This window comes from Apus apus, chromosome 22, assembly GCF_020740795.1.
Source record: "Apus apus isolate bApuApu2 chromosome 22, bApuApu2.pri.cur, whole genome shotgun sequence".
NCBI classification, from domain to species: Eukaryota; Metazoa; Chordata; class Aves; order Apodiformes; family Apodidae; genus Apus; species Apus apus.
The window spans coordinates 7,079,352-7,213,482 of record NC_067303.1 but is presented as its reverse complement, the minus strand read 5'-3'; the positions used below and the strand labels follow the sequence as shown (position 1 = coordinate 7,213,482).

Below are 134,131 nucleotides of genomic sequence, written 5' to 3'. Positions count from 1 at the left end.
GTCACTGCCCCTTCCTTCTTAAAGTGCAACCTCTCTCCCAATTTAAGCAAATACGCTGCACTTGAAAACACCACAGCACAGTTCCTTAAGGAACAAAGAAGCCAACAAATGACAACTCATCAAGAGGTAGTATCACAATTGTTTGCAACTTCCTGTGCATGCTCTTAATCTACCAGGCCAAAGCACAATTTTCTTGGACAAAGCAAAAAGACAGAAAGAAGGTAGCAATGCAAGAACCCGGTGCAGCATCTCCTTCCTTACTGTCTCTCAACAACACAGCAATCTCAGTACCAGCTTGGTTTTTGCAGAAACAGGCAGGAAAATCCCTCAGCACAGCATGTACCACCCTGGTGCTGGCTTCCCAGGCCACCAGCGACAACAGTGGACTCAAAGCAGAAGAGAGCCTTGGGGTGGGCAGGACTCCCTTTCATAGCAGTGGGATGTGAAAAAGACCAAGCTAAAGACCACATAAGCAGAATTACTTAATCCAGTCCCTAAACCACCTTGCCATATTTCCTCAATTCCTCCCTCTAACTGCTGCCTCCATCCAATTATCAGAAGACTTCCAAGCTTCCTCATCCTCTGACAGCCCCAGCTCCATGTCCAAGCTGGAAAAGGGAAAAAGGAGTTTTTCCAGAAGCCAATGAAATGCAACTGTGAACATAGTTCCCATGGTAACAGCAAGATCCAGGGAAGAAAAGGGAATGTAAATCGGATTATCAAGAGGATGAACAGGGAGGGACAAATAGACCAGTTGCATCCGCCAGCCCAGCCAGGCCACTCAAACACCACCTGCACTCTGTGCCCACCTGCCAAATCCCCTCCTCAGCTCAACGCCTGCCCAAGAGCTCCCTGAGACACAGCTTACACTGCTCCAGAGTCACCCTGCAAGGCAAGGTCCCTGCAGCACAACTGGACTCACAGAGGAAGTGCTGCTGCCACCACTCCCAGCCCAGAAACTTTCTGCTGAGTGGGGCAGTATTGCTATAATTGATGCAATATATTACTTTCACTGTCTGACATCTTAACCGTAAATGAGGAGGAGGCTCAAAAATACCCTGAACGTAAAAAAATCAAAGAGAAGTCACTCACGAGACCCAAGAGTTATGTTCCTCCACCCACAGGGGAGACAGAGTACTCCTCCAAGACATTCCTGCAAGGACTCTTGCACTCCATGGAGCGAATACACTGAAATCAAAGCAGCTGTCAATAAAGCCAGAAGAAGCACAACAGTTTGCATCAGATGGATGTAAACCAGCACATCCAACAGCAGCAGAGCCTGTTCCAGCAGTAGTCCATGGCTTGAGAACAATCTTCCCAGCGGCATCTTGGCTAATCACTGCACACTCTCTCTGCTGGTGCTTCCCAGCCTGGAGAGGGTTAAGCCTCAGAAGCATCTTCTGGGGTTTTGCTACCTCTTTTGGCTCCATTTTATTTTCTCACAGAGGTCAGCTGCCTGGATCTGACTTGACCTTGAAGCAGAACTGCCCTCTCTGCCACACAGATTGTTTGCGGGATGGGGGGGACATGGGAGGGACACGCAGATCTACTGTGCTGGAGCCCTTTTGGGGACAGGCATGAATATTTCACAACAGGGAGACGATGCTTCAGCAGCATCATGCAGATGTGGATGTGTGCTGTGCTGCCAGGGACCCAAAAGGACAGACCCCAGGTCAGGTCTCTCCAGGGAGCCCTCTAAGAAGCCCTCCAAAGGGAAAGGGACCCCCTCTGCCCACTTTTGTTCTGCAGGGCCAGCAGCATGAGGAGCCACAGGTGGTGCCAGCAGCTCCTGCACCAAACTGCCATCCTCTACCTGACAGCAGTATCAGTCCTCAGGACACCCCTAGGACCGTAACACCCCATGAGAAACCTGCACCAGCCCCAAAATACAAGATGTAACCAGATTGCCATTCCTAACAGGAGCCCAGGCTTCAAGAAAGGCAAAATACCCAAGTGGAACCAGAAAAGACATCTCTAGTGGGGCTGGACTGCACTTGGCACAGTCTGTATAGATACCCTTTGATTTAGGCACTCAATGCAACTTCTTCCAGTCAAAAGGAGAGTGAGGTTTGAGATCCCTGTTTTCACTCTTCACAATATGTAGAGCAGGTCCTGTTTAAAAGCCTCTGAAAGTCTGGTATCAAAGGAACACTTGTGTCTCCAGAGCACATATAGAGGGCAGAAAGAAAATGCACTAAACAGCACAACACAGGACCACTTACAGAAGGGCTAAGCTCACCTCAAACTCTCTAACATGATCTAACAGCAAAATTATCAGTAGTACAGTACCAAAGTGTATTCCTATCAGCAATCCTCTGCAGAAAAAACCACCCACCCCCCTGATTCAAGTACCCCAAAATCCAGACATGCAGCAGTGATGCCAAAAGGAGGAAGGAACAAGATTTCAGTAAGAGGAGCCTGTAGAGGACCACAACTCTGGAAGTTAATTGAGGCAAAGCTGCTACACTTTTCTTGGACATGCATTTGAATGGGAGGTGTTTGTTACTGCCAATACATTTTCACTTGATACACAGCTCTTCCGCATGAGGTTGAACTGTTAAGAGTTGACAGTGCATCTGTTAAGATTGGCTCTAGAAACCAAATGTTCTTGAAAATACAGAGAGAAACATGCTGTGCTTGCCCTTCTTCTTCCCAGCCATCCAGGTCCCAGTACCGTGAAGAAAAGCCATATGGAGCAGCCCACGTGCACACAAGTGGCCCAAGGGCAGCCACGTTTAAAGCACTCCTCTGTGTGAAAGGTGCTACAGGCTGAGGAACAAGGAGAGTTCCCCAAGGATATCAAGACTTGGCAAAAGGATGGCATGACAATGTCAGGCTTGTTTCTACAATGGACAATATAAGACTTCAAGGAAAGGTCCTGCAGAATATCTGGGAGAAGAGGTCTCCCCAGTATTTCAAATTCCTCTCCCTCTTTGTGTTTCTGTCCTCCCTCCCAAGGCAGCTACTTTGGGCTTAGAGCAAACAGTGAGCCTGCTTCTCCAGAAAGACCTTGTGCCCAGCAGAGAGCTCTGGGACCACCATGGACTACAAACACTGAGAAGGACATCCCTGCAAACAGAGGAAGATGATCTTCCTCCAAGGTCACAAAATGTTGTTTTTTTTTAAAAAAAAAAAAGGCAAAAAAAAAAAAGGCACTAGGCCAACACAGCCTCCTCACTTGACCATCTGGTTTTGAGAAGAGCCATCAACCAATGTAGAGCATTTGGCAAGCTCCCTCAGCTGCTGCTCTCCTAACTTCAGTTCTTCTTGGAAATGCTTTAAGCCCTGCGATGCCAAAAGGAAATGAAAAGCGAAAGAGAGAACATGTGCATGAAACAGAAGAAAAAGGATGCAATTTAACATCTAGTGAGCAAACTGAGACATTCCCCAGCTCCACTTCCAGGTCAAGGAGCAAACTGTAAATGCTGCTGGCCATTCCATAGCTGGGAAACCTCCCACCCAGCCAGACAGGTGGGAGGAACTGCCATACCTCAAGCAGTCTATTTCAAACAAGCTGTTACAAATCCCCCAACATTTTTTCACAAGTCAGGCTGCTCAAATCAACATCCCAGCCAAATTTCAACTTCAGCAGTGACTTTCTATCTTTCTAAATTCCCTCCCTCGCTTTACTTTCTTCTTTGTTCCAACCACTGTGCAACAGCACTGTGTGCCTGCAGTTACGTGTGCTGCTCCAGCATGGTGTTCCTCCACCAGAACAGAGACAACCTTACAAACCAAAGTCATTGTGGACGAGAGCTGCAACAGTCTTCCTGAAGTTTTGCCCTGCTTCTGCCTGATGCCACGTGCAGCTCAAATAGAGAGGTACTGCTCTCCACCAAACAACCTGCCAGTGCCAAGGGAACGTTTCACCCAGTTTGTGGAGAGGGCGAGGAGGCACACAAATCCTCCTGCTCTGCAAGCTCCCAGGCTGCCTCACTCACTCTCTGTCTTCAGGCACGCTCTGCCAGCACAAGCCCTTTTGCTCTTTCCAGGGAAGCAGCAGCACTGTTAGCGCAGCCGGGTGGCAGGAGATGGGCTGCAGCATTTTGCGAGCTCAGCCTGCCTAATTAACATGCAGCACACGGCTCAGGCAGATTTTAGATTACTCCTTCCTGACTCTGGGACCTCGTGCGTGAGTCAGAGGCTTGCACATTTGCTTCCCCTGATCCCTGCCAGCCCCCAACACACGGCAAACTACATTTTGAACAGTTCCTTAATTTCTGCATGCAGACAACCTTCTTCTCACTGTTGCGAAGAAGCAGAGTCATCCTCTACTCCCCAAACATCATCATCATGCACATACAGACCACCCTTGTCTTTTCTCACAGACATGTCCAGACTTGGCAATAGCCTCCCGTAAGCAGGTACAGCAGACTCCCCTACGCCCACACCCCCTCTACTCATTTCCCCTAGTTCCTTTACAGTGCTTCAGCTTCCCTCAAAGCGCACAGAGAAGCCAGCTCCCTTTCCCTTCCCCAGCCCCATGGTAATGGGGCACAGGCACAGCTGAAGGAGTGGAGGATGCCCATGTTAAATATGTGAATGCCCCACCACAAGCAGGGCAGATATTGTTTCCCAGTGCGTTTCTGCAGATCTGTCCTGTGCAGCAAAGGAGTTCAATATCCAGGCCTACAAGATCCTCCCACTAATACCTGCCCTGACATTCACCACCAGCCTGTCAGAGCAGCAGAGCTGTAACCTCATGGACTCCTGACCCACAAGAAAAAAGCAAGCATTAAATTCTGAATTAGTGCACTGCAACCACCAGGGACCCACAGCTGATAAGCACACGTCCAGAGGGACAGATGAGCAAGTTTCAACTGCCCTGATCTGCACAGGGCTGTGAGATATTCTCACTTTCTGTCTCAAGAGCTGCATGAGACTCAGACTGGCTGGGATGCCCACTGTCAAAAGGGAAGTGGGAACTGAGGAACTCCCTCACATCCACTTATTTTAAGAGGACGAGTGTGTTGGCACTCTTGGAACTGAAAATCTCCATGCAGAGAACAGGGAGGCACCTGGCAAGAGAAACACACCTGGATCATCGGGCCTGGACTGTCTTCCCATGAGCCTTGACTCTGCCAATTTACACCAAAGGTCCAGAAGCAAAAGGCTGTGGACACTGTTCCTCTTTTCAATTTCCCAACTTCAGTTGGGCAAAGCAAAGCTTTTCCTTTACACTACATGCTCCGCTCCAAGCCACAGGAACCTCTGCTCAATACTTCCATCTTCCATGCTTCTCCTCCAAAACCCTTCTTCCTTGTCTGTTAGCATTATGCAAAGCATTCAGCTGCCAATGTGAGTGAAACTTCAGGCAGAAATCCATCTATTTCTCCCCTCCAGCTCTTAATTAACATGTGGACTTTAATTACATTTCCTGTTTTTGTGACAAAATATGTCACTCTCCTCCACCTGCCCCTCCCCAAGATCATTACAAGAGCTCCAGTAATGATCATCACCATCCGTCTGCCCGGAGCAAGGTGGGGGCACCTGCTCCATCTTCCCAAGCTACCCCATTCCACCTAGCCCCTGGTCACTCATTCCTCAGAGAGCCAGATGTCCTGGTCCCGTTCCAAGGGAGGGGGTAGAAGCTCTGCTAACAGGTTGGCACAACATATTGCCAGGGCTGGACCACACCTGCAGGCTTTGGCTGCAGCAAAAGGCATTATGATTCAAGGATGGACACAGAAGCAGAGAAACCAGGGAGGTATTAGGGATTCTCTTCCTTTCCAAAGGGAAGGATGGGCCGCCCTCCTGCTGAAGAATCCTCACTATTTACACAAGGCACAGAAAACACTGACAAGAAGCTCTGCAGTAACACTCAGCTGGTTCACAGACCCACATAGTAAAAAATTAGAACTCCCCAAAAACGCCTCCCCATCCTCAAAGATTCAGCCACTAGAAAAGCAATCACCTTAGTCAATCACAAAGCATTTGCTTCCCTGGAGAAAGTGAAAACTGAGACATTCTTCCCTATCCAGCCAGATGGGAAAAGGCAAGAAGATGATATGATTCACTCAAGCATGGACCTTGGCGCAGTCAGGCTTTCCTGAAGCTCAGGCATTTGTCTACAGGTAACTGAAACTGCTACCATTCCCCTCACGAGACCAGGAACCTCACACAGGTGCAGTCTGTCACAGTGGGGAGACCAAGTCCTACACAACATCTACGTTGGATTTGCAAACCCAAAATCAGACAGACTGTTTTATCTGAATGTTTACAATTTACCAGCCAGCTCTTGGCTTTGTCCACTTCCAGAGGTCCAGGAAGTGAGATTTTCCTTAGTTGTTATTTTACACCTCAGACTTTCAGTGCTCCTCAAAGACTTAATCTCTAGCCATCCTGGCAGCAAACTGTAAGGTAATACTAAACTGAATATCAAGCTATGCAACGTTTGCTCTAGCTTGCAGATAGGCAGAAGACAGCAAGCTGCCCACTTCTTCCATTGTCAAGTTCTGAAGAATCAGCAATACTTCACAGAGCAGACATGACATCAGGCTCTTGGGACAGGGACAATAACATAAGGGCAGCATCAAGCAATCGCAACACAAAGGAGATACACAAAGGACTAGAAATATGGCTTAGAGTCCACAAGGCAAAGGCTGCATGATCCAAACACACAGCTAATGGCATCACGTGTAATTTGGATGGAAAGAAGAGCTCCCAGCAGAGCTCTGAAACCCATATTCCTCCTCATAGTCCAACAGCGCAAGAAAAACAAGCAATTGCCCAAGCAAGAGAGTGTCGATAAGCACTGCAGAAGGGAGACAATGTCCCTTTAAATGTGACTAAAGTGTTGTCAATGGATCTGCCATGGTAGGAGTTAATCCCCCCCCAGCCCCTCTCAGCCACTGTGATGGGATAATTAGATGCGAGGGCTCAGTGCAGATGATGCTCCAGTTGCTTAGCAACTAATGGTTTCCATGGAGATGGCAAAGCACAGCCTTTGGAGCAGCAAGTGAGCAGTGCAGCAGGGCAGGGAAAGATGCCTTAAACTCCTGCACTGATCCTCTCCTCCAGAATCACCCAAAGGCCTTGAGGTATTAGGGGAGTGTGAAGGGGGTGCCTTAAAGATATAACATCCCTGTTCCAAGCAGAGGTAAAAAGGAAAGGGCTTTGTTTTTTTTGACTAAACTTTCAGTGGCATGGTCCTCCTGATCTCAGTGACCCTCCTCTAGCAGGATGAGCGGGGCTGAATCACAAAGTGTGGTCAGAGGCTCATTCTCCCATACATGGGTCACCCTGCTATAAGCAACTGAACATGATTCCAGCATCAGTTCTGGCACCCAGGGGCTGGGAGGCGAACACACACACACACGCTAATGTGTTTAGATTTTCAGCACTGTCCAAGAAGAAGTCATGTGCAGGCATCCAGCCTAGCTCTAGACCAGCAGGCAAGGGGAGGTTCCCCCTCAATTCTGCACCTCCACAACACCTACAAATCATAGAATCATCAAGGTTGGAAAAGACCTTCAAGATCAAGTCCAACCCTCCACCCTACAACTCCCAACCACTAAACCACCTCCTGAAACACCACATCTACCCACTTTTTTAACACCTCCAGGGACAGCACCTCCACCACCTCCCTGGGCCTTCTGTTCCAATGTGACACTAGCTATAAAATGAGAGGAGTCTTGCCAGAATAACAGAGATGAGGTTGATTAACTTTAGCCCCAGTCTGTCATCTGGTGCTTCCTCAACACGAGCAATTCCTACTGCTTTATTACTGCTGCTCTTTGCACCCAGGCAGCATCTCACTGTTTCCAAGCATTGCAGCCATGATCTGCATCTCTTCTCACTAAACACAGCACATGCTGGCTGTGCAGCTGCACTGCTGCAATCTTGTCATCTCGTGACCCAAGCAGAGAAAAGCTCTGTCTGTGTTTTGCTAAGAAAGCTCTGGGACACACAAGTGGGGTTGCTAATTCAGTGCTAGGTGGTCTTTGCCTCCTTGGGCGGTACGGGGATGGCCTGCTTGCCTTAGGTGTTACAGCTCCGGGAATGTCTCAAGCTTTGACATCACAGAAGGGGGTATGGAAACCAGAAGACAAGCCCTGCTCTCCTCCCTGCATACAGCCCCACTCTTGTGACAAGAAGCATCCCTTGCAGAGAGAGCAGGAGCCTGCATGCCTTGGGCACTGGCTGCAGCACAGGACTCGCTGCTTTTCTTTTCCCCTTCCCACCTGGGAGGGGACTGGCACATGCTCCACTCGGCCGTGTGCCATCCCTTCATGGCAGAAAGCACATGGAATGGAGAACAGAGCAGAGCCCTCCCTCGGGCAGTGGCTGGGCCAGGAGGTGACACGTGCTGCTGCCGAGGGGCAGCCAGAGCGGGCTCTGGGACCCCCAGGTGCATCGGTCAAAGGCAACAATTTCAAGATGCTCTGTAGCTTCTTCCTCCCCTCACTGCACAAGTTACTTTGCCCTCCCTGGAAGCCCACGGGACGCCTGCTTCAACACCCTGGAGGGATGGAGCCTCCCACTGGCCAGCCAGCACCAATGGCTAATTTAGCAGCAAGCGAGGTCTCTTCCCTGGAGCCCTGTCCTGATCCACCCGGGACTTCAGGAAGGTACGAGAGCAGAGTCGCCAAAAAAGTTGCAAAGCGTTTCAGACTCTGTCCCCTATGGCTTTCAAAGAGGGAAATCAAAGGGAAGCGCCGCGCTTTGTTCCGCAGGGGAGCGGCACGAAAGGTGAGCAGCAGCGAGCCCGGCAGAACCGGTCGCTTCAATCGTCTGCCAGCTCACCTTTGAAGTGGTTTTAAAAATCAGGGAGGAGGGGCAGAGACCCAAGTTCAGCTTTTTCACTGCAACTTCATAGAATTTGAGGACGTGGGGGATAAGAGACTGCCTTTCCCCCACCAGAAAAATAGCCTATCTGTTCAGAGAGACTAGAGTATGGCTAATAAAAAAGGCTGCAATACCCATCAAGTACATCTGTGTGTCCTCATGTCCTAAAGAGGCTATGAATTACTGCAGTGGTGGCAGCAGCATCTGCCTACAGCACAGACAGAGCCAGGCATCTGCAGGACTAACCAGCCACCCTGACACAGTCCCCAGTCCGGTACGGATGAAGCAACAGACCCTCACCAGTCCACATCTTTCTCTCTGCCTTGTGCTCCCTCTCCCCCTGCCCACCTGGCACTGCCTCTCTTGAACAGAAAGGACTGGTTTTAACCCCAGCCCACACAGATCCTGGGAGCTCTTTCTATAGTAATAATCACAGCATCAGCCACTTGCTGCAGCACAGGGAATGGAAGCAATGCCAGCTCAGCAGGAGTGGCACTGCACAAGGACAAGCCAGGCACCTACCATGCACCCCGTGCTAGGAAGACTGGGAAAGGTATCAATTACTTCATTGGAAATTAATCTCCATTCTACCACAGAAATATATATATATATATATTCACACACATATATAAAGAACACAGTTGATTGGCATGACCAGTATTCACAAGCCCACTGAGCTTGCTTCTATACCAACACCACCAGCTGGGCAAAGCCAAGACAAGAGAGGAAACCCTCCTGTCACCACGGACAAGCGGATGTCCCTCTGCACACATTAAAAGCTTTCAGCGGCTGTGGAGTACAAAAGTCACTCAAGCCAGACTTGAATAGCAGCTCTGAGTCAGAAGCCAAGGTATAGAGCTCCTCTGTCTTTAGGGGAGAGGGTGATCTCGGGTCCAACATTTTTCAGAAACAGGAGCAAATCTGCTGAGAAGACCTCTCTTAGCTCATTCATTCACATGCATGAAGCCATAAGCCTGGCTGAAGACATCTATAAACACCTCACATACACAGAAACACACGTGTCAGACCCTGAGAAGCAATGGAGCACACTCACAGTCCCAAATCCAAAATGCCTTTTCTCTTGATTTGCAAGAAAGTCTTAATCTAAAACATCAGGAGATAGGAATCGGCAAAGAAACAGAGCCGAACTTGCCCCCTGGCCCCAACCCACATCCTTACAAAGCTTCCCTGGAGGTCTTGTTATTATGAGGTGTGTGGGAGTAGGAGAGACCAGTAAAAGCATCCCATCAGTTGGCTTCCGTACTGGTAACACTCACCTAGAAAGAGCTGGCTTTGGAGAATCCAGATGTCTTGAGCCAAGGCTCCTCCAGTTTGTTGCCTCTCTACATTTTCAGCTCCATTCACGATGCAGACAGAGATGCTGGCTACTTTGCCCTTCTGTACGTGCCAATGGGTTCTCTTCTAACTTCTGTTTCACCTTCCGAAGCTAGAGGGGACCAAAAAATGAGATGGATTTAGGAGACAAGCAAGAGCTTCTGTTTAAACCATAGGGCATAAGGAATTGGCCATCTTGGATTTTATTTGCCATGAATTGGGTCTTTCAGTCTGACCAAGATCCCTCTTCCCCTGGGAAAGCAGGGGTAGGGAGACAGAGGTCAGGGGTTAAAATGCGTTCAGCCAGAATACACAATACACAAACCCATGGTGTTGGGATTCAGCAACTGAACAGCCCCAAGCAAAATTAAGGCCTTTTAAGGGAAAGGTCTGTTGTCGCAAGTACATATTTAAAACATTCTTACACTTGAAACTGGAAGCCAACCTGTTTACTCTCACTTTTGCTGGCTGCATTGCACAGACTGGGCAGACCACAGGGCTCGTTTCCCTGCTTCATCTGTTTGTATTATAGCAGCACCTCAAACCTCTATCAGAAAGAAGTAAATGTTGTTCCATAGGGGAAAGCTTTCCATCCATGCAGCAAAGGCAGGCAGTACTAGCAAGCTCTTTTCATATCATTTTTGGGGAAGATCCAAGTACGATCATTCAGGGCTTCTCTGTGTGGAGCACTGTAATACATTTTATTACATCCTATTCCTCCCCTTCCCTTGTGTTACTTACCAGTTCCACAGAGGAGTCCAGCTTTCTCTGAGGACACAGAAACCTGTGGGAACATGGGAAAAAGAAAACTCGAATCAGCTGCAGTGAGCTGTTGCTGGCAGCCCTGGAAGGTCTGCAGCTGTTTCTCATCTCCTTCATTGCCCTGTGGTAGCTTTTGCTGGGTACTTAACTGTGGGACACCAGCTCACAAACAGCCACAGGTGAACACGGCCGCTGCCTGCCAAGTGTCGGCTCACACGGCCCCTGGTGGCCGAGCTCCCTGATCCTCCAGCGCTGCTCTTCCCAGAGCGTCTCCTGGGAAGCAGCACAGAGAACCAACCGTGCCCTTTCCGGGGACAAGTCCATCCCCAAATATTCTTCTGCCCTTTGTCACATCGGTGACTCCTAGCTGAAGAGCAAGCACGACAAGACACTTCATCCACATGCAAGGTCTAGCAATCGCAGGATTTCTTTTACCCCCCCCCCCCAAAAATACTTACATGGCTCTAAGATTATGAACATAACTGCATCGAGTCCAGCACTCTTGTGCTGAAGTACCAAAGGTTATGTGGGTAGGTGAGGCATCAGCCACGGGTGCACGTAGATTGTCACAGGCTTAATGAATGACTGTGCCTCAGCTGATGTGAACACCACTGCTTGAGAGTTTCACTCCAGATAGGCAGGGGAAAGCTACTTTGTGGTGCGACAGGTAAAGTGATATGTGGTAAATTATTAAACTGTAGTAGCTGAGTTGTTTGCAACACATCTCAAGTCAAGTACCTGGCTCCAGTTTCAGGAAGGGGAAAGAGTTTTGATTGGGGCGAACTTGGAGTTTTTTGAGGAAAGCAGCCAACCGAGCAGGTCCAGCTCACACCTGAGGAATCTGACGGGGAGCACATTGTCTCTGCTCATGACTGAACTTTGTCACACAAGGGTGGAAAACGCCATGCAACTGTAGGCTTTTGCATCTAGCAAAAGCCACACCATACTGTCTTAGTATTTGTGAAACACCTGACAAGTACACACAGTACAAACTATCCTGCCCGCTTTCACTGAATAGGGAAAACTGAGCACACCAGATCCTTCCCTGCCCTTTGAAAGTTAACAAGAAGAGCACGGTTTGGTTCTTCACTTAATTTTTTAACAACCTGCCTCAAAAGATGCAAACGTGGAACGTGTGAGAGCAGTGACAGCAAACAATACAGGGACGCTTGCCCCAAAGCACTGCAGAGCAAGTCTACAGTGGGGAAAAGCACCTCACTCCTTTCTTTCATCATGCAGAAAAAACCCAAACAACGTGGAGCCAAACCTTTGGTGCAAGGATCACGAAATTCACTTTTAAGCTGAGATTCTCCCAACATCAGGATGCTAACGTAATCTTTTCCAGCAATTGCAAAAACCAGCCTCTTTCTGTCCATCTCCCTGCTACAAACTGGCAGCCAGTCCCTGATGCACTTCTCACCTACAAGAATAACCTGCATCCTCCTACAAATTGGTCAAAATATGTAGAGTCTGAAATCCACTTGCCTGCTGGCACTTGGACAGGGTTTGGATTTTGATTTGTAGCTACTCACTTTCCACCTGTGCCACCTGCCTTCCCTGTTCCCCAAGCAGAGGGCGACGGTGAGTGGGCGAAGGGGGTGAGTATGTATTGCAACCATCCTTCCATAGCACAAACCACACGGCTTCGTTGGTAATACCTGGGACAGGCTCTGTAAGGCCGCGTGTGAAAGATGCGGCCTGAGAAACAGAACCAATTCAGGAAGGTGCAGAATTTAGGTTGTGTCTTCAAGCTGCACAAAAGGTTCCTAAGAGACACACTGTAAAGCATGCCCAGTACCTGCTAAACCTGGCTCCTTTTCCCCATTATGGTACCCCTTCAGTGTTTTGCCTAGGCTGATCTAAAGCAGTTTCAAGTCTTAAAACCTGCAACTTCCAGACAAGCAGCGTGAGGAAGCTCCCCGGTACCTGCAAATGCATCCTGAGCACTCCATGCATCCTTCAGAGATCTGTCCTGCTTCCAGAAACATTTGGATTCTCAGATCAGGGAAGTCCACCACAGAGTGAAGGTGACACTGTGATTTTATCAGAAGCGGGGAAAAAAAAAAAATAAATAAAAAATTAGCCTAATGAACACAGGAATGGCTCATTTATCAGGGCTCTAGCAAAGTAAATGGGCAGCAAACAGAGCCTACATAGTGCCACCTATCTTATTCTCAATCAGCTTGCTTACCCTACCAATGCAGACAATTTTCTCACTGGAAGGGGCTTTAATAGGTATTTAGAAGGTAATTTTAATAGGTATTTAAAAGTGTGAAACAGAGACCAGCCTTTCACCCACCTGTGTGATATCCTTGAAAAAAAAAAAAAAAAAAAAGAAAAAAAAAAAAGAAAAAAACCCCACCAAACATTAAATCAAGTCTCTCAGCTCATGGGAGCACCTCAAACTCACAGGATTCCTTTGTGCCACCCTTGCAGATCCTGCTGCCCTCAGCACCCAGAGATTATTTTGCCATACAAAGAAAATGTACTTGAGTTTTCAAAACAAATTATTTTGGGAAAGCCTGCACTTAAAAAATGGACTTGAGGACTGGGATATGGGAGAAGAGCTCAAATTCACCATCACTACTGAAGAGTGTCTGCAAGGTAAGAGCCTCAGGGGGACTGATTGACTTGGCTTATTTTTTAAAATATTCCTGGCTCCAAAACTCAGGTGAAAATTTTAAAATCTTGTAAATTATAAGTTTCAGTCTAGAGGTTAACAGAAGCCCATTTTCTTTATGTTTAAATGTGATCAGATCAAATTAGAAACATCTGCGATTAGGTATAAAGTGTGCAGCTTACAGGAAAGGAGGCTAACAAAATCTGTAAGTTCACAGTGTCTCTGGGCACCCCAGGTCTAACAGCTCCTGACAAGACCCCGTGCCATCGAATGCTGCAGTGGCACGCTGACCCCCTCGCACACGAGTGCTTGCTGCCAGGGCCACTACCCGATACCAGGGGTAAGTTTGGGAACTGGTATGGGATGAGAAAGCAACTGGGGACCTTTGCCTCAGGATTTGCATTGCGATAGAGCTTCCTTGGGCTGCCCCTGGGTAGCAGGATCTGGGAGCACTCCTCAGGTGGGACCACAGAGTGACATTTCTCCTTCTCCCTAGAACCTGGTGTTCAGCCCCACCTCTGGATGTGGGTAAACCCAAACCTGGTCTGCTCCATCCCTGGAAGCCCTGGCATGGACCCAGCCAGATCCAACGGTCCAGTGGCCTCAGTCCCTGATGCTATGGAAACCTCCTCTCCAAACACATCCTGGGACTACTCTGACTCAGATTGCTTCAAGGAGGATGTGGTGTCATCCTCCAGTGAGGCTGGAAAGGTACAAAAAAGGGAACTGCTTGGGCAGTCCTAAGCACTGTACACATTTAACAATCCTGCAGGAACAAACGAGCTGGCTCAGCAGCTCAGTGAGCAGCCACCTACCGTTCCAGCAGGGCTCAGTCAGTGCACTGAGCCCATCTGACAAACAGCTGAGAATACCACATGCAGGCAAGGAGGCTAACATTTAAAGTATATGGGCTTTCTATACAGATTTATCCCTGCCCCTCATTCCATTCAGAGCTAATATATCCATGTCCTTTTTTTCCTTCTCCCCAGCTTACTGAGAATGAAGATGCTTTACCGGCTCCTCAGGAGATGCTGGAAACTCCCGAACCCAAAGCAATTCTGATGCCTCAAACATCTGCAGTCCTGAGACCTCACAGTGGGACACTCCAGTACCCCAAGCAGACAAGCACTGAAACCAAGGGAGGCTGGCCCCGTCCCCCCCTGAATTACTGCCTCCTCATCACCCTCGCCCTGTGCAACAGCACCAGTGGCAGTCTGACCGTGCAGCAGATCTACCAGTTCACACGGTACCCACCATCCCCCCTACTCCTAGTGCAGAATTAGGGGAAGAGGGAAAAGGGGTACAGGAGCCTCCAATCTACTCGGGGAGCAGGGATGTGGCAGCTAGGACCTACCTTCTGGTCTTAGCTCTGCCTTCCGCTCTAGATGCCACTGAGAAAACTGCATCCTTTCTTTCTCAAACCTGAGAGTCTCAAGAGCAGGCATTTTAGTTTTGTCTTAGACTCCTTAGAAAAAACACAGTGCTCAATCACACCAGCCATCCTTACACCACAGGAACCAGAGAGGACCCTCTCCTCCCTCCCTTGCTCTAATACAATGTGTTCTGCTATTTATCACAGCCTCTAATTGCTTCAGCTCAGGACAAACCTTTTCTCTCCATAGGCAGCACTTCCCATTTTTTCAAACGGCCCCAGAGGGCTGGAAAAACACAATCCGACACAATCTGTGCCTCAGAAGCTGCTTTAAGAAAACTACTGGCTTTGTGTGTGGTGAAAGAAACCGCAAGTCCCGGCTGTGGAAACTGACTGCAGAAGGACGCAGAAGGTTTCAGAAGGAAGCACTGGCTCTGCCCAAGGAGGCTCTCGACTTGGTGCGCCAAAGCATGAGCAAACCAGGTACGTTTCAGAGGGCAGGAGCTACACAAAACGCAGACCAAGTCAGACTTTACCAGATGCCCACCATGGAAGGGATATGGGTGTGCACCCAAGCCAGGCCACAGTCACCAGCACTGCAGGACACCAGAGCTAGGAGACAATACCAGGCACCTGGAGATCCCTGCAGAGATACAGCCACAAGCAGGGCTTGGTCACCAAACCAGCCAAAACCTCTTCTTTAATGAAACCAGCATAGTGAGAGAGACAAACCAGGCCTTGTATAAACACAGAGCCTTCATCTCAGTATCACATGCTCAGCAATACAATCCCAGTCAGTTTGACATGGATAAGGACTGAGGCTGCAGCAGCAGTGCCCACACAGTCACCACAGCCCAAGTAACTATTGCAACCTCCGCTCTATCTTTTGCAGATCTCATGACATCTCTCTTCAGCCTGTGACTCCTTCTGGCTCCCTGCTTCGGAAACATGTACCATATATTTTTGTGTATTTTCAAACAAAGCTTGTTTTCTCAGGTGCTGCCACAGGTGGCTTCCCAAAAACTGTGTGTGAAAATTATAAGCATTGTGACACAAGGGCTGAAATTTAAAAGGGGCGGGGGGGCAGGGGCGGGGAGAAGGGTGACTAATCTAATTTCCTTTGGTAAGGCCAGTTTTTGCTCCAGCTGCACATATCTCAAGTTGCAGAGGTATTTTGACATGTGGTACCTGCTACAACTTTAACACAAAGTCCTCCACAGAAGCTGTTGCCTCTTGCAATGTCCTTGCAGTGCAAAGGATTATGCTGCAGGAGAAGGTTGATCTGTTTCCTAAGAAAGGGTCTCAGCCCACAGGTCAGAGACTGAGAAGAGAACACGTTAGTTGGCTGAGTGAGAGGAGCCCCTAACATACAGATATTATTCCAAGCTGTTGCACTTGCCCAGCCAGCTGTAAAACCAGCAAGCAAAGATCCACTTAACTGCTGGGCAGGCTGCTTTGCAAGGTGCTTGGAATTTCTGCCACACTCACTTGGCAGAAACTGGAAAACACTGCAGAGTGTGAGGAGGGAGAGTTACATTGGCAAAGAAATGATGCAACAAAGAAAAAAAACTTACTTGCTTCTCCAGCAAGCGGCAAGAAAATCATATTCCTGGGTCTGAATTCAGGCAGGCAGCAGCTATCTAGCGTTCCCGAAAATAAGATTTTTCAAACCTTCTTCCTGGCTGCTGTGGCAGTTGCTTGATTTGAAGCACAACGTGTCCAGTCCCACGTGCAGCAGAAGCCAGGGTGCCCAGTGACAGGGGCCAAACAGCACTCAGCCATGGTGCAGGCTCTGCAGTTCACTGCTAGTTTATATTCTTTAGACCTGTGCCACAGGGAGAGGATAGCAGGAGGCAGACCACACCAACCCACAGGATGAGAGAGCAGGCTGGGCACACCCCAGAATCCAGTGTAAGAGAATAGATGTGTTCACAGCCAGTGGATTCCCAGGCTCACCTCTACACGCACAGGCTCGGGTCGCAGCAGGCAAAGCACCGCGCGGGGTGGGACTGCAGGTGAGCAGTAACACCACCCGAGCCACCAGAGAAGGCACACGGAGGGAGACAGAGACCGTCAGTCCTGCATTTGACAGCGCAGGCTGTCTGATCATCCCCGCCAACAGCAGGGGAGGTTGGAACTAGGTGTTTTTTGAGGTCCCTTCCAACCCGAACTATTCTGTGATTCTACGATTTTATGGTTGCTGGAGGCCTGGCTGCACTGGATAACCCCGGCACTGCAGTTCAGAGACTCCCCGGTCGCACCAGACTAGACCAGAAGCATCGTCTGCTCTTACTATATATATTTAAAAAAAAAAAAAAAAACAACAAAACCAACATTCAAGACAGCTGTAGAGCTGTGAATGGGCAGGAAAACAGGCATTGGAGCGGTACTACCAGGCAGACTGTGTAAGAAGTGGTTAGGGGGGAGGACAGTGCACTTCGAGGATGTAGGACGCCCTCAGGTTCGTAACAAAAAATGGAAGATGCCTGAAACTCAATGAAGTTTCGGACAGGGCAGGGAAGAACGGGCTCTGCCCCACACACACCCCGGCTGGGCATCAAACAATGGGCACCGAGGGGGCAGGTGTCCCGGCCCCGCTCCAGCCTGGCCACAGCGCAGCAGGACTCGGCCACCTCGTGCCGCCCGGGGGGCTCCAGGAGCCGCCGCTTTGCCCGCGGCCGTTGCCGGGCGCCCCAGGCCCGGCCCCCCAGGCCCGGCCGGTGTCGGGGCGGTCCGTGCCGGCCGCGCCTGCGCCTGGCGGGCCGCGCCGCCATGGCCGTGCACCACTGCGGGCTGTGCCGCCGCACCTCCTTCTCGGGCCGGCGGCACCTCTACAGCCCCGCGCACCGGCGGCGGCTGCGGGAGGCGCTGGCCCGGCTGCAGGAGGAGGCGGAGGCGGCGCGGGCCGAGGCGGCGGCGGGGGACAGGGCGGGCGGCGTGGCCCTGCAGCCCTACGACCCGGCCCAGCACGGCCGGCGCGTCTGGTGCCTGTGCTGCGGGCGCGGCGTGCGGCGGGACGAGCAGCGGGACGGGCTGGCGCTGCCGGGGGCCGGCCTGCTCCGGCACCTGGCCGGGTAGGCGGGGGGGACCGGCAGGGACGCTGGGTGGGGGCCCGGGGGTGCAGCAAGGGTCCGGCGGCACTGACGGGTGTCGCGCAGGCCCGAGCACCGTCGGGAGACGTTGCGGTTCTGGCGGGAGAACCGGGTGGAGGCGGCGCTGCGGGAGCGGGTCCTGGTGCCGGCCGAGGAGTACGAGAGCTGGGCCCGGGCGGCAGAGCAGGCGCTGGCCGCGCATCGGCGGCGAGAGGAGGAGCGGATCCGGCAGGTAGTCCCGGATCAGACCCCTGGAGCAGCGCCGGGCCCCCCGCCCGGCCTCATCCGCTCTTTCCCCGCAGATGGCGGCCGGGATCCGGGAGGCCGAGCGCAGGCAGCGGGAGACGGTGCGGGCCGCCCTGCAGGTCGGTGAGCTGTATCCTGGCCTGGAGGGGGGCGGGGAGGGGGCTGCGCCAGCAGCGGGGGTGGCCGGGGGGTTCTGCTCAATGCCAGAAATATTGTCACTTTTTCCTGAATCGCACCCAGCTTCAGGAAGAGGCAGAGCTTTGTGCAGGACCGCCTGTCTGCAGGCCCCCGGCAGGATCCGAAAGGTGAGAACAGTTTTCCTTAAAATCCTGCTAACCCATGTACTGCACAACCTGGACTGGGCTACAGCAGCAGCTGAAACTGTCCTTGCCAGGATTTTCCACCCATTCAGATCCTTCAGAAACCTTTACCTAAACTCCAGTAAGCACCCAGAGAGATGACTCTCCTGTCCACACATTCATGAGCACAAACCACCACAAGCACAATGATAACACACAATCCTTTTAACATTACTGTGCCCCGAGGACAAATTCTCCTTTTCTTTCTGTCTCCAAACACAAACTCTGCTAAGAAACCACTGGATGAACATTGCCTGCCTGGCTATGACCATCACTCACCTCTCAGGTTGCCTTGTGGCTCCTGTCTTCCAGGGACTCCTCTCAGGATGTGGAACAGCCTGGCCCAAGCAGGATGCAGACAGGACCCAGCTTAAACTGGATGGAACCAGGCCAGGCTCTGACCTTCATTGGCCACCAGGTAGGAGTGAGTGGCTAATGAGCACAACTTGAATAGCTGCACATGATATACAGCACCTGTGACAAACGTGGCTGCAGCCCCCTCCCTGGAAAAGCCAGCTGTGCACGTTCATGGCTGAGAGTTTCAGTCATCATTAAGCAAACGTTCTTTAACATGCACCAAAAATCCAAATGCTCCTTAAAGAAAGTAAAGAGCCTCCACCTCTGTCTTGTAACAGAATTTGATACTGGAAGGGGATGCATGTAACACCATGCTGTTTAGAGATGCTTTTAAAAGCGTCAGTTTCTTACCAGTGCTTTATGTTTCTGTTAACAGGAAACAGAGGGGAAAGGAAATGTTCACACAGGTAATCACATCAGCTCCATGTCTTATTTGGTTACCACCCTATGGAAAACTCCTGGCTTGCAAATAAAACAGGGATAACTGAAAGCAGTTCTGAAGCAGGGAACTGTCTTGCCAACATTTCACATACTAAAGAAGAAAACACTTCTGCATTAGGAAAATCCTGTTGGTGCTGCCAGTGCGGAGTGCGTAGTTCTGTGTGGGATCTGCAAGCCAACTTCCCTGTCTGAGAGGTCATGTTTTACTTTTCCCCTTGCTCCTGCTAGGCAGGGCCAGCTGCAGGGCTGGAGAAGAGAGGACTATCTCGAGCTGTGCACTTTAGATAATCTAAACACAGTGGCAAAAAAAAAAATTAATATATTTATATATATATATATAAATAAAAATATTTTTTTCCTTGTGACTTCTTAGGAGCAAAACCTCCTTGGCTAACAGAGGAAGAGGATGGAAGTAAACAACAAATTGGACCTTCATATGAGGAATTCCTCAAACAAAGTGAGTGGCTTGTATACGTCTCAGTTAACTGTGCATTCTCTTCACTGCACTACAGAATCAAAAGCAGTTTGTCTAAGTTTTGCTCTACATGTTTTTTAGAGGAGAAGCAGAAGCTGAAAAAGCTGCCAGCAGAGCGTGTCGGTGCCAGCTTTGACCATACCTCTCAGACAGCTGACAGCTGGCTGCCTTCCTTCGGGCGTGTCTGGAACCACGGCAGGAGGTGGCAGTCCAGGTGAGGAGCAGGGTCTAAGGGCGCGTGGCTTCGTTCCACACCTGATCCCCACGAAGCAGGCTTGGCAGCAGCAGCACATGTCTTGCCACACACTGTTCTGGAGCTGCATGACTTGCCAGGTGAAGCATGTGAAGACACAGTGCAGACACTCTGCCTGGCTCAGCCCAGCCCTGCATACCTCTGTGCCCTGCAGGGGCCCAAGTCTGTGTCAGCTGGCAGGGGAGACTGCTACAGCCCACCAGGGTAATTAGAAAGTGACTGAGAGCTGCTGCTCTGAAGCACCACATGTAGCACTGTCTTACTCCTTGGGTGAAGCAGCATTTGTTACCTCGCTACATGCTGTTATATTCTGACTCCTATGCTCCCTTCCAGGCATCAGTTTAGAACTGAATCGGGGGAAAAGAAGAAAAAAAGGTGATCACAAGAGAAGCACTGAAGAAACCAAGCTCCGAATGTTGTGCAGAGGTAGACTGGAGCTAGCTGCAGCTGCATCAGTGCTGCTGCCAAATCTAGCTCACTTGTTAAGTATTAAAAACATGCTGGTGTGCCCTCGTCCCTGGGAGGCAGGGTGGCCACAGGGTATCCCGAGGTCAGCACTCCTGCTGGTATCCTGCTGGATCCACTCCCTCTGAACTGGACACACCATCTGGGCATTGTTCTGCAGGTCTGGGGCTACACAAGGGCAGATCCTGCCTGTGCTGCATCTTCAGGCAGCTGAGCTCATGCAGCACGTGCTGCAGTGTCCTACACTGATGTGTAGCATGACATCCCATTAAAGAAATAGATTTTTGAGAAATAAAAAGGTTGTTTTTAAAAAAAAAAAAAGTTACCTGTGTTAGCAGTTCCAACACTTCCCCACTAGACACTGACCTGACAGATGCTGTCATCTTGTGAACACAGAGATCTGTGGGCACAGCTTATTTAGACAGAGTTTAGATAAATAATGAAAATAACCCACTGGCACCTTCCCGACCTACAATGCCAAAAATGTGCTTCAGTTTCTCTCCTGCTACAACCAAACACAGTTTAACATCACCAGCTGCTGTAGGTGATGGAAAAGTTCCTTCCCTTTCTGCAATACAAGAATATGTCCGTGGTACATTCCCAACACTACAAATGCAAAACCTCACTAGTAGATGAAGACATCCACCACCTGTACCAGAACCCACTCTCAATAATGAAACTAACGCATTCTTGGAAAAGCAAGAAAAATTATTTTAGTAAGTTTATTGTGTGAATCTACTTATGACACGTTGATGAGGTCACCGGAGAACCTGCAAAGCAAGAAGTCCCAAGTCACACAACCAGACCAGAACAAGCTGCCTGGAAGCCCTGCTCCAACAAGAACACCCCCTTGCAACGGGGTGACACAGCCCACCCACCCCGCAGCCCAGGGGCAGGGGAGTGCACACATGGCTTCCCCATCCAACAGGCAATAGGACAGAACAGCAAACTACTCTTAAATTCTGGAGAGCCAATGCTTCCAGCAATGCTGCCACCCACCCATAGCAGCACAAGCACTGCCCACCACAGTACATGCTGAGAACCCCTGGACACACGACCCCCCCAGAGGGCCCCCCCCTCACCTCCCTACGCGTCCTCCCCGGCTGCAGGCGCATCCCCGCCTTTCGTGTTCCTGGTGTAGATCACTTGGGCTCGGTGCTTGGACACCAGTTTGATCAAACCTGGGAAGACAAAGAACTCTGAGCACGTGTGTGTGCTGGGGGACACCGGGGATGCCCCTTCTGGATGCTCCCTTCTACAGCAGCGGAGGATGCACAACAACAGGACACACCAGAGGCTCATCAAAACTCATCCCTCAGATGCAGCACAAAATCATCTATGTGACCAAGGAGAAGAAAATAAGAAGTTTTCAGTTTTGGGCACTCACCTTTGCTGAGGAGCTCCTGGAGAGCAGCCCGAGCCAGGGAGCCCCGAATCTTCAGCCTCTCTGAGACAACTGCAGGTGTGATGAGCTTGTAGTTGGGCACTTCTTTGCACAGTTTGTCATAGGTGGCCTTGTCAAACAGGACAAGATTGTTCAACTTGTCTCTCACTTTCCCCTTGGACCACTTCTACTCAAAAAGAGGAAAAAAAACACTAAGCCATCTTCTAAGCAATAAAAAAAGACTAAGCTTTGGGATGGCCTGAGAACTGCACCCCGTAGTATCCCACCCTGGACTGGAGGACTAATGGGATGCACAAGTGGCTCTTTATAGAAGCACGTGTTGCAGATAACACCTACAGTACGTCTAAGGAAAATGAGTAAAGCCTTTTCCTACTCAGATTTAATTTTATGATGTGCAACTGACTGCCAGATGATGAGACGGCTCCTCCAACACCACGATGCCCCCCTACCACGGCTGTGCCAGGAGCACCCAGACACCCACGCGGAAGGCCCGGGATACCCCAACATCCTCCTCCGCATCCCCTCCCTCCCCCCGGTTTTCATGGCAGAGCCGCGGCTGGGGGTCTGCCCCCAGCCAGGTCGCCTCCGCCCGCTCCTACCTTCTTCTTGGCTTTGCCGCCAGACTTGTTGACCGGGTCCTTGTCCTTTTTGGCGGACTTGCCCGCGTCCTTCTTCTTCTTATCGTCTTTGGGCGGCTACAAGGGGGAAAAAAGAAGGGAGAGTCAGCGCCGGGGAGCGGGGTGGAAGCCCCCGGGGTCCTCGGGGACCCCGCCCAGCGCCCCCAGCCCGGCCCCACGCTCACCATGGCGCGGCGGCTGCTGCTCCCCCAAGATGTCGGCCGAGAAAGGAAGCGCCTGTCGCGAGGCGTGCGGAAGCCCTGTGGCCTCGGCGTGACGCCAGTTCCGGCGCGACGCCAGTTCCGGCGCGGGGCTGGGCCGCTATGGCGATCTTCAGCGTCTACGTGGTGAACAAGGCGGGCGGCCTCATCTACCAGCTGGACCACTACGCACCCCGCGCCGACACCGAGAAGACCTTCAGCTTCCCGCTCGACCTCGTCCTGCGCCCGCACGACGAGCGCGTCGTCGTCGCCTTCGGCCAGCGCGACGGCATCCGCGGTGAGGGCCGGGCTGGGGCGAGCGGGCCGGGCGGGCTGACCGGCCTCAGCGCCCGAGAGCCTGCCTGGAGACGGCCCGGCCCGCTGACACTGACCTGCTGTTCCTGCAGTGGGCCACGCCGTGCTGGCCATCAACGGCGCAGAGGTGAACGGGCGCTTCACGGCGGATGGGAAGGACGTGCTGGAGTTCCTGGGCAACCCGGCCAACTACCCCGTGTCCATCCGCTTTGGCCGCCACCGCCTCTCCTCCAACGAGAAGCTCATGCTGGCCTCCATGTTCCACTCGTGAGCCGCACGATGGGCCAGGACGGGGTTGGTGTGGGCAAGGGTGCTGGGGGTGCTGAGGGCTGTCTCTCTGCAGGCTCTTCGCCATCGGATCACAGCTGTCCCCCGAGGTGGGGAGCTCTGGGATCGAGATGCTGGAGACTGACACCTTCAAGCTGCACTGCTTCCAGACGCTGACAGGTACAATCTGGCCCTAGGCACCCAGCACCACCCTGTTCTGCTGGGGCTGGCACAGAGCGCAGCCATTCTCTCTCCTCTGTCATTGTGGCCCCAGGGATCAAATTCATGGTTCTTGCTGACCCCAGGCAGGCAGGCATAGACTCTCTTCTCCGCAAGATCTATGAAATTTATTCTGACTTTGCTCTGAAGAATCCCTTCTACTCCCTGGAGATGCCAATCAGGTAAGCCCACTGCCAATAACACAGTGACAACCCCTCATCGCCTTCTGCCCGTGCACTAACAAATTCCAGAAGCCCTTAAGTTAAGTGCCAGAGCAGACCCAGGGGGTGAGGGAATGGGAAAGATGCAGCATATGGCTGCAGGGATGGGACACTGACCTGTTCCAGTGCTGCTCCACTGGTGAAGTGGGAAGTTCTGCTCCTTGGTATGATCCCTGCTGCCCAACATAGCCCTTCAGCCCACACAGGACCCTGCCCTGGGACTGGACAGCAGTCAGGCTGCTGCCTGTGATGCATGGGATCTCCTTGCAGGGTGCAGAACCAAAGGATATGGAGATTCGGCCTTTGTTATCCTGTTCTGTAGGTAAAGTCACCCCCTTCTGTTTTTCTGACTTTTTCAGATGTGAGTTGTTTGATCAGAACTTGAAACTTGCTCTGGAGGTGGCAGAAAAGTCTGGACCCTTCGGACCGGGATCATAGAGAACACTGTTCCTGCCGTGCCTGCTCCTTCTGTGAAGAGCTGGACCTGTGCCAGAGCTTTCTTCTCTACAGCAGAGTCTGCGTATCCCCAAAACATGCTTCATTATTTCCCAGGATACCCTTTTATCCCCTTTGTTGTGAAATTTACCTTACACAAACTCGTTACTGTTTACACTGGGCCACAGAGGACGATTCTGCTTCGGCAGCTCCACTGCCCTCTGGGAAGCAGCAAGAGGCTCAGGGCTGTGCCCGATGCAGCTGCTTGTTTTCTTTGTAACTGTACATACACTTTTCCTGTATAGCTCTAACTTATGGCTTCACAGAGGGTTTCTGTGCAGAAGTAATAAATATTCCTCAAGAAGCTGGGCAGTTGGGTTTCTCTTGGCAGGGTAAATGTGCACTGGTAGCAACTCAAAGTGATAATGAGGGGGTTTGGGTGGTTCTGCTCGTGCTGCTCCCCACAAGACAACCAGAGCCCTCATGACACTGCTCTGTTTTTATTTCACAGATAGTAGCTCATATAATTAAGTACAAAATATAATTAACTTTCATTATTTTAATTAAGGCTGGCTACCTACTCTTCCAACCAAGCTGTTGCACGCAGGTTCTTTGCAAGTTGAACCTGCCTCTTCCAGGGAAAAATGAGAAGATTCCACAAAATCCTGGTGAAAAACCTGAGTTGACTTATTGCAACGAGCGCTGGTCATGAGTGTGCCAGGCTGGGCTGGTGGCCAGGCTAAGCCCTAGCCCTCAGCCATGAGAGACACAGCTCTGGACCAAAAACATCCTAAATTACACACCTTGTGCTGAAAAAACCAAGGCAATGCTAGAAACGGCCGTTTCCAGGGAACCTGGCTGTGGCACGCTTGGTCGCCTCCCTGGCCAATCATTAACGCTGAACAGGCAGGACAGGTCCAGCAGGCGGAGGGCGCTCAAACGCTGCCCCTGGTGCTCCAAGGGTTCCTTGGAAACCTGCCTGTTGCCACACGCGCCCTGGATGGTGCAGAGCACCACCTCCCTCCTAAAGCAAGCCCTGGCCAAAGCCAAAGCCACGCTGCTCTCTGTGTCATGCTGAACTACCACCACCATCATCACCATCACTTGCTGCTCCAGAGCCGGGAGCACACTCCTAAGCAAGCTGATGATGAACAAGGTGGTGAAAGCTGATGTCAGCAGCCTTGAGCTGGCAGCTAATGGACAAGACAAACAAGGACAAAACTGAGCACGACAGCACCTGGAGCCAGTTAACCGGGAGCAGCGTTGGTGAAGCTGGGGCCGCACAGCCTGCTCACCTCACCAACAGTGCTATGAGAAGGAGGTACTGTGAAATCATTGCAAATGTAAACTAGCTGAATTATCACATCTTGAGGGAAACAGTGATCAGTAGCAGGAACCTGGTGCCCTCAGGCACGTGGCAGTAGAGGAGAAATTGAGACATTTTTAATCTAGGTTGCAACAATAGGTAAACTCACTCGTAGGCCAGTTAAACAAAAAACGAGCATCATTCAGGTCAGTGTGGACACATCCTCTTCACCAAGCAGGTTCTCCTCAGTCAGCCTTCTTGGGAACATGGCCCATCTTGGTGCGGATGTTCCGCAGCAAGAAGAAAGCCACCGTGCTGGCAGTGCAGGTGATTTCAGCCACCCAGAAGGCTGTGGCCCAGCTGTAGTGCTTGGCAATGGTACTGAAGGGCAATCCAGCCAGGAAACCTCCAACTGTGAGGAAAAACGAAACAAAACTAGCAACCCCCCAGTGTCTCCATTTTATCTGCCAACACTTGTTTTTGCATGTACAAAAATTCATCAGGCCTGGTTTGAACTTAAAGCAAACCTGTCAGGTACAGCAGGAAGCATCCCTGTAGCTTCCAGCTCCATTATCTCTGCTTCTTACGTGGCTTCCCAGGGTCAGTAACTTGGCAGCCAGAGGCTAGACCACGCTTCATCAAGAACACACGAGGGTTTGCTTGTTTTTCAGGAAGAGGGGCATTACTCACCGTTGGCCATGAGGGCCACGATGGCGTGGGAGGTGCCGCACAGGTTGGTGGGGGCACTTTCGTTGGCAATGACCCCAAACAGGGCAATGGGTCCGTAGGAGGAGAACCCAAACACAGCTCCCAGAGTCAGGATCCACAGCTGCCAAAACAAGTTATGATCAAAAACAGGATCTGTGCATCTTACCCGTCAGTCAGCAGCTGCTGAGAAATCTCAGATCCCATGCCTGGTATGAGGGGGTTTGACATTTTCGGGCCAACAGCAGCTCCTCAGCCTGTGCGAGAGCTGTGAATCAAGGTGCTTTTAAAAATGAACCTGGAGACACCAGCTGAAAGCTGTTCTCATTTTAGACATGAGCGGCTGATCAGAACACCTTTATTTGTGAGCAGCCACAACCTGATACCCTCTCTGTTCTTCTGAACAAACACAGAAATTCATCAGTTGCTTGTGGAAGGATGGCAAAGGACAAGTACCTTGACCACCTCAAGACTACACCACTCTTTCTGAACTAGAAACACCATTTCCTGATGCTCACAAGGAAGCAAATGCCATCTTCTTTTCCAGATAGGAAACAGAAACATAGGGTTAAGAAAACACAGAACAGAATAATTTCTCCTGACCTCACTCATAAGACCTCTGAACTGGCTACATTTTACCTGATGAACAAACGTCCTTGGAACCTTCTAGATAAGAACTTAAACATTTTTTACTCAGACTTTAAAGTCAGTTAGTGTAATAAAATGATCATAAGAAAAGGCTTCTTTAACAAAACTTACAGTAATCTTCTCAGTGCCCTGGTTCTAAGTTCTGGAGGGCTAACCAACCACCCAGGATAAGAAAAAGGCAGATCAGCACAAGCAGAAACAGGCAGAGGGAGAAAAACGCAAGGCAGAAACCTCATGTTCTTTTAGGCCTGTGAGATCAGCTAGAGGTTGCAAGGCTACAGTCCAGAAGTGATTTTCCTGAAGAAGAAAAGAAGGAAAGGAGAACAGAGGGTTCATTTATTTAGCAATCACTAGAGAAGATGCAAGTGATGTCTACGCTGCTGCCAGTCACACAGGCTACCCAAGCTGACCTGGGCAGCAGCAGCAGCCCACATCAGAGTGAGTCAGCCTGCCTCTCAGGCAAACAAAGACAGTGCAAACATACAGCTCTTGGGAAGGGAGAAGGAAACAGTCACACTGCCCATGACCAAACTCCTCACCATGGGAGGGCTGTCCTGACAACACAGCCAGTTGCTCATGCAGGAATTACCTTGGGAGAATCGCCTGTGACTGTCACACGGAAGAGGAACATGGAGATGCACATCCCTGCCATCATGGACAGCAGCAGCGCGTGGCGAGGGTTCCCATAGCTTGACAGACCCACCTGTAATGCAGAAAGGGAAACTGAGGCTCAGACACTGGAAGGACCCTTCCATATTCATAGTAACTAACAGTGTCTGCACACCCAGTCAGAAACACGGATGGTTTGTTGGAAGTGCATCTTTTAGCAACATTTCCTGGTTCAGTTTAAGGACTGCTCTGAGCACTCCAGCTGTACCAGTGGCAACACCAGCCTGACCAAACACCTTTGTGAAGTGGTTGAGATGGGTCACATCCCTCCCAACCTGCCTCCACATGAGGGAGAAAAGGTGGGTTAATCACAAAGGGTCTGAGTTTCCAAAGTCCCATTTCACAGCAGGGTGGTTTAGACACAGAACTGTATCCAAAAGAGCAACTTGGGGAGACAGAAGAAAGAAACGTGGTGCTGAGAATACCTGTTTTCTAGCATGAGGCATCACTTACTCTTGCTACCGCTCTGTCAGAAAGGTATCCAGCAGCAATGCTTCCCACCAGACCCCCGATCTCCAGCGCACTCATGTAGGAACTACCTAGAAGGGAGGTGAAGCAGATTAACTGGCCGTCAGGCTCAGTCACAGCAGACAATTTGCTGCCTGATTTAGGCAGGAATACCTGTCTGCCAGTCCCAGGATGACCTTGGCACAAGCAGCACTGAGACACCCAGCACATGCAGTAAATTAATCAGCAAGTTATTTCAATAACCTTGTGTATCTAAAGGGACAGGCAGGAGGTGAACAACCAAGTCCTTCAGATGGAGGTGCCTGAGTCCTTCTGCCACACCATCAGCCTCTCTGCCTCACCCCCCAAACTGCAGCCCCAAAGCTTCAAAATACAGCTTTGCATCTTACCCACAAGCATGGATTGTCCTCTTTCCTGGATGAGGAAGAGCTGGCCCCAGTCGGTACAGCACGTTTTCACCCCAAAAACAACAAGGTAGCCTGTTGAGAGCACCCAGAGGTACGGCGAGAGCAGCAGCTCTTTCAAAGTGCTGTTGTCACTGGAGGAACCTGTGAAGGAGATGAGGAGTTACTACTGCTTGAGCACAGCTACTGACCCACACCAGCTCCAGCACCACAGACAGACCTGTGGGCAGGAACCAGGCACAAGGACATCCTTACAGAGGGAGGGATTCGCAGCTACCCAGAGTGCATGGCTTCACCTGCCCCTTGGTCTGAGTTTGCTACAATTTCAGAATCTTTTCTGTTAATCTATGTCCCAGTCATTAAAGATTTCAAAAGAATAATCAAAACGCTACTCAAAAGGAATTTCTGTATCGCAGTTGCCAATAAACCATTCACAAAGGTTGTTAGAAAAATTATCTGGTCCTCCAGATTCTGTGCTAATGTTTCCAAGCTCTGCCTGTGAAAGCCAATACAGATACCCAAGCATGCTAGCTTTTGGGTGCTACCTTGATTTTTCCAACAGTCTCCCAGTAACACCTATAAACCTACCCGCCCCAGAGCACGCTCTGGGGAAACAATATCATTTTCTTACACTAAAAGATCAAGACTAGCAGCACAGGCGCCACAGGAAGGTAGGCTGAGATTCCACTGGCCTTTAAAAGCCTACAGCGAACCTGTGTTGCAATTCCCCCTCTACCTGTCCTGCTTTCAGAGGAGCCCCATACTCCGTGGTCTGAACAAACATTTACTAACCAGATGTTAGGTTAGGACAGAAATCACTGAGCAGAGTCCACCACAAGCCAGGGGTCAAGAGGATCCGCAGCGGGGTGAGGGGAGAACTGCCCATCCTCTGCCAGCATGGAGGAGAGGAGGGTCAGGCTTAAGGAAGCATTCCTGGCTGTTGGGATTTTTCTTGGCTCAGTCTCAACAAACAAAGGCCCAGGAAAACTAGGGTACTGTCAGTAGGAAACAGCAAACAGGTGGGGAGATGAACCAGCATTCAGGACCAGATCCACATGCAGGCTGAGGAGCAGGACTAACTGCCCATCAGGCTCTTCCTCTGCTCTGCTGGGACGGGCTCAGACCGCCCTTCCCACCAGATCACTTTGGGGCTTGGTTTACATGACTGCTAACTTGAGCACAGCAGCTGGACCTGCTCCTGCGGCTGCCCACTGACAGCAAAATCTCGTGCTCACCTTTCTTTCCTTTCTTGGGTCCTTGCTCGATGTTGGGCAGCCCAACATCCGACGGCTCGTTTTTAATCAGGACAAGGCAAACAAAAGAGACGGCCACGCAGATGAAGCCAGAGAAGCACAGTGTCATGCGCCAGTCGTAGTGCAGAGACACAAGAGCAGCGACAATGGGGCCCAGGCCTCCAGCCAGGTTCATGCTGGTGGACAGGATTGCCCACCATGTCCCAAACTGGGAGGGCTCAAACCACTGTGCAATGACAAGAAAAACAGCATGAGGTCTGAGAGAGTGACACTGTGCCTGAAAACCTTCACTGCAGGCCCACGCTGTGGATCTGAGGCAATTCAAACCCAGATTTACAAGAGCAGATAAAGGGAGCGCCTGCTCTTCACTACCTCAGTTGTGCAGGGAACTCTAAAAGTGAGGTGAGTGCCAGCCAGAGGAGCCTAACAGGTGCTCCCAGCACCAGCCAGCTTGTCGTTATTTCCATGTACAGATGATGAAACCGAGACATGGACTGGGAGAGGCACATGTAAGAGCACATGGTTCTATATACCCCCTTGCTAGGAACAGAGTCTGGAAAGGTCTGCTGGCACAGGACCATGAATGGGCATGCAGGGTAAGTTTAGGACTTGCTGCTGGGTTAAGTATCAGGAACCATCAGCTCTGCAGTGAGCGCCCAGAGCCAGAACAGCTTGGTTGGTGGCTGTCGGCAGGAAAATGTCCAAGTGCCACCTTCCCTCCACAGAAAATACTGTGTATTGTGGCCATTATTCTGCACCTTTCTTTCCATGCACACAAACACCCCAGACATCCCTTTTCTTGCCAGCTAGATGCCTCACAGAAGGGCAATGCAGTTGTTCAGCTCCCCTAGTCCTGCATATTCCTGGATTTTTTTCTGTCAATGCACAGCTGAGCTCCTTCCCACCATCCTAAGGCAGAAACCAAGCAGTGACAATCTCAGTGGAACAAAACCCAAACACACATCCAGCCCAGAGGCTCGACTCAGGCTGTGCCTCCACCAGTTACCAGTTGTCTACCTGAACAGCTGCAGTTTGCAATTCCTGAGTTCCCTGAGCGTGCAGATCGAACTCTGCTCGTTGCCCCTTGCCCAGCAGCAAACGGCCACAGCAGCAGAGGCAACCAGCCCTCGACCTGCCCAAAACACTGGATACCAACAAATCAAAACACTCAGCGAGGAACAGGTCTGCTGCCAGGAGGTGCTACTTACCAAACTGAGCTACAACTGAAGCACAAGAACACAAGGGCTAATGAACTGTTTGAACATCAGCTAGAACAAGAACCCAGCACACAGAAACTCATATTCTGCAGGCAGAGGAATGTGCAGCCAGTGGTTCTGACCTTCCCAGCTTGGAGAAGGCAGGAAGCTGCCAATTCCCCTGAATTTAGAGCCAGCAACATGGCCTGCACAGACCCGCTGCCAAGATAGTGCAGAGAAGTTTCCCTGCACGTTTTCCACTCACCTTCCGCAGGATCTTCCCGCAGGGCGGCCAGCCCAGCCCCTGGGCCAAGCCGTTGAGGAACCAGAGCCCGGCGAAGGCGGTGACAGTAGAGCTCCAGGAGAAGACCACGTTGACCAGGCCCACCATGAGCAGGCCGGAGGAGAAGAGCCAGCGGGCACTCATCTGGTCGGAGAGGACGCCGCTGATGAACTTGCTGATGGCGTAGGCCGCGGACTGGCTGCTGGTGATGAGACCTGCGGCGGGCAGAGCCCGGGAGGCACCTCAGCCACCTGCCCGCCCGACAGCCGGCACCGGGCGGCGAGGGTCCCGGGACCGGCACTCACCCAGCTCGTCCTTCCCCAGCGGCACCTCGGCCATGACGGCGGGCATGACGAACGAGAAGGTTTTGCGGTTGAAGTAGTAGAGCGTGTACCCCACGAACATGGCCGCGAAGATCGCGGCCCGGTACCGCCCGTAGCTGCCGGCCGCCATCCCGCCGCACTCCTCCGGGGCCAAGCGAGCCCGGCGGGGGGACGGGACAGGACGGGACCGGCGAGCGCGCGGCACCGGCTCCTGCCGCAGCCCCGGCGCCCCCGCCCCGCCCGGAAGTCCCGCCCCGCCGGCCCCATTGGCCGCCGGGCCCCGCGGCCCCGCCCCGAGCACCAACCGCTTGTCCCGAAACAATGGAAGCGTTTACCGGGGCGTCAGGAAGGGCCATTTTTATTTTTGGTTGAAGAGGCCAAAATGGAGAACATCAGATGCACATCCACAGCGCGCGAGTTCAGCAGAGCGCGCGCGCCGCTGGCAGGAACGTCCCGGGAGGTGGAGATAGAGGTGCGGGAGGCGACGGCGGGTGCGGGAGGCGACGGCGGGTGCGGGAGGCGACGGCGGGTGCGGGAGGGGCACCACGCACCCGGGGAGAAGAGGGAGCACCACCTGTGCCAGCTCCAATCTACCGAGCCCTGTCCTTCCCCGTCACCGGCCGTTGTGCTGCCAACCGGACGCCCCAACACATTCCTTTCTCAGCCTCCGCCGTTCCCTCCCCCCAATCCAAACCAGAGCTCATCTCCCCTCCACTGACCTCACACCACTTCTTTCAGCCCAGACGCCACCACCTCAGCTACACGCTCCTGCGTGAGCCCCCTTTATCTCACCAGAGGAGCTATGGCACAGAGTTTATGTTCCACTTCCTAAAGCTCAAGATGTTTCTCCACTGCCTTCCCTCCACAGAAAAGTCACCGTGGTGACTCCCATGCTGAAGCGAGACAATTCTCAGTGGCCACACTGCCACCTTGAAACACGTAAGGAAAACAAAGAAACAATTCACTAAGTTAGTAGCGGCAAAGTCCCCAGAAAGAAAAAATAAAATTTACATCTCTATCCCATGTTGGTGTCAGACTGGTTGTTGTGTTCCATTGACATAATGACTAACCAGGTCCATTATAAAAACAAGAACGTAACCATGAAATAAATAGATGTTGACACCATCAGGATTTCAGTGGTGTTATAATTCATCATTTTTCCTGCTTTGTCCTCCAGCTTCTGTCTTCTTCTCTTTTTTGGACCCTGTGTAATGAAAGTAAACCCAGTTACATGCCGTAGCAGCTTCTACAGCATACACAGCAGTGCCAAAAGTCCCTGATGTTCATTAAATACTCCACTCAACCCTCAAGTCTCTGGTGCAGAAGGCAGGGGAAAGAAGCACCTGGACAGCCTGCATGCCAGCTACCAAGTTCCAGACAAACATTTACGCACCAGAGTCTGATCCAGGCTCATTGTCTACTGTTACTTTCTCCACTGTAGGAGGTTCCTTGGCTGGACCAACATCCTCGGCTTTGTCTGTGTTTAAAGTAGAAAGAGCACACAAGGTCAGGAAGAATAGATAGGAGAGGAGGTGCAGGGCGAGGCCAGAGGAACAGGCAGGGAACATTGCTGACGAACAGGCTGGAGTGAAAAGGACCAAGGCACTCAGAACCTGAGGACCTTAAAAAGTTGTACTAAGTGATACATTATTTTCTGGGGTCCATCTAAGCCCCAAATGTTTCAACAGCTCATGCTGTTCCTTGGTATAGGATGTGACCTTGAATACTTGCCCTGGACACCCAGAAGGGAACTGATGGCTTATCATCCTTATGAGGCAGCCAACCAGCTTGAGACTGATTACCACCCTAGGAAGTTTATAAACACTTTCTGTTCCGTCACCAAAAACAAACAAATGCTGAGGAATTAAGGACACTGCCACGCCTAGGTTTTCCCAGCAAACTTTGAAAACTAAGAGGTGGTCCATTTGAACCTAGTTAATAATTGTCTTCACTTACTTAGCTCCCTTTCACTCGAGGTACGAGCGTGTCACGCACAGTGATTACGTTCTAGGAGTTGTGAAGAGGCTCCCCACCCTCCTTACCTTCTTGTTTCCCCTCCGTGGGAGGGATAGTGTTCTCAGTTTCAGAGTTTGCTGTAGCATTCTTGCCCAAATCAGTTTTTGTGGTGTTCTTCTCCTTTTTGGGTTTGGGTTTTGCAAACTTGGCCTTATTCAGCAGATACTGCACTTCCCTGTCCAGGGCTGCTGTCTTCAGCTCTATGTCTTTGGATAGTAGGATGGGTTTCTCAGTAGGAGAGAGCTTGTTCTGTTCAGCCAGTGTCTCATTTTTCCAAGTCTGTAGGATGAGAGGGAAGAGGTGCTTTTCAGATGCTTTTTGGTTCCATGAACCACTGTACATCACCATATCTCAAAGTCACCACATCACATCTGACTCAGAATAACACTGCTCCCTGCTATTTCCACCAGCTTCTTAGTTTCCCAGATATGGGACAAAACAAAGAGGCAGAACCCTCAAAACTCAGCACCTGCCTTTAAAAACTGCAGCAAAATTATTGGGCTACACCACCCACCCCTCCTGGAGACAAATAGCAAAGAGTGAAGTTGAGCATTAGAAAACACCAGAACAAAGGAGAGATATTTGCTGGTGGCAGGGAAAACATGCACACTCCATTCCATGATCTTGAGTGAAAGTACACGACCTGTTACTTCAGACAGGAAACACAGCCCAGCACCAACCCCCTCTCCCCCCGCCAATCACTTGGTCCTTTATTACCGTGGTCTCATTGATGGCTTTTTCCAGGGTACTCAGTTCCACTTCTGTGAATATCTGGTCAGACTCTAGAATCATTCGGGCTCCCCTGGAAGATAAGAACATTTTTTTCTGTTAAACCAAACACTGTACCTTGGCAACTCCATGCTTAGAGCACCAGTTATCATCATAACAACTAGCCACTGCACACACCAATTAGTACTTTTGCATCTGCAGGAAACAGAGTCAGAAATCAATCTCTGGATGCCAAGAATGGAATACCAAGCCAGCAATGCAGCAATCACAACATTAGAAAAACAGAGAGAAAAAAAAAAAAGACAGAAAAGCTGAGGCTGTGGGATGAAGAGGGACAAATCTGCTTTCAGACAGTGTGGCCACAGCCTGTCCCCTCAGATCAAACAAAGCTGGTGTGCTCCTGAGAAGAGGCTCTGCAGAGCCAAGCACCAGCATGCAGGGTCGAGTCGCCTTTTCTCAGGAAGCACTAGGGACTTTCAGACCACAGTCCATTTGGTCATGTTCTGTTGGTGTCTCATGAAGTATTATCCTCCTTCGCAACAGCATGCTCTTACTTGAGGAAGATGGTTGAGTGGTTGAGCAGACTTTCCAGGGCAGCCAAGCGTTCTGGCCACTTTCTCCTCTCCTCCACACGGAAAAAGAGGTTCCTACAAAGCTTTTTCAGCTCTGCAAGCTTGTCTTTCAGCTCCTGCAAATGAGGGAGAGGGGAAAGGAGACAATCAGTTTGCCCACTGTCTGACACTAAACCTCAGAAGTTAAAAGTGCAAGTTCTGTTCTAACACCCTGACTACCCGCAGCAATACCTTGGTTGTGGCTGCATAGCCCTCCTCCTCCATCCAACTGGAAGCCTCACTAAGTTTCGTGGAAATTTCTCCTCTCTGCTCCTCTGTTGAGACAAACTGATACTCTTCTTGGTAAAGCTTGTCCTGGAAAGAACAAAGCAATGACTCCAGTCAAATACCAGTGAGCATAGAAGCACTAGACAAAAAGGTCACCCACTTGCAACTGGGCTGGGCACTCCTGGGGTGCTGGTTGCTCTAGCCAGGAGAGTCTCCTTCAATCTTCCCAAATCTGAGCTCCTGCTCTTGGTGTTACCACGCACCCGGTGGCAACACATCAGGTGTACAGACACACACACACCAGGTACACGATGGTAAAGCTGCAACAATCATCACTTCAAATGCACTTAATGTTAGCTGCCTCTTCTGCACAGTGTTCTTGAGAAGCTGTAGCTTCGTTACAGCCCAAGTGCAATTGTTTCAAAACACAAAGCTCAGTGTACATAAAGACACCGGAAACAAAGTTTAATGTGCTGAAGAAAAGTGTTCATTTTGTGCTGAGGTAACCTCCCAAGTCCATGAGTGCTTGGGAAGCCTAATAGTGGCAGAAAAAGTGACTGAAGATGAAAGCTGGGCTCTTCAAATCTGCCTCCCCCAGCTCCCTGGCATTCCAAACAGCCAAGCTGCACAGAACTCTTCCACCTGCTCTCCAGCAGTTCTCAAGCCTTTCTATCCCTCTTACCTGGGTCTCAAAGATGAAGGACTCCAAGCTGTTGGCTGATTTTTCTCTTTCCTGTTTCTCTAGATCTCTGACTGTCAAGTCTTGGAGTCTAACATAAGAGAAAAGAAATCAAAGGTAGCCAGTGCCTCTAGAAGAGCATTACAGCACAAACACCATCAGGACAACAAAGGTGCTAACTGAGCTACCACTGCTCTAAAGCCGCTCACTTCCCTTGTCTAGAGCTTCAACCTAGCAGAGCCATTTCCAACTTACTTCTTCATCGAGCTCTCCAGTTCGTCCTCCAGCAGGTCAGGTACATCATTTACATCCAGGTCCATTGTGATCTCATGGACAAGCTTCTGCTTCTTGGGTGCTTTGATCTTCTTCTCTTCCTCTGTTTTGGTAACTGTGCTGTCACTGGAACTTTTGGACGGTTCTTCCTCTTTTGCACTCTCTCTGTTTTCCTCGGGATCCTATAACAGATAAAATGTATTCTCAGGCAAGGGAACAGATCTGCAGATTTTGCAACTTCTTCCCAAGGCAGGACAGTAACTGGGTAAGAAGAATTCCACTTCTCAGATACTGAAACCACAGTCCCATTCCTTCAATCTGATGCTCACCTGAGACTCTGATTTCTCGCCTTCTTCCTTCTTCTGTGACTCTGCTTTTGGAGGGGCAGTTTCTGCCTGACCTGGAGGAGGGTGTTTCTCCTCTCCCTTCTCTTCACCCACATCTTCTGCGCTGCCTTTCTGGTCTTGTTTCTGCCCCTGCTCCTCTTTACCTGCTTCTGCCAGGCTCTCTTCCTCTTCCTGGTCACCACAGGCAAATAAAGGAGAAACCAAAACTGGTTTTAATGTAAAACTTCCATGCAAATGTTTCACAGAACAGAATTCTCTGACTGCTGCCAGTCACCTTTAATTAAGGAATTGCTGCCTCCTTAACAAGGTCCAGAGCAATCGCCCCAGGCTCACCTGAACCAGGTCTGTCAGGTTCTCTCCAGTTTCTGGTGCAGCGCCACCACCCCCAAACAGGCTTGAGATAGTGTTTCCAAGTTCTGTCATTGGGAGACAAAAAAATCCAGACTACTGTGTAACCAGAGGAGGAAGAAATTAATCTTCAGCTCTGCTTCCCCTCATCACCCTCACAATCACCAAAGTGCTCCCTTGGTGGTTAGCTACATGCACTCCAGAAAGTTCCTGCCCTGACCTCACTTTCCATTTTCACATGCACAGGCTAGTGGGGCCTCCACCTCTGCTGGAGTATGACCTGAAATTTGTAGCTTCAATTAAAAAGCTTCAAGCTTCAACCTGTGGCTGCATTAGCTGCCCCTGCATCGCCCCTTCTGCTCCAAACACACAGATTTCCATCTCCTCTCTGCAGGAAGTCTGTGCTCTAAAACCTAACCAATGCAAAGGACAGACAAGAAGGGAGAACACTGCAGGGCTGTGGATGCAGGACCTCCCCCAGACAGACCTCCTGAAAGGAGCAGCTGTGGCAGCTGTCTCAGTCACTACAGGTAAAATCAACAGTTAGTATGAATATCTAAGCATTTACTTGTCAGCGTTGACTCCTCCTCCAGCTTGTCTTCCACCAAGGCCTCAAACACAGACTCCACCTTGGAGAGAGGAGCACAGCATTAGCTTTGAGCAGGGACCAGAACTGGAAAATACACAAACACCACAACAGGGCAGTGCCTACCCGGTCAAGACTCAGCACTCCGCTCTCGTCCATGTTGAAGTGAGCTTTGATGCCTTTGGATTCATAATCCGAGTGCTTCCTGAAACTGTCCCCAACTCCCTTTAGCCTCACGGTGGTGAGATTGAGAGAACCAAAAACCCTGATGACACAAGAGACAAAAGCAGAGAGAAACCTCAGAATAACAACACTGCAGAACAGTCAAACACTTCTCAGAGCCGCATCTGAGGCAACAACAACTGCACAGAGTAAGGGACCAGCACAGTTCGGTTTGCTGAAGCACCTGACTTGGAGAACTGATCTGCAAATAGGCAGTGGTGGCCAGGTGGATCCAGAGGCCTGTCTGGCGATGCCATTTTCCATCCAGGCATGTTGTGCTGCCCCAGGGCTCTCTGCCTCACTCACCGCAGGTCATCCTGGCTCAGGAAGGACAGATCTCCATAGTTGACATAGAACTCGAAGTCGTCTGTGTAGCGGTTGAAAGTGATAACCTTGCGCTGCGGGTAGGGCGCCATGCGCTGGAACAAGATCCTCTTGTTGTGCTTCAAACTCTTGGATTTATCGTCCTCCTCAACTTCACGAGTGAATTCCACCTGTGTCAGAAACAGAAAATGCCTCAGCAACAGAAAACCACCTTTGGCATCTTACATCTGAGGTTTCTGTGGCATTTGGCTGCTCCACCTTGTGCAAAATCTGGGGGACAGGCAAGCATTTTTCAGCAGATGTTTCTATATGCCTGGCTTCTCAGATACAGCACTTCTGCCCTAGCACGAACTTTCCTCTGCTTTCTTTACTGGCTTGGCAGAACAATCTCCGTAACGTCCTTATGCAAAGGAATCTAACAGGTCACCCAGAAGGCTCCTCCCAGCACAGCCCATTTACCCAGACCCTGCACACGAGAAAGCCAAGGGTTACCTGGATGGGGAACACAGCAGCATCCCGAACCACAAAAGGCTTCACCTTGAAGGCTTTGCTCAGAGCAGCTGCCTGGTACACAGCTCCCATGGCAGCAGCCTCATCAGCGTTGATGTTCTTGCCAAGTTCTTCTCTGCAAAGTGAAAAGTCACAAACGTCAGCTTTGCTGCCGCTGCCTCCAACAGCAGTTTACCAACAGGACATGGAATAGAAGGGGCTTCGCATACTCACTTGCCCACAGCTTTCAGCAAAACCTCCTGCACTTTGGGGACTCGTGTGGCACCACCAACTAGAATCACCTGGTCAATTCCATCCTAGGCATTGGAAACAAGCACCTTGTCTTGAGAAAGCAACTTCAGAGAGCTAAGTTCAGGGCTCCCCGGCACTCATTCCCAGTCACCATGCACTTCTCTGAGGGTACCTGTGCTATGTCCTGCTGCCCCAGTGCAGGCCAAGGCCTGAGAGACCTCAGATAGGCCAACACGAGCCACGACAACATGGGAACCTGGGGTCAGGTCTGTCCAACAGGGACTGCATAACCCCTGCTTCGAGTCACCTGAAATGTGGGACTCGACTGAAAATTAGACAGCTCAGGGCCAGAGGAGTCAGTGACTCAGGCAGCAAGCTGGACCAGAACAGATGGAAACCTGGACTCTGAGAGTGGACTCAGTGTCTGGCATTGAATACCAAAGCCAAGTGATGTCCTAAAGCACCCTGGAAAGTGAGCATTTAACAAAGCAGCATGTCTCCCCAACGCACTGCACTGCTTTGGTCCAACTGCAGCCCGCAACAGGGCTCTAAAGGAAGCAGCCTGAACAGCAATCACTCTGCTTCCAGACACTTTGAGCTAAAACTTCCACTGAGACCAAGAACTAATATCTGAGACAAAAAAAGGCAAGATCAGTGTTCCACACCTCCAGCCCAAGTTTTCTCATAGGGAGAAAAGCCTCCTCCAAGCCCTTTGTTTCTGGTGGGTAGTGCATGGAGCCAAAACCCACTCCTGCTGGACACCAAGCAAGTAACCTCACAGCAGAACCAACACTGTTCTGCTCCAACAGCAAACATCTGTACCTCTGGTAACACAGCCACCAGTGCCTTGGTCATGATACAACAGCAGCTCCATACACAGAAACTTCAGCCCTCTTAATGCATTTTTTAAAAAACCTACCAGGCTCATCTCTGCACTTCTCAGAGCCTGCTGCACAGGCCCTGGGACTCGCTGGAACAAGTCAGAGCACAAATCCTCAAATTCTTGCCTTGAGACCTTGGCCTTGAAGTCGATGTCATCCAGTAGCCCCTCAATCTGCCCAGGAAAAAAACAGCCAGAATGAAATTACTGGTGGAGCATTCTCCAAGCAAAATCTTTGCACAACTTGCCCACTGTGCAGAAAGTTCCAGGTCTCTTAATGCTCCTGGGACCTGACCAAATTAATCTGAACCCTACCATTGCCAGGGGACATGATGGAGCAGGGATATAAGAGTGAACATTTATGGAACAAACTTCACACAACTAACTCTCCTCCAATCCACTCAATCACCAGTGCCACCAAGCGGGAAGAAGTTGAGGGCACCACCAGTGCCACCAACAGCCTGGAACACCAGGAGTGATGCTCTTCAGTGCTTCATCCCACCCCACCCTGAGCCCTAAAAAAAGAAGGAACCCCAAGACAGCAGGTCAGACCTGTGCCATGTGGTCGGCATTGGCGCTCAGGACGGTCTTCAAGCGGTTGGCCTCCTTCAGGAGCTTGGCCATGGCCCGGGGATTCTTCCGCACGTCTTTTGACGGGTGCTGTTTGTTAAAGAGTTTGGCCAAATAGTCCCGGAGGCGAAGCTCCATCTCTAAACCTCCAAGGGTACGGTCAAACCTGAGCAAAAAGAACAAATGGAGATGTAACAACTCAAATTGAGTTGAGATACAAACAAACTTCATATATCATTTCACAAACATGCAGAGTAGCAAGCGGTCAAAAGCAGCAGCTGAACTATCAGCTGCCACTGACTGTGGAAGAAGGACAGTTGCTCTAAAGATAACACATTATAATGAAACAAAGGAAATAAAGATTCACCATCACAACAGCCCCTGAGCCAGAAACTTCGTTACATTTATGGTCAAGGCCTTATAGCCAAGTATGTCAGACAGCCGAGAAGCCAAAGGATAAATGCCTCAGGTCCCCGGTGTTATCTTGAAAACAGCAGTAAAAAGGTTTTGGAGTTAAAATTGCTGGGCTGGTGATTCACAGCAGCCCCCTTCTGACCTGGCAAACACTAACTGCGCTGCATTTTTGCTGTTCTCCAGAAACACATTCCACTTTTTCAAGACACACTCTACTTCTGTAAGATTATAGAAAATGGAATGATGCTACAATGGTTTGAGGCTCTAAACAAAGCAAACCCGAGGCAAGCTAAGTATACTAGTTGCCACCTAGAAGTTCTCAGTTACCTTCTGCACAAGACATCAACACCAGAATTATTATCACCAATTACTACCAGAGTTTCCCACTCTGCCACTGACATCCCACATGTAGAAGAGACTGTGAAACAAATTGTTTCTTTCCTGAGACCTGTAGGTTTTGCACAACTCATGTTGAATTCTTACCCAATGCCCTGGATCTGCAATTGAGGCTGGGTTCCTGAGTCCTTAGTTTTCACTGTCTGATAGGTAACAATAGTACAAATGGTGCTTCCTGCCCCCATGTCGTAAAACATGATATTCTGAAAAGAGAAGCTGGGATGGTGAAGGAGAAACACCCGGATATCCCCCATGAACAAGGATAGAACCCACAGATGTCTGTGCTTGACACAGGCCCAGACTCCCTGCTCCCTACCCTGGCTGTACACAGTAATGACAGGACTCGTACTTTGGTCAAACACAGGAGACATTTGGAGCCACGCTTGACACAAGGTGACTACTACACTTTTTTCCTCCATTTCACAGATCAGAAAAAAAAACTTTGTGCTTTAAAAGCTTCTTCAACCTCAGGAAAAATAAATATTTCAGAGTTGGCCTTCCAGTATCTCAGAAAATCACTAATATTCTTCCCATCCCAGTTGATGGGCAAGGAACGAACGCAAGTTTACAAGATGGGAACTTCCAGCACCTGGCCTCACCCCAGAAGCTTTCAGGCTTCACCACGTGGTCACTGAGGGTTTTGTCACTTCCTCTTGTTGATAAACACGTGAAAGCAGAGGAGACCGGCAGAGCCCGCTTCCTCACAGTTAAGTCCTTTTGATGTTACCTGCAGCACTTTCTCCCCCACATGCAGGCAGGCGGCTGGGACTCCTACACCCACCTGGGCTGTGGCATTGATGTCCTTCCTCCTGAACACACCGTAGTTCAGCGCCACGGCCGTGTTGTCGTTGATCAGCTGCAGCACCTTCAGGTCGGCCATGCGGGCAGCGTGAAGCACCGCCCTCCTCTCCGCCTGGTTGAAGTAGGCAGGAACAGTGATCACCACGTCCTTGATGGGCTGCTCTGAAAGAGGGACAGGGAACATGTTTTTCCATCAGACTCGTTATCCCAGGCTGACAGTAGCAAAGGCAGAGAATCCAGGGTGCATATCCCATCATACAGAATGCAATCCTGAGGCAGCATCAGCAGCCAGGATTGTTAGGGATTAATCCATCCCCTGCTGACACCACAGAGGCATTGCTGATTCTTGCAAAGCCAGGTGTCTACCAAACTCCCTTTCACACGTTAGGACACTCTCAAATGCTCTGGGATGCCTCAGATTTCTATCAGCATCATCGTCATGGAGCCTTACTTTATCACTGGATTACATTCACTCTCCACAGCAAAAGGCTTTTGGACTGGCTTCGGTGTTACTAACCAAACACACCACCTCCTAGTAACAACACAAGCAGCAATGAATTCCACCCCATTTACATTACTGTGGTATTTCAGTGGTAGCACACCAGGGAAAATGCACAACAACCTCAAGATTCACAGCAGGGAGAAAGTCTTGCTCCTTAATTGTAGGATTACAATCACAGATCCAGACAAGAGCCACTTCCACCTTCCCCTGCAGCCATTTACCATTGTGCCTCCGCTCTGCTCACACATGCGAGTGAGGAAACACATCCCCTTCCCACCAGAGGTTGCCAGAAAGGTTCCTGCACTGCAAGGCAGGGTGGGATCTGGGGTGCCAGCCCCTACTAGCAAGATTACAACTCTAAACTTGCAACAGAATAGAAAAAAATTACAACCTGACAGCTGCTCCTGCTTACAGCCTGCAGCTGAAGAGACCCAAAATTTGTGGGTTTTTAGACACCTTGGGTCTCTACTCAAATTCTATAATATACAAACACAAGCAGATATTATAAGAAACAGCTAAATCCTTCCAACCTGCAAATTCCTCAGCCAGACCACGTGAATAGTTCAGGACCATGCCCAGCATCTCCTCTGGAGAATACTGTGTCATTCTATGAGAGACAGGGAAGAAAACAACAATAGAGTCAGCTGTAGAAGCCTGGTAGCCGAAGTCCCAGCTGCAAGAGCCCAGAAGCAGCCACTTACTGGGACAACTTGAAGATAACAGTCTGCCTCTTCTCGTCCTTCACCAGCTCATGCTCTGGGAATCGGGACTGGTATAGCACCACGTGCGGGTTGTCGATACGCTTACCCAGCAGGTCCTGGAAGTACCTGAATGCCACCTTGGGCGTCCTTATGGACTAAAGAAAGAAAAGCACGTCACCCAGCCACATCTCTTCAGCTTTGCTGCTTTTAAACAAACCCCTCCCAGGCTACGTGGTAAAAAATACTGTTGTGAATGTTACGGGCACAAGACTGGCACACAAAGAGCCAGTAACATACAAAAGAACTGAGAAAAAAAGCGTAGGACAAGAAATAAAACTTCCCAACTCAAAGGACCCAGCAGTAGGAATGTATGTTCTGCATACAGGAAATGCACTTGACACAACCAACAAGAGCTCTCACCATTCCTAGGGCACTATCCCCAAAAAGACGCTCGTTCTCCTTCAAAGAAACAGCCACCGGCGTTTTCCTTCGTGACTCTCTGGGTAGAAAAAGTGGAACAAACCACTCGAAACAGGTGAACATTGAATGCGGAGCTTCCGATGAGGACAGCTAAGGTTAAAACCTCAGGTAAGGTTTTTAAACCCGGTAGGGTTAAAATCTGAACTGCTGTCCTGAATGATACTGCACAGCTGCTCAGGAAGGGCAGGAGGCAAGGCAGACACCCCTGAACGAGAGGATGAGACTGCTCCCCTCACAGCAGCCTTAACAGGACCCCCACACGTTGCCCAGCTACGGTATTTGCAGTACTGCCCCAGCCCCAGTAATGCAGACAGAACTGCCCACGTTACCCCCGCGATACCGGCACTAGAACGGGCCGGAAAAGCACCCACTCACTTGTTGAGGACTATCTCCATGGGCACCCCGGGCTTAACAATGGCAATCTTCATCGACTCGCTACCCATATCCACCGACATCACCGCCACGGGCTCTGCGAGAAAACGAAACACCCCTGGTCAGGGCCTGCGCCGCAAGAGGGGGAACTTTGCCCGGTACCAAGCGGCCTGCCCCGGGCGAGCGAGGCCTGGCTCGGGGGGCAAAGCCGGAGGGGCCGCTCGGGAGGGGCCGCCGGTGGGCCGGAGCCCGGCCCGGAGAGAAGGCGCCGGTCCGGCGCGTACCAGCGGCGGGCAGGCGGCAGGCGAGCAGCAGGCAGACCACGGCGCAGCAGGGCCCCACGGCCCAGCAGGCCCGCGGCGCCATCCTGAGCCCGTCCCGGCGCTCTGGCGGCGGCGGCCCCGGCGTCTCGCGCAACCCTCGGCCCGGACGCGGCGCGAGCTCATTGGCGCGAGCGGCAGCGCCGGGCCCCGCGCGCCAATCCCCGCCGCCCGCGCGGCCCCATTGGGCCACGTCGGGGGGAGCCGGAAGCGGGAACGCCGGGAGCTGCGCGCCCATTGGCGGGCGGGGCCGGGGCGGGGCGGCGGGAGGGACTGCGCGTGGCGGCACCACACGCACGCGCAACCGGACGGCAACAAGCGCCACGTGCTGCCCTAGGGTTCCTCCCGCGCCCCCTGGCGGCTGAGAGCGGCCGCGCCGCCACCGGCCCCGCCCCGGGCCCCGCCCCCCGGGCCCGCCCCGGGCCCCGCCTCGGCCCCCGGTCCCGCCCCGACCCCGCCACAGGCTCCGCCCCGGCCCCCCGCCGCGGGTCCTGTCCCGGTCCCCACACCCCGATACAAAGCTCCGGGGACCGGCGAGTCGTTGGCAGCTCTTTACCGTTCAGCGCTGTGACACCTTTCCAATAAAATTTCGTTTTTACAAAGTCAATATTTAAAAAACACAAACAACAAAACAATTATTCCCTCGGCTGAGTGGGGGGCACAGGGCAGATCCCCCACCCTGGCATGGACCACAGCCCCCCTGTGAGCACCCCCACGTCCCTCAGTTCATGAACTGGGTGTATCCCTCAGCCCCGGTGACGATGACGTCCATCCAGATGCGCATGGCCTCAGCTGAGGGGGCCACCATGTAGTAGAGGCGGTCGTGGGTTTTGACACAGAAGGTGAGCGCAGGGTGGGGGCTCTGGGGATGAGAGGGGGACAGGGTCAGTGCTCACCCCTTCCAATATGTGGCGTGCCCCCCTCACACCCCCATCAAGCTCAGTACTGGGGTCCTGCCCTTGGGACCACAAGGAGCTGGAGCCATGAGGGAACACTGACTGATCCAGAGCATCCCCAGCACAAGCTGTGCCCCAAGGCAGGGGGACAGTGAGTGCTGGGGGCTCCCAGCTGACACAAGGGCAGCAGCGCTTCCCAGTGCTCACCTTTGCCGCACTACGGAGGTGGTCGTAGTAAACCTCCTCAATAGCTTGGAAGTAGATAACACCCTTCAGCTTTGTCTCATGTTTATCTGTCCAAGAGAAGGAACCAGTGTCAACCACAGAGCTGTGGGCGATGGCACAGGGAGGGGACAATGGCACAGGGACTCACCCACATAGTAGGAGAGGGTGCGCTTCATGCGGTCGAAGACAAACCAGCGCTTTTTCCAAGACTTGATCTTGCCGCCCATCTTAACCAGGTAGCCCTTGCACATCTTCTCTGTCAGGATGACATGATAGCAGGTGTCCACGCTGTGGCCCGAGGACTCGATGTGCAGCCGCAGGTTGAAATCCTCCTTGCGGATGGGGAGGTACCGTGTCAGGGGACGAGCCTGCAAAAGCAACAGAGCCCTGCAAAGCTGTCCAGCAGTGGCAAGAGCCATGTCTCCATGCCGGGATATGGGTGGGGAGCTGGTTCGGCCTCACGGGCCAGGCTGAGAGAGGGGAAATCCTGCCCCACACCTGTGAGAAGTGCTTCTCCCGCAGCTTGACCTCTTTCTCTACCAGCTTCTGCCGCCGTGCGGTCTCATCCTGCAGCCGGCGTTCCAGTTGCTCCCGGCGCCGGCGCTCGTCCTCCAGCGCCTGCCGCCGCAGCTCCATCTCCCGCTCCTGCTGGCACACGTAGGCTCAGCCCTGGGGATAGGGACCCATGCCCTGGCCGGCCACCCCGACACTGCCCCTGCTCACCCGGGACTCCATCAGCCGTGACTTCTCCGCATGTGCCTCCTTCAGCATCTTCTCCATCTCCTCGATCTTCCCCACCTCCATCCCACTGGCACTGCAAGACACCCACAGCTGCCGTCCTTGCTGGAAGGACCTGGAGCCGGCAGCAGAGCCAGGAGAATGGGCTGTCCCTCCGGCCCCAGGGTTACCTGGAGATGGTGTCAGGTGAGCAGGCAGAGTTGTTGCCAGTGGAGATGCTGGTCTCCAAGCTGTCTGAGCTCTCCAGGCTGAGAGTGTCGTACGCGTGGTCCAGCTCCTCGGCACGGGGCCCATGGGGACGGTGGTGGTGGAGAATGGAGTGATGCACAAGCGGGGGGAAGGCACCGGGGAAGGGGGGCTGCCCGCGCAGGGCTTCCCACTGGGACTGAGCCTCGGCAGCTGCCTTCTGCTTCAGCTCCGCCAGCCGCCGCCGCTGCTCCTCGATCACCTGCTGACCTATGTGACAGGCAGAAGACAAGAACTGAGTGCACCCAGCTCTGAGCTACACAGGGCGGACAGGAGAAGATGCCGCAGGCACTGAAGGAGCTGGGGAAGGATGTCAGGTATGGAGGTGGGAGCTGCTGTCGTTACTCCCTGGCAAGCACGGCACGGCACAAGCAGCACGGGCCGGGCAGAAGGAGGGACCCCAGGCAGCCAAGGGGGTACAAGTGCCAGGCTGGCAGGAGCAGGCTGGGCAAAGCATCAGCAGGTCAGGGATGCTCAGGGCTGTCCCTGAGCAGAGGCCGAGAGGCACAAGGGAGTCCTGGGCTGGCCATGCCCCTCCTGTGCCAGCAAACAGCCGTGCTGCTGCCTGGGGGCTGCTCCGGGCAGGCCAAGCCGCCCCACGTCTCTACCTGGTGGATCACCTGGCTGCAAGGGCTCTGCTGGGAGTGACTCGGCTGGAGACGTGCCGTCGGGTGGATGGGTCAGGAGGGAGAGAGGGGGGAGAGCGAGAGACTGTGAGAGAGGCACCACGTCCCACCGGGGCACCGCGGCAGCCACGCTCCATCGGCTGGCAGCAGTGGGGGAAGTGTCTCCCAGAGCAGAGCCAGAGCTCACCCTTCTGCTGCAGGGCCAGCTGGCGCTTGGTCTCGATGTCCTGCAGCGTGGCCGCCAGGTTGCGGGGCAGGCTGCCTGCTGGGCTCGGGGGGCCCTGGGCAGGACATTAGGTGGTCAGCCGTGGGGACAGGGGCTGGCACAGGGAGCCACGGCCAGGCATCCAGGGCCACAAGATGCCCAGCTCCTCCCTGGCAGCCATACCTTGGGCGAGGGGCTGCGCCCCAGCACAGAGAGGTTGAGCTGCGAGGATGAGGGAGTCCCACTCTTCATCCGAGGGGTGAGGGCACCAGCATCACCCTCTGTTTTGGCACGATAGACCTGGGAAAAGAGACGTGGAGGTGAGAGGGGCACAGGGGCTGCTAAAGCCCCCCTGGATGGATGGTTCTGCTGATGGCAGGGCTGAGCACCCCCTCCTCAGACCCTGCCCCTGTGTCAGTGCTGTCCTGGCAGCGGCACAGGCAAAAGAAGACAGGAGCTGAATGCCCCAGTTGTGCTGCCCACTGTGGATCTGCTCTTCCCCAGGTGCAGAGCCAGCAGGAATGTCCCTGCACTGCTCTACTACTGCTGTGGTCAGCAGCCCCAAAGCCTGAGCCCAAGCGTCAAGGAGCTGGGATTACCTGGAGAGGTTTGTGAGAGGAGTGAGCTTTAGATGGAAGCGGAGGAGGGGAAGAAGGAGGAGAGACAGAAGAGGAGATTTCAAAGCCAGCCATGACCTCCTGGTACCACTTCTCTAAATCAAGTGCTGGGAGCCAGACGGGGCCCCCTGGAAGCTGCTGCTCCATCTGGAGAGAGATGCCGTGTGACAGAGAAGGGAGAAAGGAGGGAGGATGAAACATAGCAGGAGGGACAGACACACAGAGACAGAGGATGGGAGCATCCCTGCCTGCACCATCCTGAATGGGACTTGTAGATCCCCAGGGATCCTGTGCGCTCCCTGGCTGGGCCCTGGCAGCTCCGGGACCCCTTTGCTGCTGACAGGGCCAGCAAAAGCTGATGCAGGCAGGCAGCAGAGCACTGGGCAGGGCGGTGAGGGGTGTGCAGCATGGCGAGCACCTGGCCCCATCCACAGCTCGCCCCATCCCATGCATCCCCATCATCTCCCCATCACCTCCCGGGGACAGCGTGGAGCGGAAGGGAGGGAAAAGGGGCACAAACCTCTGCAGAGACGGAGGGAGAAGAGTGAGATGGAAGAGGAGGAGGATGAGGAGCAGTGCAGCCTGAGGATGAAAGAGCTGGAGGAGCACAGCACAGCGGGGAAGCAGCAGTGGTGCAGAGGCCACCCAGGATGCCTGAGAGCTGCTCAACAGTCACGTACTGGGTAGAGAGAAATGGATTAAACTGGGACAAAAGGCATGAGCAAGGGCAAGGAGGCACAGGGCCATGAACAGACAGCTCTAGTCCTCCAAAAAGGGTGCCAGGTTCCCAGGTGGAAGGGCGGCTGGAGTTGGGCACCAGGTCAGATCCCTGCCCCTGCCCTACATTCTCCTCACCTGGGACTGGCAGCCAGGACCAGGTTCCACTTGTAAAAGGCCACCCTCCCACCCCACAGCTGCCACCCCAGAAGGCAAAGCTGTCCAGAGCCACTGGGAAGTGCTCTCTGGCAAGGAGACCAGGCGGCTCCAGCCTCTGTTCTCTGCTCAGCTGCAGCCCAACCAGACCCCCAGCCCAAAGGGGAGGTAGGCTCTGAGCACAGGGCTCACAGGGAAGCCCCAAGGTCCACAGTATCCTCACCAGGATGCTGGGGGCAACCCACAGGAGCAAACCCGAGCATGCTCTGGGGCAGGTACCTCATCAGCTGCGGGGGGCACAGCAAGCAAGAAAGAGTGCTGAGCAGCAGCAGGGGCAGCAGCAGAAGCTTTAGTGTCCAGGCTGGGGCCATGCGCATGGCTGCAGAACCTGAAAACGTCAGACAGCCTCATGTACTCCTAGAAATCCACGGCGGAGAAGGAGGAGAGTTAGAGCCATGCACTGGCATTGCTGACTGCAAAGCAGGAGCCAATCTCCCCACGCACGTGTGCCCCACGGCCACCTGCCCCACCTGGCTGACCCCTGCACAGCACTGAGCTGCACTCTTGCCTCAGGTGCAGCTCTGCTGGTGCCAGCAGGGGCTGAGGGCCCAGTTGCCATCAGCTGTTCCCATCACCCGGATCTTGGTGTGCCCCACAGTCCCCGGCCAGATGCCTTCTTGGGTGCGACAGCACCAGCTGAGGCACCTCAAGCTGCCCTGAGACAGCTTAAAATCCACTTTCCTTTCTGAACTGAACATGCTAAAGACATGGATTTGCTCTTGTTTTGGGAAAGCCAGGCTAGCAGGACCCTAGAGGATGCTGTCAGGAGCAAGGGGCAAGTGTGGGGATACCTGTGCCACGCCATCAAGGGCAGCAGCAGGACCTGGGATGCCCAGCAGGCTCAGGAGAGCACCTGAAATTCGGGTCTGAGCACTAATAAGCATCGGAGGTAAATAAGGAACACTGCAGCTAGGCTGCTGTGGGGATGCCCTGCTCCCAAAAGCCAGATTAGTCTGTGTGAGGGGCAAGTGAGCAAGCACATGCAGTTAGTCCAGTTACCTCTTGTGCCTTGGGGTAGGAGCGGGCAGCAGGAGAAGCAAAGGAGGCAGATGCTGCTGACAGGGGGCTCAGGGCCTGAGTTCCCTCTGCCATCTCATAGGGTTCTGAGATATGGAGGGTCTCCTGTTGGGGGGCAAAAACCAGGTAGGCAAGGGAATCGCGGGCACCAGCAACCCCATGGCGGGCAGGTGCAGGGGACTCTGTCATCCTGTCCCTCTCTGTGGTCCCTGAGGGCATCGTGGCTCCAGCTCCCTGTTCCCAGCCATGAGCCAGGCAGCTGGGCAACCTAATCCTTTGGACATGAACTGGAAAAGTCCCCCGTACCAGCACCTGCACAGCTCCACACTCACTCTCCAGCAAAGATAAGACCCCAGGCTTATCCCCACTGTCCCCACAACCCCCTTCTCGCCACTCACCTCTCTGAGAGCTGAGGACATCTTGGGGAAGCTCCTGCCGCCTGTGACGAGCTGGTATCGCCTCTCCAGAGACACGAGCTTCTCCTTCTCCTGAGCATGGGACAACAGGGAGATTAGAGGCAGTTTATGGCTGCTACCACCCCCAGCACCCCCCAACTGCTGTGTTACCTTCTGCAGGAGCTGCAGAATGCTGTGCCTCTCCCTAGCCAGGCGCTCAGCCTCCTGTGTGCTCTGCAGCCGGACCTGGGCAGACTGTGCCTCCAGGGCTGCCACCCGCTCCTGGGGAGGAGGCAGGGGATAAGCTGGCCACCAGACAGCCAGGGGGGCTCAGCGAGGGCTTGGGGGGCTCAGCCCAGACCCACTGTTGCCTCCATCCCCACCTTCCTGCGGGCAATGCTGCGATGGCACTCGGCCCGGCTCTGTAGCAGTTGCTGGCCCCGTGCCTCCCGCTCCTCCTCAAGGCGGCTCTCCCGCTCCAGCTGCTGGAATTCCAGGTCCTCAAAGAGCTTGGCCTCAGTCTCCAGTGCCTCTGCCTCCTTCGGAGACACGAGGGCACAGTGGGTCAATCCCTCCAGACCAGCACCTCTGCATCCCAGAGCAAAACCTCCCACCATGCCCCCACATCCTGCTGGTGCTGGCCAGGAATGGGAACCTATGCCAAAGCCTGTCCTGGTGTCCTGTGAGGACGGGAAGGCAGCATTCTCTACAGCTCAGCTCCAGTGACACAGAGACACCAGCAACCTCCAGAGAAAACAACAGAGGCAATGGCCAGCTCAGAGCTGTCACTCCCCTGAGCCCTTGGAGACCCCATTAAACCACATCCTTGGCCAGCACTGTGCCCTGCTGGGTGGCAAAATACCATGTGCTGGCACAACCGCCAGGACATGGCCCCCGCCACCCAGCTGAGGGGCAGCAGAGCCCCCACGGACGAGCCTGCACATCCTCCAGCTACCCAGCACTGACAGCAACCCCAAGCAGCACTCGGCTCAGGTCCTGCACCACTGTCACCAATGGCACTGGTGTCACCCTGCTCCAGGAACAGGGCACCCATCGCTCACATGGCACAGCATGACACTGCTGGCCTGGAGGCTACTGAGGGCTCCCCTACCCCGGGACTGCCCCATTGCCATCCCTGCGTGCCAGGACCCACATCCAATGTGGGTCACTGTGGCCGTGAGAGCTGGGCAGGCGCTGTCCACGGGCTGGGGAATGTTGGCCACCACCAGAAAATACCAGATAATGCAGAAAAAACGCTGCAGACCAGCGGTAAAGCGACGGCACTGTGTCAATAAACGCTTGAGAGAATGAGCTGGAAGCAGAGGCAGGAGGACGTGGTGGTCCCCAGGCTACCGAGCCAGCCCCACACCCTGGGCCAGTGGCAAGCTTACCGGGAGGGCGATGGCCGGTGCCGGCCGCCTCCAGCCCGGGTGCGGCGCTCCCAGTGCGGCCCCAGCAGGCGGGGAACAGCTGGCCTGAGCTGGAGCAGGGGGAGGTGGGCCACGGTCCGGCAGGGGTAGGGGGAGACACTGACCCTTCGCATCTGCTCCCGCAACTGCTCCCGCAGTGACTCGGGGCACTTATCAAGGTGGGTCTTCGACTCATGGTAAAGCGCCCGCAGGTGCTCTAACTCCTTCCTTTCAGCATCAACCTTTGCCCTTTCCTGAATCAGGGGAGAATGAGACAAAACAAAACAAAAAGAAAGAAAAAGAAAAGAAAAAAAAAAAAGGAAAAAAAAAAAAGAGAGAAAACACACTTCTCAAGTCGGCACCATGCAGAAGCTGCAGTTAGAGAGGGGCTCAGCAGGGAAAAAAGGGGGCTCATGGGGAGGAGTATCACTGCATCTACTGCGGGGTGTTGAGAGATCAGCAGCCACAGGACCCAGGTGTTAGAGTGGTTACTGCCAGCCCTTGACCTCAGCCTCATGTTTCCATGCCCAAGGCCCACTTATGGGCAGTGAAAGACATTTGTTTACAGCATGGACAAAGCCATTCCAGTCTTGCAAACCTACTGCAAGAAACCCCACTCTGAAGCTGCAGCAGCAGGGAGACACAGGGATCCCCGCAAAGGGACACGGGGAGGACACATGGAGGGCAGGATGGTGCTAGCACAGATGTCAGAAGTGATGTCAGACTTTAGAGCAGACACCGTTAGTGCAGTTAATGCAGGGTGGTTAGGAAAGCGGGTGGTTAGGTCAGCAGAGAGATTGGTGGGGTTCCCTGTGCTTCTCTCCTGGCTCTGCCCCTGGCTAGAGAAGATGTCTGCAAAGTGCTGGAGGACCAGAACCAGAACAAAACCCCCAAATGTTGCGGGGACACAGCTGTCAGCTCTGCCCATCCATGGGCAACCAAATAGCCCAAGGACCCCAGCCATTAGGCCAGCCAGACCCCCAGGGACCTAGGCACAGGCTGCAGGGAATGCCGGCCACAGGCAGCAGAGAGCCAGGTGCTGGTGGTTCCCCCACCACCAAGCAGCTTGCCCAGGGCCATGTCACATTGCCCACAAGGCTGCCAGAGAGCTGGCAACCAGCAGCCAGGACAAACATGTCACTTTGGCCATGGTGGGTGGACCACGGCACCAACTGCATCAGCGACGAGTCCAGGGGAAGGGGTCTGGGATCCCCTCCTCAGCCACCGAGCCAAGTGAAACACTGCAGTGAATTCCCAGCCAACTCCAGCAAGATGGATACTACAGCGACAGTTGCCATCACACGCAAAGACGCAGAGGGACTTGCCACAGGCCACAGCCCCAACAAGGGCAAGGAACGCCGAGGCTCCCACCCTGTGTGGGTGCTGCCCACTGCAGGCAGCAGCCATCTGGCAAAGACCCGCATCACAGACACTGCCAGCAAGATGGAAAGGGGCCGAAACACTGCCCAAGTGTCAGCCCTACTCTGCTCCATCCCAGGCAGATGGATGGATAGATGGACAGACAGAACCCTCATGATGCAAACCCAAGTGGGTGCTCCTGGATGCCTCTGCAGAGCCCAGGAGAGGAGAATGTGTCCCCAGAACACCACAGCACCAGATGCGAGCATCAGGATGGGAATGGCACAGCCCACAGTGGGGAGCCCAGAGCCCCTCACCTTGTCCCGCTCCTTCCGGATGCTGGTGTCCAGGCTGGAGAGCTTCTCCTGCAGCTGCTGGGCCACCTCCTGCTCCTGCCGCAGCCGCAGCACCTCGGCCTCCCGCTCACCCTGCAGTAGCGCCCGCTCCATCTCTGCCTGGTGGCGGCAGCAGCATCAGGATGGCTGCCCTGGCCAGATCCAGCTCCTGCCCATGACATGGGGCAAGGGACACATCCCCTTACCTCTCGTGACGTCTCCTGTAGCTGCTGCTCCAGCTCCTTGAGGCGACCCTTCAACTGGTCAAGGTGGCCGAGGACCCCGGCACGCTCCTCCTCCAGCCGCTGAGCCTCCTTGGCCCGCGGACCTGCCAGCTCCTCATGCTGCAGAGAAGGCAGGTCAGCACAGCGTGGCACGGTGTGCCACGGCACAGCATAGCACGGCACAGCACAGCTGTCCCCTCACCTCGTGGTGGGTGCTCTCAGTGCTGCTGCACTCCTCCTTCAGGTTCTCCTCATCCGACCGCTCCAGGCTCTCCCTCTGCCGCAGCTCCTTGGCCGTATGGCCCAGAGCCATGGCACTGCCAGGCACCTGCCGGCCAGCATCCACATCACCAGCCAGGAGCTGCTGCAGCTCATCTGGCTCACTTCCCTCTGTCTTGGTGTACTCGGCGCAGAGGTTCAGGATGGTCTCCAGCCGCTGCCGCTCCTATCGGGAAGAATGGTCAGCATGGTGCCCGTCCCAGCACAGGGCCTGTGCCGAGGGGAGGTGCCGAGATGCAGACTCCTTGTCCTGCCTGCATGCTGAGACAGGCTGGGAACATTGCGAAGCCCGATGCAGCCTGCCCTGACCCCAGAGCCAGGCATGCGAAGTGCTGGGGGCTGGAGACGGGCTAATTACAGGCGGCAGTGCCGGCCACCTTCGCTATTTCCAGGCAGTGACTCAGGCGCCGGTGTGAGTCAGGACTGAGCAAACAGGGCTCCAGCAGATGCACAAGGCAAACCCCACCCAGGCAGCTGCTGGCTCCACAAAACTCCGTCCACCCTAAATATAGACACAGTGCCCACAAAGCTGCGACACTGTCACCAGCCAACACAGCCAGACAAGACTTGGATGGTTTTGCAAAGCTGGGAGCACCACAATTTCAGCGGGTTTCCCCAGGCTGCTGCGAGCTGGGGGCTTTGTGCTGCAGAGAGCTGCTGCTCAATGACGGCTGCTCCAGGCCGTAATCCCCCCAGATAATCTGGCAGCTGCAGCAAATCCTCAAGCGGCAAGGGCTGGGTTTTAAAGCAGCAAAAGCCAAAACACTGTTTGCAAAGAGCATCCCCAAAACGGCCCCCCAGCCCCGGAACCCCAGGTCTCACCAGGCGCTCCATCTCCTGTTCCCGCACCCGCTCCTGCCGCTGCCGCCGGTGGTATTCCAGCAGCTCATCCTCGTTGTCGCTGATCTCGGTGATGCTGTTCTTGCGCTCCCGTGGCCCTGTCAGTGGCCGTGGGTCCCCCAAGGCCTTCCTGGGAGCATGAGGGCTCTGTCGGGGTGAGGGCATGGCCGAGAAACCCAGCCCATATGTCGGGCAGGTGCTGAAGCTGGGGCGACACAAGGGGTTCCCTGCCAGCAGCGGGGGCGAAGGACTCCCTGCTCCCCTCAGCTCCTCTGGGCCCTTGCGCCGAGCACGGGGGCTGCCAGGCACCTCCCTGCCCAGCCGGGGCTGTGGGGAGGGGGCTTCAGGGGCTGCACGGGGGCTGGCAGCCCGGCGCGACAAGGAGGGGCTCAGAGGAGGCAGCTCCCGCATGCTCTCCACGTTCCGCCGGGCTGCCCGTGGGCTCTCAGGGGGCTGCAGCCGGGTCTCTGGGATGGCCCTGCCAGTGGACTGCCGGCCAGGAGCTGGGGCATCCCGTGGCTCCCGGAAGGGACTGGGGGGCCGCTCCTGCAGGGCAGCCCGTGTCCGTGGGGCTGCCCTGGGTGTCAGCCGGGGGCTGCCTGCCTGGTGGTCCCCAAGCCTCTCAGCTAGCCAAGGCCCACCTGGAACCCCAGTGGGGGGGGGGGGGCGGGCGCTGGGGCGGGGGCTGCACGGCATGGTTGTAGCTGGAGGAGCGGAGTGGGACCAGGGGAGGCGCGGCTGGACCCTGCTCCTGGCTGCTGGGCGAGGGGCTGGTGTATCCACCGCTACTGGCTGGGGAGGAGAGGGGGGAGAATGGGGGGGAGGCGTTCTCATAGCTGGAGCCCCCTGAGGTGGCACTCGGACTGGGTGGGGGGGACAGGAGGCAGCGCCCACCCCCGTTAACCATGGAGGAAAGAGGGGACTGGCCACAGGCAGGAGGTTTCTTGCAACTGGGGGACGGCGACTCCTCCAGCACCAGCGAGTCCATGATGTCCTGCAGGTCCTTCTCGATGGAACTGACAAGGGAGCTGTGGCTGGGACGCGGGCACTCGGCGAGTTGGCGGCCACCATTCACCAGGCCCTCAGGCTCTGCAGGGACATAGAGAGGCACCATCAGCACTATGGGAACCCCCACAGCCCCCACCCTCACTGAGATCTCCTGGTGCAACTTCCATCTTCCCTCCACACAGCCTGGCAGGGCTAGAGCTGGGTCACTGCCCCTCACTGCCATCGTACCGGCCAGCATCCCACTAGTCCTATCACCAGCGTGACAGAAACCCGATAGTGCAGCCCAGCCGCCTGATCCTGGCATCCCTCTGCTGCCCATAGCTCCCGGCCCCAGTCCTTGGGGAGCAGCTGCCCCCTGCCCAGCCCTGGCACGTTACAGCACCCCAGCAGGGGGGCAGAGATGCAGCGGCCAAAACCACTGATCACAGACTCACCATGCATCCAGACCCACCACCATGTCACCCGCAGTCTCCCTGGCTGGGGTGTCCCCTGCCCTGGCTGCCCTGTCCTCCCAGCACAGCACCGATGTGCCTGTCACTCAGGGGACAAGCTCACAGTGGCAGGGGTGGAGTGCGGCCAGGACGTCGTGCCACCCTGGCTGCGTCACCCCTAGCACCCTGTGGCAGAGAGCCGTGCTGCAGCCCTGCCATGGCGATCCCGGCCGGCCCCACGCGGGATGCTCCGCAGCCACCGGATGTGCTGTGGCCACAACACCTCCCCACATCCCTCCTCCCGTCCCCCAGCTGCAGGCGTGCTGCCTTCCCGCGACACACGTGGCACCAAGCGGCTGCCAAGCTCCTCTCCCTGTGCCAGGGCGTGCCGGTCAGAGCAGGGCTGCTGGCACAGGGATGGCTGCCGGGGGCTCGGACATCCCCGGGCGCGGCACCGGAGCTCAGCGCAGGCACTGGGCCCCACAGACAGGCAGACGCAGCAAGATAAGCAGCCAGCGAGACAGAGACTGCAGCCGGGGAAACGGCCTTCACAGCCTCCGCACGGCCACCCTGGCATGTAAACACTGGCTCCAAGGCAGCTGGGGGGTCCCACACACTCTGTAACCCCAGCACAGGCCAACAGGTGACAGCTCTGCCATGGCCAGGCTGGGCAGAGGCAGGAGCCATGCCTCACAGCACTTGCAATTACCTCTTTCCATGGCAATATTAATCATTAACAAACACCCAGGCAGCTTCCATGCCAAATCAACAACTAGCACATCCATGGCTGGACACAAGAAGGGCAGCCTGGGCACGGAGACTATCACATGCTGGGAAGGCTGGTGGCATGGGATGAGAGGTGGCACCTACTTGCTGTCAGCCCACAGATTGCCGCCGGGCTCCTGCCCTCCGCTGGGATCATGCTTTTCATCCACTTGGCCTCAGCAGGGTGGTTGAAGCGGAGAAAGGTGGCCTGGCCCAGGCAGATGGTGCACCCTGGGGACAGAGGGGAGGGGGCTCAGCCACCGGCCACGCCAGGCAGAGAGAGGCAAGGCAGGAGCCAGGGGCTGCCCAGCCCCGTGCCGTGCCCCTGGAAGGGGAGCGGGCTCCTGCCGTCCGCAGAGGCTTAAGGGGAGGCTGGAATCCAGGTCAGTGCCGGCAGCACGTGGCAGGCGCAGGCACAGCTGGGGTCCCCGACAGGGCTGCGGGGGGGGCGGCTGCCGGCACGCCAGGGCCTGCGCCGCTGCCAGCTGCAGACAAGACCGCTCCTGTCCCCGGCTCCAAACAGCCTCTTTTTGGCCCAAAGCGGCCGCTGGGGAAAAAGGTGTCTCAGGAAGAGGAGCGGGGCCGGTGCTGCCCACCGTGCCGAGGGGCGCGGGGCGGCAGAAAGGCTCCGTGCGCGGACACACCCCGCTTTGAAGCAACTGCCAGAGCCCGAGCAGAGGCTCGACAGCCGCCGCCGAAAATCCCTCGCCGGAGGGGACGCGGTTTTTGGAGCACTCAGCAGGCCGGGCTGTCGGGAAGGCAAGCGAGAGGCCGTACAGACAAACGCCATGGCACAAATAGATGCCAGCGCCCGGGTCGGCGATGGCTCCTCCAGCCCAGCCACTCCTCGGCTCGGGGCATCACCGACCGGCCCCAGCGCCGCGTGCCAGCACCGGCGAAGCGTGCATGGCCCCAGAGAAGCGGGGTGCCCCACTCCACACTCTGTCGGCCTAACAGCCCGTGAGGTGGCCGGAGACAGACGCTGACCCCGCCTGCGGCCACTCGAGCAGCAGCACTGGGAGCTCGGCCGGTCCCTGCCCGCAGCCCCCGACTCCCAGAACCCACCGTGGGACGCGGCGGGACACCGCGGTCCCCCACACCGGGGCCGTCGCGCCCCTTCCCCGGCGGCCACGCGGCTCCATTGTCCCCCGAGGGTCAGCGCCCACCCGGAGCTCCCCTCCCGAGAGCGCCGTGGGGACAGCGCGGTTGTTTGGGGGGTGCCCGGGAGCTGTACACGCCGCGGAGGAAGGGGAGCCCTCCCTAACCCCCATCCCGGACCGCGGACACGCGTAGCCCCCCCCAGTCCCGCCACACTCACCAGCCGCTACCGCCGCCGCGCCCGGCAGACGCGCACCGCCCCCGGGGAGGGGCGGGCAGGGGGCCGGGCCTCGCCCGGGAGGGTCCACCGGGAGCCGGGCAGGGAGAGAAACCAGGCGGGGAATGCACCCCGGCTCTGTCCGCGTCCCCGGTGGGGGAGGACATCGTGGCTAAGCCCGCCCGGCAACCTACACACACAGGCGGGTCGCCGGACCCGTGCCCCGGACCCCCACGCTGTGTTCTTCCTTCATCTCCCTTTCCTAAACCCGGCTCAGCATCACTGGGGAAATGGGGGGTGACCCCGACGACAAAGGCAGCCAAGAAGCTGCCCTCGCCCGCCCGACCTCACGCGCTGCACAGCCCCCGGGCATACGGCAGAGCCGGTTCCCAAACGGTGTCGGCACCCAGCACATCCCCATCCTGCACCAAGGATGTAGGAGCATCCCAGTGGGGAGGTGCCATGGCAGAATGGATCCACAAACACCCCGACACGCAACGGCATGACCCCGCCTGCCAGCACCGGGTCCTGCTCCTGTCCTTACCTTGGGTGAGGCGCGTGGGCCGCCGGAGGGGCACACCATCGATAGAGCAGGCGTTGCCACAGGGGTGCAGGGTGATCGTCCCCCGCACATTCTCGATGTAGCAGTGCTGTTGTGCCAGGCCGGGGCCCTGCAGGACGATGTCCCTCGCGGCCGTGCCGATGGTGGTCCTCCCTGTGGGCAGAATGAGTGGCTCAGTGTCCCCTCTACTGGCATGCCCGTGGGTACCCCCAGCAGCTGGCATTTACCTTCCTCCAGGGGCAGGAGGGTGATGGCAGTGCTGAGCCGGCCGCTGCCCAGGCTCACCAAGTGCGGCTTCTCTGTCTGGACCTTCAGCCCCCTTCCTGTGTCAATCAGGTCCAGGGGGCTGTTCTGCAGGGGAGAGGAGGGGATGCTGGCAGCCCCTGCAGCTGCAGTCTGCAACCCTGTGCAGCCACCCAGCTCCAGCTGCTCAGAAGGCAGGGAACAATGCCCAGAGAGGACAGTCCAGCAATGGGATACAGGAGCTGAGGGCTCCATAAGATGATCCCTGAGGCTTCGAGCTGCCTCTAAGAGGATCGGAGCTGCCAGCCTCTCAACTCAATTGGCTTTGCCACCGATCCCATAATAGGATTAGGGTGAGGAGAGGCCAGAGGGCAGCACAGCCATCTGTGGCAGGGCAGGCTGCAGAGGAGAAGGGCTCCCGGTCGGACCCCCAAGCTCCTGCATGGCAGAGGCCCCAGGGTGCTCACCTGGATGATGGTCTGGACTCTGTGGGTAGGGCTGGCTGGGATTTTGCCAGGCGCCTCCATGATGCCCACTTGAGGACGCTGGGTGCTCTCAGGCACAGACTGCTGCCAGGAGAAACAGAGGACATCATCACAGGTGATAACTCTGGGCTCTGCTAAGTCCGTCTTGCACATCCCTGTGGGCAGCCTGAGCATCCCCACCCAGTGAGGTAAACATCCCTGGCCACACAGGAATATCCTCAATGGTCAGGACAGTACATAGTCCTAAAAGGAGCCGGCTCAGCTTTGGAAAATGAACAACCTCAAAACTAAGAGCGATGGGCAGCCAGACCCTGCTGGGTGCTGGGGGAGAAGGACACACAAGCACAGCATCCAGCTGTGCCCAGCAACATCTGCCTTCCCTGTGGCAAGCCCCAGCATGCCCACACGTGCCCATCCCTAGCATCTGGGGACACATCTTTGGTCCTGCCAGACACAGCAGTGCCTCGAGGTACACCAGCCCAACTGAGCATGCAGTGGCCCTGCCCATGCCATGTTCCTGCCCATGCCCTGCCCAGCTGGCACACATGCCCACACCAGGTTCCAGCACTGCTTCCTGCCAGAGCAGCTACCCCTTGGCATTCTCTGCGTGGGCAGGAGGCAGCCAGGGGAGGATCGATTTCCGTCACCCGGCGCTCACACCACCATCACAGCCCGGGATGCTTCGGGGTTACTAAATTTACCATCTGCTGCTCCCCACGTCCCTCCCTTCCGCTGGGGCCTGGCTGAACGTAGGTTAACCCTTCCTGGGCAGGTGGGACCTGAACCAGGGAGCACTCAGCACCCCTGTTAAGGATCTGGTCATGGGGCAGGCAGGAGCACCAGGAGGAGCCCCAGGCTTGGCTCCCTGCAGTATTGCCCATGGTCCTGCCAGCCCCAGCGTCCTGTGGGGCGAAGGACCCCCCCGGCTCAGCTGTGGGGGCGAGCGAGTGGCTATTACACACTGCGGAAAAAATGAAACACTGGAAAACACCAGGCGTGGGATCAGGGCTGGGATAGAGCCCAGGCAGCTCTGTGTGACACCAGCGCCAGCTGCCCCATGGCGACGGCTCCAGCGGGACTGCAGCTGCCCTGTGCCCTGGAGCAGCAGAGATGCGGTACCCCGGGAGCAGCTCCCTGGTGCCCACCAGCTGCCTAGGCAGGACACCCACTTTCTCTTACCTGCCTCCTGGCCCTGGTGCCAAGCAGAACCCTGCACGGCAGCGTGCCCATGTTCCCTGGTCGCAGGGGAGCTGTGCTTCCCAGCATCTGGAGACGCCACAGCCCAGTTGAGCCCGTGCCCCACGCCTGCACCCAGGCCCGGACACAATGTCGGGGAGGGAGGAAAAGCCAGGAGGGGCAGGGCTGCTGCATCGGAAGGGAGCGGGGCCAGAGTGGGATCCTGTGCTGGTGTTAACCCCTTCCCCTCAAGGCTTTGCTGGGTGAGTAGAGTGGGGGTCCCCTGGCCCCACCACCTGGAGGACCTCTCCATGCTCCTGCCTAATTTGCTGCCTGAACTCTCCCCGCCTGCCATGGGCTGCAGGGCGTCTCCAGTATCTGGCTGCTCCCCCATGCCGACCCTGACTGCTGCTGGCCAGCTGGCATTGCCCTCCACCCCAGCAGAGCCCCTCACCTGGCTCCTCGCCGCGCAGAGGACGCGTGCCGTGCCCCCAGCCCATCTCTCTCAGGGGTGCAGCCTCTCTCCAGCCAGCTCTGCTGGAGGAATGCGGGGCGGGAGCACAGCACCGCAGCCGGCGCCCCACCACTAGGGCAGACAAGGCGGCCTTTCTTCTCCCGCCACCGCCTGCCGAACGCGCTGCTTGTTCCCGCCGTGGGAAGCGGTGAAGGCAGCAAATGCCAAGGGGTCGGGCTTGGTTACTGCTGAACAGCCCCTGTCCCCCCTGCCTCCTCCCCCCCCCGCCCAGGGCTGCCCACTCGACCCCGTAGGACAAAAGCCCCTTTCTTCTCCCAGTGCAGGCAGAGGCCTCACCTGGGAGGACGCCCAGCCCCACCGACGCCAGGAAGGCTGCACACCAGCACACTGCCTCCCCCAGGGACCCCCTGCACCCCACTGCCATTGGGGGTCCTCTCATGCCTGACCTGCTGCTGCCCACCAAGACCAAACACAGACAGAGCACAACCTGCCTCGCGCCCCATCAGAGCATCTTGGTGCCAGACCCCGGAGCCGCACTGTGTGTCACTGGTTGGGGCACAACCAGCCCACGCTAGCCAAGGGCCACGCTAATGCGCTGGAGCACAGCTCGGCACACCCTGCCATGCACCCGCCGCGGTGCCAGCCGTGCCCGGGACTCAGCATGCATGGGACAGCACATGGCAGCTCATGGCACCACGGCCTTTCCTCCTTCCCTGGGGCCGGATGAACCGTGGGAGGAAGCCAGAGCTAACGGGTGCGCAGCATCGCAGCCTCCGTCCAACTTGGCCTCCTGCCTGCTCACTCCCCATCTGCTAACGCGCTTAGGGCGCGCTCACCCCTTCCCACACCCTCCGCCCCAGTAAACAACTGTCCCTTCCGCCGGCAGCTGCGGAGAGGGAGCCCGTCTCTGGCACAGAACCAGCGGGGAGCAAGCAGGCTGCTCCTGGGGCTGCCCCACACGGAGACCCAGCCGGCCCCATCCCACCCGGGCGAGGGGCGGCGGGGGCCGCAGCGCCGTTGCTGGGACAACGCAACGCTGCTGGCAATAACACCACCGTAAATCAGCCGCCAGGCAGCTCCAGCGGGAGCAGAGGAATCCCGGCCGCGCCCGCTGATCTCAGCGCTCCCAGGAAGTGGCACAGCTGCACTCCGGGGGCTGGGGGATGCCTGGGTTGTGCTTCGGTCGGGGGAGCGTACATGTTCCTGCCTTCCTGCACCCGATGCTCCCCAAGATGAGCCAGCTCCGACGACCGGTGACACATTGCACAGTCCCAACTGCCACCAGAGCTCAAGCACTGAGCCCAGCATCAGCACATGCCTCCAGCCACCATGGCACAGCCAGGGAAACCACCACTACCACTGACTCCACCACCACTCCTAAGGCCACACCACGGAGACTTACTCCTCAAAGCCCTCTCTTAGAAAACGATGGCCTCTCACTTGCAGGCCAGGTGCTTGGCTCACCTCAGAGGGAAGCACCTGCGGCTCCTGCTAATGATAGCTCAGGGACCACAGCACAGGATAAGTTTGGTGAGTCTGGAATTGGGTCCCTGGCACAAATCCACCACCCAGCCCTCTGTTTCCTGGGAGAGGGGTAGGGGTGAACCTCACCTCTCCAAAAATGAGCACCACTCAGTCCTTTCTGGTTGTTGGCAAAGCACCACCTCACCACACAAACCTGCATCTCCGCCACCCTGCGTGGCACTCTGCCCACCAGCATAAAGCATCACGCAGCAAACCCAAACATACAGAAACCGCAAAAAAAGCACCTGGGCAGCACTGCCCTGCTGCTGCCTGGTCTGTGTGCTGCCTCAGGGTGTTTACTACAATAGAATAATTTTGGTTGGAAAAGACCTTTAAGAACATTGAGTCCAACTGTTACCCCAGCACTGCAAAGACCACCACTAAGCCGTGTTCCTCAGCACCACGTCTACCCATCTGCTAAATCCCTCCATCTGCCCCACTCCAGCCCCTGCCCAGAGCCCAGCGAAGGCTGGGGGCTCCTAAGGCAGCCGCAGGAGCGGGAAAGCCAGGGCCCTTTGGAGCAACAGCTGGATCCCTTCTGAGGCTGCCAAATTCCTTGGGCTTTCTGGCAGCAGCCAAAGGGGCTGCGGCAAGAACGTGTCAGGAAGCTGGGAGTAAACAAGGTCCTGCACAGAGCAGGGTCCAGCCAGGCCAGCGCTGTTCCCAGGCTCCCCGAGAGGCGTCAGGGACCAAGGGGCAGCCTGGGGACAAGCACCGTCTCCTCTGCAGCTACCCAGCAGCTGCAGCAGGATTTGAGATGACAAAGCCTCTTATTTGGGATGGTGAAGCCTCCCACTCTTGGGGCTCCCAAACCAACAAACTGCCCACCAAGGCGGACCTGGTTCCAGCACCTGGCCCACTCGTGCACCCCAAAACCCTTGTGCCGCAAGGGCTTGACGGGTGAAGGCGTTTTCCTGCTCTCCCGCCTGCTCACGCTCCTCCTGGAGAGCCCCCCGTGGAAGACCAACTGGGGCCCCCCTGCCCCATCCGCGGAGCTCCGGAGGCGGCACAGCCCCCTCGCCTCCCACCAGCCAGGGGTTCCCGAGGGCTGCCCCTGTCCCAGCCCCGAGAACAGAGGCTGTGCAAGTCAGGGTTGGGGTCCTACCGCCTTCCCTTCCAGGTGCCCGTCTCTTCACTGCTCACCTCCGCTCCGCCGGTCCTGCAGCCGCGGGACGGGCTCCTCCGCCGCTCCTGCCGCCTGCCCCGCCCCGGCGCCGGCCCCGTCCCGCCTCGCAGGGCCGAACGAGGGGCGGGCGGACGGGGCGGACCCCGCCAACTTCTGAGGGACCCCACAACCCTCAGACGGTTCCTTTGACAATACTCTTTATTGATTAAAGATGAGAATTCTGTGTACACTGGAATGTGCCTATGCCAGTATCGCACAGGGGGCTACAAAAAGGGGGGAGTTCGCCTCGGTTTAAACATCACCCTCCCATGGATTTCAGGAAAAAAAAGAGCAGCTCCTCAGATTCTTGAACTAACCTGGACTCCATTTTAAAATCATACAGACAAGCAGCTCTGGAACAGAACCAAGTTAATCGGATTCATCACTTACTTTGCTATGGAACAGGGATTGCTCTCCCGCCCTCCCAGGACCAGGTGATTTCTTTGCTGACGGAGGACAGACCACAAACTTCTTTGGCAGAGGACCCCAGCGGAACCCACAGGCTCACTCCCACAGAAGAGCTCTCGGGAGCACAGTACACAGCTGTTTAGGGCACTTTCTTTCCCCGTGTGCTTAGGACCTGCAGCAGCAGCTGGTGCTCCCCTGCAGACCTCGCGGATGGCCACACACTTTCAGGGACAAGCCCTGACCTGGGCAGGTGAGATGAGTATTTAGCGGAGCACGACTGTGTGAGATGAGGCAAATAATGCTCATGAGGCAGCAGGAGGAGGAATGGCTCTGGCACTTTTAGATCAGCCCACGTTTTCTGGAAACCAGTGTTTCCCTCCCCTCCATCCACAAGTGCTGAGAAAGAATGCGAGTTTGGGACAGGTCCTAGCACACAGTAACCGGGTCTCCACAGCTGCTTGCACAGCGGCAGGTGAAGCCTTCAGCCCCGCAAGACACCAACAGGGTCCCAGGGCTGACTCTAACCTACCTACCTCGCCCCACAGGCTGGCCTCAGAGCAGCTGCAGGACCACTGCTGCCCCACAGGGCTGGAGGGACAGCAGTAACCATGGGGGCTGAAGGGCCCCACCCCAAGTCCCACAGCTCCCCACCTTCAGAACCAAGGCAAATTTGCTCTTCTTCTACCAGACGGAAGGGCGTGGAGAAGCGAGGTGTCCCCGTGCACATTACCCTGACACCTGCACTCGCCAACAGAGACGAGGTGGAGGCAGAGGAGAAATTATCACAGCAGCACCAACGGAACAGCGCATGAGGCTTAGGGAAGGGAGAGAACCATGCCTGGTAGGTGCTGGGATGAGCTCCGGTTGTCGTCAGGAGAGAAAGGGATGTGTCAAGGCCGTGTTCTCCACGGAGATGTTGCTCTTCTGTGGGCCAGTAAAAATGTGCCAAAGAAATTCGTAGCCTTTCCCCCCATGAGCAAGTAAATTCTCTGCCAAAAACGTCTGTGACCCAGGAATGCTGCAGACAGAGCCACGCGTCTGAGCAGAGAGGGGGCTGTGGAGTTTCCAACATTCAGCCTCTTTTTTTGTTTCTTGGTTTTTGTTTTTTTTTTTCTCTTGTTGTTTTTTTTAATTTAAAATTTTCTTCCTTTGTGATTCCCCATGGCTGTTACTACAGGATTTCGTACTTGTCCACCAGGAAGGTGGTTTCAGTAGAAAACCTTACAGGACTGTTCCCGTCTACCTGGGTCACTTTGGTAACCTGGGGAGAAAAAGGGCAGGGTTAGCTCCACGTGGAACACTGCTGCCACGCAGTGCCCTCCGGCTTGGGATGGTCATAAGGACACCACCAAGCCAGAGCTTCTGAACCACAAGTCAGCCTTAAAAGGAAGATCTTTGTTCTAAGGAAACCTGAAAACAGGGGAATGATTTACTGTGTCTGTGCCGACAGAAGCTTGCCAGGAGTTCAGCAGAGGCTGCTAGCTCCAGCTGAGTGGGGACAGACAGACAGTCATGTGCCCAGAAGTGTTTGGCTCTGAAGGTGGGTGGATTCCCTAATAAAGCCCCAGGGGAATTAATTATTACTGAGAGGCACAAAGGCAGAACCAAAAGTGCAGGCAAGCACCGGGAAGCTGAAAGGCCGCTTGAGAGAGGCAAGAGTGACATCCCACCTACGAGGTGCTGGCAGCGACTGTACCTGTATGTTGCAATAGTTCTTTTTGGAGATGAAGGAGACTTGGACCGGGAAGAAGTCGTTGGGCTGCCCCACTATGCTGAACTCCAGGCTGCCACTTTTGTTTTTGGCATCGATCACTGGCAGGCACCACTCAAGGAGGTTCCTCCGGCTGTCGTGGCGATACTCACCATCGATCTCCCTGATCACTGGGGCACCCACACCAGACCTGGAGCAGGCAATGAGAAGCTACAATAGGTGACCTGCACAGAGCTACACAAATGCTTGTCCAGCCTGTTGACGTGGCCAGACTGCAAACCGGGGAGGGGAAGGAACCAAGGGGATCCAGGACAGCATCAGTCAGCACTACCCAAACAAGGAGTGTTTCTTACGGCAAGGGGATGGTGATGACAACATCATTCAGCTCCAGGGTCTCCTCCTGCAGCTCATATTCAATGTTAACGTCACAACTGTTCCCGCTTTCCGAGGGCCAGCAGTTAACTGAGGGCACAGAAACAGCCTGCTGAGCCACATGGGCTTGCTATATGGAACAGGCTTACAAGGGATAATGTGCTTCCAAAAGTCATCCCTAAGAAATTCTGACTTTAGGAAAAGCTTTTTGTTTTCTCCAAGGACACTACAGAAAGCACACACTGCCAAGAACAGGTACTACCCACTGGGAGACACAGAGTACCTCTGACATCTCCCAGCATGGCCCAGCTGCTGTAAGGGGGCCAGGAGCCATCAGCCTATGAATACTAGCCCCCAGAAGCACGCTTCACTTACTTGTCAATGGAATGAAGGACTCCTCTGTGGTCTGCAACCTCCACTTCAGCACACCCACATCACTGTTGATAGGGAATGACTTCTCTGGGTTCTTCAAACCAATCTGTGACTCCGCAGTGAAGAGCTTTTTGTCCACATTGGGGTGAGTCTGAAAGGGGAATATGTGTCCATGGTGAAACGTGGGTTCTAACACAATGGGGCCTGGAACGTGTTCCTTGACCAAACACACATCAGTTTTGCTCCCGACTCAGAAGCCCAACTGGAGCACATCTGCTACCTGGGATCCCTACAAGAAAATGCTGATCTAAGAGAAATTCACACCACTGCAGTTTTTACACAGAGTCCAGCAATGCTGGTACCAACACAACAGCTTTAACAACTCTTAACAGCTCCAAGATAACCCTGAAGACCCACAACAGACCTTTATCTTGAAAAAAAAAAACAACAACCTGGTCCTATTGGGAAGAACACCCAGAAACCAAAAAAAAAACTACTTCCCTTAACAGCCTTAACACACACACGAGCGCATATATATATATACACACACACACATGCACGCGCACACACACACACACGTGTCAGCAGCCAAACACCATTTAAATACTATCTTTTTAGAAGCAAAGGATTTTTGCAAGCCAACTTCCAAGCTACATTAGACAGACAGGAGTCAGCCCTGGGTTTGATTTCATCTTCCACCCAAAGCTGTGCATGTGGGAGCAGCATTAGGAACGTGCTCAAGACACGTGCTGATAAGGAACCTAGGACTGTAGAAGCAGCCCTGCAGCTAGCCACCGACAGACTAGGTCTCAGTGAGGAGGAAGCAAGTGAGTGTACAGCAGAGCAGTATCATGTCGAGGGATCAGGAAGGTCACACAGAGAGGGAGAAAGGGGAGGACGCATCTCTTAAGACTTCTGAGATGCTCTCACTCACTGCAGTCAAGGGCTCCAGTCATAGCACAGAAGCAATCCCAAGAAGGAACAGCTGTCTAGGTAACAAACTAATTCCTCCTGGGCACAGGACACTTACTGGAACACTCCCACTGCACAACTAAAGGTCCCATCACACAAACCAACACAGAGTGACACAGCAGGCTGCTGCAAAGTCCAGGCAATCAGACGGCATGCCAATGCTTCTGACTGGATAGATAAGGCTTCAAGGGCAGGAATGCAAGTGCACAAGACCAGATTTCTCAGATGAACTTCAATCCTTTGAGCGGGATTACTGCACTTACTCTGCAGTAATGTCTGCAGGGACTACTCCTAGTGTCAACACATTTGCCAAGAAGGCTCAGACCAGAACACAGGACAGCAGGATGCTCCAGGATTTCCAGCATTTACCCTGGAGAGTGCCAAAAGCACGTTCAACAGCATGGGACACCCAGTAGGCTTTACCTGTAGCTGCACTCCCCTCTTGTCTTCATTTTCTACATGCAGGCGAATCCGTGCACACTTTTCATCGGAAATGTGCAGCATGATCATGCCATGCAGCTCCATGTTCTGCAACCCTCCGTCACGGCCGCAAGTCAAGGAAATTTTCTCCTCTATTTTCATGTGCACGCTAGACAGACAGAAAAAGAGCAGGGATCTCAAGCCCTATGCTTGGCACCTAACAGGCAAGATGAGAGACATGGCAAGGAGAGCTGTGGGAAAGACTGCTTTCCAAGCAATACCCACCTCTCCATGTTAACGGGAGGAGCAAGAACTTTGGCTGCTTCCGTGGAGCGCTTGCCTACAGAAGTCATGATGTTTTCTCCTTCCGATTTCAGCTTGTCCACAAAGTTGTCCACCTCCTTCCCCTTAGCGCCAAGCTTCAAGGCTTTACTTGGACCTGAAGGCCTGAACAAAAGGCACAAGAGCATTAAAATCATGGCAACAGATTCCTCCTTCTTTGGTTATCCTTATGGAACCCAACTAATCCCAACAATGCAGCCTTCACCTCTGCAGCCCTTTTAGGGTGGGAGTGTGCATGAAACTGATGATCTTACATGCAGGGTGCTAAGTTATACTTTAGATCTAGATTTTGTTCTGAGCATCACCAGTAGCTGGGATGTCTCTTTACCTGGCAGGTGCCGGTGTCACTTTGGGCTTCTCCGTTTCAATGATGGTCTCCGTGATCATTGCCGCTGTCGTGCCCCCTGACACGGCCGAGCTACCGAAGCCTCCAAACCCAGGGGCCTTCTTGCCCTGCCTCTCGGCGTCCCTCCTGGCCTGCTGCAGCTCCTTCGCTTTACGGCGCATCTCGGCCTTCGCTTCACGCTCCTGAGTCTGAGACAAGAGGCAAGAGGCTGAGTGAGCTGGGCAGCCCCAGGGAACCCAGTGCATTTGCTCACAAACCCTCTGCCAGGAAAAAGAAAACAAGTAACGGACACTGAATTTACAGCAAAGGTAAATAACATTCTGACGCCGACCCAAGTGGAGTTATGCCTCTGTACAGGGCACCTGGTAGCAGGCTCACAGTTCTTCCCGCTCACCTCTCGGACTGCTCGGAACACCTTTTCCTCATGTGAGTCCATCTCAGTGAAGGTCCGGATTTGTGCCAGATTTACATTCTCACGGTAGCCCAGGGCAACAATTTCATCGAAGGCAAAGATCAGGTCAAAACAGTGCTCAGAGATCTCATTCTCCTCCAGCGCTCGACAATATTCGGGGATCTAGTTAGAAGAAAACATTTTAAAGGCGTATCCGTGGACGATACCGTGTGAACACCTTCTTTCTGCTATTCCCAGACACTCTAGGAGATCAGCACCATTAGGCTGCTCTTCATAACTGACAAACAACAAGATGAAATTTTGCCATTATTAGTTTTTCTACACTAAAATATTTATACAACCTCTTAGCTTTATGGTAACACTAACTCAGAGGAACCTAAACACACACTGCGGCCAGTGAATCTCCTGAAGATCCTTCAGTTTTGTGACAACAGCTGCACAAACTCACTGCTGAGAAACACAGGTAAATAGTGTTGAACCTCTAATGATCACAGGTGGTAACAGGTTATTTTTAGTAGAAATATGGGTGTTACCTTTAGAATACAGAGGATATTTAATGCTAAATGTAGAACATAATGCATTTAGTCTCACCAGATGAACTGCAATGGAGGATTTTTTACATTTAGTTCAAAAATACCACAAAAATTTCAAAGCTGACTTCCAGGTCAGCAAGAGGCTCTGAAAACTCAATTTGGAGGCAGACAGTGGCTCAGCACCAGCAGCTCCCTGACAACAGCACCACTCCAGGCTGCACACAAATCACCTCTGCCTTCAGCCACAGATCCTTACCACTCTAGAGAAGAGTCGGAGTGTCTCTAGGTCTTCCAGGATGTTGCTGTTCTTGGTGGTGATCAGCACCATGTAGAGCTTCTCCATGGGCTGATAGACGTACCGCACGCTCTCTGTCTCCACGAACGTGTGCTGCTTCCCGGTGTTCATCAGCTTGGGGAACGCCGCCAGCAGCCCCTCAATGCGGGTCCGAGTCATCTCCACGAACTGCCGGGAGACAATGGCCTTTCCCGCCTTCGTGCAGACGGCTGCTGCCAACAGCACCTGTGGGGAAGAGGGGCACGGGTCAGCCTCAGCCAGCCCAGCAACTCCCCCGGGTCACAGATTGCTTCCCACTGCCTGTCACCCTCACCTATCCCACACAGCCAACTGAGCCTCCTTAAACACTGTTATAAGTCTTTTTCTGTGACCAGTACCAGAGGAGCAGATCCACCCCTGCTTTTCCCTCCCTGCTTTCTGTGTTACTCTCAATGAAACTCCCAGTGCTCCCATGGAGCAGATGCAGGATCAGCCTATTCCTAAATAAACACAGGTGTGACAGACCCCTCAGATGCTTCAGACGAGGCTCTGGGCTATTGAGTTTTCTGTCAATCTGGCCCCAGCTCACAACTAAATACAGGATTGTTTTAAGGCATATTGTTTCTTCCCAATGCCACGTTTACAGTCAAGCCAAGTTTGTCAAACACTGACAGCTATATTAATAGCAGCACTTGGATGACTCTCCTGGACATGTCAGAGACGTTATCACACCAACAATAAAAAGGTAGAAAGGCACTCACCAGCCTACATGATCTTGTTCTCTTGGACTACCCAGCCTTCTTGCTGACATTTAGGTCAGCTTCTTAATTAATTTTGTCAGGACAAGGCGGTTCCTGCACTTAAAGATCTTTTACATCCCCAACCATTGTTACCAAGGGCTGTCTAACAAGTAGGCAAGGAGCAAGAACTCTCAGACACAGATCTCAGTTCCCAGCTCAGTCCCAGGTGGACAACACTGCCCCTTTGTAAGAGTGTCAGGCTCCTGTTGGGCTGCCTTGGGGCTCTGCAGTTTGACAGCTTAGAGACAAACACATCCTGAAGTACAGATCTGAAGCAAACCTTGTCTAAGTCCTCCCTGAAGAAACTCAGACCGCGGTGCAAGAGAACCGGACAGTAGCAAGGCACCCCGCACCCCCGTGAGCTCACTGCTCTACCCGTTAACGGAACGTTGTGTCAGCTTCTGAGGAGCCACCGAACGCCGCTGTGCTGGGCAACAGGGCGCAGGACAAGTTCTGAGAAGAGAAACCTCCCAGAGTTACACGTGCACAGCCCCTTGTCGCGGCCTGGCTGCTCCCAGTGCTGGAGGGGACAGCCCCAGCACCCCATAAGACCTTTACAACCAGCCCAACACCGTGCGCCTCGGGCTGCGGCTGCCAGCTCCGCTGCTGCGGAAGGCCCGCGGCTCCGTACGCGGGGCTCGGCCGCCCTGCGCCTCCCGTTCGGCCCGGCCGCGGGCAGAAAGGCCCCCGCCGTCCCCTGCGGGCTGCCGGCCCCAACTCCGCCTCCCCAGGCCACAGAACAACCTGCCACAGTGCTCGGCTGGGCCCCACCAGGCCACGGGGCTCCGGCACCGGCCTAGCCGAACGTCGGGCCTACGAGAGGGACCAGAGCCGCACCCGGAGCCCCCCCAACCTCCCCGCGCCCCGGGCTGCGGTCCGCATACCACCCCTTACCATGGCGGCGGCAGCGCAGGGCTGGGCTGGGCGCTCGGTCCCTCAGCGCTCCGCGTCCCCTCGGGCAGCCCCACAAGATGGCGGCGCCGGCCACGTCCCCAGCCGGAAGTAGCGTCGCGGCGCGCGGGGCGGGCGGAGGCCACCGCCGCTCCGCCAGGGGGCGCCGGGGAGGCCGCGCCGCTCTGGCCGGGCTCAGGGCGAGCAAGGAGGGCGCGTCGCCAAGGAGACGGGGCCGGCCCGGCCGAGCGGGAGCGCTGGAGGTGAGCGGGGCGCGGGGGGCGCGCGGGCCGCGGGGGGCGCGGGGGCCGCCTCTCACAGCAGCCCTCTGCTTAGCCCCGACTGGTGCAGAACGAGCCGTACGACGGGAGCCTGGAGCTGCCGGAGGCCGAGGAGGCGGGCGGGGCGGCGGGCCGGCCGGCCGGGGCTCGCTCGCCGGGCCGTCCCCGAGGGGCTCGCCGGCCGGGGCTGCCTGGGTCGGGCAGCGGCGCGGTCGATCGCAGCAGCGACGAGGAGGGCAGCGGCGACAAGGTAGGCGCGGGGGAGGTGGCGGGAGGGGGACGCCGGTGGGGCAGCCTGATGAAGCCCCGACCCTCTCACCTAGGGGGAAAAGGTGGCACCCTCGGCCCCCCCCACCGCTCTCAGCGAGGAGGATGACGACGATGACGACGATGACTCGGAAGAAGAGGATTCCTCCGAGACCGACTCGGAGGACGACTCGGAGGAACACGGGGCTACAGCAGAAGGGTGAGTGGAGCAACTATCCCAAGGAGCCAGGGTCTGGTGCTGGGTGGGTGCCCTATAGGCCCGTTCCGCTCCACTGCTGTGCTCACAATTCCACAAGGGTGAGCATGGCTGTGGTCCTCAGCACAGGATGCTCCCTTCCATGGGCAAACCCAACAGTGTTGTTTGTGTTTAAGAAGTTTGATTAAGAGATGACTTACCTCGTTCTTCACCTTCCTTTGTGATTGCCCCATGCAGTTGGGTTCCAGTTCCCACCTGTGCAGAACCTACCATGGTTAATGCTCACATCCCTCTTCCTTCTCTTAATCTTCTCTTCCTTTCTTTAGTGACTTCAGCCTAGCAGATTTTGACTACCTGCCAGTGTCTTCAGAAATCAAAGAACTCTTTGAGTACATCAAGAGGTGAGTGGGAGGGGTTTTAGCCCACTCTTGGCTCTCCTTTGTGGCAAGTTTTGCAGCACAGTTCACCATCACCCCCACTGCTGCATTTTTTTTTTCCAGGTACACTCCCAAAACAATAGCGATTGAGCCCAAACTGCAGCCTTTCATTCCAGAGTTTATTCCTGCAGTTGGAGACATCGACGCATTCCTAAAGGTACAGTTGTTCCAGGTTCCTCTGGACCTTCTGCCATACGAGCTGAAACAGACAAGGGCTGCATTTCCCCTTGTCCAGCACCTTGTGCTGTTTGGGCAGGGCTTCACTAACAACTCACATGCAAGACAGCACGTGCCTACCCATTCCTGTCAGTTTTTTAAACCAGGGGCAGGCTCTGTACAAAACAGCCCCGACTCCCCCAGCTCTGGGCTCAGGGTCTCTGTTTACCCACAGGTTCCCCCTCCCGACGGCAAACCTGATCACCTTGGCCTGCTGGTCCTGGACGAGCCCTCGACCAAGCAGTCGGACCCCACTGTGCTCTCCCTATGGCTGACAGAGAACTGCAAGCAGCACAACATCAGCGTGAGTCACGGAGAGGGGAAGGCAGTGGCTGTACCAAAACCATTGCATTTTACTCTTACCTCCATCTCTATGTGACTACAGTGTTGCAGCGCTACTGATATAAAGGCAGAAAAAAATGACCTTTTCCTTTAACCTATAGCTTTAAACTTCAACTGCCTTGCTTCAGGCCAGTCTTGGTACAGACTTTGGATCCGTTTCCTTCAGGTGAAGCTTTGTTTCTTTTTGGTTGTCACTACTTGGTCTCTCTCAGCATTTTGCTTCCCGGCTGCTGTTCTGTCTGCAGAAATCAGTTGGTTTAGTGCAACTAGGAAAGAGAAACCACTTGGTTAATCAGGAGCAAATGCAGGGTTTGCAAAAAAGCCCCAAAACGCCACAAAGGGCTCACAGGTTTCTATTTCTGGTTTTTAGCAGCAGATAAAAGTGAAGAGTTTGGAGAATGCAGAGAAGAATCCCAAAGCCATTGAGAGCTGGATTGAGAGTATCAGTGAGCTGCACCGCTGCAAACCTCCCGCCACGGTCCTGTACACCCGGTGAGCTGGACAGCAGCTCCGCCCACACGCTCCTGCAGCCTCAGCCCAGCAGGCAGCCCAGGAAACATCTCTCCGAGAGGAAGACATGCTGAGTTCCAGACTAGTCCTGCCACGCACGTGTGCAGGACACTAAGTTTTCCTCTCTTTCCCTACATAACTTGAATTAGTTTAACAACTAGCACACAGAACTCGCAATTTAACAAGATCAGGCTTGTTTTAATTAAAAAAAAAATGCCCACATTGACCCTCAGCACATGTACAGGGGGGGCTGCCCCCTCCACAGCCATCTGCCAGGATGAAGCCATTTCAGTTGCATGTGATCCTGACTTTTATGTCCTTTTCTTCCCTGGCAGGCCAATGCCTGACATCGAGAGCCTGATGCAGGAATGGTCACCAGAATTCGAGGAGCTCTTGGGAAAAGTACGTTGTCCCAGTGATAAGTGGCTGGCTCAGTGTGCTGTGTTAGAAACCATCTTCCAGGAAAGCTGGGTTCCTGCCCTGTTTTGAGCTCTTTGCCTGCAGCCTGACCCACTCAGCTTTGTTTCTTCTTACCATTCCTCACTTAACAGAAGGCAGGGAGCAGCCTCATGCCCAAATTCCTGGCTGCTGCCCAGGTGGCCTCTGTGCTTGTTGCAAGATCCATGCATGCTCTCCAAGCTGACAGCCCTGTCTGTTCCAGGTGGGCCTCCCAACTGCCGAGATGAGCTGTGACCTGCCCGAGTACATCGACATGATATGCGGTAAGTGGGGGCTGTGCTGGGGACACAGGTGTGCTACTGGCTTGGCACTGTCACTGAAAGCACGAGACCTCTGGGCTCAGCCTGGGCAGGTGAGATCATTCTCTGCTGCCTTCAGTAGGGAGCAGACTCTTGTACCGCAGTCCTGCAGTGAGCAGGGAGCAGTGGCCCAAGTGGTCGTGGGCAGCGGGGTGCTTAGCCTTTCCTTACAGCCCTCTCTGCAGCCCCAGTGCTCTCACACTCCTCTGCTCTTCCTTGTAGCCATCCTGGACATCCCTGTGTACAAAAGTCAGATCCAGCCTCTGCATGTCCTCTTCTCCCTCTACTCGGAGTTCAAGAACTCACAGGTGAGCTGCTCTGGGCAGGCTTGGCTCACCTGCTGGAAGCACTGCAGAGCTTCTCCCCTTGCCTTTGGGGTCCAAAGAGTCCAAAGGTATTTTCTAAGCCTCTCGTTTCCTGAGTACCTCAACACAAGGAGCCTCTGCCATGGCTGGGATGCCATGGTGTTTAACAGCCCAGTGTACCCCCAGAATGCCTTTCCCACCCACGGAGCGCACGGCTCACACAGAGCAGAAGTAGCTTGTACCTTCAGCACGCGTGTGCTTTAGTTAACAAGTCAACTCTTGGCACTTACACATTCTTCCCCTGCAGCATTTCAAGCCCCTGGCTGACGGGAATAAGGGCAGGACCTCGCCGCCCAACCCATCTTCACAAGCAGCAGAAGAAGAAGTGCTAACCTTTACTTGAAGCTTCCCATTAAACCCTTTTCTCCTGGATCAACATCTGTTGTTGAATGTTGAGATGTGACCAAAATAGCCTGGGAAGCAGTGCACAGCCCTTGAGAGGCCTCCCAGGTGTTACAAACACTGCTGAACTATTCTATGTAAAGTAGGATTTTGCTCATCACATTTAATGCAGAAGCTACCTAATTGCTCCAATTCTGACTTGTTCCCGGGAATTCAGCATTAAACCAGCCTTCCCAATAACAGGCTCTCTGTGCTGTAGGCACTGCAGAGCAGAGGCTGCTTGAGCCCATTCCTACAAATGCTGTAGTAAGAATAAATTCCAGGTTCAGACACAACACTCAGATCTGCCCTGTGTGTTTTAAGGCCTGATCTGGGGATCTCTGACCTCCTCTGCCCCATGTTATCAAGCCCCTTTTTCTATTCTCAAGCCTCTTTGCTACCACTGAGGAGAAATAACCAGTGGGGCACCATGCAGATGCTTGAGTTTAGTTTATTGCTGTTGGGACAACTGTCTCTGGCCCCTGCCACCCTGGCTCCCCACCCATCTGACCCAGCTCAGGCAGGGGTGGAGAGGGTCACACAGTGAGCAGAGCATGGACCTACTCAAGCACAGCTAGTGCTTGGCCTTGCCCCAGGAGAAGCCTGGCAGAGCCTGGCTATGCACAGCTTTGATACATTTTTTATTATAATAGTCTACTTATCAAGTGCACAGGCTACATAAAAACATGCCTTGGCTAACCACACAGCTACTGAGACCTGCAGCACGTACCTTAATCTACAGCTGGGGGCTGGTGGGTGCCCAGTGCAGCCTCTCCTGCACCCTTGGCTGCGCTTCTCCGGGGCTAGTACATCCCTGGTGCTGGGCAGCCCTGGCTCATGGGCACTGCACCGCATCTCACAGCCAGATCTCATCGCTGCTCGCACTGGGCACTTTGTAGATGCGCCCGGACGTGGGGAGCTGGACAAAACCTGCAGGACAAAGACAGCTCATTGCTGTCATCTTTTGGGGCAGCTGCGGAGCCCAGTGTCCCTGCAGTGTGGCTTTCAGGGCTGCTTGCCTGACTCACCGAGCTTGTTGGGGACCAGGGAGTTCTCCAGCGCTGGCACGGCTCTCTCCTCTCCCCTGGTACCGGCTCCTGCATCCTTGGGAGAAACTGCAGGGAAGGAAAGGTGTGAGAGCAAGGACATCTCGCCCTCACTTGTGCAGGACCCGTGGCCCTGCATGTCCCACTGCACCAGCACCTCGGGCTCTTACCTCCAGCCTCCTGTGTGAGGTCACCGAGGCGCAGGTTGGGTGGCAGGGACTGGGTCTGGCGGAGTGGACCTATGCCCCGGGGCTGCAGGTGCTCAGGGCTGCTGCAACGGGAGCAGCGGCTGAGGGGGCTGCTCCCTCCGGCTGGCCCCACGCCTGGCTCCAGCTTCGCCTGGCGACACGCCAGGCAGGCAGCACAAGAGCCCAGGCTGAGCAGGGCACCAAGGGCCAGGGCTGCTCCAATGGCAACACCCAGCAAAGGCAGCTCCACATGGGTGTCCAACAGACCTGCACAGGCAGCGTGGCCCCCTTAGCATCCCTTCACAGGGCTGCCACGCCATGCCTACCCCACAAAAACCTACCTGGGGGCAGGATGGAAGTGGTGGTGACTCCCACACTGTTGGCAGCACTGACAGACAAGTTGCCAGCCACACTGCTGAGGTGGATGTGGAGCGAGTGGTTGGCCAGCCCTGGGTAGGGCGTGGTGCCCAGGAGGAGGAACTGGGAGGCATTGGCCATCACATGCCCATTCTGGCACACCCAAGCAGTGCTGACAGGGGGATTGGCTCGCACCAGCACAGAGAGCACCAGGAGGAGCCCAGTGCCCTCAGCATCCTGGTAGTGGGCATCTGCTTGCAAGATCTCCGGTTTATCTAGACAGCAAACACAGGCAGTGAGATGGGTGGGAGGGACAGGCAGCAGCTAGCGTGGCTGCAGCCCACCCAGGAGCAGGATTTGTCTCATCAGGAGCCCTCAACGTGTTTACACAGGACTGATGAGACGCTGTCCTGTGCTAAGTCACAGTTCTGCTCCAGCCGGGCAGCAGCCCTGCGCCCACCCTCCCCACACCCGTGGCCTGGTGCCGCAGACCTTACACTGCACATCGAGGAGGACGGAGGCGTTGTGGGTCTGCCCGGAGGTTGGGTCCGTCAGGGAGCAGTTGAGCTCGCGGTCAGTGCGCTGGGCGGTGAGGGTGAGGGTGCTGGCAGTGCCTGCGGCCGAGCAGTTCACCTCCTGCTTCCGACCGTCAAGGTACCACACCAGCGCAGTGCCGGGGGCCAGCTGAGGGGCCCGGCAGGTGAAGGTACGGCTCTCCTCCTCCCGCAGTGTGCACACTGCCAGTGCCTGTCCATCGATGGTGGGGCCTGGCTCCCCAGGTCCTGCCAGAGAGCCCCCAGCACATCAGAGCTGCGGTGGGGTCCTGCTGCCAGAGCCATGTGCTGGACCCTGCTGCAGCCTCACCTGCTGAGCAGAGCGCTGGGAGGCCGAGCAGCAGCAACACGTGGGTGAAAGAAGCACCCGACCAGCCCCCACGATACCCCATGGTGGCGCTCAGCACTGGGAGAGAGCAGCTGGAGCCAGGACAGGGCGTCGGCCCCGCGCTAGGCCCCCGGGAGCCCGGCACGCAGCAGGGCCAGAGGATGCGGCTGGGCTGCAGCTTACCTGGAACATTGCTGCCGTGTCCAGCCGAGCCCGCAGTGCGGCTCTGCGCCTGGGCCCCGGCACGCAGGGCCGCGCATCCGGCGCAGGGGCGGTCCTGGCACGGTGCGAGCATCCTTCTTGCCTGTAGTCGCCGTCCCCGAGCTGGGCTGGTGCTGCTGCAGCCGCGGGGACGGTCCTGCTGGTCCCGGCACAGCCGCGGTGCTCAGAAGAGCAGCCAGAAACCACCCACCAGCCAGGGCAGGGATCAATGCACCCTGTACCCCCACCTCCCCTCCTTGCGGGGCTGCCTATGGCAGCAGGGCTGTGCCTGCACGGTACTCACGCCACAACCAGAGCCCAAGTGCTGGGGACACAGGGAGGTTTATTGGGGGTGGAGCAGAGCCGACACAAAACCAGGCACTTCCATACTTCCCATCCCTAGGAGGCACGGGATCTCCGGCACGGAAGACCGACCTTCTCCAGTGGTCCACCTGGGCTACCCCAAGAGCATGGCCCTGCCTTGCCCTCCTCATTCACTCCCAGAGCCATCTGGGTTGCGCAGCCGCCCCAGCATCTCGCAGAGCATCTGGTTGCAAAGGGCCGCGTAGGGGTTGAGCAGCACGAGTTGGCGCCGGGCGAAGGTGCTGCCCAGGCGCGCGGCTCGCTCGAAGTCCTGCCGCGCCTCCTCCTCACGCTCCTGCAGCCGATGGATCAGGCCACGCTGCACCAGGCTCTGGCAGGCAGCTTGGCCACGGCCTCGGCTCAGGCGGATCGCCGTGTCCAGGTCCCGCAGGGCGCCTAGCAGGGAGAGAGGGGTGTCAGGGTGGGTTGGGGGTACCATGGGGCTTCCATGGCTGGGAGCCACCTACCCTGGTACTGCTCACCTGCCACGTCCCCCCGCAGCCGCAGGGCCTGGGCCCGGTTGTTGTATCCTGAGGCACGCTCGGGCAGCAGGTGGATGGCCTCACCGAACCGCTGCAGCGCCGTGTTCAGGTCTCCTGACTCCGCAGCAGAAACCCCCTGCAGCTCCAGGTCTCGGACCTGCTCCAGAAGCTCTGGAGGAAAGGCTTCCACTGCGGCAGCACAGAGAGGGCCCCTGGCATCAGGACACCCTGCAGGGAACAGCCCCACAGCCCTCCCCACAACCTCTGGCAAGGGGCAAGGTGCTAGAGTCTCGCCTTGGGCAGGGACTACTCCCAGCCCACCCTTGGAGCCCCTTGCCCACCCTTCCACCCTGAAGCAGCACAAGGACCCCCCTGCTGCCAATTCAAGCAGTGTCACCTCACCTTCCTCCTGGGCATTCTCCTCCTCATCATCCAGCCCAGGGATGTCGCCAAAAGGGGTGCTGGGGTTAAAGATGGTCTGCAGGACAGCCCTGTCGTTCGCCGTGGCCATGGTGTCCTCTGCGCTGAGACCCCCGTGGGAAGTGGCAGGTTAATGTTCACCCTGCTGGCACTGCTGGCTCGTCCCCGTCCTATCCCAGCCCAGCACCAGGCCCCACCGCCCGGCTGGCTCCGGAAGCTGCAGCCCAGCTGGAAGACCCACAGCTTCCCAAGGTGACCCGTCCAACACAAGGGCCTCACCACTGAAACCCACTGTGGTCCCCACCGGCAGTCCCTGGCCAGGTGCTCCCATCCCTGACTGATCCCAGCAGCAGTGGTGACACAAGGAAAGCAGCTTCTCAGCCCTCAAGAAGAAATCGAGAGCAACCCTCTGCAGCAATAAACTTGACATGTTTATTAATTAAACTATCACTTAAATAAAAAAAAGTGCATAGAAAATAAACATGTTTAAAAACTCCTTTGTTTTTTTGCTTTTTACAACTATGTACACTTTTTTATTTTTACATTCAGTCTTTTTCAGAGCTTTCAGCATTTTTTTAAACTATTAAAGTATTTCCTTCTTCCCTGTGCCAGGGAGTTAACACTGATGTACTTTAGACACGTTTCCTCTTTTTTTCTTTTTAAAAAAACCAAACAAACAAACAACCAGAAGCTTGGAAGAACACAGGAAAAAAAAAAAAAAAGAAGAAGAGAGTTGTCATACATGATAAGTTGTCAAGAACTGTATTTCTAGAACATAACCTTGCCTTTGCAGAGCTTTTTTTTTTTTTTTTTTTTTTTTTTGAAACAATTATTCACCTACCTGTATTTACTAAAGAGACTGTTAAGTTCAATAAAAGAAACACCACAAGTATAGTTCTCGGTTGATAGACAAAGCTACTGTACCTCGTTAAAAAGAGACCAGGAAAGCACAGAGCACATTTTTTTTTTTTTTTCCCCTAATATGCAGGTGGTTCCCCAACATTCATAACCAAAACGAGAGGAAGAGAAGGAAGAAACCAAGTTGTACAAGTACTGACTGGTAACAAGAAGGGCCAGGAAAGGCTGAGCCACCCACTCCAGCTTCCGGCAGCCCTCGCCCGGCGGGGAACACGTGGCACCGTTTTCCTGGCCATCGTTAGCAACTGTAACACAATCCTTATCTATAGTGTTAAGAGAATTAAAAGCCATGGACCGATACTGAACTAGGCTTCATTACACGGTGCATTACTATAGTAGTTCCTATATATATCATATTTATAGTAATAAAAAAAACTTGCAAGTGTGGAGAGTGGACCAGTAGTATGGATTCAAATGGCATGATTCTGCACAAAGACCGTCTCACTGAAGAACCTGGTATTGCTTTGAAATTAAAGAAAACCAGAAAGAAAAGATACCCAGCCCTTTGCAATGACCCGCTTTTCCTTGAAACACAAAAACCATGTTGGTTTGTACAAAGAAAAATAAACGCCTTAAGGTTCCATTTTTTTTTTAGTATTTTCAGATACCGTGATCTGTGTCAGTCCTTATAAAATATACATTCATACACAGGGAAGCTGCACTTGCCACCCGCCCAGGCAGGACAGGGTCGGGGGGCAGGTGAGGGGACGGTGCTGGGCCCGGGCACTGGCTGCTGCGGCCTCTCCCCACCCGCCCGGCGCTGCGCAGCTTCCCGGGGGTACAGACAGTTCCACTGGCCACAGCGGCTCCCACTGAGGCGGCCGCAGGGATAGCAGCAAAGCAGACACAGCTGGGCCCGCAGGCTTGACGACAGGGATGCCTGGCGCCAGGTCCTGGGGGGCTTCCCCCACCTGCCCCTCCCTGCCTTTCTCTACTTGAGGTGGCTTTGGGCAGCAATTCCCAGCCAGAGCCTCCTTCCACAGCCGGGGGGAGGGAAGGGATCTGCTCACCAGGAAGATGTGCCTGCTCCGCCATTGGTGTGTGTGAGAGGCCACACGGCGGAGCTGAGCCACTTGGGCAAACTGCCAGGCTGTGCCGAGGTGAGGGCTGTCCCCAGCACTGCCATCACATGGGGAAGGAGCAGGACCAAGAGCAGCCGTGCCTGGGGGCACAGGGCTGAGACCCCCTGGGCATGCACGTGCTTTTTGGCCTCCTCAAGGTATGTGCGTTCCCAAACTGTCAGTGCATCAAATCATCTCAGTAACAAATGCAGTGTCAATTTGACTTTCTTTCAACAGTTATCACCAAATAATCATCACACAGTGCAATAACAAAAGGAAACCGGCAGTTCTCGACCCTCCCAGTGCCCCATTTAATTATCAGGTCAGAGGAAGCGGTCTCAGGGCCTGAAGGACACAAACTCAGGGTGCCCCACGGCGAGCACTGGGGCTCCCCCATCCCTTTCCCACTGACTGCCAATGCCGTTTGAGTTGCCCTCAAACCCACCGGCTCCTCAAAGAGCTGCTGATCTACCTTCAGGGACAGCGTGAAAAAGTGAGGGTGTTTCCCACATTCCCTTTTCCACGGAAAAACTCATCTGCCTTCAAGAGGGACTGCGGGATGAGGCACATGCTCTAGATCAGCCTCTCACCAAAAGAGGCATTGAGGGTCACGTCTCTCTCCTTTTTCCTTTTTAAATACATGCAGGATGCAGGCGTGGGGCAAGGCAGAACCACACCTCCTGCCTGGGGGCATGGACAGTCCTTCAGACAGAGCCAAACTCCCACACTCCCCCTAAGCTGAGCAATTTCTCCCTCCTGCCCCCATCTTGACAGGTAAATAAAAGTCTAAGGTCCAGCCAAACCTCCTGGAAACAGTTACTGAAGTAAAAAAGGCAGAACAAGAGTTAAAAAAAAAAAATAAAGTGTGCCCCCCCCCTCTCTGGAGAAAGGATCAGACTGTGTCCAGCCAGGTATTTCCTATAACCATCCTATGAAAATAAAAAAATCATTAAAAAGAGATTCTCTTAAATTAGGATAATACCACTGTTTAAAAAGCCTCGTCATAAGTGCTTTCCCCTATGAAGTGCTTCTCATAGAAAAATATACAAAATATATTTACATTTATAAAACCTTAAATACTAAACTGTAAACAGAACAGAGTAAAATCCAATGTCATCACTTGTTAGGCTTGGGGCTTTTTACCTCTTTCTCTGTGTTTTGTTTGGGAGGTGGGTGCAGACCCAGGCAGGGGGAGGACTGACGATACTCCACCCAGGATGAGTGTCTGGTGGCTTCCTGACACCCAGCACAGCCCCTTGCTGCAGCAACTCCAGCCCTGCCAGCCGCTCCCCATTTTCCTATGCATTCCTGGACGCTACCTGGCACAGATTAGGCTGGTCAGTGTTTGGCCATGTCTTTGCAGAGAACATGCTCCATTTCAGTGCCTCTTCCCCTGCCTTGCTCCTTTATCTCTCCATCTGGCTGGCCCCAGGATGCTCTGCGGGGAGGCTGAGCCAAGCAGAGCCCTTGGGAACCTCCATGAAAGTCCTTCCTAGCTCCTACTCTACAGTGGTACAGGGCCAAGCCTAGAGACAGCTCCTAGTCCCCACCTCTTCCATGGGATGTTGGTCCCTCAGACCAGCTCCACAGTGGCAAAGAGACCACTGGCTGGAAGCGCCTCAAGCTTGGTGGGCAGAGGAGGAAGCCAGCTGCTAGAGACACGTCCGAGGAAAGGACAGAGGCAGAAAGGAAACCTTCGCTCGCCAAGACTGACAGCATCGTAACTGTTGGCAAAAGCCCCCTCACTGCCAAAGAATGCCAGGAATTCCCCTACGCTCGGGCATGGATTTTGGAGCGATACACTAGCCAAACCCTCTGGAGTCTCCCTGCGGGCTGCTCTGTCCTGCTCTCCCCATTCCCAGATGGGACCACCTAAGCCACACCCCATCACCAGACCCTGGCACCAGACCCCACGCCTCGCCACGCACCCACAGCACAGACTGTTTTGCAGAGGCACAAGGAACCACAGACACGAGGTCCTGGGGCAGTTGGTGGGCGCAGTCTCTCCCCAAGGTGAAAGCTCGCTCCAACACCACTACCAAACCTGGGACACAGACCTCCAACGAGGGGGATGAGAGCTCCACATTCAGCACTCTGAGCCACAGAGAGACAGGACCCACGATCACCCCCCAAGGCTTGGGCCCAGGCCCACCTCCCCTCCCCTCTCCCATTCATTAGCCCCATGCTGAGAAAGAAATAACCGGGGCAGGGGAAATGAGAATAGCAAAAACATAATCACACTAAGAATCCTCTCCAGTCGCCCGTGTCTTTCACAAGGGTAAGTGTGCGCATGCGAGACATGAAGATGTGGACTCTGACAGAGAAAGACAGCCACCAGTCAGGTCCCCGAGCCCAGCTCATCTTCATTCCTGCTCCGGCCTCCCTGTCCTGCCTGGATGGCCAGGGAGGGATTCACTTGAAGCTTTGGTTCGCCCCAGGCCCTTCAGGGCTCACTTGCAGCTGACAGAAGTTCTAGTTTAAAAACTTCCTGCACTTCTTGGCGCCGCAGTTGCAGGGCAGTTTGTTGCTGGCATCTTCGATGGGGAACTTGTAGTCGTAGGTGAGCTCTTCCCCGCGGTAGATTTTGCGCATGGCGAAGATGACAATGTGTTTCTGGCCATCAATGTTGATGACTCGGGAGTAGCAGTTGGGCTCGCAGGAGTGGTTGATGAAGCGGGCCGCGTTCCCGTGCATGGTGGCATCCACCACTTCGGAGTCGTCAATGCGGAACATGTAACAACCAATCCCCTATGCATGGAGGACAGACAGGGTTAACTTGGCAAAGGGAAGAAAGAGCCACCCTAGCAGACAACCTAGCTCATCACAGCAACCTCAAGTCAAGCCTTTAAATGTCTGCAACCTCTCTTCACTTGCCTTCATAAACTCACGCTTTAATAATTTAATCCCCATGCTCTCTGGATCTGCAAAACTTGTCTGAGACTCTTCACAGCCAAGAGGGGAAAATAAGAGGCACCTCTAGAGCTCCAGAAAGAAGGGAAATACCCTGAGACATCTGTAATCCTGGTTAATGACGTTCCAAACACAATTTTAACACGGCCTAAACCTGTCCTGCCTTCAAAGCCACTTTCTAGTTCTCCCAAACTCTTTTAAGAACTTCCACAAAAGTCCATAACTCACCTTACTGTCGTAGTATTTCTCTCGTTTGTCAGTGAGGATGGAGCGAATGACATTGCCTGAATATTCGATCACCATCTCACCTGCATCAATGTTCCTCTTGCAGAAAAGACCCCGGCCGTGGATAGGAGACCTAAGAAAGAAGCAAGATAAGCAAATATGTCCAATTATACAAGCCAAACTCAGAAGCACAAGGTTGCCAAACAGGTTTCTTCATTACCAGGATCGCTGCAGTAATGTTACTCTTCTATAATGCAACGCTAACAAGAACACTAGGTTTTTTCCTGCACGTGCCTCAGCTATGAACAAGGTAAGCAGCAAGGAACGAGTACTAGTTCACGCTGAGGATTGTTTTTAAATACATAACTTGGGCAGAGAGAAGGAAAAAAACCCAGATCTGCCTTTTGCCCCAAATTTTGCAGTCTGACTTCATCATAGCAGGGTTCCAGCTTTCACCTTCCTCTGTCCCAGAGACAGAGGTACCAGAACAAAACTGTACCTGTAGACACCAACTGCCTCCTTGGAGGTCTTCTTCAAGTGTCGGAAGCGCATGGGCATTGGCAGATCCATGCTAGTCGCCCTCCTAGAACAAAGAAATGGTGCTAAGTGACCACCTTCATTTGAGAGTCTGTGCCACGTATTAACTGGGATACTTTCCAAGATATAACAACTTACACACTGTGATACTGAAGACTACTGAGTACACAGAATTAACTCAGTGTTTATATATATATACACACACACACACACAAATGTAGAAGATAACTTCCTTCCTCTTTTTCCCCGAAGTCTCATCAGATGATTTTACCTGCTCTCTTACTTTTAACCCCCCCAGCACTATTTCCCCTCTGAACTATTAAAACCTGCTGCCTACCGGGCTGATTTCAGCTGTACTTCTTCCTCTTCCTCGTCATTTGGGTTGTATTCTGGTGGCTGTCGGTGCTTGGAAGCCAAGAAATTAAACATATCAAATGCAGATTTCCTGCAATTTAAAGAGAAAAAGCTTGTTTTACTGACTGAATATAAACACTACAACAGTTTGACATGCATACAGCTTTGCACCTTCCCCGGTCAACCTCTCTTAAAGCCTCCTATGCATCAGGCTAAGAGACAATGTTTCTGAAAAATGTGCGGGACTCTCAAGATGCAATTAACAGTTCTACATGAGAAAGCTGCCAACGCTTCTTTTTAACTGAGAGCTTCAGTGCTGTAGAGATCTGCTGCTGTTACTCAATCAGCACATGAGCCATTAACCTGAACAATGGCAAAATGGACACTTGCCTCAGGTGGACTTCAGCCCTGGCAGAGCCATGGGGGTTCAGGGGAGGTTCGTTGGCCTCCTCCGGCTTGTGAAATCGAAACTTGTAGTTGTGGCAGTGCTTTGCTCCGTACAGCTGCTCAATCAGGAACACAACTGTATCGTGGATAATCCCCAGCATCCTCAGACCATTCACACCTGCAACAAGAAACAGAGCACAACAAAAAATCCAGCTGACATTGCAGAGGTGGAGCGGGAGGACACAGCAGCTGGTTGAATATAACTTGTGTGCCAGCCTGCAGTTTTCACAGAAGCCCTGTACTAGCTAGTTCATGCCATATAAAAACCTTCAATCATGTAATCCAGGAGGAATTATCCTCCAAAGAGCAGTTGGCAGCTGAACTGAAACTTGTAAGACTCTGAACGCTAAGATGTTCACAGAAAGATTTGCTCTCACACATTCAGAAGTGCAGTAGAGATGAGTCTGGCACTAGGTGTTACCTGCAAAGGAGAGCTGCTTCAGGCGGGCGTTGGAACGGGCCTCCTGAACTTTGTCTGTCAGTGACTTCCAGGCATCTGCAATCACACACACACAGAATACAAGACAGTCAAAGAGTACTGGAGCATGGGGCACTTGGGACAGCCAAAACAGGTGACTCATCTTTTGCTGCATTTTATCAGGTTTCCAGTGAAACAACACACCATGGCTAGACTGCTCTGTACCTGGGCAGCATGCTGTGTTCTGACAAAAGGCCCTTATTTACATAAGCTAATCACAGAACATGAAGTTTTCATTCCTTCATGGACCATAAATTAAGAACCTTGGATCCAGTTGCTCCCATCCCTCCAAAAATTCACTTTGGCATAACGAGGACTAAGCATTTGGAGCAAATGCTCTGGAGAAGAGGTCTAGATACCCAGCTGTCTGATCCACATTTCTTGACAAAATATGGCTCAACACCATTTGTCAACTGACCACAAAAAATGGGATGATATATATTCCACTGAAAAAATAACAACCCATAGAATACAGACACTGTTAGGAACTAAGGTTGACTGTAAACCAAAATATTTCATTTTGTAAATTATACAAAAGTCAAGTAAGAGATCCTCAGAAATCACTATTTTATTTCTAGCAAGGAAGGCTGAAACCAGTACAACCACAACCACACAGTTCTCACCTTCAATGCTTTCTGCGCAGATTTGAAAACCATCATCACTAGAGATCTCAAAAACCAAACCTTTCTTGGGCTTCTTCTCACCAAGACACTCTTTCCTCTTTTGTTCTTGCTGAAGCCAAAACATAAGCGGGGAGCTGAAAGTGCTCTCTTCTTCCTCAAGAGCTTTTGAGCCTAGAAAAGACAGAAGCCAGCATGAATATGGAAATTGGGTAGAAGGATGTTTTTCCACTGGCTGTTCCAGAACTGAAAATTACTAACTTGCCTTTAGAACAGTAAATCTGTCCAAGAAAGAAAATCTAGACAGTGTTGTAGTAAGAGTGTGAAATCTCAAGTGCTGAAATCTCCAAGAGCTTTTTAGAGAGACACAACTATTTCTCCAATATGTACTCACAGCGAACAAACCTTTCCTCCCTTCAAAGCAAGAATAACATCACTGTTACCTCTCACATTTTTCCCGAGAGAACAAGACACACAAAAATAAAACCTTAAAGGCACTGCTTTCCCACTGCTGAAGAATCTCAACTCTCGGTGCTGTTGAAGAAGTGACATACCTGCACTTTCCTGCTCATTTGCCAAGTTCTGTGTTGATTGAGATTCTGGGAGGACTGCCGTTTTCCTAGGGAGGGAAGGAAGTGAACATGAAGAAAAATATTTAAGAACCTACCTTATTTCCTCACCAGCCCACCACTTGCCTATCAAATGTGAGAACTAGACAGAGGCACAAGAACCTTTTTTCAGTCTCAATGTTCCAATATCAGCTCAATGGAAACAAACAAGATTGCAAATCCATATTGCAACTCACTGTGACCACTCTTTCCAGACTCAAAACTCCCAAGACATTCTAACTACCAAAGTCAGACTTCTCATATTCTCCGTATGAATTTCCTTACGCTCAAGAGGGCACAACCTGAGGGAAAGGTGTGGTTAATGCTTACCCTGCAGATGGGACACATTGCTTCTGTGAGGGCTGATCTATGCTTCCTGCATCCTGTGTATCTGCCTTCACAGCAGGAATCCTGGAACAAGAAGATTTAGGAACATTCAAAATACCTGTCAGTCCATATGTGCCATAACCAAGACTGGAAAGCAGCAACAGATTCACTGGGAGCTGCCACGAGTGATTCAGCAGAATTACAGTAGCAGTAACAAGTGCTCCCAAGATATGAGGAACTAGATCACATTTCCACCACATCACAATAAAGTCCTCATAACCCTGATCCTCATAGCCTTCAGTTTTTCATCCTTCCGTTTCCATTGGCAGAAGTTGTACCAACTCCTTTACGTATCTGCTTTCTGCTGGAAGCTGAGGTTTTTACCTTAGAAATTATCAAAAGGAAAATCTGCTGTACAAACTAAGTGCAAGACTTTTTTACACAGTTACAAAGTCTCAAGGATGAGAAAAATCAAACACTCCTCTTACCCTATAGCTGAGGCCTGGGGTACAGCAACGGCCCCTCTGTCAGGAACGTGTTCTTCAGAGGAACTGGTCCACAGGTGAGAAAGTTTATGCTTCTTTCCACTCCCTTTGTCTAATGATGGTTGAATGCGTTTGATTTTCGGCTTCATTTTCATGGGGCCCAGCAAGGAGCTGCTGGCAGACTGCTGACCAGATGAGGGGGAGCCCCCTGGGGATGCTGAGCTGGCGTGCATCACTGACGAGGACGCCTTGTTTTGTTCCAGTCCGTTATTGTTGGGAGCATCAACCAACTGTGGGAAGCTGGACAACTGGGTCGTTGCTGAAGCTGCACCAAGGTCCAGCTGGGAGGAATTGAGCCCAGTTTTGCTGGCTAGGAGTTGTGTCATATGTTGAAGCTGGTAAGAGCCCTCTGGGTCAGCAGGTGATGGAGCAACTGTCATGCCCATGGTCTGTGTTGACGGCAGAACACAGATGCTTGATGCAGCTGTCATCGCTGCCGTTGATGGCGTTTGGGATGCTCCCAGTTGTGAAAACATCCCAGAGCTTGGTGGTAAGGTCATGTGCTGCTCCTGGACACCAAGGCTTTGCTGGCTAGCTTTGATCAGGAGGTTGCTTATTGATCCAAGGTCCCCTAATAATCCTGGGCTAGTTAATGTTACCGAACTTTGTCCCAGAACATGACTAGGAACCGACCCACCAGTAGTAGGGGCTGTGGTGGCCTGCATGGACACAACGTTCAGCACTGAGGAACTCGATGCTAGGCCTGATACAGGCCCTGCTGGGAGGTGACCGGCGTCTGGCCCGATAACGCTGGGAGACGTGCCGACTGCAGAAGTGGTCCCACCTTGTGGGAGCAAAGGCGTTTGCTCGAAATACATGACCCCAGGCTTGGACCTTTTGATAATATTGGGGACAGTTCTATGGGATGTTGAATTTGCAATGGTTCCCAAATCTAGCGGGTGGTTCGAAATTTGGGAAGGTGCAAAATTAATTAAGGTCATGTTGGAGACCATATCCGGTGGAGCTATAGCAGAAGGGGTTCCAGAGGGAGCCAGCTTCTTATTCTTTCGTGACTGCAAACGAGATATGGGCCGCTTCTTGCCCAGGGCAGCTGGTGTGGACACAGTGGTACCAAGGTCTGTCCTCTGACTAGCTTCAGACACTAAGAGCTGAGGATCAGGGGGTGGCTGGACACCAATCAGAAGACCTGGCGAAGGACTGCTGATGTTTGGGGGGAAGCCAGTCTGAGTGGCTGTGAAGGGATGCATGTGCTGGTGATGAGACATGGGCAGAAGCCCCTTGCTTGTGGGAGGGAATAATGACTGAGACGAGGGCAAGCTCGGATTTAATCCTGTGGTCAGTGTGAGCCCACTCCCCATGGGCCCCAGCACAGAAGCGTTGGTTTCCATCACGCTCTGCGCAGAGCTCACAGAGGGTGTTAGCTGGATCTTCTGAGTAACACCGTTGGGAAGCGTTTGGAGGACGTACAGTGGCTGCATGTTCTGGTTGACTACCAGGAGTTTTTCTGCAGCTGGCTTGAGGTGGGGCGGCGTTGTCTGCACCGCAGCGTTGGAGATCTGCGAGGGGCCAGGACTGTCCGTGGAGTTTGGCACATACTTCTGGCTCTGGAGGGGAACGGTGGGTGACACCGGCACCTGGATACCTGGAGTCCCGCTGTTTCTGGTTAATTCCTGGTTGGTGCCGTGCCCCTGCTCGACGGAGCCACAGGGGGGGCTGGCTATGTGCTCTGCATCTATGTGGCCCTGGATGAAGTGATCAGGAGTCATGTGTCCTTCAGGGCTTGGATCTACTCCTGGGCTCAGGAGAGCTGAATCACCTTCCCCTGAGGCAGACTTTTCTGTGACAGTCACTCTCTTTTCCCCAGACTCTGAGGAAGGCAAGGCAAGCATCGACCGCTCTCCCGAGGAGGAGAGTGAAGACTCTGAGATGACAGCGAGCCTGTTGTGGTTTTGGCTGGGCACCGTAGGGCTGCGAGTGGTCAGAACAGAGAGGTCGGAAGGAAGCTCCAGTGGCAACTCAAACTGTTCCTCTGCAGATATGGAGGAAGAAACGCTGCTGTCCACTGGCTCGGCAGTTGGCAGCTGTTGGGAGAACACCTCAAACAAACCCATGTCCTTGCCACGGTTGCTGTCAAGACCTAAACCCTCTCCAAGTGTCAGAAGCTCAGATGATGAGGACTCTGGACTTTCTCCTAATGCCTGCATGGACGGCGTGTTCTTTAGCACGAAGTCCATGATGTCCGAAGGGAGGATATTCCCACAGTCATCGCTGTTGTTATTGTCAGAGTCAGATTTCAGAAGTTCTGTGTTAAAAGTGTCCAGTAAGTTCTTGTCAGAAGGTGTGCTGGCATGAGCCCTGCGGCCCGTCTCCAGTGAGCTCAGCTGAGCTTCTAGTGAATCCTGACCTTGTGCTTTCACCCTGCTCACAGGATGGCAATTATCAATCTTTGGGTCAGTTTTATGGACAGCAGAACTCTTGGTCACTTGTACTTTCTCTCCAGCTTCTTCAGTTCTGTCAAGCTTCAAGTTCTCTGTCCCATTTTCTTTACCACTCCTTTTAGACACTTGACTGACTTTTCTGGTTGTTGCTGTGACACTTGTATCACTTTCAGTTCCATCATCCACACCGTCCAGCTGCGAGATCTTTGGAAGATCACACTGCTCCTCCTCCCTGAATAAGCTATGGGAGGCAAGCCTCTCCTCTGTGTTCGAGGAAACCACTGTCCTAGTGAAATTGTAATAGTATAAGTCATCTTCATCCGATGTGCTCAAGTCATCTGCACCATCCACTTGTCCTTCTGCAGACCGCTTCCCTCGCTTCTTCCCAGTTGAGTTACTGTAGAAGGGAATGTCTTCTTCCCCATAAGACCTCACACCATACAAAGGAGTCAGTCCAAAGAACATATTGGATCTGGCCCGAGCACTTCTCCGTGGATACCTTCGCTTGTATGAGCCCTCTTCTTGAGCTTTAGTTCCATCCTGGAGCATCAAGTTGCTATCTTGGACAGGCAAGTTTTCATATGCATTATTTTGAGATTCCTGTGCTGGTGCTTCATTTGGACTCCCCTGAGCTGTGGAGTTATCTTCTGGGCTTTCAGAAGTCGAGGAGGGCTCCACCAGACCAGCCAGTTCTGCCCCTGCAGACTGAGGCTCAGCATCGCTTTCCTGCGGAGCATTTTTAGTCTGGTTTTCACTCTCCATCTTGAGAGGAGTCAGGGTGACTTTAACGGTGCGTTTCCGCGGCGCCTGCGACTCCTTTGGGGCCGCGTCTGCCGGCGCTGAAGAGCCTTTTGATGGCCCTTGCAAAGATGGAGACTTCTCGCCAACTTTTTCAGCCGGAATGTTATTACACAACCTCTGGCTCATTTGTTCAGTCGCCAAAGCCTGGTTACCCAATTCGGGTTTGAGGTTTCCTTCGTCACTGCCTCCTGCTTGACTTGACTCTGCAAGAGATTTCAGGGAATGCTTCTCTTTAAAACTATCTTTCATTAACTTTTTCCCCTTCTGGCGCCTGTCTCGAGGGGCAGAAACAACCTGCTCACTTGCTGCAGGAGATCTGCTATTTACTCCAGGGGACTTCAAGGTCTTTGCATCCATCTCATTGACCACAGTAGTTTTCTCTGGCTGTATGGGTTCCACATGCTGATCTCTGTCTTTCCTTGGGCCTCTCTGATGGAACGGTGGAAAGGATATTGCTTCTTTGGAAGAAAATGATCCTGAAGATTCTTGAAAGGTTCCTATTTTAATATTAATTTCTGCGCCAGACGAAATGGTTGGTTGAGTGGACATTTTGGAGTTTCCTTCAGAAGCAAAACCATGAGCTGAGTAATCTGGATCCTTTGAGGTCAATGTTTTCATCTTCTCTCCCTTAGGAGGCACACCTTTGGCTATAAAATCTGAACTGCTTGAGTGTTTTCCTTCTGTAGACTGAGACGTATCCAGCTGGTAAGTTTTACTTCCACTTGTAGCCGTTGTTTTCTGGGAGCCTGAACTGGCTGAGCAGCTTTGAACTGGAGCACTTGGACTACCTGCATTCAGTGACCCCACAAAGTGGTCGGGGCTTTTGACACTCGGTTCCTGTTCGGAAGAGGATCCCATGCTGGAAACTGAAGATACACCGTGCCTGGAGTAAGCGTTCCCAGCTCGCGTAGGGGAAATCATCCGGAGTTTTGATTGCTGCTGTGACAAAGAGGAGGTGCTATGTCTCCTAGAACCAATGCTCTTAAGTCCGGAGGATAGCAAAGGATCTCCTACTGTCACTATTTCATGGGTCACTGGGGTAGGACTTCCTGAGAAAACAAGGCAAGAAAGACTGTCAAGTGATCCAAAACCTTCACAACTGACACCCAGTTCTCTCATATAACACAATAAATGAAAACCCAGAAAAACATTTCAGCTAAAGAGCATGAACAGGATGAAACTTGAGATAGGTATTAAAAATCTAATCCCATCAACCAGTATTTGCCACGTAGACCTGACAAGTTTGTATCTCAGGGTTCTGTATCTCAACCTCAGACAGGAATTTTCAACATCAGTCTGAAACAAAATGCGACTCATTCATACAGAAATAGTAGATGAACTACAACATCAGATTTTGATTCTCTCTGGAAAAATACCAGCCAAGATAAGATTAAGCCTCTAACTTTTACTACAGCTCTTCTGTGGTACTATTATATTGCGAAAACACTGCTTTCTTCATTTCACTGTTTTCTCTAGAAACTCAAAACTAAACACCACATTCTACATGAAGCCAAAAACGACAGTACCAAACCAAAAATATTTCCAAAACAAAAATCAATGTCAACAGCACTTGAAATACCTGCAGAGGGTAATGGCCTAGAGCCAGGAGACCTCTGCGTGGACGGATAACTTGGTGTCCTGATCCTGGGACCCTTCGAGACCACTGGATAGTAACAGGAACTGGAGTTCTGAGAATGCAGGGGACGATCTGGTGATGGTGGGTTTACAATTTCTGGTGTATTTTGGCTGTCTTTAGGTAGAGTTTCTGTTACATAAAAAAGAAACAATGGTATAAGCCACCACCAAATCCTGAGAGCTATGATCTGATAAAGTACATATTGCTCTCAGGTTTCATGCAGGGAAAAACCAAAGCGTTTGTTAAATAAACACAAAATCAAAGATTACTGCTTCCTTGCCATCAGACTGTGTCTGGTTTCTTCTCCTAAGAACATTTTCAGATGTTTGAAGCAATACAATAATACTTGGCTTACACACTGAATTCCATTACATTTTAAATACATTTTAAGAATCTAAGTTGACAACAATGACTACTGTAAATGTTTTCAGTATCTTCCACAGCCTCACCTGGTGGGAAATGAGAAGAACAGGGCTGAAATATTTATTTATTTATTTACTTTTAACTCACCTATGGATACAGAAAAAGCAGTTTAGAACTAGGGAAGAAGCCAAATGTTACTGTTCCAATCAGTCTTTAGCAACCACCACAATAAATACCAAGACTGACATCTGAAGTACAATCTGAAGTTTTAGATCACTAGAAAAATCTCAGATCTGTAAAGCAGAAAGCATTACCACAGCAGCTTTTGTTTGGCTCCAGTCTTCCCAGCTACCAGTACACTCAGGAGCTTAGCCCTGTTTTTCTAAAGATTCAAGATTCTATAACGTAATTTGGATGCCTGGAGTAGACTCCAGGCCAAATCGGTTTGAAGAGGCACAGGTCACAGCCACCACCTGGCTTTCTGGTGAGGATAAACTATGGCAAAAACATGTAGAGAATATAACATTAAAAAGCCCCCAGAAAGTTACCTGTAAGGGGAACTGGGCTATGGGCAATTGTTCTGTTGTCATCATGCTCTACAGTGCTGTTAATGTCAGGTTCTATGACCGGAGGTCGGCACTCCATGATCTTGCAGGTATACACACAGCGCTTCCTGGCATCTGTTGTGCTCCAGTACACCCTGGAGCATCTGGAAGATAATGCAAACAAAACTATTTACTCAACAGTCGAGTAAACCTCAGCATTCCTATTTTACATTTTCCATTTCTCAAAATTGCACAGGACAAAGGCTTCCTGGCCCAGTGTGCTGAGCACATAGCTAATCACAAGATTCCTGAACAGTGTGAAAGCTATGGTCAATTTTTGCACCTGTCACTCCAGTGCTGGTTTGGCATCTAATATCCTAAAAGACATCTAACCATGAAACAATTTATACTCACTGATAGCCAATGGGAAATAACTTGTCTTCACAGTCTGAGAGGTCATTCAGAATTCCTAAGCAGTCTATTGTCATTGAACCTGAGCAGAGAGAGGAGCAAAGAACTTCTGTGAATCAGAGTTCAGCACCAAAGGTGGATCAAGTGTTTGGAGAGTAGATCTTACCAATCATCATGTGGATGTTCTCCGGTTCCAAGCCACTAAGAAATTTTCTTCTTAAACTGATCCCTTCAAAGTCCACAAAAACTCTCCTAAGAACCTCAAACCCATTCTCAGGAACCACCTAGAACCAGAATCCACAAAACTGCTCATCAATTTTAAAGGAAAAACCATGTGTATGCGATGCAGTCCATTTTACTCAATCCTCAGTTTGGTCTTTTGGTTTTTGAACTGCCACAAAGTTACCACCTGCCAAACTTCCCCACACCAGTTGTATTGCTGACTTCTTTTTAGCAGCAAAGCAGTCTGGCCCTTGTCAGTGCAGAACATGTTCACTATTAACTTTTAAAGATGGCTCATAGTTACAGGAGGCAAGACAGGGTGTGAAAGAAGAACCTCACCTCTCCTTTGATCAAGTCACGATGCCTCTGGCAGTAAACTTTCTTGTCATCCAGAAAGACACAGTTCTTGGCTCTCGAGCACATAAAATGGTAGTTACTTGTACAGGAAGTGAGGCAGCAGCCCACTGTGGCACCCGACTTCTGGCAGAACTCGCATCTCTACAAAAGCAAAAAAACCCACAAAAACAGTTAAAGCTTAATCCCTTCTGCATCCAGACTACCACTACTGCTATTGGTTGTGTTTTTGGGCATAGACAGAAGTTTAGCGTAAAGCCTGACCTCCCACTTCACTATAACATTTCACTACTGTGACTCACATGCACAAGTGAGACATGGAGGAGGAGGTGAGAGGAAGAAGGATCTCTCACACAGACCAACTTTTGCATTTGCAGACTGGTTCCTCCAGGCCTCAGACTTTCTTGCTTGTACTCCATATCCAAAGTCACATATTTGCCAGCTTCACTGATTAATATGTCAACTATTTCTCCTGCACAAAGTACTCCCCACGTGGGTGGCTTACTACTGGCTAAGAGCAGTCCTATTCCACTGCTTCTGCTCTTTTAATAAATATTTAGAACCAAATGATGCAATATTAAAACAAAATTTGAACAAACTACTTTCTAGTCATACTTCCAGTCTCATTCCATTCTTCAGGAACGTAAGCAACAAGGAATTCACAAGGCTATTCTGTTTTCTAGGACTGCTTGGGAGTCCAGGAAAAATACATCACCATCATTCTTTTTGCAGTATTGAACAGAGTAGTTACGTACCAGCTAGATACCTCCTCTATACTCAGACATGAAAATGCTCCTTGATCAAAAAGTCAGGTTCCTGTCTTGGTCCTGTATAGATCAGTGTGAAGTTCAACAAATTATTCTTTACTTATACCCACCAGCTGCTTTCCCCTGATCACAGCCATGTGCACGTTCTTCAGAGAACCATCATCATCTTCAAATACTTCTGCTGACCATAACGCACAGTTCACATGTGTCCATTCGTTCTGGCCAATATAGAGGAGACGCCCAGCATCCTAAAAAATGGAAGAACCATTCTCTTCAAATATTCCATTAAACAACAGTGAGCAGAAAGCACAAAGCCTGTCCACAGCACCAAGTCTACAGTACTGCTCAAACAGCTCCTACTGAGACCGGCTGGTGCCAGGTACTCACATTTGCACTGTCATCACCGTACTTCAGGCACAACGCGCACTGCCTGTTGTCTTCTACATCTGGAGGTGGGTTAAGTTCAGGACTATCTTCTCGGCTTCTGTCAGAGCCTTACAGTTAAAAGAGAGAACACCGTTCATTCTTGAAAGCCAGAGAGGCAAAAATTCATCTGGAGAGGCTGTCAGTAAGTGAAAAGGGCAGAAAAGCCAAAGAGCTCCCCAGAGTTTTCAATGGCCAGCTTGCAGAGCAAGGAAAAGCTCACATTGGCCTCTCCACAGCCCTGGCTCTGGGGGAAGGGAGGCAACTGCAGTTGTATTTCTGGGCCCAAGCTGAGCTCAGAAACATCTCGTATGTAACAGCCTCTGAATGATTTCTGGTCACAGAGGTCTCCAAAATTCTTCAGTTGCATACAGAACTAGCACCATCCACTCTTTACTACTGGAGGTTTGGAATGCAGCACTTTGGGTTTGGGATCAATAGTGCCGCAATCCATTTTCTTACCAGAGATAGGTGGTGTAGGAGGATGTAGAGGAGTTGGTGAATCTGGCTCTCCAGGCCCTTTGGGTTTTGGAGCTGGAATTATTTTCTTCATCAGAGGAGGCTGTTCAGTGCGGCTGTTCTCTTCACGCTCCTGCCACTGAGCATAGTTATGGTCAAGCGAAGGGGGCAGAACCGCGTTGGGCAACATACCACTGCTGAAACACAACAAGGAGGCGCTGTCAGGCCTGACTACACCAGAGCAGCTTCTGCACCGACTGCCAGCACTACTGACATTCCACATATAATTACAACTCATTTCATTAATTACAGCCTACACATGCTCTCAACAAAGGCTACGATCAGTCACTTTCACTGTAAGGTCTGGGATGAGATCGGCTGCTTCTTTTGAAGGTAACAGATATAGAAGGGCCACAGCAAACAGGGGTGAGGAGGAGGAGGAAGAGGGAAGGACTGACAAGCCCAGACACACTTATACCTAGTTCTACATAATGTTTTTGGTTACTTTGATTTAGAACAAGGAAGTGAATATGAAGCCTGGGAAGGGGGTTACTGTTTAACTTCTTTAAAAAGAAAAAAAAACCCAATCAACAAAGAAAACAGGAAAACAAAAACAGAAATCCCAACCCCACAAACAGGCTCCCTTGATACTTTCGCACTTGGACAGCTGGCAAACCACAGGGTGTCGCAGTCAGACACAGAACAATTACTTACTTGCTTGTTACTTTATTTGGCTCCCAAAATCTGGACTTTTTTACACTGAACCATGGAAAAACACGTTCCATTTGCTGAAGGAAAACAATACTCCATTAGAAATGTTATCCAACATACTCCGCGTTCAAAGACATTCAGCCAAGATCTACTGTATATGTGCGACTAGCATGATTTCATTAACATCAACAACAAGGTATTATTCTACTTCTGGAAATAACCGAGCAATAGTAAGCATGATGGACCCTTTGGATTCCAACAGCAACAGGCAGTGGTACGATACCAAGCAGACTTCAAAATAACTCTAGTCCAGCTCACCCGAATAAAGAAGGACTTGACCATGCTATTGGCCTTCTTAACCTCCGGCTGCCCTCCGTCGGAATTAATGGCTGCTTGAATTATCTTCACAATATCATCACTAAACTCCAACTATAAGAAAGCCACAAAACTTCACATTAACAGGATTGTACAGCTACACCATCTGTTACTTTAAGGAACCAAGTGAGCATCCAGATGACTTGTAAAACCCAGTCAGTCAGCGGTAGCATTACGTATAAATGACCCCTAAACGTATCACAGATGAATTACTGGTTTCCAGATAACTGACTATCATCAGTGTTGTGTGGCTAGGCCTTCAGCCAGCATTTACACATGAAGGGTGCCCTATCCCGTTTGCATGAGCATCAATATCTGACTGAGCCATGGGGGTTCAACCAGGCACCCTACTGGTTCAGCAGAGCTGTACAACAGCAGACGCCACGTGTCTTTGGGCCAACACTAACACGAGCACCAACCAGAATTGTTTTTAGCAGCATGTTAACCAGTTTCCTTGTTCATAAAGAAAAGGCTTAAGTGTGCTCGGTTATAAGCACTATGGGCCATAAGGCAATTCACAGGATCCATAATGCAACACTAAAACTTTGACATACCACAGAAATGTAACCTCCTTGATCCATTTTTCTTTTCACTCCATCCAGATCCAGAGGCTGCTGCTCTTCCTGCTTACTGACTTCTGTGAGGACAGGTGGATCAGGACCTTCAGGAGAGCTTCTGGATGGGATACTCTCTTCTGTCTCAGGATTTAAATCAGGGGGTTTTGCTGCCTGTTAACACCAGCAAACAGAGGGACACTGGTTGTTGAAGTGTGGCTGCTACCCATGACATGCTTCTACGCACACTTATCAGCACAGAGATTCCCGCTAATGTGACAGAAAGGAGATTCAAGTTCTGCGTTCCTGTCCAAAATGGAGGGACAAAAATAAAAAGATCCTAACCAGCCCTCTCCTGCTGACCTGCAAGGCACACAGAAGAGCAGAATGATCAGCTGTAAGGATCAAACTAATTTTCAGCAAGTTGTATTTCTGAACATATCTATGTCAAGATCCTGTTCTTGTGTCAAAAAGGCACCTTCACCATCACAGAGTTAAATCCTCCCACTCCTTGAAGAACTTGACCCTGTTTTTTCTCTTAGCCTCACCAGTCATATCATAGTTACCCACGTCTTTGTTTCCATAGGAATGAACAAAAGGAAGAAAACAAAAATCCCAGTTCGTGTTGTTCTAAGTGCAATAGAGACACTTTTGCAGTATGATGTACAGCAATGCCAGAATTCATCTGAATGCCAGGCAGCTCCTCAAGCCAGAATGTATTAACGGGACAAGAGGCTCCAGCTTACCTGCCGATACCGCAGCAAGTGGCTGGTAGTTCTGGAGTTCAACAGGGCCGTTAAAACCTGCTTCAAGGACACCTGCAGCTCCTTTTCCAGTGCCAGACGCCACTCCGCAGGATGCTGCTCCGTGCAGTTAATGCAGGTGTATGCCACACTCTCAGGCAAGTTAGAGAGTATCTCATACATTTCATCTGGAGACAAAAAAATAAAATAACGATCCGAGCTACTCCACTTTCTAATTGAAAAACTTTTCATGAAGCAAAAGCATCTCACGCAAGTGAGCGCTAACACATTTGAGGCAAGTCCTAAGCTTTCAGGATGCCACTGACACTAGCGCTAGTTTACTTGCAGCCATTCCACAGGTATTCTTCAGGAAGGTCACAACTGGTGAGGGTGTTAACATAACACACAAGTAGAAAGGTCCAAAACTGGACCTGCTTTGGTCTGTTTGCTTCCCTGCATCCTTAAGTACTGAGGAGATAGATTCCCCTTACCAGAGAGGTTTTCACATTTGGAGTGGACCCAGCGGTCGCATTTCCCACACTGCATCATCTTGCTTTCATAGTCATCATCGTCATAACACTTGTCACAGAGAGGACAAAAATTTCCTGCAAACAAGATGTGATTTTTACCAGAAGTCCAGCTGCCACACACCCCTTTCAAGGCTAGATGGTCACTTACTGGTGTGCTAAGAAAGCAGCTCTCTGCAACCCCCACCGATATGCTGAAAACAGCTACATCCACTTTTACAACCCTGCAAACAACAGTCACAAAACTAACCTACTTTATTCTCAACTTCTGCTTGAGACCATGGGCCAACAGATGTGTAATAATTGCTTTGTCTGTTGCAGTTTAAGTTTTGGAAGACTCAAACTCCAGCAGTAAAAGAGTGGTGGCTTTTCTTAGACACTGTAAAAGCTAAACACTGGCTTTCCCACAGAAGCTGCTACACGTGCTTCCTCACTTGACTCAAGAGCTGCTCTCGCTCCCCTGCCCTGCAGACCCTCTGGTCATGCTACACTGATGCCATCTAATTCCAAATATAGCACTCGAGGAAGCTCCTGCTGTAAAGAATCACAACTTTATGTACCTTTAGCAAAGAGTTTGGCACAATCGTGACACAGTGAGAAGTCATGAGACCACTGTGCATCCCACCCTTTGCCTGGCGTTGTTGATCCACAGCTCTTGCAGCGAACACATTTGGTACATATCTGAAAAAGGAATGTGTTTGGCAAGAGTTATTTGGTTTTATCCAGTGGCTTCTGTGCTCTAGTCCTAATGATACATTTCATCGTCTTTACTATTTAATAAGTGCAGAATAAGGAGTTTCAAGTACCAGAACTTTCACTAAAAACCACAACTTTCTCTCCCTTTATGGTAAGATGGTGATGATGTAACAAGAAAAAACTTAATCACAGTATAGTTGTTCTGCCCTTCATATTTGCACTGGAGAAAATATCACCTTTCCCTTCACATAAAACAGTATATATGCAGCTGTGGCATTTCTTTCGACATAAAATATAAAGCCTTATTTTAAGTTTTCCAATTTGGGAGGATACTGTAGTAGAAAACACTAAAATTACTAGTACAAAATACACTATAGGCAAAGCTTTTGGACTTGTTCAGAATAAAAATTCAAAAGACAGTGAATTAACCCAAATTGACTCTCAATACCAACGTGAACTGGCAAGTTTAAACAAATAAATGCTTCCCTTCTAAAGAGCCTCTTCCATGTTCTAGGACTACAATCAGAAGAAACACTGCAACAAAAAAAGGGGCAAGCCCTTTAAAAATCGTTCTTGTTCAGAACCTTCTCAACAACCCCTTTCAGCATCTACTTCCAAACATACCTTCCAACAACAGGCACCCTGCCTTTAAAAGGCCAAGCAACTGCATCAGAGCAAGCAATCTGCAGAGTGATCTGGCCTTTAGTGTCACAAGCAGTCAACAACTGAATTACCCAAACAAGAAAGCAAAATCCCTCACCCAAACTTTCTTTTTCTTGGTGGGTTTTGTTGGGTAGTTTGGGCCCAGGCACTCAGGGTGATAGCTGTTTCGGCACTTGTTACACTCCAGCAACTGCTACAAGAATAAGGGAAAAAAGGGTTGGAACAGAGACCCTCAAAAGGACGCAAAACCCTGGACACTTTCAGTTTGTTGGATCCCATTTGGGGGAACAAGGAGAAGCTGCAGTAAGGGGACTTGGGACACCCCAGCGTGCAGCAGAGCTCGCACAGACCCCAAGCTTCCCTGCTCCCCAGCAGACAAGTTCCAGAGCGAGCAGAGCCCCGGGAGTAACACGGAGAGTGCCTGGTGGGTCTCCCGGCGCTTTGGGGGTACCTTGGTGGCCTGGTGCTGTCTCCCACACACGTGGCAGAACTTGCAGCGACGGCAGCACCAGTTTTCCAGCTGGTCCTCCAGTGGCCGCTCGCTCTCCTCTAAGCAGAACTTGTGGAAAGGCTCACAACAGACCTGACAATACACAAACTGCAAGGGGGGAGAGGGAGGTTTTAGCAAGTCAGAATCTGCTCTTAAGTCCCAAACCAGCCCCCTCGCACTCCAAACTACTTTGAATTCTGCTTTACAACTGACTGAACAAGGATATCTACTGGCACACATTAGGAGAGTAACTGCATGTACTTCACACAATGAAAGTACAAGCTTGTCTACCCAGACCAGGTGCATGGCAGCCAAGGGGAGCCTGGCACCTGGTATCTAAGTGTTCTGAGTCCTGGCCAAGGCCTACAGGGCTCTTCAGGATCTCCCTCCCTCACTGTAACATGAGCCAACTGCACCAGAAGAAACAGTGCAGAAGGAAGGGACATGCAGAGCAAAGAGAGACGTCTCTCCCTCTGTTCAGCTTAGGTGGCCCAGGTGAAAACTCTCATAATTTCTAGGAATTCCCATACCCCTACTAGAAAAAGAACCATCCTCAAGGCATGAACACCAAATCATTTGTCCCTTTGAGCAACCTGACTGAGAAGAGGATGGCTCCATGTCCCACTGGACCTTCCTGGTCCTCAGGTGCACCGATGCCCATGCAGAACTGAACCCCCTTTTCCCCAAGTATCATTCCTAGGGTGCTAGCATCACCTTCCCAGGACAGCTGGTCTGAAGGTGCTGAGAAGGCACCTATCTACACCTGGAAACACATTTAACACATCTTAAATCCAAATCCAGCAGCACCAGACTCCTTCCAGTCACGTTTTCATGGTTTTCAGCTCTCGGCAGATACAGACATACCTGGGAAAGTCAGTGCTGCCCAGAGTCCTCTAAGGTTATGGGGCAGCCTTTCTAATTGCAAGTTAAAAGAAAGCAAAGCCCCTGCTTTACATCAGGCGTGGGGCTCCAAATTAAGAGGAGAGGCAGGTGCTATCACATACACTATTCTTTACATCTAACACCGTTCACCGTAACACTGCAGAGGTTTCCAAACTGATTTGAAACACCTTGCGTTTTAGTATCTTGAGACAAATTTCAGCAAGGACAGATTTACAGCTATTACAGAAATTTCTTCTGGATCAAGGTAATGGTATTTTTAATTTATTTTTGTAACAACATGGTGCTGTAACTAAGTCATCAACAGCAGAACACGATGCTTTACCTCCACATGTCCACTGCTGGCACAGAGAAAACAGACCACCCTGGGAGTAATAGGTACCGAGGTGACGATGCCTAACCCACCCATCTCCCAAACATTCTCCACTTCACAGTCCTCCTGAAAGTACAAAAGGATACATCACCATGCAGAACAAGGCAATACAACATCAGCATAAAGTGCTCACATTGAATGCTGCTTTATACGTCCCGTGCCTGCAATTAAGGGTTCTCAAACTGACACCACTTCATCCTCTACCTCGGTCTACGTTACATCTCTATAGGAATAGTCACACCTCGGCGCTGCTCTTGCCAAGAGAGCTCAACAGTACCCTAGCCTTCCCGCTATGGAAAGCAAGCCTAAGGAACAAGACAAAGTTCTTCACAATTGCACAATTATAACTAAAAGTGGAATTTCAGAAGAATTATACTTTATTAAAACTCTGTAGTTGTATAAAACACTTACGAGATCTCACTATAATCTCCAGTTTCAACACTGATAGATGGACTGAAAAATTATTAGGAAAATATTAATTTTTATTATTTCAACACTGTTGTTCAAAAAAGTACATGATTTATCAGTTTAAAACCCCAGATATACCCAGAATGTTGTGAATTACAAGTTACTAACATTTTCCCCAAATCTTGTTGGCTCAAGTTGTGGTGAGGATTTATAGTTCCATCTTAATGGAATAATTCTTCATAAACCTCAAATTCTTGCTCATCCTCACACATTGACAGTTAAGGTTTTAAAGCTTTAAGTGTCTCTTCATCCAGTACTCTAATTATAAGAAAAAAAAAAAAAGGCATAACAAGCTTCTAAAATCAATCAAGTGACTTGTCATGAAGGCTCCTATTTGCAGTTTTCTGAACGGTACCAGACACACATACTTAGAAGTCACTGCCAGCGCTCTTGAGGGACTCTCGTTCCAGTGTTTAGAGCCAGGTAACATTTAAAACTTAAAACATTTTGTCCTCTACCTTGAAATCCACTCGGATTCTGTGGACTCCATCTGTAGGTGGCTTTTGCTTGGAACTGCTTCCGTTAGTCAGAGTGCTGAGCAAATTCAGCGTGCTGCTCTCTGGTTTGCTTATAGGAGGGGGCTTTTCCTAGTCAAGTAAAGGAGCCTGCATTAATCCCAACCCCGAATGTTAAAACTTAACCAGTAATTATATTATATGTCATAGATCACTTGCAGACAACCCCCCCAAACCATTACAGAATTAACGAGTGCGCAAAAGTTGCAAGAAGGTAACCATCCTGCAAGCAACTTCTTCAGAGCTTTCCACACACAACTGCTTTTCTAATTCAGTTTGCTGCCTTCTCCTCTGACACTGTGTTATTCTCTCTCATCAGAGTGCTGGATTGTGTTTTTCTGCAATGGGGCAACTCTGGGTGCAATTAGTCCCTAGACACTGCTCTTCCAGATTTAAGTAAGACAATTTTGTTGTTGTTGTTTGGGTTTTTTTTTTCATAATGGAGCCGTTTCTAAGATGAAGGTATTTTCCTTCTTCATGGAAAATCTAGCCTCCACCCCATAATAGTCAGGTTTAGAGAATAAGTTGACATCTGAACTGAATCTCAGGCATATGCCAGGTACTTTGGTATCCACGTACTGACACAAGGAAAAACCTAACAACATCCTTAAGTACCAAAAAAACCCAAAACAAACAACACATTAAAAAATTTGCAAAAGGGTTAACTAACACAGTTCTACTTTCTAGACAGAGAGAAGTTTCAGGTTCTTGAAATTTACTGACTGTGTACAAAAAACAGTATTCACCTTTTCTTTTGGTTTCTGTTTCACAGGGAAAGTTGGACGGGGAGCAATTTTTTTCTGTTTGCTTTGTTCTGTGCCTAGGAAGGGGGGAAAAATTATGAGTATTTCAAGTAACTAACAGCCACCTGTAGAGAAGAAAAGGGAAAAAAATCAGCTGGGCAAAGCGTGATGAATTTTAGACCAGAATTTTTCCACCCTCTTCTGTGATGGCACCTCACCAACAGTCTCCTCAAGGCATGATCAGGAGAACTTGCCCTGCTAAAATTCTTGAGCAGAGCCACAGAAGTCCTGAAGCTGCCTTGCTGGTCACTGTTTGTACTGTTCTGTACTACATGCAATAGCAGGCTATGTTTTAGTAGTAAAAAGGTTGCTTTTTTTTTTTTTCATGTGAAAAGCCAACAGACTTAACAGTATTGAAAACATATTTCAAGACTGCCAAGACTACAAGACTAAACACCGCAACAGGGACAGCCATCCTTCTCCCCGCCCCAACATACACCTGTTTGTTGTTCAATAAAAAGGAAGCCAGTTCTAAGAAAAAAATCCAAAATAATCTGTTCTAGTTTCACCAGATCCTAAAGCATTTATCAGTTTTAAAATCCAACAGCTTTCAGCGGTATTGTTACTTAACATCACTCAAACAGACTGAGGATAAACAGTCCCATTTACCTATTTCTGGCTGGGGAGTCTGCTTTTTCTTAGGCTCAGAAGTGCTAAGTTTAGGTGCTTCTTTTTTCAAAGGTCCTGAGCTCGGTGGCTGAGAAGGAGGGAGCTGCACTGGCTGGGATGCCTGCTTGCCAGTCTTTCTGGTACTAGACGCAGGGACCTGTTTGGGCTCTGAGACTGGAATGGAGGAATTCCCATCCTCGTGCTTTTCTTCAACGGGCTTACGGGCAGCAGGCTCACTGCTCTTTTTCACAGCATTGTCTTCTCTCGATACGACAGTCTGAGGAGCTTGTTTCTGTCCAGAGTCCAACTGGTTCTTTCCAGAATGGCTTTCTTTCTTTTCGTTTGTCTTCGACTTCTTCTCTTTCTTTTTTGCAGCTAGAAAGAAGAGGCATCAATAAAGCACCACGAATAAAATGGTGGGACTTCAAATTATTTGCTGCTTTTTAAAAAACAATTAAACACTTTCATGTCAGGATTTTGTCATTCTGTTGTACAAAAGAAAAAACAGTACTCAAAAAAATAAAGTGTTTTGTTGATAAAATCAATGCACTTGGCTTATGTTGCAATCTGTGTTCTAATATCTTGGGCCTCTGTTCTGACAGAGCAGTAAGCAAAACCCTCTTTTAGTAAAGCAGACTCAGAGCTTAAACGCACACAGGAGAATGCAAGTTCAGGGAGCTGTCAGCAGCCGCTGCCAGGCAAACCCCAAGGAGACTCATCGGGCTCTGTGTCACCCAGGAGTAGCAAAACCTCTGAAAAATGCTTCATCTGAAGGGCAGAGGGGAGACTGAGCAGCTGCCAGCAGCAGCTCCCTGCAGAAGGAAGGAAAAACTACAAGTCCAGTGCTGGAAGGAACAGCCACAGCTCGGGAGTACATATGCTGCCTGGACTCACATCTTTCCTGCAGTTGTCACCTGCCATCAGGCAGACTCCCTGGGAACACCTGGTTGCAGACTAACCTTTGACCAGCTTAGTGCAGCCCCAAGGGCAAAATTTAGGAGGTGAACATTTCTCTCTCTTGTGCTATAGTCAAGCCAAGTCTTTTAGCCTACCTTTAGCTTGCTTCTGGAGATACGCTTTTGAAGGCATCCACTGTAGATTCTGACATTTCCTCATTCTACAAAGAAAGAACATGTTGTGAAATAAGAGCAAAAATGCAGACATGAAGATGGTAGTTTGTAAATATTAAACATGAAAAACTGAAAAAAAACCCATTATCAAAACACCCACTACCTTTTCCCAAGCAATTTTCCTTGCCCTTTCACTCCCTCTTCAGAGATATCTAAACCAAACTTATTTTCCTCTGTATTTTCCTTTTGTTTTTCCACACTCTCAACACAATTTTAAGACTAATAAAAATATTCTTAGGTAACAACACTGCTCCACTAGTAAATCTGCCATCAATTCCATTTATTAGATTTGAGAAGTATTAGAATACTTCCAAGAGCTCTAAGAAATCACACCAAACTATCTCAACTGTAGGTTTTACAGGATCCAAACTGAGACCATTTCAGGCAAAACCAGTTACTCTTGGAGTGAGATTGGAATAGGTGACCAAGCCTTTCCTGAAGCCTTCTTCTGTTTAGCATATCGTGTCTTCTATAAGCTGAGCCTTCATTCTTGTAGCAGAGCTCGTGGTTTGGAAACCCAACGCAAAGCTGCTGAAAGTAAGACTGCTTACAGCTTGTAGGCTGCAGAGCCTTGTCACACGGATGAGCCCTGCACAGCAATTCTCACGTTCTACGCTTTATAAATAGCTTTCATACCACAACAATATTTACTGGTGTCACTTCAGCAGCGGCCTTTTCAGGCAGATTATCTAGTCTGGTAAAATCAATTTAATGCAGCAATTTAAAAAAGCAAAAGGTTTAGGCTAAGTGACACGCATAAAAAATGACACGAAAAATCAGGTAAGAGTGGTATTTCTTAATGACATCCATCTTGGTTATATGAAGTGTATGTACACCAGATAAACATGAACTTGAAAACACAAGCTCTTCAAAAATGCAATTTGGGAGAGTAAGACATAAATATTTATGCACACATTGCCTTCCTTGCACAAATCCCTGCTCCCTAATGAAAGCCACTGTTCTCACACCAAACGCTTTGCAACATTTTGTCAAACTGGGGAAAATAAACCAGAAGTGAACTTCAGAAAATGAGCTGGTAACAAGCACACCTTGAATCAGGATCTTGACTCTTAAACTGTTTACAGTCCCCTGCGGTGATCCAGCCTCAGGCAGGCCAAATTAACTCAAAACCTGTGCTACAGGGCCAACCTCCTGCTCCCCGTCCCAGAGCATGGGTGTGCTTACCCCACTCAGAGCAGGGATTAGCTGAACAGTTTCTCAGACAGATACTTACTTGCAGCACTGCTTCTTGATATTGCGTCCACCAAACTTGGGTTTGTCGAGGCAGTTGGTACAGACACCACAGTCCTCTGGAACCTGACAGCCCGAGCACTGTCCACAGCGCCGTGAGCGCCGGCCCTTCTTCACTGGAGGTTCTTGCTGTGCCTTGTTTCTGGTCACCGGCTTAATTGGTTTGATAGGTGGAGCGAGAGGTTCAGCCTCTTCTGAGCCAGCTATTGATGACTTATCTACAAAAAAAATGTCTAACGTTGAGTTCACTGATGTCTAAGAATGTTTTGGGGGCATCTTATCTGCTAATAGAATTTATTCCATTAAGTGTAAATTCATTCGCAGAGTGACACAAGGAGTGCAACTGACTGCACATTTATACACATCTACACATACATATGTAGATGTACACACACCCCTCAGCAGACCAGAATTTTCGGGCAGAACACACTTTTAACAATGACCACTGGTTAAAAGGATTAAGCCTGCCTGAGTGGCATTGTGACAGAGAGTCCAGAGCTGCTTAATGTTACTTTCCTTTATTAATCACCTGAAGTCCGCATTTTAAGCAGCCAATAAAACCTGACTTTGTATGGATCCATGGAGGAAAACCAAGAACCAGAACTCACCATCATTCCCCATGGAAGACAGTATCTTCTCCCGTTCTTCCCACGGTAAGGCACTCAGAGTGGGCATGTCATCAGGAAACACGGCTCGCTTCCGGCCCAGTGCAACAGCTGCTCTCCTGCAAACATGTTTTATCCGTGGTCCTCGGACTGATGCTTCTGATGAATCACTCTCTTGCCCCTAGTTTTCAGAACAGGAAAACAGACAGTATTCCTAAGAAAGATCCCAAAATGAGGCTGAGAAACATGTAACGGAAACTTTCTAAATAACCTGAAAAGAGTTATATTATGTCTTAGGTCACACTTTGTAAGAAACAGGGTAAAAATAAAGACTTGGCCTTCTAAGCTTCGGTTATCTAAGAGAGGATAAACCCCAAAGAACAAGGTGGTGTACTAATTTGGAATGACAAGGTAACTTTCCATCTGCTACTGGGAAGTGAACTCAATCATTAAGCCATGTCATCAAGGCATCAGTGTGGCAATAACCAAGAGTCAACTGGAAATAGATGGACCTTCAGTGCTAACTGACCCAGAATCCAGCTGTTTGACAGCTCTGCAGCTGCTGGCCTGCAAGGTGAAGGGCGTGTTTGCAGAGGTCGCACACGAAATGAAGCATGTCAGTGCAATTTCCTGTGTTTTCAACATAGGATTCTCAAATATTTCTGACTAAAAGAATTCCCACAAATAGGTTTGTCTAGAACCAGACCAGATATTCAGAAGCATGCACTTCACTTCAGAGACAAAAAGTTTGGGAGCTTTCTATTTAAAATATGAGCTAGTGATTTTCAACACTATGCCATTAAGGAAAGTAACAGTTTAAATAAAAATTATATATTTCACCTACCTTTCTGGTAGGTAAAAAGGAGTGCAGAAGAGGGTGGGTTTGGGGTGGGGAACAGGGAAGGGGAGAGGAGGAAGAGACAGAAGCAGTTCTCCAATCAGATACAAAATCCCAATGGATTTTACTCCTGCCTGTGACAGATGATCACCATGTAAAGTTGAGAGAGAGACCAAGACCAATTTTATCTGCAGAAGCTTTATGCTCAGGAAGGGCCTACAAGCATTGCGCTCAAGAAAGACTACTGCTGTTGGCTGGAACTGTGCTTTTAAGAGTGAGTACTACTACTCTAGATGATCACTTAGATTTATTCAGAGAAACCTACCAAGCAGCTATGCCACTGCAATCTCTAGAAAAGCAGGCAGCTCCCCCCTGAGCTGGCGACACAGCCGCTGCCTCTCCCCCTCATCTTCTGCCCAGGGCTTCTCGTTTTCGGATTGTTTGCCATCTGTTGCACTAACAGCTGCTGCGCTCGGCACATTAATTCCTCATGCTCAGGATACAAAAGCTGCTTGAGCCTTTCAGCGCAAGTTCAAAATGAGACACACTCTAGCAAAATTAAAAAAAAAAAAAGTGAAAAAAAGGATTACCTGTGCTTTTGGCTGATCTGCTTGTTTGAGGGACTTGCTCTTCTCGATCTTATACAGCTGGGCTTTTGCCTTTTTCAACAGACTGGCCACCCTCTTGTCAGTCATTGGCAGTTTGTCTGCTTGAGCCAACATAGAGCTGATGGAGGAAGCGGAATGTTTTACAGTGCTTGACAGAGGAGCAGAAAGACGCAGGGCTTTTTCCTTCTCCAAAGGTGGCACAGTGGGGCTGAGGTCCAGGTCGGATTTGTCTAACCCCCCTCTACCTTTCTTGGATGTTTTGGTCTTGATGGTTGCTGTGTCCACCAGAGCAGCAGTGGAAACATCTGCGGCTGGATCTATTGCTGCAGACTTCTTCCGCCCAGCAGTTTTTTTGGCGGATGATGATGCTGCAACATCTTCGCTGACAACTTTATCTTTGGGCATTTTACCTACAGGAAACAAAGCAGAGCTACTCTGAATTTCTGACGCTTTTCTCCTTTTCTCCTTCCTTGACTCCCGTTTGTTCTCCTTTTCTCTCTCTCTGTCTTTCTCTCTGCTCTTGTCCTTCTCCAGGCTTTTGTCAGCGTCTTTATCTTTGGAGAGCTCCTCTGTTGCCCTGTCCTTGTTTCTGCCTCTCTCTGTCTGAGAACTTGGCGTGAACCAGGGGAAGAGAGGGGTAGGGCTACCAGATGAGAAAGGCTCTGCCGGAGTGCTCATCTGCTTCTTCGGTCTCTGGCTTCTTTCTGCTGATTCCCCGGACTGTGTTAAGGAATGGGAAGGAAAAGTAAAAGTTGAATTTAAGGCACTAGTGGCAAGAGAACTAACAGAAATGCTAGTTAATGAGGAAGAGACAGAAGACTGTGGGGTCAGAGTTGCCAGGTCAGAGGTACTAAGTCTCCCACTTCTCGTCCTCATGGAGTGTGAAGGAGATCTGGGCTCTGATCGGATGGGGCTAAACACCCTCCTCTTCCGCTTCCGAGAAGAGACGCCCGCTGCAGAGGTCCCAGTAGTGGTTCGACCAACCGACGAGGGCAGAGTTACAGATTCAAAGATCCTGGAGTGGGCCTCGCTCGGTGTGAATCTGGGTGCTCTCAGCAGAGGACTTCTCTTGTGCATGTCGAACCTGGTTCCAGGGTGCAGAGAAAACAGGCGTGCTGGAGCTGTGGCACCAGGTGTGGAGAAGCCGGATGTGAAGCCAACGTCCTCTGGTGTCAGCGGCGGGGGTCTGAAGTTATCAAATATCGGTTTGCGAATAAGACCCTCTTTGGCATATTTTGCTGATGAGAAGTACTGTGGTTCTGACCTGGAATGCTTCAGGGAGGTCCACCTAAACGTTGGCTCTCGCAGAATCGACTTCCGTTTCTCCTGCATCGGTGCTGCGGAGGCGGGAAGAAAGGGTGAGGCTAACGGTATAGTCGGAGGCATAAGCCAAGGGGTATGGTCTGAGATGCTGGAAGTAGGCTGTAGGGGTGGGGGGGGAGTGAGCAAAGGGGGAGGAGGAGAGGAGGACGACTGCTGCTGCGGCACACTTGGTAAGGCTGACAGCTTTTTAGCAGTCCTCTGGCCAAAACTTCCTTCCGTTATCGAAAACCTTCTGTTTCTTCTATCACCGTTATCGTTTTCAGGGGACTGAGAAACAGGCAGCGGTGCGTGAACTTCTGGAGTATTGCTTCGCTCCTCAGACAGCGTCTGCATCTCCTCAGAAGCCTGGGAGTCTGTAGATGTATCCACGCTGGGGCTACTGGACCGTGAGGAATCCGAAGACATCTGAGACGAATGCTGAGAAGCAGCGCTGGACTTTTCACTGGAGCCACAAGACATAGCACTGAACCTGCTGTTTGGTGTGGATTCTAGTCTGGATATTTTAATGGGAGGATCGTAGTCTTCATCTTCAATGAACCGTTTGGGTGTTTTAATAATCCGTGAAGAGATAGCGCTCACAACCGGCATGATGAACTGTCGGATATTTTTGAGCTGGGTTCTCCCCTTCCTGCCCTGCAGTTTCGCTGCTTCTTTCTCAATCTTTTTTTGCGCCCCCTTTTTAGCCCTTTGCAAAAGCTGCTTCGCAATTGTGGCATCCGTCCTTTTGGTGGAAGGTATAATCCTAACGGGCTTAATCCTGCGTGGACTCTGTCTGACGGCAGTCTTTTCTTCTTTCGAAGGAGGTGGGGTGCCATCCTTTTCTTTGCGTATCCTTTGAGGTTTCTCCAGCTGCGAGTTTATGACTAGGGTCGAGGAAGTCTTTAAACGTTCAGAGGACGGCGGCCTGCCTCTCCTGCGTGCAATCTGAACGCTCTTCCTCCCAATCTGAAGTTTCGCCCCAGGCTTAAATTTAGATTTCAGTGGGGAGAGCTTACTAGTTCTTAACTTCTTGATTTTAGTTGCTTGCTGAAATGTAGTGGATGGTGACCTTTTTATTTTTTTCAGACTCTCTTTTTCTTCTTTACTGCCCTTCTGAATGTCTGATGCGTCTTTTACTTGTGACAATTTGAACTTCACACTCGTAAGTGTTGGAGGTCTTCCTCGTCTTTTTTCCACACTCTTCAAATCCTTCTTTTTTACTTTCTCCATGGATGTGGTTTCAGACTTGCTTGAAGGGGAACACACTGATGAAGAGTCTGACAGTACAGCGGAACTTCGGTCAGAACTGCTTCGGGGCCTCCCACGAGGTTTCCGTGGACTTGATTTGACTGAGAGGGAAGCAGAGAACGCAGAGCACACATTAAACTTCTCCGAGTGTTGGATCAGCATTACCCCAGTCAGGCAAGTATTTACTCTCTATCAGTCACACTGCCTGTAAAGAATACCTTCCCAACAAACCTCTTCTACATAAAACATGAACTAGGTATTTTTTTAAAACCACAAGCTTGCCTTTTCACGACAACTATATGGGCAGTGGCAAAACCCCCTATCAACCTAATGCTGAGAAGGAACATTAATTCTTAAGGGCATGTGCCACCTTTCAAACACATTAAAAGATTTCATTTTTTTTCAAGCAGATTGCAGCTAGTTGGAAGGGGAAAAAAAAAATCCTTCTTGTCTAATACCATCCATCTGCACTGCTACAGGATAGATCAGTAAGGCAAGAACACCACACAGGGAGAGGCTAATACAAGGTATCTTACTAAAAAACCCTGGGTTTAGCTTTGAAACACAGTCAGCACTTGGCACTGCCCAGGAAGTCACCAAGCAGATGTGCAAGAGTCGATTACTCACCTCTACCTCTGCATTTCAACGCATGCCCACCAAACCCAGCTACCCTAGCTCTGGGTCTTCACACAGCTCTGACAAGGAGCTCCACTCTCTGTTTGAAGTGCCCTTTCAGCAAGGTTCCTGCAGCAGGATTTGCCAGCAAGGCCAAGCTGAGCAGATCACGGTGATAAGTGGGCAGTGCTGCAGTGAGAGCAGATATTGACAAGAGTCTACGCCAAAGCTGAACTCATTCACTGGCAGTCTCATTGTGACTCAAGAAATTTCCAGCTCCATAACAGATCAGATGTAGAGTACAAAACTAACTGAGTCAAACTCAAAGACAGGGGTGGATTGTCTGGTGGATGAGGTTTGATGGAACCAACAGCAGAGGCACAGCAAAACCATTACAAAGGGGAACACAAAGTCAACATCCAATCCTACAACTTGAACATACCTGTGGGGGACCTGGTGGGACTTTGTACTTTGACTTCTTCATCTGAGCCAAAACCTAAAAACTGTTCATCCTGCAACGAAAATGTAGATGGAAATTTGAAGACATGGATAGTAATGTTGAAATAAACTTCTCTACAATCAAAGCAGGAAAGGATTCTAGAGGATTGTTCCTCCTCAAGTAACATACTGACATTCATTCTTCTAACAAACACTTGCTAAAAATTAAAGACAAGTTTTACATTTACATATAAAGCAACTATAGTGTACAGCTACAGCATGATCAAAGAGTTATGAGGAAACAAACAAATTCTTACTGCATAAAATCTGCTGCTCACATCAAACCACAGAAGTCTGCGTCCCTATAAACTATTATTCAAAATACCCTAAAGACATACTTCAGCAAAAGAAGTGTTTCCACACGCAGTGAGACCTGTACCTCTCTCAGGATGTGACAAAAAGCAGCAAGGCTTAAGACAACCTATTTCTTAAAATTTTTTGCTTGGTTTCTTTTCGATGAACCTCAGTATTAAACAATTCAAACTGAATAAATACACTAAACAGAAGGCCATTCAAGCTTTCAGCACACATAATGCTCTAGTGGGTCAAATAAAATACATCCACACTTAGACTGCAGTCTACAATTGCTGTGGGCAATTATCAGCAGACATTGGTGGAGACAGGGACATTCCTGCCCTGCCTCACATCCCTCATCCCTGCTGCCTATCTGCTCCGTGCAGTTGCAGCAGTGATGCCAAGAAAACCGGAAAAATAGATGATAAACTAATGTAAAAGAAATAAAATGACACTCGAGGAACTGTGCCTCACACATAACTACCCCCAGAGACCCTTCCCTAAAAGGGAAAAGCTGCCACTTCTCAACTTTAATCCTGCAGCAGTAAACCCAGAGCAGAAAGGCTATGTAGATCCGTCGATCTCCGTGCTGGCAGCACTGCGGACCACCAGCCCTCACGTCACTACTGCGGCTCCCCAAGCACGTGGGATCCCTGCAGGATGTAAACACTGCTGTGACTCTGCCATCGCAGGGTCCCCAGGCAAGGAGGCTGTCCACAGGCAAAGTGGGGCTGGATGCTCAGCATGCAGAAAAACAACAGGCTCCCTGCAAACAGCCGGAGCTGGAAATGCAACGAACAGCCGCTCGTCCTATGCAATTTCCTCATCCATAGCCTACCAAAAACTGAGACCTGCAGCATGTTCAACCACAGGATCATGTGCAGGCAGCATACACTGGGTGCAGAGAAAGTGAATAACGCAGACTTTGGTGTCTGTGAGCACCTCTCCCCAAGGAAACAGAACTTGCTGCTGCATGCAGAAGGCCCTTAAGGCACGTACAGCCCCTTACAGGAGACTCCTGTAGAGTGCTCAGTGAAAAACGACAGCCGTGATTTCTTTCCATGAAACAAATTCCAAGTCCCCCAGCTCTAACTCAACAGCTCGCCAGTGCTTCATTCATTTGCTGTGTGGAAGTGGCTCCAGTGAGGGGCAACTCCCCGGCCATGCCTCGAGAACCAGGATCCTACAGCTCCAGAAGCACACCTGACGCATGCCAAGCCCTGGCTACAGCACTGTCAACCTCACCAGCTTGAAGGACCAGCCATGTTGCCAACAGACCACTTTAAACACTAAAAAAACAAACAAATCATTTTGAGGAAGAGTAAGAGAGGCAGCAACTTACAAGACTGAGTTACAGACCATCTCTGCCCAGAGAGGCAAGTAAGCCGAGCGCAATCTAAAATCACACCTTACACTAAAATCAGAGATCAAGCAGTCCACTAAACTCCAGCCACATTGGCCAGGCTAAACCATCTCATCACCCATCAGGCGTCAAAATGCAGTTTTGAGGCAAATTAAGCAGCAACAGCCTCCTTCCAGTTTTTCAAAAGTGACTATAAAGCACGACAGATGGAGAGTGATTAAAAACCATAATGGTTTTGAACGTGACCTCATTTACCTGAGAAAGAATAATGCAACACAAAAAAGGTCACTGGGGATTATAAATAAAAGGATGAGGGAAGGCTTGCCTCATGTGCAAGACACAAAGCCTGGCTAAGCAGGCAAGGGGTGGGTGATCTCTTGATGGGCAGCAGAGCTTCTACCTACATTGTCCATTCCAACATTGCCTCAGTTGGTTTAAAACTCAAAGCTGTGAGCACATAAAGAAAGGCTTTTCCTGAAATAAGCCAGCTACTACACAAGGAGAAAAGTTGCTAATAAATCTCTATTGCAATGTTCTTGAGCAAAATTACTTTTCCAAGAATTTCTGACTAAGGATCTCAGAGGAAAATCTACCTGCAAATGAGAAACTCTCCTGAAGGTACCGACTGATGTTCCAGTCTCCGAGGACTAACAGTAGCACCTGTACCACTGGGGATCTGTGAAGTTGCACAGGACTGTCATCAAAGCTGTGAGAAGCATTAACCCAGCAATGCAGATGTTCCAGTTGGCTCTTGAGAAGGTTTGTTTAGTTTTACAACTGAGTTAACAGAACAATGCCTTACTTCTCTTCCCGTTCACCATCTTGGTTTTTTGGCCCAATTGTACCACACCTCATATTCTTGGAAAGAGACAAGCTATTTTTAGAAGCTCATTCAGAAGCCTGCTTAGTAACTATGGCACAGTAACTAACAGACCCCCCTTCTTTCAGCAGGTAAACATCCTCAGAGGTTGGCAGAAAGTAAGCCCACGATAAACACCGTGTGCACTGTGGGCTCCTTTTGGGAGAGGAGTCACCTGGAAGCTCAGGGAGGTGCTTCCCAAACAGCTACTTGCAATGTGAGGCCACTAATAAACGTCAGAGCACTTGTGGTAGGTCATTGCTATGTACTGACTGGCTGAAGGTCTGCTCATCCTAGAAGGAAGCTCTGAAGGGGAACGACAACCTCTGCTGCGGCTTCGGCTCCAAACAGCACCAACTGACACAGCCCGTCCCAAGAGCACAGAGCAGCTCTTGGTTGCCTCCCCTCCACTCAGCAAGCCCCAAACCAGGGCAACGGGAGGGTACATCCCTGCGACCGCACTGAGCTGCACCTGCAGCGATCAACCATGGCAATACAACCATGACTAGGGCTGCAGCTTCCAGAGTCCCTCCAAACACACCTCAAGCTTCTCTGATACCCGTTCTAACAGTTTTACCAAGTGTGCTGATCAGTCTTGTTAGCTTGCTAGAAAGCGAATGTGAGTAGCTCGTGTTGGGAAGTAACAATACAGCCAGTCTCTCACTACTTGGCCAAGATGCAAGCAGCAGGACAGACTGACTAACTTACAGCAGCAGCCCACTAACAAGACACAACTGCTCCCTGCTTTCCACAGACTCCCAGCTCCATCTTGGATGTCGTCTTCTGATTTACAATTTCTACTCTGAACAAAGACAGAAGCTTTTTAGAGCACCCGAAACAGTCTCATTCTGGTCCCAAAAAGCTGTCAATACCTCCGAGGAAAAGGGTGAGACAGATTATGACCCAGAAAGATTTAGCTTGCACCCGGTAAGAGAAAAGCCAGACCAAAGCCTCCTGGACCACATGTAAGAGACCACTGGCACTGGGAAGACAGCTGAAAGAGGCTGAAAAGTGAACTTCTGACTCAAAGAGTTACACTGTCTCTTCCCTCATTTCCTCCCCGCGTGGTACAGTTCAATCCGCAGTTCAGTGCTTTGATGGTAGCGCAGAAGCACACAGTGAAACACTGCTGCTAGGGTCTGTCCCATAAGTTTTCCAGCTGAAGGAAGCGCTATGTTGAAAAGTCCCCAGAGCAAACTGATCAGAGCGTGTTGCTGCTTCTGAAACTGCCCTACCCACACACCACCACCACCAGGAGGGCGAGTGACATCACATCCCACCAAAAGCTGCTTCTCATGGGGAACGCCAACATCCACTCTACCACCAAGCTTCAGCAAACTGCGCCTCTGAGGGTGTCAAATGCCGTGTAACGCTGACCGAATCGCGGAAATGGGAAACTCGCCCAGATGGTTAAAACATGTATTTTCACACTACTGGCCATGAAGGGTTCAAGTCTTCAGAAAGAAGAAAAAGCATAAAGGAGCCCTCCATCTCATGGGCCATGATTGCATCACCTTCACCACGTCTCATGTTTTACATCATACCTACGAGCAGTTATCTCCACGTGCTGTGATCATGTTACCATAACAGGCAGGTCTCTACCCCTCTACCTCACAGATTAAACAGCCAGGTAGTTTTACAGTGACCATTTAACACAGCACTAGGAGAGGAAATTTTGAGGCAGTTTGAGGCAGGCAGAATTTTAATACCTGTGGAGGAGGGAAATTATCTGTACTTCCAGGTTGGGCATAACTGTGGCAGCATCATGGAAGCCACTCCTTTCTCCCAGCACACGGAGCTGGTACCATTGCAAAACAAGCCACCAGTGAACATGAACAGCTAGAATATTTACCTCATAGAAAATTATGATCCATGTATAATTACAGCAGCACTACTAGAGACAACATCATCATCACTATGTTCCATCTCAAACCTCAAGTTTCTGCAACTTTCAAGCTGACGCAGATTTATGGAGTAAACTATCCATGTGCATCCAACACACTCTGAAATTTTATGTCCCAAAGAGGGAGCTCTGAACTGTCAGACATAGCAGATATTTAACAACTTTGTGCAAGTTTCATCTGTACCAAATATTGATGTAACGAATCAAGAACACCCAACCAAACTTCCCTTGTTACTGAAGTGACATTCACATCAACCAGAAAGGGTAACACGCAGTACAAACACCACAAATGCCACCATTTTCAACCAGTTCTATCTTTACTGTGCAAAAAGATCCCCCCCAACTCTTGGGGTGACAAAACCAGTATCACAACATTGCTTCCTTACAGTGAACTGGTTTCAAGATAACTCAGTGAAATGCTGAGCTGCAGCGAATCAAGGATTCGTACAAAGTCAAAAGAAACCCAGGAGTGCACAGTGCATCCCAGAATTCAGGTACCTTTGAGATGAGATATAAAATCTGCTGCATACCACAAAACGGCCAAGGAAACAAGGGAAAGACCAAGCACAATACTTGCTCTGGATGCCTATTTTTTTGTTTGATGGTCACACACAATTACAACAGGTACTTACACAAGTGAACATCGGGATGCAGCATGCCACCAAGGGTCAAAAAAATAAGCATGCAGGGCAGAAGGCGTAGATAAAGAGATAAAACAGCTTCTTCCCCTGACTGCCACAGGCTCCTGAAGTCAAAGTAACAACTCATTCCACATGCAGAATGTTAACTCGGCTGAAGATTTTAACTGACTTGGTGCAGGGAAGACCATCAACCTTGTGAAAGAGAATGGTGTGAGCACCGGGGAGGTATTCAAAACGCACAGTGAGCCCTAGACAGTGAGGCCTCCTGGGAGCCCCCTTTTAGAAGAACATCTCTACCCAAGGAGGGAATCACCCAACCACCAGAACATCACTGTTTCAGCACCAACACACAGCTGCCCTCTCCTCTAAACAGACCATGGGTGGCTCCAGTCACTGATTTCCTAGACATGCCAGAGCTCTTCTCACATCCTCCAAATAGCCAGCTACATCTGAATACTTGAGTGCATCTGCTCTGCAAGTATGCCGGAGAATGCAGGCACAGGCTGTGAACTCAGAGTGAGGAAAAGCACTCTGGGGCTACCCCTTCCTTGCCCACAAGCAGTCAGGTGAATCTCAAACCTACAGACACCAAGCCATAAGAACTTTCATCATAACTTTCCACTGAATGTGATGTTATTAGACAGATGCTTTTAGTTGCTAAATAGAAAAGTGATGTGAGAAGTAAAATTCTTGAGATCCAAGAGATCCTGTCTTCATCAGCTCCTAGCACCAAGAACGCATTCAAGCTATTTTTGTTTCAAGCAAAGATGCCCTAAAGGCCAAACTTGCAAACATCTTCCAAAGATGTTTTGGAGGTTTTTTGAGACGCAAAAATATACTTAAAGACCACTGGAATTAAAAGAAAAAACAACACAAGCCAATATCATCTTAGAAAAATAGAAAAAAGAAACAAAGTAACTCGCCTTCCCCCACACAAAAACACCCCACGTTGTTAACCCTGTGGTCAGGTTGGTTAGCCAGATTTTAGTCATTTCTGCCACTGAACTAGTACTGGTGAGATATCAACGTCTTTCAAGTCAACCTGGTAAATTCCATCAAACCTGGTCTACTGCAAACACAAAAATGTAAAGTACCCTAAACCACAGCCTTTCTGACACTGGTATTAAGCAACAGGGGCTGCTGGCGGGTGGTGAAACCCCAAAGTGCTGCACTGGTGAGGGTCACAGTGCTTCCATGACCAGCTCTGTGGGCTCAAACACGACCCCCTTCCTTCTCACCCACTGGAGCTGGAACTCTGTAGCCGAGGAATTATTACTCCAGCTCAGCCGTAAGCCAAGAGCTCCACTTCACGGCACCCAGAAAACACCAACACCAAACCAGAGAAACACCAGAAAACTGGTATGTCCTAATAAACCCTGATGTCACCGATGATGGAAAAGCAAAGCAACTGCTCTTTAAATGGGCAAAATACAGGGACAGGCTCACCCACTCAGCAGCTGACAATCTGCCTGTAGAAGGAGAGACGGAACTGGCCTTTCAAAAAAATTAAAGCAATCCTGCTGCAAAGGACCTGAGGAACGTTCCTGCCGACTAACAAGTGATGCAAAACAAGGACTGGGGTAAAGGAAGGCTACAGTCCGTAGTAAGTAACACACCCCCATCATGTCTTCCGTCTTCTGTCTATAGGTGGGTTGTTGTCAGACTCTTGCTCTAGCTGCCTTAGAAAGGCTTAAAAAAAAAAAAAAAAAAAAAAAAGGCAGGAAGAAGAGCAATTAAAAAAAACAGATTAAAAAAAAAAAAAAAAAGGGAAAAAAGAGACATGCGGTCCTGTGGGTGCCAGGGAACCGCGGTCGCACCGGGCCCGGAGTCTGGGTGGGTTTCCAGGGTAGCGAGGAGCACCGGCCCCCACCAGGGGCATGCTGGAGGGCCGGACCCCCGCACCCATCTCCCGGAGAAGGACGTGTTACCGTGCAGAGCATCCTCTGCAACGGGGGTCGCGGCGAGCCCGGCTCCGCGCCCCCCAGCCCCATCCTACCTCCGGGCGGCGGCGGGCGCGGAGCGGGAGCGGCGGGAGGATAATGGAGGCGGCGGCAGGGAGGGCAGACCGGCAGCGAGTGGCGTGCGCGGGGAGGGACGGAGCGGGGGAAGACGGGGGGGCAGCCGGCGCCCACCCCCTGTCCGTTCGCCCGCCGCCGGGCTCCCCGCCGCACCCCCTCCCGCCTCCCCGCGGGCAGACGGCGGCGGGGCGCGGCCTTTGTGCGGGGCGCGGGCCCCGCGGGCGCGGTAGGTGTGTCCGGGTGTGCGGGGAAGGGTTGTGCGGGGAAGGGGGTGTGCCGCCCGCCGGGGCGGAGCGGGGATGCTGCGGGCCGGGACCCGCGGGCCGCGCCGCGCCCTCCCCGCCCCGCCGCCCCCCCCTCCCCGCCCCGCCGCCCCTCCTTACCTCTCCGCTGCCCGCCTCAGCGCCGCAGGCCGCGCGGAACCGCCGCAGGTTGATGCCGATGGCGGCCGAAACCTGGAGCGCCGCGTCGAAGCCGGGTCCCACCCCGGCCGCGGGGCCCCCGGAGCCGCCGGAGCCCGGCGCTGCCCCGCCTCCCCCGCTTCCCGCCGCCCCGCCGGAGCACGGACCGCCGCGCTCCCCCTCGCCCGCCGGCGCCGCCGCCGGCTCGGCCGCTCGCAGGCTCCGCACGGCCGGCACCCGCTGCCGGGAGCCCCCCAGCCCCCGGCGGCCCCAGCCGCCGCTGCCGGGCCGGGCAGGGAAGCGCCACCGACCGCTGTGCGCCATCTTTACTGTGAGGCGACGAGCCAGAGAGCGGGGCCGGGCCGCGCCCCGGGCCCTGGATATCGCTTCACAGGCCCGCAGAGGTCCTGCATAAATATGGGTTCCATACAGGTTGCAGGGCTCCGCCATCCCGCCACCCGGGTGCATGGATAAACTACGCGCGACAAGTGCTAGCCCAGCATAACGCTGGGCAATATGCAGGGCCCTGGGCTCGAGGCCCAGCGCAGCCCGCCGCCCTGGATAGCACAGCCTGCGGCCGCCGCGGTCGCTTATACATCGGAGGGCCATGCAGGCGCGGGGCACCTCGCTCACGGGCCCCAAAACCTGCCTGCTGCAGAACAAGGCCGCAAACAACCCGAATAACCGCGACTGCAATGCCGAGCGAGAGCCCGAATCCAGGGCGCCCGGGACCGCGCATACGGTAGAGGTAGCCCCAACCGCTCCCTCGATACCCCGGGCCGTATGCAGGGCGCGGGGCTGGCAGGCGGGGAGCGCCGCAGTCTGCCCCCCGCTCCGCCGGCGCCCTCCGGCGCTGCTCCCGGACCGGGGCGGAGCGACGAGCGCCGGGGCGAAGGCCCCGGGGCGCTCAGCCCAGCCCGCCGCAGTCTGAGGGGAGGAAGCAGCCACTCAGGTAGGGGCGAAGGTGCTGAGGTACCACAGAGGTGATGTTCGCCCCGTCCGCCTCCCGCCCGCTCCGTCCTCGCCCCGCTTACCTTGCGGGCAGGGTCGGTGCCACCTCCCGGGGGAAAGTGACAGCGATGGCACCAGGCCGGCAGCTCCCTCTGGTCCCCGGTGGCACACTGCAGGCTCGCCTCCATCTTGTATAGCACAGTAAGAGCAGGGTTAACGTCCAGCAAGTGCCTGCTGTATTTATTGCCTGTGAAAAACAACACTGCAAACACCCGTGTCAGTTATAAAACCCCGCTGTTGCTGGAACATGAAATACCTGTTTCTTCTGATGCTCATCAGCTGAAGGGAGAGAGTGACTGAGGAGGAGAGAAAGGCTGTTTGCTCCTAACAGAAACACCCGAAGTTTCTGTGATGTTACAGAGGACAGAAATGCTTCTGGATTTGGTTTATGGCTGGTTCATGCTTGATGCAAGGATGGGGAGCAGGGCTGACTTCTCACAAGGCCTTCCGGGGAGGAAAATTAAAATTAGACCATTTCTGTCTCTCTAGGGAGCCTGAAAGGGACTGGAGCCTTTCCAAGCTCTCCCATGCTTTGCTGGTTGAGTTTAACCCAATCCTGCCAGTGCAGAAAGGCAGACAGGCACCATGACCCAGTGCCACTGTATGAACTGCAGCACAGCCCATGAGCTGTGGATCGGGCCCACGAGCATCTGGCCCAAGAAAGCAGCATGTGCAGGTAGCCTCAAGTCACAGGCCTTGGAGCAGGGTCACACAGACTCCCTCTCCTGGGTCCAGAGACTTTCTAAAAATCAAAACCACACTTTAAACCCCATGTGTGATCTCTGTACATCTCTTTTTCAGCATTAAGTGCTGCAGACCCCCAGTGAAGGGGCTCACAGGTTTCCCTCACAGCTATTTATCTGCTGGACAATAGGTTTGTGAAGACAGGAATGAAGTTAGATTTGCCAGTGCCCCTGGCAAGAAAGCATCACCTCCTCAGAGGGGAGGGAAGAATTGCCAGGTCACCAGCAGCAAAGGAAGGGACAGGAGCACCCAGGAAGTCCCAGGGATAAAAAGTTTTCCAGGATTATGCCAAGTAGAAACACAGACAGGCACATGGGGAGGAGCGACACAGGACAGAGTTGGGGCCAGGAGCTGCAAGCCCAGATCCTGTCACTGCCCCTGTTGCAGACTCACCTGGGGAAGCCAGCAAGACTTTAACCTTGATGTCCCCATCTATCCTGGGTAGGTGACCACTGTCATGGTCACAACCTGTGACCAACAGCTGCTGGGTCAGGAACCCTTTTTTTTTTAAACAACAAAAAAGCTTTCCATTGCTGTCCCCAAACACAAAGCATGTGAGCTCACCTGTGCTACCTGTCAGGAGTCCAAGCAGCTTCTTGCTGGGGTGATGTGTTGAGGGGCTCAGCTCTGCTGCAGGGAGAAGTGGCCATGCTGCAGGCGCAGCCGCCCGGGGACCACGGGATCAGCTGAACAAGGCCCGGAGGAGCAAAGGAGCAGCTGATACGACACCAGCATCAACAAGAAGCAACACTGCCTGGGAACCATCTTCAAAGACAATAAAACCCAGCAGAACTGCATGGAGCAGTGCTCAATGCCCTGTGAACCCCAACCCCCATAAAAGACCACGACAGCTTGACATGGGTTCCCAGTTTTATTGTCACAACCCCCGTTACAGGCGCAGCCCCGCAGACACTATGGCTGAGCAGGAGCCTTCAGACGTTGTACCCGATCAGGCCACCCTTGCCTATGATCTCCCCGATGTAAAACCACATCAGCACCTCTGTGGCCACCAGACCGTTCCTCAGTGCTTCCTGAAAGGAAAAAAACCCAGAAGCCAACGGTGAGATTGTTGAGCTCACTGCTACACAACATCAGAGGAAGAAAAACGCAGCCCGACTGGGGCTCTCTGCAGGGAGCAGGTAGGAGGGAGCAGGAGAGCCTCAGGGATCTGGTATCTCTTGGGAAAAACAATCCATGGTACACTAAACCTCACACACACACACACAGCCAGGGTGCTCTCCCGCCCTTACCCTGACGGTGAGCTGGGCCAGGCGGCCGCTCTGGAAGCTCCTGACCATGGCCTTCATGCTGTCGATGGCCCGGGGGATCTCGGCAGGGGTCGGTGGGGCCAGCTCCACTTTAGCGTAATACCAAAAGGTGGCCAAGCGCGGTTTCGAGTAGGCCACGGCGGCTGCAGGGAGAGGGAAAGGGCCTCCGCGGCCCGGGGGTGGTGAAGGAGGAGTCCAGCTCCCCCAGCCCCCTCCCTCCCTCCCCGGGCCGTGCCCCCCAACCCCGTCCGTCCCGGGCTGGCCGCATCCTCCCCCCACCGGGCCGTGCCGCTCGCCCCTCAGCCCCGGTGCTCACCGCTGAGGAGCTGCGGCCCGCGGGTGGCGAGGCGCTGCACCAGCCCCTGCGCCATGTTGCCGCCGGCGGGTCCGAATGTCACCTCGCCAAGGACCCCGCCGCGGCTGCCCGCGCGCCGCCTGCCGACAGGCATCTGCCGAGGGAACCCCCGCAAAGACCCCGTGCCTCCGTGTGCACGGGTTCGAGACCCGCGCGGAGCCGCTCCCGGACGAGGGGCGGACGCAGCTCCCTCCCCGGCGGCCTCCATGCCAAAGCAAAGAGGCTCTTCTACACCGAGAGCCTCCCCGCGCCCAGACCTCCACTGCCAGCTGCAAGATCATCGCTATATTTAATTTCTAACAGCCCCTCCGTTCCCCAATGATCATCTGGAAAATAAACCCTGCTAAGCAACGGGTGTGTACACGTTGGAATAACGGTCCCACTCCAGTCCGTGCCTACATCTAACCCAGGGAGCAGCTGCAGAGGCATTGCCTTCACATACAGTTACAGGGTTTAAACGCAGCAACAGAACAGAGGGAGGGTTTTGGTGTCGCTGGAAAAGAACACATAGAAACAGCAGGCTGGGGCGCCAGGTCGCTCAGTGGAGGCTGTGGTCTTCCCCCGAGGCAGAGGCTCAAAGCTGTAGTGCAGTGGAAAGTCTTAGTATTAAAGAGTAAGTCTTGAAAGGAAAATATAGAAGGGATGGAAGGGGAGGTCCTAGGAGAGGCTCTGGAGGCGGTGGCAATGCACTAAACACAGTCTCAATTAAGATGCTCTGGAGCCTCAGCTGCTGCCCCTGCAAGGCATTTCTCTCGCCAGTGATTGTAGAGGTCTATGGATGAGATCTTGGTGTTCAGTTCAGTGTGTCCTGCAGCTCCTCCTTCTGCTTTTTCCTCTCTGCAAGCCACCGCTGGATCTTCTCTTTGAGCTCTGTGTTTGGTCTGATCTGGTCCATAGTGAGGGGGCTCCGGTTGAAAGGATCCGTCTGGTCGCTGAAAGACAAAGCATCAAGGAGATACTATTGGATTACTTGGACAGTTCCAGTGTGAAGAATGAAAAAAAAGAGGAAGATAGGCCAGGAAGAGCAGCACGGTTTTCCTGCTGTTGAGCAAAGCAGACACACCAAGACCAAGTATTACTGGACAAGAGGAGTGGATCCCCAGGAATCCCGAGGCCCATCCCACATACCTGAGGAGGTGCCGGGCGATGGTGGAGCGGTCCACGGTGACACGGGAGGAGGGCAGGATCACGGGGTCCGACATCAGGGTGCTCATGATTGGATCCAGGAATTCATCACAGGCGTCTGCATACGTCTCTTCCTCCTGCTGCTGGCGGTCTGCAAGAGACTGGAGGCCACGTGCCAACTTTAGGGACTTGGGGCCCCACTTGCCCCACTCCCAGGAATCCAGCTTCTCAGCAATACACAGATGGAAGAGGATGCCAGGAACCAGGGTCCACCTTTTTTTTTTTTGGTGAGCTTCAATTCCCTCCAGTTCTCACCTTGATCCTCTCAGCCAGGTTACTGAAAGACACTATCATGTTGCCAGGCTTGTTGATTTTCTTCAGAACCCGTACAGTCTGGGCAAAGAGCGTGGGGGAGTAGGAGCGGCCGTCCTTGGGCACCGTGGCACAGAAGTTTTCTTCATCCCTGGACACAGGTTAAAAGAGAGCAAAAGGCTTTAAAAATCCCCATTTATCAGGCTGCAAAACAGCCCCCCCCATAACAGCTGCGTGACCACAGCACAGAACTCAAGGCTAGACTGTAATTAAGGGACTGTGTAGCCACGGTGTCCCCAGGATGGCTCCTGCCACCTCACAGACCAACTCTCCCATGTCACCTACCCGAGGTTTAGGTAGATGGTGCAGATGTCAGACACAAGCTGCTGCGGCTTGAAGTCAAACTCACTAAAATCCTTGACTTTCAGAGCTCCCATTTTAGGCCCAACCAGGTGTTGCAGGAAGTAGTTGAGCATGGAGATGATGCGCTCAGCAAGGAAAGGGTGCACAAACAGGGACTTAATTTCTGGAACACAAGCAAACAGTTCCCTGAGGTCTGCAGCAATCCCGTCCTGCTCTGACTGCCCTGAACCCAAGTTCCTGCCCACTGGATTCCCATTAGGGCCCTTTCCAGGTCCTGGCTGCATTACTCTCCCTACCCGAGGTCAGGAAGGCCAGAGTGCCAATGGTTTCATTGGACATGATGTTGTGGAAGCGCGCCAGCTGGCCAAACATCTGCAGGCTAGACTCCTTCTCACGGCGAGCCTCCTGGGACAGGCTGTCCCACTCACCACGGTCCTTCTCGATCTGCTGAATTTTAATCTTGCTGAGGTACTGCAAAGACATGGCAGGGAAGTGGTTGGGGGAACAGGCAGGGAAGCAGGCTATGATGGCTGAGTCAGACCTGTTCTGCATGACTCCGTGCTGACAGAGGCCAAGGTGGGATGCCAGAGGAAAAGCAGAGTACTGGGAAAGGCTCCTCACACCACAGATGTTACATGAAACACAGACCATTCATCCATAAATGCTCACAATCAGATGGGTGATATCCACATCACCCATCTTACCTGCCAGGCTCCCAAAAATCAATTCTATAGCAAGCAAAAGCTCCCGCAGAAAAACCCTTTCTAGCAACCACAGGCAGCTCTGAAGGGTACAGAGAGATGGTCACCACCCCCCAGGGACAGGAGTTCTCCCAGTGGAGAGCTGCCTGGAGGCAAATGGCCTTTCCTAGGTCAAAGCACCTGTGGAAAGGCTGAGGAGTTTGATAACCAAAACACAGAGGGGCTGCTTCCTGTCCAGAGGAGCAGCAGGTTGATGTCCCCAGACCCCACTGCCCCTCTGCCTGCATCCCAGGCATGGCCTGGCCCAGCCTGCAGTCGTTCCCTGCATGAATCCACTGCGCAGATCCCGCACCCAGCCCAGCCCCACACTCAGCCCAACCTGTATGGCTTCATCCAGCAGAAAAATGGCATCGTTCATCAGCAAATTGAGAAAGCGCAAGAAGAGAGGAGGGTTCATAGCCTCCAGGTTCTCCGAGGCATAATCAGCCAGAGCCTGAGGGGAAGGAGGGGACCGTGAAGGCTGTGGCACAACCCACAAGGCAGGACAGCCCCCACAGCCCACGCTGAGCTGCACACGCCTCTGGCCTCACCTTGATGCTCTGCCGGTAGGAGTCGATGCCCCACATGTACCTCAGGATGGGGTACATGGGGCGGCGGTAGTTGAACTTCTGCTCAAACTGGTGCGGGTCACCTGGGCAGGAGGGGAAGTGAGAGTGGTGCAGAGGGGGCACAGGGGCTGCTCCTTCCCTCCCACAGCCTGAAGTAAACCCCCTGCTCCCTCCAGGTCAGCAATGTGTCACAGATACCCAAGCAGCACAAGAGGCCCCATGGCAGAGGAGGAGCGAGCATAGCACAGTCCAGCTTAACCCCCACAGATGCTGCAGAAGGAACATGACTCTTCCCCTCCACACTTACCCGTGAACTCAATGTCCACAAAGACCTTGATCAGCGCCTCGGCCAGCTGGGCAGCGTTTTGGTACGAGCAGAACACGCGCTTGCGGTGAAACACGCTCGAGACCAGCGGGTTCTGGGCCTGGTCTAAGTGAGGCATCACAGCCTCCAGCACCTCTGCCAGCTTAGCTCGCAAGTGAGGATTTTTCATCCTGCAAGAGGAAAACAATGAAGCAAGGATAGAGTGAGGGCTGGGGTGTGGGACTGAACAGTTCAGGAAGCCCTCTGGGAGCTGCTCCAAATTGTTCCAGATCATTGGTAAAGCTGCACAGCAGGGCAGAAGCCAATCCCCTCAGACAATCCCCACCTGGCTGTTCTCTGGGTGCTCTGCAGATAAGTACCTAGCTCACCTCAGGGCTGTACATACCTCTCCACGTCGCCCATGAAAACAGTAACAAAGTGAAGAACATGCTCCAAGGAGTCGGCAGATGTCTCCAAGATGTCGTCAGCAAAACGGCGCAGGAAAATGAAGAAGTCACCCAGGTTATCGGCAAAGAATTCTGCCAACAGATACAGCACCTAAGCTCCTCCTGGGGCAGCTTTGCCCTTCTCCAGCCCCCCATGTGCTCTCCCGTCACTGCCCCAGTTTGGACTCAAGTTTTGGGAACTAACTCATTGGTTTTGAACACCACAGTCAGGAAAGGTGCTGGGCCTGATGAAACCAGTAACACATGTGGTTCACGCCAACCCCTTGGAGCCAGGGCACTTACAGGGTGAAACCCATCAGTGGAGGAACCCAGGTGCTGTGAACACCTCTGGGAATCAGAGCAGGAATGTCTCACTGCTCTAACATGGGTGACCTGAGCAGCTCTAGACCTGAGTGGGTAGTGGCGGTGGGCAAACAGACTGACAGCCAGCAGGACACACAGCCTCACCTGGCACGTAGGCCAAGACGCTGAGTTCCACCTCAGGCAGGGGGAAGCTCAGCTGGAGCAGCTCCGTCCCACGGTTCCCCACAGCCAGCTGCACCAGCAGGACAGCCATGGACACCTGCAGGTTCAGGCAGTTCTGCAGCATCTGCGGCTCTGTCAGTGCTGTCTTGGTGGAGAGATAGATGGTCATCAGGCGCTCAAACTGCTCCCGGAGGCTGTCGGCAGCAGGGCTGGAGCTCTGCTGAGCTTCCCGCCATGCCACTTGCAGGCGGTGGAGGCTTTGGTTGATCTTCACCATCTGGTCATGCAACCTGCCCAGAAAACAAGGCAAGGAGGAGATGAGAGGTGGTGTTCAGCACAGGGTGCCCATGCAATACGTGAGCTAGCACACGCTTCTGTCCTGTTTGCTCCATCTCCTGAGGATAACTGTTTGGAGCACCAGCAATGGAAAGCCCTTAGAGGCTTGGGAGGACATCAGACCCTGTTGAGAAAGCACAGCCCCCCAGATGGAGCAGACAGCCCTTGGGCACAGCCACAAACCTTGAGGTGACCAGGGTCAGGCAAGCCCCAGAAACACCTACAAGGTGACATTTTGTCTCCCAGCAACAAGCCACTTGCATAACTTCTCCATTGATTTCTATATTTAGAGAATAAAGCAGGAGAGGACAGTGCTTGGATCAGCAGTGACCTCACAGTATCCAGGCAACAATTTGCAGAGGGAAGCAGAGAAACTGAGTGTGTTCTGGTGTCCAGAAAATCCCTTCCTGTAAACAGGGACCTCACCTTCCCATCTGCCCCCAGGGTGCTCTCCAGTAGGGAAGCAAGATGCCAGTGGCCCATTCCCTGAGGAGTGGGGGGAATGGCACGAGCCTTGAGCACCCAGCACTTGCCTGGGATGTTTCTGCAGATCACATGGAACCTGTAAGACCATGAGCACCAGTGGACAGGGGTGCTTTCCAAAATCAATCAGCCTGAGGCTCCAATGTTACTCAAAACAGTACTGGGAGCTACCTGGTGCCTATGGCTTGAGCATTTACATTACTTATGAATACCAGGTACAAACCCACAAGTAAAAATACCCTCTGGAATTTTGAGTGCCTCAGGGCACTGGAACGCCCTGGGAGAGGCAAAGTCCTGGAGGACAGAGCAGCACAGAGATGGAGCAGTTACCTGTGGAACCCCAAGTGAAGGGTGTACTGTGTGAGGACCAAGTTTTCTGTCACCAGGTTGTAGCTGTTGGCAAACTCTGGCTCTTGCTCACTCAGAGCAGGAATCAAGCATGTTTCCTTCTCCAGACCTGGAATGAGAAGCATCTCTGTGTCAAATTCTTCCCTTGCTCCCGACTCATTTAACTCCCTCTTTACTAGCACCACTGGGAGAAGTGAGGACCTGAGGAGATCCCCTTGCCCCTTCCCTTGTTTCCCCAAGGCACAGGCATACCTTTCATGTGGACGTTCTTGCTCCTCCTCTCCTCTTCGTTCAGCTCCTTCAGGGCACAGTACGTAGGGTCGAAGGTCAGCAACCTCGGAGACTTTGGTTTGCAGAAGGGCTGGCACAGCTTGAGGAGGGCAGCTCCCAGGTTGAGGAAGAAGGCATCCGAGGCGTACATCTGGAAGAAGATCTCTGGCATCTGGTTGGCCCAAATCTTGGTGCGGCCTGCATTGGCGTGGAGGCAGTTTCCCAGCCAGGAGAGAATCCTGTGCTTTGTCTCTGGAGACAGCTGCAGCAGGTTCTTCAGCATCTGGTAGATCTTCTCATGGAACTGGGCCATGAACTGTGAAGAGAAGGGAAGAGAAGGGGACTGAAGGAGCTGTTGGTGGGATCACGCCTGTGCGTCTCCCATCATTAATGCTCTCCAAGGTCTCTTGGCTTGGACTGCATCCTGCTCCTCACAGGCAGGGCTTTCAGAGTAATTTACAGCCTCTGTTAATTACCCATTAGACACACATTATGAAAAGGCCAAATCCTGAAACCAGCAGCAAAGGATGTACTTAAAAGCACAGTCAAGAGCAAGCTGCTTCCATGGGCAGCAAAACCATAACTCTTCAGCAAAAACAAACCATGAGAGAACGTGACTGTGTGACCAGCTTCTACTCCTCCATCTTCTCCTGTAATTACATCCTGCTCCCTGATTCTTCCCTCCTTCCAAAACCTTCCTGAAGGCCCTCCCAGCACCCTTCCTCTGAGGAGGGAACCTTGTTACTTTCATAATGAGAGAACATTACCTGTTACTTTCTCTGTCAGAGAGTCAATTAGCCTTTTCATTACAGGACAGATACTGAAAACTATTTCCCAGTTGTTACAACACCGAAAGTAGCTCAAGCCAGACTATTAAAGAGCAGGTGGTGGAACTCAGGCCCTGAGATCACATCTTTAACCCTCAGGCAAGGAGAGGCCACTAAAACCTGGGTGGAAGCAGCACGGCCACATGTCAGCCCACCTGATGGATGTTGGATTCCTGCACTTTGATCTCCTGTGGGCTGGACCGGGACGGGGTCAGGAAATAGCCATGGTTCTCCACAACACCAGGGGTCTTCAACAAGCAGGAGATGTTTAAAATGGCACCCAGCAAAGTCTTCTGGTACATCTGCCCATTGCTGGGATCTTTGGGCTGGATGTAGCCTGCAAAAACCTAAGGAATACAGCAGGACAAGCTAGAGTTATGTAAAAACCCAGTAAAAAAACCCACAAACTGGGTTTGGGAGAAAAAGGAGGAGGAGGAAGCTAAGAGTACAGATACAGGGTGTTGTTACACTGGCCCATTAGTTTGACCTTGACCAGTCAGGTCCTATAAACATGGCTCTGCACGTGGACGCTGTGAGGAGCTGTGAGGCAGGGCAAGGCACCCACCTTGGCAATGTCCTTCTGCTTCGTGAAGTAGAGCAGCATGTCGAGGTACGTGTAGAGCAGGATCTGGCAAAGGTCCAAGTCCTTGATTCTGCCCAAGAGGATGTCAAACACAGGTACCATGACCTCCCCGAAGGTCCGCACCTCCTCGTCCATTGTTAAGGCTTCTATCACCTCCTCCAGGAACTCGGTCACGTCTTCGAAGTCTGATAGGGGGGCAAGGCTGTTCATCACAACACCCCAACAGACAAACCAGAGTGGCACCAAGCTGGCAGCCCAACCCCGCCCCACTTACGTGCCCCCCTCAGTGCCTCCAGCAGCAGGTCCACCAGCTGCTCATACACATTTTGGTTGATGTAGATCTCCGGGGTGAGGAGGACAGTGCGAGTGTTGGAAACCGTCAGGTTCCGGCAGCGCATGGCGAAGGGCAGCAGGTTCTCTGGCACCTTGGTTATCTGGTCAAAGAGAACAGGACAGAGTTGGGACCTTGGGACCCTAGCAGCTGCTTCAGAGCTCAGCTAGGTCACCTTGGAGCAGAGCTGGGTGACAGAGCCAGCTCCTCCCTGGTAGCCTCTGCCCACCTCTTCCCTTGCCCTCTGGAAGCAGGCGTAGAGGTAGCACAGGATCTGCCTCTCCCCGGCGTCCCGGTCGGCAGAGAGGTTCTGTGTGCTGGAGGAGGTCATGTGGATCAGGTGGTTTCCCGGCTCCTGCAGCAGCAGGCGGGCAAACAGGGCCTGGGCACCAGGAACAACAGAGTGAAACAGGGACAATCTCTCCAGGAAAAGCAGCCCTGGATCAGCGCAGGTGCAGTTATTTCTGCCCAAAGGGCACTCTCTGTCCCTCAGTGAATCACAGAGCACCTCAGTGCGAGCCTCACTGTGAACCCTCTGGCTCATTCCTTGGATAAACAACTTCTCTAATCTTTTTCAAGGGCAACAGCAGCCCCAGAACAAGTTGCTTTCACTGAAAAACCCACCACAAATGACTGACTCATGCCCCATCCCAGCCAAATTAATTCCTTTCCCTGTCCCCAGCCCATACGCACGGCAGCAAACTCCAGCAACCTTGAGGAGTAAAAGCAGCAAAACATTAATTTTTCTGAGACTCATAACCTCAAGCCCCATGGCTGTGGCCAGCAAAACCACCACCAGCGGCTCCGTGCCAGGCTCAGAGTGCCCAGCATGTGGTGCCAGGAAAGGAAATCCCCTCCCGCTGCTGCAGTGAGCGGCATGCCCTGGGCAGCCCCACCTGCTCCACATTCTCCATGTCCAGCCAGTCCTGGTCCTCCAGGTCTGTGGCCATTTCTTCCAGGTAGACGCAGCGTGCTGGGATCCCATTCCCGCTCTTCATGCTGGGATCACCTGAGGAAGGTGCAGAGTGACCCATTTCACCCACACGGACACAGAATGTGCTGGGGGAGCCCTGCCCCTGCGCCACCAGCTGCTGTGTTGGGGCACCTTCCCTGCCCCAGCCCTCCCCTTGTTTTCTGCATGGATCCACCCAGCTAAGAGCCTCCCCCCAACCCGCATGCTGAGGGGGCTCTCAGTGCTCACTGTTGTCCAGGGTGATGAGGAAGATCCTCTGGATCATGTGGTTGATGTTGAGCTGCTCGCACAGCTCCCTCTGCGAGCGGAAGGAGCGGCTGATCTCTGCCACCGAGTAGTCGCACTCGTCCAGGCTCTCTGAGACGCTGTTGTCAGAGTCATCTTGGCTGACAGAAGCCTCCTCACCTGCAGAACAGAGCCCCCAGGGTCCCTCAGAGCCCCCCAGGATCCCGCCAGAGGGGCTGACGCCCACTTCCCCCCCGCCCCGTCACCTGTCAGCTGCCGCCGCTGCTGCTGCTTCTGGACAGCGGCGAAGTGCTTGGCGTCAGCGATGGAGCCGAAGAGCGCGGCGAAAGGGTTGCTGGAGATGCTGTTGTTGTTCTCCTGGTCGGTCATCGTCCCCTCAGGGCCGCGCCATGCAGAGGGGCCGGGGGGGGGGTCTGCGGGGCGAGCCGCCGTCAGACCCAGGGGGCCAGACAGCGGGGATCCATGCCTCGAGCCAGACTCCGCCCCGCAACCTGCACCACTTAACCGGTCCCACCGAGCTCCGCCGGCCGCTGGGCCGGACCAGAGCTCCGGGCAGCCCCGCCGCGCTCACCTCGCCCAGCGCTGCGTCGCCGCGTCGCGCTGCAACAGACGTCACCGCCGGGCGCCGGAAGCCGGTGGGCGGGAGGCTGGCGCCTTTGAGGAGCGGCCGGCGGGGGCGGGCGGCGGCAGCAGCGGCCTCTGGCGGCGCGGAGGAGCGAGGGCGGCCCCGGGCGGGCCCGCGGGGACTGGGCGCGGGGGTCGTGGGAGGGGTGGGGGTTCGTGGGGGGGGGAGGTGGGGGGCAGCGGGGCCCTTCGCGGCTCCCGGCGTGTCTGCGTGCTGAGAAACGCAAAACTCTAAGTAATAATGAATATTGCATGTACAATGTCCTGTATTAGCTACCTTTTATGCAAATTACTATGTAAATATTCTAATTAGCTTAATTAATAATTAACGATGTGCAATTAACGGTCATTTATTGCACGCAAACTGCCTACTTCATATTAATGAGATGCGTGCATCATGCATTTTCAACTCATTAATAATTAATTTAGCTAAATTCGTCGGTACGGCGATTTGCATAACTAATTACAGAACATTGGCTGAACCATGTGCTCAATCGGTTGGTTATGATCCGAATTAACTCCATAATTCGATAAACGTCAGACTCACAAACGGAAGCACCTGTTTGTGGGTAAATTATTCAGTTAACAGGCAGCAAGGAAGTTGGCATTATGTAAATTATCTCATTAATAGTTAATTAGTCAAATTGATTGACACATGTCTAATTTGCATATAAAATACTTGTTTTGCAGTTGCATAAATATGGAAAAAAAACAGGTTGTGGGTTTTGTGGTGTTTTTTTTTTTTTTTTTTAAATGTGCGTCGGATCCTTTTTTTTCTGTCCCAGTGTTTGTTACCGTTGTGGAGATAGGGAAAAAAGAAAACACGTGTGTGTGACATCTGTCTCATTTGCATACATAAACACCTGTTTGCAATCGCGTAATGATAGGAAAAAAGAAAAA

General features: G+C 52.4%; 14 protein-coding genes across 21 annotated transcripts; 4 read left to right on the top strand and 10 right to left on the bottom strand.

Annotated features, from left to right (window-relative positions):
* Positions 1-13,439: 13,439 nt before the first annotated feature.
* Positions 13,440-15,797, top strand: FOXR1 (forkhead box R1). The gene is made up of 6 exons (XM_051638323.1): positions 13,440-13,488; positions 13,740-13,844; positions 14,001-14,215; positions 14,494-14,750; positions 15,199-15,359; positions 15,769-15,797. Exons 1-6 carry the CDS (start codon positions 13,440-13,442, stop codon positions 15,795-15,797), a joined length of 816 nt encoding a protein of 271 aa, XP_051494283.1.
* Positions 15,798-17,648: 1,851 nt separating this feature from the next.
* Positions 17,649-20,862, top strand: CENATAC (centrosomal AT-AC splicing factor). 2 transcript variants are annotated; one of them, XR_007891487.1, is made up of 9 exons: positions 17,649-17,950; positions 18,035-18,200; positions 18,271-18,333; positions 18,455-18,519; positions 18,886-18,991; positions 19,307-19,337; positions 19,745-19,828; positions 19,928-20,303; positions 20,433-20,862. XR_007891487.1 is itself a non-coding variant. In XM_051638707.1 (9 exons), exons 1-9 carry the CDS (start codon positions 17,649-17,651, stop codon positions 20,476-20,478), a joined length of 996 nt encoding a protein of 331 aa, XP_051494667.1. In that variant the 3' UTR covers positions 20,479-20,862. The 2 variants fall into 2 exon arrangements, 1 of the variants encoding a protein (XP_051494667.1); XM_051638707.1 differs by having other exon boundaries at positions 19,928-20,060.
* Positions 20,863-21,650: 788 nt separating this feature from the next.
* Positions 21,651-22,774, bottom strand: RPS25 (ribosomal protein S25). The gene is made up of 4 exons (XM_051638322.1): positions 22,766-22,774; positions 22,569-22,664; positions 21,952-22,135; positions 21,651-21,745 (listed from the first exon to the last, which is right to left on the bottom strand). The coding sequence occupies exons 1-4, from the start codon at positions 22,772-22,774 to the stop codon at positions 21,651-21,653; spliced, it is 384 nt and encodes a 127-aa protein (XP_051494282.1).
* Positions 22,775-22,881: 107 nt separating this feature from the next.
* On the top strand, positions 22,882-24,607 carry TRAPPC4 (trafficking protein particle complex subunit 4). Its single transcript, XM_051638374.1, has 5 exons — positions 22,882-23,084; positions 23,194-23,368; positions 23,445-23,548; positions 23,643-23,769; positions 24,168-24,607. Exons 1-5 carry the CDS (start codon positions 22,910-22,912, stop codon positions 24,244-24,246), a joined length of 660 nt encoding a protein of 219 aa, XP_051494334.1. The 5' UTR covers positions 22,882-22,909; the 3' UTR covers positions 24,247-24,607.
* A 120-nt stretch (positions 24,608-24,727) lies between these two features.
* SLC37A4 (solute carrier family 37 member 4) lies at positions 24,728-31,749 on the bottom strand. Of its 2 annotated transcripts, XM_051638372.1 has the most exons (9): positions 31,481-31,749; positions 31,158-31,390; positions 29,679-29,922; positions 28,429-28,587; positions 28,025-28,110; positions 27,492-27,605; positions 27,134-27,199; positions 26,240-26,378; positions 24,728-25,961 (listed from the first exon to the last, which is right to left on the bottom strand). In XM_051638372.1, exons 1-9 carry the CDS (start codon positions 31,626-31,628, stop codon positions 25,795-25,797), a joined length of 1,356 nt encoding a protein of 451 aa, XP_051494332.1. In that variant the 5' UTR covers positions 31,629-31,749; the 3' UTR covers positions 24,728-25,794. The 2 variants fall into 2 exon arrangements, with proteins under 2 accessions (XP_051494332.1, XP_051494333.1); XM_051638373.1 differs by lacking the exon at positions 27,134-27,199.
* A 91-nt stretch (positions 31,750-31,840) lies between these two features.
* Positions 31,841-44,144, bottom strand: HYOU1 (hypoxia up-regulated 1). The gene is made up of 24 exons (XM_051638371.1): positions 44,003-44,144; positions 43,722-43,815; positions 43,287-43,365; positions 42,867-43,021; positions 42,696-42,772; positions 41,644-41,825; positions 40,950-41,065; positions 40,035-40,218; positions 39,522-39,656; positions 38,585-38,667; positions 38,354-38,486; positions 37,844-38,031; positions 37,442-37,580; positions 37,298-37,358; positions 36,715-36,797; positions 36,364-36,552; positions 36,017-36,216; positions 35,765-35,852; positions 35,047-35,169; positions 34,798-34,931; positions 34,232-34,316; positions 33,541-33,793; positions 32,892-32,975; positions 31,841-32,702 (listed from the first exon to the last, which is right to left on the bottom strand). Exons 1-24 carry the CDS (start codon positions 44,082-44,084, stop codon positions 32,641-32,643), a joined length of 3,009 nt encoding a protein of 1,002 aa, XP_051494331.1. The 5' UTR covers positions 44,085-44,144; the 3' UTR covers positions 31,841-32,640.
* A 432-nt stretch (positions 44,145-44,576) lies between these two features.
* PHLDB1 (pleckstrin homology like domain family B member 1) lies at positions 44,577-60,807 on the bottom strand. The gene is given in 26 exon segments (XM_051638681.1): positions 44,577-44,900; positions 45,142-45,227; positions 45,308-45,527; positions 45,658-45,804; positions 45,883-45,973; positions 46,068-46,353; positions 46,752-46,796; positions 46,957-47,050; positions 47,158-47,274; positions 47,574-47,738; positions 48,112-48,270; positions 49,524-49,646; positions 49,940-50,029; positions 50,108-50,218; positions 50,320-50,475; positions 51,471-51,599; positions 53,022-53,159; positions 53,246-53,383; positions 53,466-53,708; positions 54,365-55,069; positions 55,071-55,471; positions 56,692-56,817; positions 58,446-58,616; positions 58,691-58,814; positions 59,174-59,275; positions 60,371-60,807. Coding segments are annotated over 26 exon segments (4,500 nt in total). The 5' UTR covers positions 60,563-60,807; the 3' UTR covers positions 44,577-44,759.
* Positions 60,808-63,672: 2,865 nt separating this feature from the next.
* On the bottom strand, positions 63,673-71,487 carry ARCN1 (archain 1). The gene is made up of 10 exons (XM_051638682.1): positions 71,388-71,487; positions 69,676-69,939; positions 68,869-69,048; positions 68,457-68,662; positions 68,072-68,233; positions 67,790-67,955; positions 66,398-66,545; positions 66,004-66,112; positions 65,636-65,840; positions 63,673-65,200 (listed from the first exon to the last, which is right to left on the bottom strand). The coding sequence occupies exons 1-10, from the start codon at positions 71,388-71,390 to the stop codon at positions 65,111-65,113; spliced, it is 1,533 nt and encodes a 510-aa protein (XP_051494642.1). The 5' UTR covers positions 71,391-71,487; the 3' UTR covers positions 63,673-65,110.
* IFT46 (intraflagellar transport 46) lies at positions 71,458-75,132 on the top strand. Of its 5 annotated transcripts, none has more exons than XM_051638688.1 (11): positions 71,458-71,647; positions 71,721-71,915; positions 71,989-72,131; positions 72,455-72,529; positions 72,629-72,722; positions 72,957-73,085; positions 73,497-73,615; positions 73,969-74,035; positions 74,295-74,355; positions 74,614-74,699; positions 75,004-75,132. In XM_051638688.1, the coding sequence occupies exons 1-11, from the start codon at positions 71,465-71,467 to the stop codon at positions 75,097-75,099; spliced, it is 1,248 nt and encodes a 415-aa protein (XP_051494648.1). In that variant the 5' UTR covers positions 71,458-71,464; the 3' UTR covers positions 75,100-75,132. The 5 variants fall into 5 exon arrangements, with proteins under 5 accessions (XP_051494648.1, XP_051494647.1, XP_051494646.1 ...); XM_051638687.1 differs by having other exon boundaries at positions 73,494-73,615; XM_051638686.1 differs by having other exon boundaries at positions 71,736-71,915; positions 73,494-73,615; positions 74,295-74,699.
* TMEM25 (transmembrane protein 25) lies at positions 73,811-78,044 on the bottom strand. The gene is made up of 7 exons (XM_051638689.1): positions 77,593-78,044; positions 77,226-77,510; positions 76,713-77,003; positions 76,354-76,638; positions 76,166-76,252; positions 75,868-76,067; positions 73,811-74,327 (listed from the first exon to the last, which is right to left on the bottom strand). The coding sequence occupies exons 1-6, from the start codon at positions 77,903-77,905 to the stop codon at positions 75,994-75,996; spliced, it is 1,335 nt and encodes a 444-aa protein (XP_051494649.1). The 5' UTR covers positions 77,906-78,044; the 3' UTR covers positions 73,811-74,327; positions 75,868-75,993.
* Positions 78,045-78,134: 90 nt separating this feature from the next.
* Positions 78,135-79,212, bottom strand: TTC36 (tetratricopeptide repeat domain 36). 2 transcript variants are annotated; one of them, XM_051638690.1, is made up of 3 exons: positions 79,059-79,212; positions 78,657-78,884; positions 78,135-78,570 (listed from the first exon to the last, which is right to left on the bottom strand). In XM_051638690.1, the coding sequence occupies exons 1-3, from the start codon at positions 79,165-79,167 to the stop codon at positions 78,302-78,304; spliced, it is 606 nt and encodes a 201-aa protein (XP_051494650.1). In that variant the 5' UTR covers positions 79,168-79,212; the 3' UTR covers positions 78,135-78,301. The 2 variants fall into 2 exon arrangements, with proteins under 2 accessions (XP_051494650.1, XP_051494651.1); XM_051638691.1 differs by having other exon boundaries at positions 78,657-78,845; positions 79,059-79,209.
* A 274-nt stretch (positions 79,213-79,486) lies between these two features.
* Positions 79,487-120,811, bottom strand: KMT2A (lysine methyltransferase 2A). Its single transcript, XM_051638680.1, has 36 exons — positions 120,470-120,811; positions 112,953-113,022; positions 109,328-111,996; positions 107,903-108,080; positions 107,278-107,512; positions 105,966-106,030; positions 104,914-105,288; positions 104,248-104,321; positions 103,445-103,573; positions 102,471-102,584; positions 101,207-101,353; positions 100,853-100,948; positions 99,957-100,077; positions 99,361-99,474; positions 98,873-99,057; positions 98,127-98,300; positions 97,516-97,626; positions 97,201-97,274; positions 96,490-96,683; positions 95,992-96,098; positions 95,715-95,852; positions 94,823-94,981; positions 94,428-94,545; positions 94,265-94,343; positions 93,854-94,014; positions 92,886-93,071; positions 88,050-92,355; positions 87,565-87,645; positions 87,181-87,245; positions 86,630-86,800; positions 85,950-86,024; positions 85,472-85,646; positions 85,065-85,172; positions 84,690-84,773; positions 84,194-84,323; positions 79,487-83,803 (listed from the first exon to the last, which is right to left on the bottom strand). The coding sequence occupies exons 1-36, from the start codon at positions 120,809-120,811 to the stop codon at positions 83,528-83,530; spliced, it is 11,886 nt and encodes a 3,961-aa protein (XP_051494640.1). The 3' UTR covers positions 79,487-83,527.
* Positions 120,812-123,100: 2,289 nt separating this feature from the next.
* Positions 123,101-123,944, bottom strand: ATP5MG (ATP synthase membrane subunit g). Its single transcript, XM_051638518.1, has 3 exons — positions 123,827-123,944; positions 123,493-123,653; positions 123,101-123,273 (listed from the first exon to the last, which is right to left on the bottom strand). Exons 1-3 carry the CDS (start codon positions 123,879-123,881, stop codon positions 123,175-123,177), a joined length of 315 nt encoding a protein of 104 aa, XP_051494478.1. The 5' UTR covers positions 123,882-123,944; the 3' UTR covers positions 123,101-123,174.
* A 191-nt stretch (positions 123,945-124,135) lies between these two features.
* UBE4A (ubiquitination factor E4A) lies at positions 124,136-133,211 on the bottom strand. Its single transcript, XM_051638517.1, has 20 exons — positions 133,179-133,211; positions 132,853-133,020; positions 132,590-132,766; positions 132,285-132,397; positions 131,618-131,770; positions 131,332-131,491; positions 131,040-131,242; positions 130,630-130,821; positions 129,630-129,963; positions 129,360-129,486; positions 128,193-128,500; positions 127,685-127,817; positions 127,282-127,469; positions 126,957-127,057; positions 126,746-126,859; positions 125,962-126,136; positions 125,648-125,828; positions 125,306-125,453; positions 124,994-125,151; positions 124,136-124,797 (listed from the first exon to the last, which is right to left on the bottom strand). The coding sequence occupies exons 2-20, from the start codon at positions 132,974-132,976 to the stop codon at positions 124,659-124,661; spliced, it is 3,228 nt and encodes a 1,075-aa protein (XP_051494477.1). The 5' UTR covers positions 132,977-133,020; positions 133,179-133,211; the 3' UTR covers positions 124,136-124,658.
* Between the last annotated feature and the right edge of the window lie 920 nt (positions 133,212-134,131).

Excerpts from the sequence above, each read along its gene's own strand:
- FOXR1 (XM_051638323.1), top strand. The coding sequence starts at position 13,440 with ATGGGAGAAGAGCTCAAATTCACCATCACTACTGAAGAGTGTCTGCAA. Across the intron at positions 13,489-13,739 it reads TACTGAAGAGTGTCTGCAAG|GTCTAACAGCTCCTGACAAG; the intron begins GTAAGAGCCTCA and ends TGGGCACCCCAG. Across the intron at positions 15,360-15,768 it reads CCAAAGCATGAGCAAACCAG|ATCTCATGACATCTCTCTTC; the intron begins GTACGTTTCAGA and ends TATCTTTTGCAG.
- CENATAC (XM_051638707.1), top strand. The coding sequence starts at position 17,649 with ATGGCCGTGCACCACTGCGGGCTGTGCCGCCGCACCTCCTTCTCGGGC. Across the intron at positions 17,951-18,034 it reads CTGCTCCGGCACCTGGCCGG|GCCCGAGCACCGTCGGGAGA; the intron begins GTAGGCGGGGGG and ends GGTGTCGCGCAG. Across the intron at positions 18,992-19,306 it reads TGACCTTCATTGGCCACCAG|GAAACAGAGGGGAAAGGAAA; the intron begins GTAGGAGTGAGT and ends TTCTGTTAACAG.
- RPS25 (XM_051638322.1), bottom strand. Across the intron at positions 22,136-22,568 it reads GCGGCAAAGCCAAGAAGAAG|AAGTGGTCCAAGGGGAAAGT; the intron begins GTAGGAGCGGGC and ends CTTTTTGAGTAG. Across the intron at positions 21,746-21,951 it reads CCAGGAGCTCCTCAGCAAAG|GTTTGATCAAACTGGTGTCC; the intron begins GTGAGTGCCCAA and ends TTGTCTTCCCAG.
- TRAPPC4 (XM_051638374.1), top strand. The coding sequence starts at position 22,910 with ATGGCGATCTTCAGCGTCTACGTGGTGAACAAGGCGGGCGGCCTCATC. Across the intron at positions 23,085-23,193 it reads CCAGCGCGACGGCATCCGCG|TGGGCCACGCCGTGCTGGCC; the intron begins GTGAGGGCCGGG and ends CTGTTCCTGCAG. Across the intron at positions 23,549-23,642 it reads CTGCTTCCAGACGCTGACAG|GGATCAAATTCATGGTTCTT; the intron begins GTACAATCTGGC and ends TTGTGGCCCCAG.
- SLC37A4 (XM_051638372.1), bottom strand. The coding sequence starts at position 31,628 with ATGGCGGCCGGCAGCTACGGGCGGTACCGGGCCGCGATCTTCGCGGCC. Across the intron at positions 28,588-29,678 it reads ACCCAAGAAAGGAAAGAAAG|GTTCCTCCAGTGACAACAGC; the intron begins GTGAGCACGAGA and ends TCTCCTTCACAG. Across the intron at positions 27,200-27,491 it reads TCACAGGCGATTCTCCCAAG|GAAAATCACTTCTGGACTGT; the intron begins GTAATTCCTGCA and ends TTTCTTCTTCAG.
- HYOU1 (XM_051638371.1), bottom strand. The coding sequence starts at position 44,084 with ATGGCGCCGCGGGCCTGCTGGGCCGTGGGGCCCTGCTGCGCCGTGGTC. Across the intron at positions 36,553-36,714 it reads ACCTGACAGACCTGGTTCAG|GAAGAGGAAGAGAGCCTGGC; the intron begins GTGAGCCTGGGG and ends TGTGGTGACCAG. Across the intron at positions 32,976-33,540 it reads CACGGAGGGGAAACAAGAAG|ACAAAGCCGAGGATGTTGGT; the intron begins GTAAGGAGGGTG and ends CTTTAAACACAG.
- ARCN1 (XM_051638682.1), bottom strand. Across the intron at positions 68,234-68,456 it reads GTGACACCGGCACCTGCCAG|GCCTTCAGGTCCAAGTAAAG; the intron begins GTAAAGAGACAT and ends CCTTTTGTTCAG. Across the intron at positions 67,956-68,071 it reads CCTCCCGTTAACATGGAGAG|CGTGCACATGAAAATAGAGG; the intron begins GTGGGTATTGCT and ends CTGTCTGTCTAG.
- IFT46 (XM_051638683.1), top strand. The coding sequence starts at position 71,465 with ATGGCGGCGCCGGCCACGTCCCCAGCCGGAAGTAGCGTCGCGGCGCGC. Across the intron at positions 72,530-72,628 it reads CTCTTTGAGTACATCAAGAG|GTACACTCCCAAAACAATAG; the intron begins GTGAGTGGGAGG and ends TTTTTTTTCCAG. Across the intron at positions 74,700-75,003 it reads CGGAGTTCAAGAACTCACAG|CATTTCAAGCCCCTGGCTGA; the intron begins GTGAGCTGCTCT and ends CTTCCCCTGCAG.
- TMEM25 (XM_051638689.1), bottom strand. The coding sequence starts at position 77,905 with ATGCTCGCACCGTGCCAGGACCGCCCCTGCGCCGGATGCGCGGCCCTG. Across the intron at positions 77,004-77,225 it reads CGTCCTCCTCGATGTGCAGT|ATAAACCGGAGATCTTGCAA; the intron begins GTAAGGTCTGCG and ends TTTGCTGTCTAG. Across the intron at positions 76,253-76,353 it reads CCTCACACAGGAGGCTGGAG|TTTCTCCCAAGGATGCAGGA; the intron begins GTAAGAGCCCGA and ends CCTTCCCTGCAG.
- TTC36 (XM_051638690.1), bottom strand. The coding sequence starts at position 79,167 with ATGGCCACGGCGAACGACAGGGCTGTCCTGCAGACCATCTTTAACCCC. Across the intron at positions 78,885-79,058 it reads GGAGAATGCCCAGGAGGAAG|GGTGTCCTGATGCCAGGGGC; the intron begins GTGAGGTGACAC and ends TGTTCCCTGCAG. Across the intron at positions 78,571-78,656 it reads GCTGCGGGGGGACGTGGCAG|GCGCCCTGCGGGACCTGGAC; the intron begins GTGAGCAGTACC and ends TCTCCCTGCTAG.
- KMT2A (XM_051638680.1), bottom strand. The coding sequence starts at position 120,811 with ATGGCGCACAGCGGTCGGTGGCGCTTCCCTGCCCGGCCCGGCAGCGGC. Across the intron at positions 105,289-105,965 it reads TCTCCAGAAGCAAGCTAAAG|CTGCAAAAAAGAAAGAGAAG; the intron begins GTAGGCTAAAAG and ends TCTTCTTTCTAG. Across the intron at positions 100,949-101,206 it reads GACAGCACCAGGCCACCAAG|CAGTTGCTGGAGTGTAACAA; the intron begins GTACCCCCAAAG and ends TTATTCTTGTAG.
- ATP5MG (XM_051638518.1), bottom strand. The coding sequence starts at position 123,881 with ATGGCGCAGGGGCTGGTGCAGCGCCTCGCCACCCGCGGGCCGCAGCTC. Across the intron at positions 123,654-123,826 it reads CGGGCCGCAGCTCCTCAGCG|CCGCCGTGGCCTACTCGAAA; the intron begins GTGAGCACCGGG and ends CTCTCCCTGCAG. Across the intron at positions 123,274-123,492 it reads TGGCCCAGCTCACCGTCAGG|GAAGCACTGAGGAACGGTCT; the intron begins GTAAGGGCGGGA and ends TTTTCCTTTCAG.
- UBE4A (XM_051638517.1), bottom strand. The coding sequence starts at position 132,976 with ATGACCGACCAGGAGAACAACAACAGCATCTCCAGCAACCCTTTCGCC. Across the intron at positions 126,860-126,956 it reads CCTACCGGCAGAGCATCAAG|GCTCTGGCTGATTATGCCTC; the intron begins GTGAGGCCAGAG and ends CCTTCCCCTCAG. Across the intron at positions 125,454-125,647 it reads ACCATCTACCTAAACCTCGG|GGATGAAGAAAACTTCTGTG; the intron begins GTAGGTGACATG and ends ACCTGTGTCCAG.